The 144,179-nt window shown below is 44.4% G+C and overlaps 6 protein-coding genes and 1 pseudogene across 11 annotated transcripts; 3 read left to right on the top strand and 4 right to left on the bottom strand.

The window, feature by feature from the left end:
- Nucleotides 1–14,191: 14,191 nt before the first annotated feature.
- On the bottom strand, nt 14,192–20,743 carry LOC139382635 (proline-rich protein 36-like). Its single transcript, XM_071126729.1, has 6 exons — nt 20,721–20,743; nt 20,443–20,552; nt 20,172–20,261; nt 18,394–18,940; nt 16,055–18,350; nt 14,192–15,997 (listed from the first exon to the last, which is right to left on the bottom strand). The coding sequence occupies exons 1-6, from the start codon at nt 20,741–20,743 to the stop codon at nt 14,192–14,194; spliced, it is 4,872 nt and encodes a 1,623-aa protein (XP_070982830.1).
- A 27,686-nt stretch (nt 20,744–48,429) lies between these two features.
- LOC139382531 (amyloid beta precursor protein binding family B member 1-like) lies at nt 48,430–64,048 on the bottom strand. Of its 2 annotated transcripts, none has more exons than XM_071126627.1 (14): nt 63,910–64,048; nt 62,616–63,260; nt 62,259–62,467; nt 60,662–60,721; nt 60,207–60,283; nt 60,026–60,086; nt 59,688–59,834; nt 59,164–59,291; nt 54,526–54,640; nt 52,668–52,752; nt 52,483–52,578; nt 51,048–51,163; nt 50,762–50,938; nt 48,430–50,575 (listed from the first exon to the last, which is right to left on the bottom strand). In XM_071126627.1, the coding sequence occupies exons 2-14, from the start codon at nt 63,241–63,243 to the stop codon at nt 50,420–50,422; spliced, it is 2,055 nt and encodes a 684-aa protein (XP_070982728.1). In that variant the 5' UTR covers nt 63,244–63,260; nt 63,910–64,048; the 3' UTR covers nt 48,430–50,419. The 2 variants fall into 2 exon arrangements, with proteins under 2 accessions (XP_070982728.1, XP_070982729.1); XM_071126628.1 differs by having other exon boundaries at nt 52,498–52,578.
- A 567-nt stretch (nt 64,049–64,615) lies between these two features.
- Nucleotides 64,616–82,635, bottom strand: LOC139382447 (scaffold protein ILK-like). The gene is made up of 13 exons (XM_071126503.1): nt 82,331–82,635; nt 80,892–81,184; nt 71,338–71,503; nt 70,553–70,648; nt 70,356–70,452; nt 70,158–70,241; nt 69,799–69,884; nt 69,511–69,620; nt 69,182–69,309; nt 66,938–67,059; nt 66,695–66,794; nt 66,409–66,539; nt 64,616–66,270 (listed from the first exon to the last, which is right to left on the bottom strand). The coding sequence occupies exons 2-13, from the start codon at nt 80,978–80,980 to the stop codon at nt 66,121–66,123; spliced, it is 1,359 nt and encodes a 452-aa protein (XP_070982604.1). The 5' UTR covers nt 80,981–81,184; nt 82,331–82,635; the 3' UTR covers nt 64,616–66,120.
- A 2,147-nt stretch (nt 82,636–84,782) lies between these two features.
- LOC139382258 (RAC-beta serine/threonine-protein kinase) lies at nt 84,783–100,591 on the top strand. The gene is made up of 12 exons (XM_071126122.1): nt 84,783–84,838; nt 89,909–90,074; nt 90,259–90,390; nt 90,683–90,794; nt 91,048–91,198; nt 92,238–92,369; nt 93,291–93,356; nt 93,482–93,673; nt 94,026–94,154; nt 95,477–95,691; nt 97,211–97,401; nt 97,576–100,591. The coding sequence occupies exons 2-12, from the start codon at nt 90,029–90,031 to the stop codon at nt 97,653–97,655; spliced, it is 1,446 nt and encodes a 481-aa protein (XP_070982223.1). The 5' UTR covers nt 84,783–84,838; nt 89,909–90,028; the 3' UTR covers nt 97,656–100,591.
- A 6,560-nt stretch (nt 100,592–107,151) lies between these two features.
- LOC139383013 (CLOCK-interacting pacemaker-like) lies at nt 107,152–115,137 on the top strand. Of its 2 annotated transcripts, none has more exons than XM_071127304.1 (4): nt 107,152–107,691; nt 109,134–109,313; nt 110,313–110,515; nt 112,111–115,137. In XM_071127304.1, exons 2-4 carry the CDS (start codon nt 109,145–109,147, stop codon nt 113,329–113,331), a joined length of 1,593 nt encoding a protein of 530 aa, XP_070983405.1. In that variant the 5' UTR covers nt 107,152–107,691; nt 109,134–109,144; the 3' UTR covers nt 113,332–115,137. The 2 variants fall into 2 exon arrangements, with proteins under 2 accessions (XP_070983405.1, XP_070983406.1); XM_071127305.1 differs by having other exon boundaries at nt 107,371–107,691; nt 109,137–109,313.
- A 12,349-nt stretch (nt 115,138–127,486) lies between these two features.
- On the bottom strand, nt 127,487–134,061 carry LOC139382398 (major histocompatibility complex class I-related gene protein-like). Of its 4 annotated transcripts, XR_011628636.1 has the most exons (10): nt 133,941–134,025; nt 133,473–133,730; nt 132,991–133,263; nt 131,688–131,877; nt 131,490–131,597; nt 131,319–131,369; nt 130,351–130,907; nt 129,406–129,826; nt 128,996–129,107; nt 127,707–128,870 (listed from the first exon to the last, which is right to left on the bottom strand). XR_011628636.1 is itself a non-coding variant. In XM_071126409.1 (6 exons), the coding sequence occupies exons 1-6, from the start codon at nt 133,984–133,986 to the stop codon at nt 131,324–131,326; spliced, it is 921 nt and encodes a 306-aa protein (XP_070982510.1). In that variant the 5' UTR covers nt 133,987–134,061; the 3' UTR covers nt 130,930–131,323. The 4 variants fall into 4 exon arrangements, 2 of the variants coding, with proteins under 2 accessions (XP_070982510.1, XP_070982509.1); XR_011628635.1 differs by having other exon boundaries at nt 127,487–128,870; nt 129,406–130,907; nt 131,688–131,972; nt 133,941–134,044; XM_071126409.1 differs by lacking the exons at nt 127,707–128,870; nt 128,996–129,107; nt 129,406–129,826; nt 130,351–130,907 and having other exon boundaries at nt 130,930–131,369; nt 133,941–134,061.
- LOC139382634 (uncharacterized) lies at nt 128,670–130,765 on the top strand (annotated as a pseudogene).
- Nucleotides 134,062–144,179: the final 10,118 nt, after the last annotated feature.

The raw sequence follows: 144,179 nt of genomic DNA, 5'->3' as shown, positions 1-144,179 counted from the left end.
AGAAAGCAAACCCTGTTTCTTTCCCAGAAAAGATTTTATCAGGAAACGGTCAATGAGATGAAGCCATTTCTGGCTTCACCACTGACACGCAAACAAGATTACCTGGCTACTAATTCTGCAGCTGCTCCTCTCCCTGCTGATGATGATCAACAAGCTGGTTAACAATACTTGTGGACACAAGTGGATGGTGTTTACTAAGTTGTGTCTGACCGCTGTTTGTCTAGCACAAGCTGATCGTCTAGCACCTTGAAGAAAGAGCGATGGAACGAGGAGGTGAGACGCTGCTGAAAAGGAAAGTACACAATTAGCTCTGCGATCAATTTGCCAGGGTGATGGGCTAAACATCAATGGTCTGATTATGCACGTCATCTGCTTGAAATGAGATCAAATAATCGATGAGCTCAGCTAAGCCATGAGAGATCCATGGATGGGTGATCCATACCGCCTGTGGGCCAGGAGTGAGAGGTTCGCGGGGCAAGAAATGTATACAGCATTATACAGCATACATGTTTGACTCCGTACCATTAATTCCATTCCAGCCATTACAATGAGCCCATCCTCCTATATCTCCTCCCACCAGCCTCCTCTGATATACAGATGGACCTGTACAGAGGGGTAACTTAAAGAAGAGCGTGAAAATGAAAAACATAATGTCTGTAAAACCAAAATTATATATTTTATATTACTTGACAAGTCAGTTAAGAACAAAATCTTATTTACAATGACTGCCTACGACGCTGGGCCAATTGTGTACTGCCCTATGGGACTTCCCATCACAGCCAGATGTGATACAGCCTGGATTTGAACTAGGGACTGCAGTGGTGCCTCTTGCACTGAGACGCAGTGCCCTAAACTGCTGCGCCACACGGAAGCCCAAAGAATAGAGAATCCCTGGAATTCAAATCCCAGCTTCCTTGCATTCCACGTCACCCAGATGAGAGGTAGGGTGAGAAAGTATTGAACCAGGACACAGACATTTATACAAAGGGGAGTAATATGCCACCATGTAAATGGAGAGAAATCATCTTTCCCCAGGAGTCCATTAGATTATTTTCACTTTCATGATCTAATTAGTAATCAATACAGTTGAAACCCTCTGTGGATGCACTTACAGGTCTCTGTGGATGCACTTACAGGTCTCTGTGGATGCACTTACAGGTCTCTGTGGATGCACTTACAGGTCTCTGTGGATGCACTTACAGGTCTCTGTGGATACACTTACAGGTCTCTGTGGATGCACTTACAGGTCTCTGTGGATGCACTGACAGGTCTCTGTGGATGCACTTACAGTTCTCTGTGGAGAGTTGGATAAATGTTTAAAAAGAGGATGGAGAATGAAGAGAAAGGTCTGGATATTCAACATCATACTTTACTATTTTCCAAAGACATTAATTAATTAGGACCCTGACATAAACACAACTAAAAGAAAGATTCAAAAGCAGCTCATTTTCTTAAATCAGGAGAAAATGTGACAAACTTGACACAGAAATATAGATGCTTGGTTCATACTGATATACAGTATCAGACAGTGTTTGTCTTTGAGTGACAGAAGGTTGGTTCATACTGATATACAGTATCAGACAGTGTTTGTCTTTGAGTGACAGAAGGTTGGTTCATACTGATATATCAGACAGTGTTTGTCTTTGAGTGACAGAGGGTTGGCTCATACTGATATATCAGACAGTGTTTGTCTTTGAGTGACAGAAGGTTGGTTCATACTGATATACAGTATCAGACTGTGTTTGTCTTTGAGTGACAGAAGGTTGGTTCATACTGATATATCAGACAGTGTTTGTCTTTGAGTGACAGAGGGTTGGTTATACTGATATACAGTATCAGACAGTGTTTGTCTTTGAGTGACAGAAGGTTGGTTCATACTGATATATCAGACAGTGTTTGTCTTTGAGTGACAGAGGGTTGGTTCATACTGATATATCAGACCGTGTTTGTCTTTGAGTGACAGAGGGTTGGTTCATACTGATATACAGTATCAGACAGTGTTTTGTCTTTGAGTGACAGAAGGTTGGTTCATACTGATATATCAGACAGTGTTTGTCTTTGAGTGACAGAGGGTTGACTCATACTGATATATCAGACAGTGTTTGTCTTTGAGTGACAGAGGGTTGGTTCATGCTGATATATCAGACAGTGTTTGTCTTTGAGTGACAGAGGGTTGGTTCATGCTGATATACAGTATCAGACTGTGTTTGTCTTTGAGTGACAGAAGGTTGGTTCATGCTGATATATCAGACAGTGTTTGTCTTTGAGTGACAGAGGGTTGGTTCATACTGATATATCAGACAGTGTTTGTCTTTGAGTGACAGAGGGTTGGTTCATACTGATATATCAGACAGTGTTTGTCTTTGAGTGACAGAAGGTTGGTTCATACTGATATATCAGACAGTGTTTGTCTTTGAGTGACAGAGGGTTGGTTCATAGTGATATATCAGACCGTGTTTGTCTTTGAGTGACAGAGGGTTGGTTCATACTGATATATCAGACCGTGTTTGTCTTTGAGTGACAGACGGTTGGTTCATACTGATATATCAGACAGTGTTTGTCTTTGAGTGACAGAGGGTTGGTTCATACTGATATACAGTATCAGACTGTGTTTGTCTTTGAGTGACAGAAGGTTGGTTCATACTGATATATCAGACAGTGTTTGTCTTTGAGTGACAGAGGGTTGGTTATACTGATATACAGTATCAGACAGTGTTTGTCTTTGAGTGACAGAAGGTTGGTTCATACTGATATATCAGACAGTGTTTGTCTTTGAGTGACAGAGGTTGGTTCATACTGATATATCAGACCGTGTTTGTCTTTGAGTGACAGAGGGTTGGTTCATACTGATATACAGTATCAGACAGTGTTTTGTCTTTGAGTGACAGAGGGTTGACTCATACTGATATATCAGACAGTGTTTGTCTTTGAGTGACAGAGGGTTGGTTCATGCTGATATATCAGACAGTGTTTGTCTTTGAGTGACAGAGGGTTGGTTCATGCTGATATACAGTATCAGACTGTGTTTGTCTTTGAGTGACAGAGGGTTGGTTCATGCTGATATACAGTATCAGACTGTGTTTGTCTTTGAGTGACAGAAGGTTGGTTCATACTGATATACAGTATCAGACTGTGTTTGTCTTTGAGTGACAGAGGGTTGGTTCATACTGATATATCAGACCGTGTTTGTCTTTGAGTGACAGACGGTTGGTTCATACTGATATATCAGACAGTGTTTGTCTTTGAGTGACAGAAGGTTGGTTCATACTGATATATCAGACAGTGTTTGTCTTTGAGTGACAGAGGTTGGTTCATACTGATATATCAGACCGTGTTTGTCTTTGAGTGACAGAGGGTTGGTTCATACTGATATACAGTATCAGACAGTGTTTTGTCTTTGAGTGACAGAAGGTTGGTTCATACTGATATATCAGACAGTGTTTGTCTTTGAGTGACAGAGGGTTGACTCATACTGATATATCAGACAGTGTTTGTCTTTGAGTGACAGAGGGTTGGTTCATACTGATATATCAGACAGTGTTTGTCTTTGAGTGACAGAGGGTTGGTTCATGCTGATATACAGTATCAGACTGTGTTTGTCTTTGAGTGACAGAGGGTTGGTTCATGCTGATATACAGTATCAGACTGTGTTTGTCTTTGAGTGACAGAAGGTTGGTTCATACTGATATATCAGACAGTGTTTGTCTTTGAGTGACAGAGGGTTGACTCATACTGATATATCAGACAGTGTTTGTCTTTGAGTGACAGAGGGTTGGTTCATACTGATATATCAGACCGTGTTTGTCTTTGAGTGACAGACGGTTGGTTCATACTGATATATCAGACAGTGTTTGTCTTTGAGTGACAGAAGGTTGGTTCATACTGATATATCAGACAGTGTTTGTCTTTGAGTGACAGAAGGTTGGTTCATACTGATATATCAGACAGTGTTTGTCTTTGAGTGACAGAGGGTTGGTTCATGCTGATATATCAGACAGTGTTTGTCTTTAAGTGACAGAGGGTTGGTTCATGCTGATATACAGTATCAGACTGTGTTTGTCTTTGAGTGACAGAAGGTTGGTTCATACTGATATATCAGACAGTGTTTGTCTTTGAGTGACAGAGGGTTGGTTCATACTGATATATCAGACCGTGTTTGTCTTTGAGTGACAGACGGTTGGTTCATACTGATATATCAGACCGTGTTTGTCTTTGAGTGACAGAGGGTTGGTTCATACTGATATATCAGACCGTGTTTGTCTTTGAGTGACAGACGGTTGGTTCATACTGATATATCAGACAGTGTTTGTCTTTGAGTGACAGACGGTTGGTTCATACTGATATATCAGACAGTGTTTGTCTTTGAGTGACAGAAGGTTGGTTCATACTGATATATCAGACAGTGTTTGTCTTTGAGTGACAGAGGGTTGGTTCATACTGATATATCAGACAGTGTTTGTCTTTGAGTGACAGAAGGTTGGTTCATACTGATATATCAGACAGTGTTTGTCTTTGAGTGACAGAGGGTTGGTTCATAGTGATATATCAGACCGTGTTTGTCTTTGAGTGACAGAGGGTTGGTTCATACTGATATATCAGACCGTGTTTGTCTTTGAGTGACAGACGGTTGGTTCATACTGATATATCAGACAGTGTTTGTCGTTGAGTGACAGAGGGTTGGTTCATACTGATATACAGTATCAGACTGTGTTTGTCTTTGAGTGACAGAAGGTTGGTTCATACTGATATATCAGACAGTGTTTGTCTTTGAGTGACAGAGGGTTGACTCATACTGATATACAGTATCAGACAGTGTTTGTCTTTGAGTGACAGAAGGTTGGTTCATACTGATATATCAGACAGTGTTTGTCTTTGAGTGACAGAGGTTGGTTCATACTGATATATCAGACCGTGTTTGTCTTTGAGTGACAGAGGGTTGGTTCATACTGATATACAGTATCAGACAGTGTTTTGTCTTTGAGTGACAGAGGGTTGACTCATACTGATATATCAGACAGTGTTTGTCTTTGAGTGACAGAGGGTTGGTTCATGCTGATATATCAGACAGTGTTTGTCTTTGAGTGACAGAGGGTTGGTTCATGCTGATATACAGAATCAGACTGTGTTTGTCTTTGAGTGACAGACGGTTGGTTCATACTGATATATCAGACAGTGTTTGTCTTTGAGTGACAGAGGGTTGGTTCATACTGATATACAGTATCAGACTGTGTTTGTCTTTGAGTGACAGAAGGTTGGTTCATACTGATATATCAGACAGTGTTTGTCTTTGAGTGACAGAGGGTTGGTTATACTGATATACAGTATCAGACAGTTTGTCTTTGAGTGACAGAAGGTTGGTTCATACTGATATATCAGACAGTGTTTGTCTTTGAGTGACAGAGGTTGGTTCATACTGATATATCAGACAGTGTTTGTCTTTGAGTGACAGAGGGTTGGTTCATACTGATATACAGTATCAGAGGGTGACAGAGGGTTGGTTCATACTGATATATCAGACCGTGTTTGTCTTTGAGTGACAGAGGGTTGGTTCATAGTGATATATCAGACCGTGTTTGTCTTTGAGTGACAGACGGTTGGTTCATACTGATATATCAGACAGTGTTTGTCTTTGAGTGACAGACGATTGGTTCATACTGATATATCAGACAGTGTTTGTCTTTGAGTGACAGAAGGTTGGTTCATACTGATATATCAGACAGTGTTTGTCTTTGAGTGACAGAGGGTTGGTTCATACTGATATATCAGACAGTGTTTGTCTTTGAGTGACAGAAGGTTGGTTCATACTGATATATCAGACAGTGTTTGTCTTTGAGTGACAGAGGGTTGGTTCATAGTGATATATCAGACCGTGTTTGTCTTTGAGTGACAGAGGGTTGGTTCATACTGATATATCAGACAGTGTTTGTCTTTGAGTGACAGAAGGTTGGTTCATACTGATATATCAGACAGTGTTTGTCTTTGAGTGACAGAGGGTTGGTTCATACTGATATATCAGACAGTGTTTGTCTTTGAGTGACAGAAGGTTGGTTCATACTGATATATCAGACAGTGTTTGTCTTTGAGTGACAGAGGGTTGGTTCATAGTGATATATCAGACCGTGTTTGTCTTTGAGTGACAGAGGGTTGGTTCATACTGATATATCAGACAGTGTTTGTCTTTGAGTGACAGAGGGTTGGTTCATACTGATATACAGTATCAGACCGTGTTTGTCTTTGAGTGACAGAAGGTTGGTTCATACTGATATATCAGACAGTGTTTGTCTTTGAGTGACAGAAGGTTGGTTCATACTGATATATCAGACAGTGTTTGTCTTTGAGTGACAGAGGGTTGGTTCATAGTGATATATCAGACCGTGTTTGTCTTTGAGTGACAGAGGGTTGGTTCATACTGATATATCAGACAGTGTTTGTCTTTGAGTGACAGAAGGTTGGTTCATACTGATATATCAGACAGTGTTTGTCTTTGAGTGACAGAGGGTTGGTTCATACTGATATATCAGACAGTGTTTGTCTTTGAGTGACAGAAGGTTGGTTCATACTGATATATCAGACAGTGTTTGTCTTTGAGTGACAGAGGGTTGGTTCATAGTGATATATCAGACCGTGTTTGTCTTTGAGTGACAGAGGGTTGGTTCATACTGATATATCAGACAGTGTTTGTCTTTGAGTGACAGAGGGTTGGTTCATACTGATATACAGTATCAGACCGTGTTTGTCTTTGAGTGACAGAAGGTTGGTTCATACTGATATATCAGACAGTGTTTGTCTTTGAGTGACAGAAGGTTGGTTCATACTGATATATCAGACAGTGTTTGTCTTTGAGTGACAGAGGGTTGGTTCATAGTGATATATCAGACCGTGTTTGTCTTTGAGTGACAGAGGGTTGGTTCATACTGATATATCAGACAGTGTTTGTCTTTGAGTGACAGAAGGTTGGTTCATACTGATATATCAGACAGTGTTTGTCTTTGAGTGACAGAGGGTTGGTTCATACTGATATATCAGACAGTGTTTGTCTTTGAGTGACAGAAGGTTGGTTCATACTGATATATCAGACAGTGTTTGTCTTTGAGTGACAGAGGGTTGGTTCATAGTGATATATCAGACCGTGTTTGTCTTTGAGTGACAGAGGGTTGGTTCATACTGATATATCAGACAGTGTTTGTCTTTGAGTGACAGAGGGTTGGTTCATACTGATATACAGTATCAGACCGTGTTTGTCTTTGAGTGACAGAAGGTTGGTTCATACTGATATATCAGACAGTGTTTGTCTTTGAGTGACAGAGGGGACTCTAATTTAATACAGGAAACCCTGGCCCTCACACTTGATGTTAGAAAAGAGTCTAGGATACGAGCAAAGAAAAGGAACCACAGATTTGATATTGATGACATTTCAGGGCCAATGTTCTTTTTTCTCTCCACACAGGTCGAAAGGTTATGACCTTCACTTTGTTCTCTGTGTAGGATTCAACATCAGATGACTCTTTGTATCTACTGACTTGCAGGTTGCCTCTGCCACTCACACGTGGTTAATGATGATTCAGCAACTGACCAATATCCAGTGATCCTAAAACTGATGGTGACATTTCTATTCCCATTATCGTATATACAGTTGAAGTCGGAAGTTTACATACATCTTAGCCAAATACATTTAAACTCAGATTTTCACAATTCCTGACATTTAATCCTAATAAAAATTGCCATCTATTTTGTGAAGTTCACCAGTCCCTCCTGCAGCAAAGCAACCCCACAACATGATGCTGCCACCCCTGTGCTTCACGGTTGGGATGGTGTTCTTCAGCTTGCAAGCCACCCCCTTTTTCCTCCAGACATAACGATGGTCATTATGGCCAAACAGTTCTATTTTTGTTTCTCCAAAAGGTACGATCTTTGTCCCCATGTGCAGTTGCAAACCCTAGTCTGGACTTTTTATGGCGGTTTTGGAGCATCGGCTTCTTCCTTGCTGAGCAGCCTTTCAGGTTATGTCGATATAGGACTCGTTTTACTGTATATATAGATACTTTTGTACTTGTTTCCTCCAGCATCTTCACAAGGTCCTTTTCTGTTGTTCTGGGATTGATTTGCACTTTTTGCACCAAAGCACGTTCATGATACAGTGAATTATAAGTGAAATAATCTGTCTGTAAACAATTGTTGGAAAAAATACTTCTGTCATGCACAAAGTAGATGTCCTAACTGACTGGCCTAAACTATATTTTGTGAACAAGAAATTTGTGGAGTGGTTGAAAAACGAGTTTAATGACTCCAACCTAAGTGTATGTATATGTCTGACTTCAACTGCACATCATCAGCTACATCAAGATGTCTTCCGTCCTGCAGGCTTGATCAACAAGGAGGTCGAGTCTTTTGAGGTTGGGATGGAAAGATGAACTGGGTTTGAAAGGATATAGCAGTATAGCAGTGTTCTGGCCTCCTAAAGAGGGGGGCAACAAGGGACCACTAGTCAGGGTGTGCCAGATTCTTCAGAGATGAAAGCAGAGTGCACCTGGCAGAGTTGCGCTCGGTAACATCTTTGATCCACTGTGACGAACATCAAAGCCTCTGTTGGGGCTTTGTGAGGAGACCAGCCTGTGAAACACTTCTCCGCCAAGTGCCAATCTACAGTATAAAGAGTCCCACTCTACAAGGGGTAAAGTAGACCTTGGATACAGTCCATAAAGGGAAATTATAGCAATTCTGCTGTCTCTAAAGGCAATGGAACTCTGAATTGATCCATCAATAATGATAGCAGGGAAATTCACTGCAATTACCCTGAGAGTTAGCTGTTATTTGTGGACATAGAAAAGACACTACAGGGTGTAGTGTGAGGGGTGTTTACAGGTTGCTAGGGCCATACAAACCAAGAGACTCTTGTATAGATTGTTATTACTGTGTACAACGGTCCTCTAAAAACACTCCACACCGCTGCTTCTAAAACCCTACAATCACAAGCACTATCATTACTTCTTGCATGCATGTTTTTTCCTTGAATTGTACCGTACATTGAGTGCGATTCAAATTCTGCTAGTTTCATAACATGTGCCTGTATAGTGGGAAGCGTACAGACTATACACTCTTGCACTTGTCAATTAATTAGCTTCGTATGTGTCCTGTTCCTCTCATTGATAATGACTGGTATAGAGACTGGTGATGCACAGAACATACTGCATGGAACGTGTAACACTACCAGATCAAATCCTTTGGGAACAGCAGTAAAATTAAGAAAAAAATACCAGATTAGATCATTTCTAGTGTTTTTCTCCCTTTTTTGAAAGACCAGAGTTTTTTCTCCCTGCCTAGTAGGTACTGTTTGTCCCCGTTAGTGAAGATGCTTGTGATTTTCTCATGATAACGGTCCATATTATTTTCTCTTGATGATAAGTAGCCAGCGGAGCCCTTTGTGATCAACACCCTCAGCTAGAGTAGAAGAGATTATACTGTAGAGCAGACCTGCTACAAACCCATTACTCCTCCATTCTACACTAAGCCATGTTTGGTAAAGTTATATTCTACATAACAAGATGAATAATGAGATGTAAAACACAGACCCAAGGCATAGATTGAGCTGTTGGTGAATAAAGAACAGGTAAATAATATATAATTATTGAACATGCCGTAAAAAATAAAGACATTTTAATTATATGAAGAGTAGTTTGGTCCACCCTGTGTTTTTATGGTAAATAATGTACTCTACAATCGTAGACCCTGGCCTAGCAGACTGTGATTTATATCATTTTGATTGTAAAAGTAATTGGTCCCCTGGTAACTTGCAGGCCAGAGTGGATACTACATTAAACAGTTTTATTTACATTATATAACCTTAACCAGGGGGAATCCAGAGGTCTTTCCAGCATGTTCCCTGCCCCTTGGGGAAATAATACATTACAGTGTCTTCGGAGAGTATTCAGAGCCCTTGACTTTTTCCACATTTTGTTACGTTACAGCCTTATACTAAAATGGATGAAATAAAATAAAAACCTCATCAATCTACACACAATATCCCACAATGACAAAGTGCAAACAGGTTTGTTGAAATGTTTGCAAATTTCTTAAATATAAAAAACAGAAATACCTTATTTACATACTGTAAGTATTCAGCCTCTTTGCTATGAGACTCGAAATTGAGCTCAGGTGCATCCTGTTTCCATTGATCATCCTTGAGATGTTCTACAACTTGGAGTCCACCTGTGGTAAATTCAATTGATTAGACATGGTTTGGAAAGGCACACACCTGTCTATATAAGGTCAGTTGACAGTGCATGTCAAAGCAAAAACCAAGCCATGAGGTTGAAGGAATTGTCTGTAGAGCTCCGAGACAGGATTGTGTCGAGGCACAGATCTGAGGAAGGGTACTAAAAAATGTCTGCAGCATTGCAGGTCCCCAAGAACACAGTGGCCTCCATCATTCTTAAATGTAAGAAGTTTGAATGATGGTCAATCTGACAGAGCTCTAGAGTTCCTCTGTGGAGATGGGAGAACCTTCCAGAAGGACAACCACCTCTGCAGCACTCCACCAATCAGGCCTTTATGGTAGAGTGGCCAGGCAGAAGCCGCTCCTCAGTAAAAGCAATTGACAGCCTGCTTGGAGTTTGCCAAAAGGCATCTAAAGACTCTCAGACCATGAGAAACAAGATTCTCTGGTCTGATGAAACAAAGATTGAACTCTTTGGCCTGAATGCCAATCATCACGTCTGGAGGAAACCTGGCACCATCCCTACGGTAAAGCATGGTGGTGGCAGCATCATGTTTTTCAGTCGAAGGGACTGGGAGACTAGTCAGGATCGAGGGAAAGATGAACATAGAAAAGTACAGAGAGATCCTTGATTAAAACCTGCTCCAGCGCGCTCAGGACCTCAGACTGGGTCGAAGGTTCACCTTCCAACAGGACAACGACCATAAGCACACAACCAACACAACGCAGAGTGGCTCAGTCAGAGCCCGGACTTGAACCCGATCGAACATCTCTAGAGAGACCTGAAAATAGTTGTGCAGCGACTCTCCCCCTCCAACCTGACAGAGCTTGAGAGGATCTGCAGAGAACAATGGGAGAAACTCCCCAAATACAGGTGTGCCAAGCTTGTAGTGTCATACTCAAGAAGACTCAATGCTGTAATCACTGCCAACGGTGCTTCAACAAAGTATTGAGTAAATGGTCTTTAAATGTTTTTTATGTAAATGTGATATTTCCATTTTTTTTTATTAGCAAAAACCTGTTATTGCTTTGTCGTTATGGGGTATTGTGTGTAGATTGATGAGGGAAAAAAACAATTTAATACATTTTAGAATAAGGCCGTAGCGTAACAAAATGTGGAATAAGTCAAGGGGTCTGAATACTTTCTGAATGCACTGTATATTAGTTACACACAACTTGTATTTTTAGTTTAGCTTACGGGGGAGTGGGGGTTGAATTATGTTATATCCTCGAGAAGTATCTTCAGTCTCTCCGGTAACCAACTGTATATCAACTGTACATGCATTTCCAATATCTACCATATAACTCAAGGGGGCATTATAATTAATGTTCCCGACCAAGATCAGAGAAATGAATGTGGAAAGTGGATTGTTCCTGAGACTCATCCTGTGGTGTGTCACATGTACAAAGGGGTGTCTACTGTCTAATTGGACTCAGACAAATGAATCAATGACATCAATAGCAAATTACACCGTTTAAAATTGATCCTTGGAATAAGTGTAGCATAGATAATTTCAATCTTTGATGACTTTACCACAATATTTATGTTACACTGAGCATATTTAGGAACTAATTCAATTTCAATGGAGATAATCTATGTTTGAAGCTGCATGAGAACTCTATTGATCTTCAGTTACTAGTGGATGTCTGTCTGGTGAGAGTCAAGGCATGAGAGTCAATAAGGTCAATAAGGCCCACTTCAACATGTATTGTAGAACGCTGCGCTATCTGTTCAGCACCACAACAGCTTTTGACAAATCAGGACCATGGATAGTGCATATCTTCACAAAACCTTTCATGAGTATTTGCGTTGTGAAATTGTTTGTTTTAATAAGTGTCAGGATGATTTTGATTTTTCATAAAAGTGTCAGAAGTTAAATTTGAAATATATCTACATAAAAAAATCCACGAGCATGAAAATTATTTTTATACAAATAGGTATTTTTAAAATACTGCCACTGCCTTCTAAATGTCATGGCCTATAACAACCAACAGAAGAGAATTCCCTTTCCTCTGCAGGCAAACAAAGCAGTAGCGGTCAGCAGTAGATTGTCTATTGCTAGCTGTCAGTTTCTGGCATTCAATCATCATCTAGAACTGGGCCTGTTTAGAGCAATGAGAAAAATAGTATGTTTATGAAAGAACTTTAATAGTATTGATTTATTTATAGATTTTTAGCAAGTGATTGTGCATTAAGCGTTAATATAGAATAATATAGAAGCGTTAATATAAACCACATCACCTGAATTCATTATATTAGCCATCTCTCCCAGTTACATCAACCTATAAGGGGAGAGAGGAGGATATAGAGGAGGGCGATAGACGAGGGAGATAAAGGAGGGGAGAGAGGATGGAAGAAAGGAGGGGAGAGATGAGGGGAGAGAAGAGGGAAATATAAGAGGGAAGAGAGGAGGAGATAGAGGAGAGGAGAGAGGAGGGTGATAAAAGAGAGAGGAGGGGAGAAAGGAGGGGAGAGAGGAAGGAGATGGGAGGGGAGAGAGGAGAGAGGAGGGGAGAGAGGAGGGGAGAGAGGAGGGTGATAGAGGAGGGAAGAGAGGAGGAGGGAGATGGAGGAGTGGACAAAGGAGGGGAGAGATGAAGGAGATTGGAGGGGAGAGAGGAGTAGAGAGAGGAGGGGAGAGAGGAGGGGAAAGGGGAGGGGATAAAGGAAAGGAGAGAGAAGGGGAAAGAGGAGGGGAGAGAGGAGAGATGAGAGAGAAGGGCGTGAGGAGTAGAGAGAGGAGGGGAGAGGAGAGAGAAGGGGCGAGAGGAGTAGAGAGGGGAGGGGAGAGAGGAGAGGAGAGAGGAGATAGGAGGGGAGAGAGGAGGGGAGAGAGGGGAGGAGAGAAGGGGCGAGAGGAGGGTAACAAAGAGGCTGAGGCACCACTGTTCCATCAGGGGACCTGGATCAGTCGGAGGCTCCTGGGACACATACAGTATGTCTGCACTAATTAAAGACCTTTCACTTTCACTATTTTAAACATATACCGTTACATTCACACATTCACATGTCATTATTATATTAATATTTCCTTGGTAAGAGCAAACTATAGTCTACAATTACATTGCTGTTTGGTGTATCTGCTGTGTTTCCGTCTAGTCATATAGAGGCAGTAGAGAGATAATCTGATGAGAATGGGGTAGGAGAGTAGAATAATTGAAATTGGAGGTTTGGGATGGCTTGAGTGTAAAAGCCAAATGCAATTAAAAGTTAAAGGGAACCCGGTGTGTAAACGGTAGCATGCGTTTCATTAGCAGGACAAGCTCTGCTCTCCCTGGATGCCCTGAGACCCTGCCAGCATGCATAATATCAGGCCCTTTGTGCCAAATGCTGGGGGGCACAGCCAAGACCCCCTCCCCTAATATAGACCACCCATTTCCTCCTTTCAACCACAGCAAACGCCAAGCACCAGTCCCAGTAGGAGCCGCCATCTCTCCTCCTCCATCTCCTCCTCGGTCAAACCCCTTCTCCCTTCCCCTCTCCTGTCGTTTCTCCATCATACCCTGGTTTCTCTGAGTCAGGAAGTGTTGTGTGTTATTGTAATCAGGCACACATCTACAAACAGGGAGAAATGAGCTGGGGCTAAGGCGGGGCAGGGAATGGAGCTGGGGTTATCTAGAACCTAAAAGGGTTCCTTCCTTGTCCCCATAGGAAAACTATTTGAAGAACCAGGTTGAACCCTTTTGGGTTCCATGTAGAACTCTTTCCTCAGTGGGTTATACATGGAACCCAAAATAGTTCTACCTGGAACCAAAAAGGGTTCTCCTATGGGGAAGCTGAAGAACCCTTTTGGAACCCTTTTTTCTAAGTGTAGGGTTGGGGCCTGGGAGCTGGGAGTTGGGGGCTGGGGTCTGGGAGCTGGGGTCTGGGAGCTGGGGTCTGGGAGCTGGAGAATGGGAACTGGAGGATGGGGGCTGGGGACTGGAAGCTGGAGGATGGGAGCTGGGGAGTGGGGGCTGGGAGCTGGAGGATGGGGGCTAGGGACTGGGAGCTGGGAGCTGGAGGATGGGAGCTGGGAGCTGGGGTCTGGGAGCTGGGGTCTGGGAGCTGGAGAATGGGAACTGGAGGATGGGGGCTGGGGCCTGGGAGCTGGGAGTTGGGGGCTGGGGTCTGGGAGCTGGGGTCTGGGAGCTGGGGTCTGGGAGCTGGAGAATGGGAACTGGAGGATGGGGGCTGGGGACTGGAAGCTGGAGGATGGGAGCTGGGGAGTGGGGGCTGGGAGCTGGAGGATGGGGGCTAGGGACTGGGATCTGGGAGCTGGAGGATGGGAGCTGGGAGCTAGAGGATGGGAGCTGGAAGATGGGAGCTGGGGGCTGGGAGCTGGGGGCTGGAGCTGGGAGCTGGATGATGAAGGCTGGATGATGGGGGCTAGGAGCTGGGGACTGGAGGATGGGGGCTAGAGGATGGGGGCTGGGAGCTGGGACTGGAGGATGGGGCTGGAAGATGGGAGCTGGGGGCTGGAGGATGGTGGCTGGGAGCTGGAGACTGGAGGATGGGGCTGGAAGATGGGGGCTGGGAGCTGGGGACTGGAGGATGGGGGCTGGATGATGGTGGCTGGGATCTGGAGACTGGAGGATGGGGCTGGAAGATGGGGGCTGGGAGCTGGGGACTGGAGGATGGGGTCTGGAGGATGTGAGCTGGGGACTGGAGGATGGGGCTGGAACATGGTGGCTGGGAGCTGGGATCTGGAGACTGGAGGATGGTGGCTGAGAGCTGGGATCTGGGGACTGGAGGATGGTGGCTGAGAGCTGGGATCTGGGGACTGGAGGATGGGAGCTGGGAGCTAGAGGATGGGAGCTGGAAGATGGGAGCTGGGGGCTGGGAGCTGGGGGATGGAGCTGGGAGCTGGATGATGAAGGCTGGATGATGGGGGCTAGGAGCTGGGGGCTGGAGGATGGGGGCTGGGAGCTTGGGTATGGAGGATGAGGGCTAGAGGATGGGGGCTGGGAGCTGGGGACTGGAGGATGGGGCTGGAAGATGGGAGCTGGGGGCTGGAGGATGGTGGCTGGGAGCTGGAGACTGGAGGATGGGGCTGGAAGATGGGGGCTGGGAGCTGGGGACTGGAGGATGGGGGCTGGATGATGGTGGCTGGGATCTGGAGACTGGAGGATGGGGCTGGAAGATGGGGGCTGGGAGCTGGGGACTGGAGGATGGGAGCTGGGGACTGGAGGATGGGGCTGGAACATGGTGGCTGGGAGCTGGGATCTGGAGACTGGAGGATGGTGGCTGAGAGCTGGGATCTGGGGACTGGAGGATGGTGGCTGAGAGCTGGGATCTGGGGACTGGAACATGGTGGCTGAGAGCTGGGATCTGGGGACTGGAGGATGGTGGCTGAGAGCTGGGATCTGGGGACTGGAGGATGGTGGCTGAGAGCTGGGATCTGGGGACTGGAGGATGGTGGCTGAGAGCTGGGATCTGGGGACTGGAGGATGGTGGCTGAGAGCTGGGATCTGGGGACTGGAGGATGGTGGCTGGAAGATGGGGGCTGGGAGCTGGGGACTGGAGACTGGAGGATGGGGCTGGAAGATGGGGGCTGGGAGCTGGGATCTGGAGACTGGAGGATGGGGCTGGAAGATGGGGGCTGGGAGCTGGGGACTGGAGGATGGGGGCTGGAGGATGGGAGCTGGGGACTGGAGGATGGGGGCTGGGGAGTGGGGGTTGGGAGCTGGAGGATGGGGGCTGGGAGCTGGAGGATGGGGGCTGGGGACTGGAGCTGGGAGCTGGATGATGAGGGCTGGATGATGGGGGCTAGGAGCCGGGGGCTGGAGGATGGGGGCTGGGAGCTGGGGTATGGAGGATGGGGGCTAGAGGATGGGGGCTGGGGAATGGGAGCTGGGAGCTGGGGACTGGAGGATGGGGCTGGAAGATGGGAGCTGGGGGCTGGAGGATGGTGGCTGAGAGCTGGGAGCTGGAGACTGGAGGATGGGGCTGGAAGATGGGGGCTGGAGGATGGGGGCTGGAGGATGGGGGCTGGGGGCTGGGAGCTGGGGACTGGAGGATGGGGCTGGAAGATGGGGGCTGGGGACTGGAGGATGGGGGCTGGAGGATGGGAGCTGGGGGCTGGAGGATGGGGGCTGGGAGCTGGGGTATAGAGGATGAGGGCTGGGAGCTGGGGTATAGAGGATGAGGGCTAGAGGATGGGGGCTGGGAGCTGGGGACTGGAGGATGGGGCTGGAAGATGGGAGCTGGGGGCTGGAGGATGGTGGCTGGGAGCTGGAGACTGGAGGATGGGGCTGGAAGATGGGGGCTGGGAGCTGGGGACTGGAGGATGGGGGCTGGAGGATGGGGGCTGGGAGCTGGGGACTGGGAGCTGGGGACTGGAGGATAGGGCTGGGAGCTGGGGACTGGAGGATGGGGGCTGGAAGATGGTGGCTGGGAGCTGGGGACTGGAGGATGGGGGCTGGAGGATGGGAGCTGGGGACTGGAGGATGGGGCTGGAAGATGGTGGCTGGGAGCTGGGATCTGGAGACTGGAGGATGGTGGCTGAGAGCTGGGATCTGGGGACTGGAGGATGGTGGCTGAGAGCTGGGATCTGGGGACTGGAGGATGGTGGCTGAGAGCTGTGATCTGGGGACTGGAGGATGGTGGCTGAGAGCTGGGGGATGGGGGCTGGGGGCTGGGAGCTGGGGACTGGAGGATGGGGGCTGGGGAGTGGGGGTTGGGATCTGGAGGATGGGGGCTGGGAGCTGGAGGATGGGGGCTGGGGGCTGGAGCTGGAAGCTGGATGATGAGGGCTGGATGATGGGGGCTAGGAGCCGGGGGCTGGAGGCTGGGGGCTGGGAGCTGGGGACTGGAGGATGGGGCTGGAAGATGGGGGCTGGGAGCTGGGATCTGGAGACTGGACGATGGGTGCAGGGAGCTGGGGACTGGAGGATGGGGGCTGGGAGCTGGAGGATGGGGGCTGGGGGCTGGAGCTGGAAGCTGGATGATGAGGGCTGGATGATGGGGGCTAGGAGCCGGGGGCTGGAGGATGGGGGCTGGGAGCTGGGGTATGGAGGATGGGGGCTAGAGGATGGGGGCTGGGGGCTGGGAGCTGGGAGCTGGGGACTGGAGGATGGGGCTGGAAGATGGGAGCTGGGGGCTGGAGGATGGTGGCTGAGAGCTGGGAGCTGGAGACTGGAGGATGGGTCTGGAAGATGGGTGCTGGAGGATGGGGGCTGGAGGATGGGGGCTGGGGGCTGGGAGCTGGGGACTGGAGGATGGGGCTGGAAGATGGGGGCTGGGAGCTGGGGACTGGAGGATGGGGGCTGGAGGATGGGAGCTGGGGGCTGGAGGATGGGAGCTGGGGACTGGAGGATGGGGCTGGAGGATGGGGGCTGGGAGCTGGGGACTGGAGGATGGGGGCTGGAGGATGGGGGCTGGAAGATGGGGGCTAGAGGATGGGGGCAGGGGGCTGGGGGCTGGGAGCTGTAGCCAGGGGGTTTTGAGGATGGGGCTGGAAGATGGGGGCTGGGAGCTGGGGACTGGAGGATGGGGCTGGAAGATGGGAGCTGGGGGCTGGAGGATGGTGGCTGGGAGCTGGAGACTGGAGGATGGGGCTGGAAGATGGGGGCTGGGAGCTGGGGACTGGAGGATGGGGGCTGGATGATGGGGGCTGGGAGCTGGGGACTGGGAGCTGGGGACTGGAGGATAGGGCTGGGAGCTGGGGACTGGAGGATGGGGGCTGGAAGATGGTGGCTGGGAGCTGGGGACTGGAGGATGGGGGCTGGAGGATGGGAGCTGGGGACTGGAGGATGGGGCTGGAAGATGGTGGCTGGGAGCTGGGATCTGGAGACTGGAGGATGGTGGCTGAGAGCTGGGATCTGGGGACTGGAGGATGGTGGCTGAGAGCTGGGATCTGGGGACTGGAGGATGGTGGCTGAGAGCTGTGATCTGGGGACTGGAGGATGGTGGCTGAGAGCTGGGGGATGGGGGCTGGGGGCTGGGAGCTGGGGACTGGAGGATGGGGGCTGGGGAGTGGGGGTTGGGATCTGGAGGATGGGGGCTGGGAGCTGGAGGATGGGGGCTGGGGGCTGGAGCTGGAAGCTGGATGATGAGGGCTGGATGATGGGGGCTAGGAGCCGGGGGCTGGAGGATGGGGGCTGGGGGATGGGAGCTGGGGACTGGAGGATGGGGCTGGAAGATGGGGGCTGGGAGCTGGGATCTGGAGACTGGAAGATGGGGGCTGGGAGCTGGGGACTGGAGGATGGGGGCTGGGAGCTGGAGGATGGGGGCTGGGGGCTGGAGCTGGAAGCTGGATGATGAGGGCTGGATGATGGGGGCTAGGAGCCGGGGGCTGGAGGATGGGGGCTGGGAGCTGGGGTATGGAGGATGGGGGCTAGAGGATGGGGGCTGGGGGCTGGGAGCTGGGAGCTGGGGACTGGCGGATGGGGCTGGAAGATGGGAGCTGGGGGCTGGAGGATGGTGGCTGAGAGCTGGGAGCTGGAGACTGGAGGATGGGTCTGGAAGATGGGTGCTGGAGGATGGGGGCTGGAGGATGGGGGCTGGGGGCTGGGAGCTGGGGACTGGAGGATGGGGCTGGAAGATGGGGGCTGGGAGCTGGGGACTGGAGGATGGGGGCTGGAGGATGGGAGCTGGGGGCTGGAGGATGGGAGCTGGGGACTGGAGGATGGGGCTGGAGGATGGGGGCTGGGAGCTGGGGACTGGAGGATGGGGGCTGGAGGATGGGGGCTGGAAGATGGGGGCTAGAGGATGGGGGCAGGGGGCTGGGGGCTGGGGGCTGGGAGCTGTAGCCAGGGGGTTTTGTTAACCATACAACCTGAAACCAAACAGCCAGGGCTGAGAGCCAGGGAAAGGCGGTGAAATCTCTCTGTCAATCATTTCAATGTATGCATGTTACTTAAATGACTTTAATTGTTTTAATGAAAGATAGGGAACAGGAGGAAGGTGGGGGATGTGTGTGGAATATATTAGAAGAGTATCTGAGCACAGCACAGGCATGAGTGAAGGCCACTATCTCCATATTCATAGCCCCCCCCCCCCCCCCCTCCTACGTGACCTTCCACTGTAAACAAAGAATATTAAACACTAGACCTCAGAACTAGACTAATGAACACATATTACTATGCTGAGTAATGAATTGACAAAACATCTTCCTTCATCAAATATTTATTGAAGAAATATTTGAGCTGACTAAATTAAAAGGGTATGTTGGACTGAGGTTATTGTGTGTGTGTGTGTGTGGCGCGGGGGGGGGGGGCTTGGGTGGTAAAAAGATCAGATGTTGTTCCTGATTGGTTCAATGTGTGTGTGTGTGTGTGTGTGTGTGTGTGTGTGTGTGTGTGTGTGTGTGTGTGTGTGTGTGTGTGTGTGTGTGTGTGTGACGGTGTGTGCGTGTGACGGGGTGTGTGTGACGGCTTGTCTGTGTCTGTGGCGGAATTCCACATAACACATGGCTTAACGCACAAAGCCAAGGACACCAGCGGAGAGTGACGGAGTAGTGAGATAACTGAGGCTGAGGTGGTTATGAGCACAGCCATAATAGAAGACCTCTGTGGTCCTCCGAGAGCTGTCCTGTGGGAGCCTCCACTACCCAGGACCCCTGCAGACAGCTGACAGCCTCAGACTAGGACCCTGCCTGCCTGTCTGTATGCCGAGGATTGGGGCTGTGACCCTCTGGAAGCTGAAAGTCCTTGAAGCAGGCATGTGGGTGAGCGACCACATCCCTGTGCCAAGCCAATGCCTCAGACTATCTCCCCCAGCATCGCTGGGCATCTGCTGGGACAGCTGTCTGCACAAGTCTCTCTTTCTCTCTCTCTTTTTTCTCTCTCTTTCTCTATCTGTCTGTCACGACTTCTGCCGAAGCCGAAGGAGGTGCAGCCATTTCTAGGGTTTGCCAATTACTACTGGAGGTTTATCCTGGGTTTAGGTCAGGTAGCGGTTCCCATTACCTCACTGCTGAAGGGGGGACCGTTACGTTTGCAGTGGTCGGCTAAGGCGGACAGGACCTTTTGTCACCTGAGGGCACCTGAGGGTTTACCTCGGCTACCGTGCTGGCCCATCCGGATTCCTCTTTGGCTTTCATAGTGGAGGTGGACGCGTCCGAGGCTGGGGTTTTCACCCCGAGAGTAACGGGAGAGTAAGAGAGTAAATCAGGATGTGGGTAGGTTTCTGAGGTCTTATTGCCAGGACCGGCCGGGGGAGTGGGCAGCGTTCGTGCCCTGGGCAGAGATGGCCCAGAACTCGCTCCGCCACTCCTCCACTAACCTCTCCCCCTTTCAGTGCGTACTGGGGTACCAGTCGTTCTGGCTCATTGGTATCAGAATCAGACCAGGCTCCTGCGGTGGACGACTGGTTCCGGGGCACGGAGGAAACATGAGACGCCGCCCATGATGCCGTCTGCGCCAGAAAGCCAGTGCAGACTGTCACCGCAGTGAGGCCCCGGTGTTTGCACCGGGCTCTCAACCTGAAACCTGCCCCTCTGCCTGCCCAGCCGGGAGCTGGGTGTGCGGTTTATGGAGCCATTTAAAGTCCTGAGCAGACTGAACGAGGTGAGTTACAGGTTACAGCTTCCCCCCGATTACCGACATGGTGGCTGGCCCGCTCCAGGAGTCTGAGGTGCGGGAGGTTCCTCCGCCCCCTCTGGACATCGAGGGGGCCCCGGCGTACTCCGTTCGTTCCATACTGGATTCGAGGCGTCGGGTTAGGCGCCTTCAGTACCTCGTGGACTGGGAGGGGTATGGTCCGGAAGAGAGATGCTGGGTTCCGGTGGAGGACATATTGAACCCTTCAATGCTGTGGGAGTTCCACCGTCTCCGTCCGGATCGCCCTGCGCCTCGCCCTCCGGGTCGTCCCCGAGGTTGGTGTCGGCGAGCCACGCATCAAGAGGGGGGTACTGTCACGACTTCTGCCGAAGTCAGTTCCTCTCCTTGTTCGGGCAGTGTTCGGCGGTCGATGTCACCGGTCTTCTAGCCATCGCCGATCCATTTTTCATTTTCCATTTGTTTTGTCTTGTTTTCCCACACACCTGGTTTTCATTCCCTCATTACGTGTTGTGTATTTAACCCCATGTTTTTGTGTGATATTGTTTGTTTGTAAGTGCTTGTGCACATGTTGACTGGTGCGCGTCGGGTTTTGTACCCAAGTTGTTATTTTCTTGATACCGTTGGTGTTGTGTTAAACTGCTCCGGCTATTACCCAGTTCTGCTCTCCTGCGTCTGACTTCCCTGCCACCAGTTACGCACCCCTTACACTGTCTCTATCTATCTGTCTCTCTCTTTCTCTCTCTTTCTCTATCTCATTATTTATCTTATTTTGAGTCTTTCCACTAAGAAACCTCACCGCCAACTAAATCCACCACAATGAGTGAATAACCGAAACAATCAAGACCACACATCTTCAGTGACCCTCTCATGGATGCCAGCCAGTAGTTTTCTACAGAAATATCCCCCATAGAAAGGAACACACCGGGTCCTTGAGTCATCTTCTGTAGAAACTAAATGGAAAACTTACTGCACAGAACTAAAATGATCACTGTGAATCATTGTTATGTTTGTTTATTAGTCTGTGTAGAGTCATTAGTCTGTGTAGAGTCATTAGTCTGTGTAGAGTCATTCTGCATATGAAGTGAGTGATGTTCTCTAGTTGCCCTGTCTGTCTCTGGGTGAAGAAAGGTGGCTATTGGGCTCCCTCTGTTGGTTCTCAATCCCCCCATCTGTTTCCCCTTGTCCACTGGCTGGCTAATGTCTCAAGCGAAGGAGGCATGTGGGTAAAGGCTATGTCTCCATTATTTTATTATATACCATGTGGATAAAGGCTATGTCTCCATTATTTTATTATATACCATGTGGATAAAGGCTTATGTCTCCATTATTTTATTATATACCATGTGGGTAAAGGCTATGTCTCCATTATTTTATTATATACCATGTGGATAAAGGCTATGTCTCCATTATTTTATTATATACCATGTGGATAAAGGCTATGTCTCCATTATTTTATTATATACCATGTGGATAAAGGCTATGTCTCCATTATTTTATTATATACCATGTGGATAAAGGCTTATGTCTCCATTATTTTATTATATACCATGTGGATAAAGGCTATGTCTCCATTATTTTATTATATACCATGTGGATAAAGGCTATGTCTCCATTATTTTATTATATACCATGTGGATAAAGGCTATGTCTCCATTATTTTATTATATACCATGTGGATAAAGGCTATGTCTCCATTATTTTATTATATACCATGTGGGTAAAGGCTATGTCTCCATTATTTTATTATATACCATGTGGATAAAGGCTATGTCTCCATTATTTTATTATATACCATGTGGGTAAAGGCTATGTCTCCATTATTTTATTATATACCATGTGGATAAAGGCTTATGTCTCCATTATTGTATTATATACCATGTGGATAAAGGCTTATGTCTCCATTATTGTATTATATACCATGTGGATAAAGGCTATGTCTCCATTATTTTATTATATACCATGTGGATAAAGGCTATGTCTCCATTATTTTATTATATGTTATGTGATTAAAGGCTATGTCTCCATTATTTTATTATATGTTATGTCGATAAAGGCTATGTCTCCATTATTTTATTATATGTTATGTCTTATGTCTCCAGATGGCAAAACTATAAAAACAAATTAGTACAAAAAAGACTTGCTCAAATTTAAGACACTATCATTGTGTTTCTTTCCACGGGTGTCAATTGTCTTATTTTCACATCTCTCTCAGGCAGGTAACACTAACATTGTACTCAATTAATGTACAACATCAGCTCACCTCAAATGATTGTGGTGACCTGCTGTGATTAGATGGGACCAATCCTAACAATTCCCTAATCATGGTGCCAGTCCAACAGTCAACTTCTCAAACACATTTCCCTGTGATGAATAATACATGGCCCAAAGCAGCACAACCCGAGCTCATCCATCAGCATCACAAATGATTAAACATAATAACAACCAGGTTCAGAAATAGCTTAGCCTTGAATTCCAGTTAAATCACTCACTATCCATTGGAGAGTTAAAGAGAGGTCCAGCTTGTATTAAATCACCCATTATATTTCCCTCATTTATAGTATACCGTGGGTCTGCTGAGCTGAATTTGATCAATTTGGCCAAAGTCAACAACATGCGTATTATAACGTACACAAATTGAATGTCAACAGGCTAGATAATATGCTCAAATGTGCTGGATGAAGAATGATATGTTTCGCAACCTCACAACAATAATTAAAAGTGTCTTGCCTTCTTACCCTGTTGGTAAAGTCACTTAATTTTCTCTAAATTAAAGCAGTCCATCCTCAAAGGAGACTTCAAAGCTGTTGCTTTTTGCTTAAGCAGCAGGACCTCATGAAAGTTTCAATGGTGTAAAAAGTCCTAAGCAATAGCTCTACAATCAACACTGCTTGAAATGTATACATTCAGTAGAGACCTATCCCAGAGAGAGGTCCTCACATTGAAACGTATACATTCAGTAGAGACCTATCCCAGAGAGAGAGGTCCTCACATTGAAACGTATACATTCAGTAGAGACCTATCCCAGAGAGAGAGGTCCTCACATTGAAACGTATACATTCAGTAGAGACCTATCCCAGAGAGAGAGGTCCTCACATTGAAACGTATACATTCAGTAGAGACCTATCCCAGAGAGAGAGGTCCTCACATTGAAACGTATACATTCAGTAGAGACCTATCCCAGAGAGAGAGGTCCTCACATTGAAACGTATACATTCAGTAGAGACCTATCCCAGAGAGAGAGGTCCTCACATTGAAACGTATACATTCAGTAGAGACCTATCCCAGAGAGGGAGGTCCTCACATTGAAACGTATACATTCAGTAGAGACCTATCCCAGAGAGAGAGGTCCTCACATTGAAACGTATACATTCAGTAGAGACCTATCCCAGAGAGAGAGGTCCTCACATTGAAACGTATACATTCAGTAGAGACCTATCCCAGAGAGAGAGGTCCTCACATTGAAACGTATACATTCAGTAGAGACCTATCCAAGAGAGAGAGGTCCTCACATTGAAACGTATACATTCAGTAGAGACCTATCCCAGAGAGAGAGGTCCTCACATTGCAGAAGTCATGCATTTGTTAATATAGTGTGTAAATAAACCAACAAAAAACATACTATCCTATCCCATAGTTCTGTTAAGTCACCTATTTTTCACACTGTCACTCTACAAGTATAGGATTACTACGATCCCCTCGGGGCCAACAGGAAACAGGAAACCAACGCTTTCTGAACATGACACAAAATCTATAGCTAGGAGTTTGAAGTTTTATTTGTCATATGCAGAGTGAAAAGTACAGTGAAATGCTTAGTTTGCAAGCCCTACCCAACAGAATATCACATAGCATAACCAATAGAAAGACATGTTTAAACATGAGAAAATAGAAATAAGAGTGGGTGAATGGATGGTATGACAGGGTTGGTAGTGGGGTCCTGTGGCAGCAGAACCTCAGACAACAGGGTTGGTAGTGGGGTACTGTGGCATGTTGCAGCAGAACCTCAGACAACAGGGCTGGTAGTGGGGTACTGTGGCATGTTGCAGCACTACCTCAGACAACAGGGTTGGTAGTGGGGTCCTGTGGCATGTTGCAGCAGTACCTCAGACAACAGGGTTGGTAGTGGGGTCCTGTGGCATGTTGCAGCAGTACCTCAGACAACAGGGTTGGTAGTGGAGTCCTGTGGCATGTTGCAGCACTACCTCAGGCAACAGGGTTGGTAGTGGAGTCCTGTGGCATGTTGCAGCAGTACCTCAGACAACAGGGTTGGTAGTGGGGTCCTGTGGCATGTTGCAGCAGAACCTCAGACAACAGGGTTGGTAGTGGGGTCCTGTGGCATGTTGCAGCACTACCTCAGACAACAGGGTTGGTAGTGGAGTCCTGTGGCATGTTGCAGCAGTATCTCAGACAACAGGGTTGGTAGTGGGGTCCTGTGGCATGTTGCAGCAGTATCTCAGACAACAGGGTTGGTAGTGGAGTCCTGTGGCATGTTGCAGCACTACCTCAGGCAACAGGGTTGGTAGTGGAGTCCTGTGGCATGTTGCAGCAGTACCTCAGACAACAGGGTTGGTAGTGGGGTCCTGTGGCATGTTGCAGCAGAACCTCAGACAACAGGGTTGGTAGTGGGGTCCTGTGGCATGTTGCAGCACTACCTCAGACAACAGGGTTGGTAGTGGAGTCCTGTGGCATGTTGCAGCAGTATCTCAGACAACAGGGTTGGTAGTGGGGTCCTGTGGCATGTTGCAGCAGAATCTCAGACAACAGGGTTGGTAGTGGGGTCCTGTGGCATGTTGCAGCACTAACTCAGACAACAGGGTTGGCAGTGGGGTCCTGTGGCATGTTGCAGCAGTACCTCAGACAACAGGGTTGGTAGTGGGGTCCTGTGGCATGTTGCAGCACTACCTCAGACAACAGGGTTGGTAGTGGGGTCCTGTGGCATGTTGCAACAGTACCTCAGACAACAGGGTTGGTAGTGGGGTCCTGTGGCATGTTGCAGCAGTACCTCAGACAACAGGATTGGAAGTGGGGTCCTGTGGCATGTTGCAGCAGTACCTCAGACAACAGGGTTGGTAGTGGGGTCCTGTGGCATGTTGCAGCAGAACCTCAGATAACAGGGTTGGTAGTGGGGTCCTGTGGCATGTTGCAGCACTACCTCAGACAACAGGGTTGGTAGTGGAGTCCTGTGGCATGTTGCAGCAGTACCTCAGACAACAGGGTTGGTAGTGGAGTCCTGTGGCATGTTGCAGCAGTACCTCAGACAACAGGGTTGGTAGTGGAGTCATGTGGCATGTTGCAGCAGAACCTCAGACAACAGGGTTGGTAGTGGGGTCCTGTGGCATGTTGCAGCAGTACCTCAGACAACAGGGTTGGTAGTGGGGTCCTGTGGCATGTTGCAGCAGTACCTCAGACAACAGGGTTGGTAGTGGGGTACTGTGGCATGTTGAAGGCAGAGTGGGTGAGTGGATGGGAAAACAATGTTGGTCATGGAGTCCTGTGGCACTTTGATAGCAAAGTCAATGAGTGGATGGGACATGGTTGGTGGTGGAGTCCTGTAGCATGTTGAAGGCACGGTGGGTGATTCGATGGGTCGAAAAGGGTTGGAGGTAGAGTTCTGTGCTATTTTGATAACAGAGAGTGTGAGTGGATGGGACAACAGGGTTGGTAGTGGAGTCCTGTGGCATGTTGAAGACAGCACCTCACATCATAAAGCATCACAATCACATTCTTTATATCCAGTAGATACCCAGTACATATTCACTACATATCCAATTCACATCCACTACACATCCACTACATATCCAATTCACATCCACTACACATTCACTACACATCCACTACACATCCACTACACATCCACTGCACATCCACTACATATCCACTACATATCCACTACACATCCACTACATAACTATGGCACCTGTGATCATGTAGGACTGGGAGATTAAGCAGGCAGATTTAATGGAGTCTGGCATCCCAGACATAGAGGTGGTGTTGGGCTCTCTGTTAACCAGGGGTAGACTGGGACCAGAAATCGGCCCTGGCATTTCTAGCACAACGGCCCATTTTTTTCCCCCTCTAAGCCCCTATTATTAGCCAGATAATGATCATTTAGAACAAAAAAGTCAGACAGGCCCACTGGGCTAAAAATGGACCAGCCATCTGGCATTTTCCCAAAATGCTAGATGTCCAGTCTGCCCCTTCAAACTGTGTTAACCCCTTGTCTCTGACACAAAGCCATCCATCTGCTGAAATATTCATGATGTATGTGTGTGTGTGTGCGTGTGTGTGTGTGTCAGTGGAGGCTCCTCAGAGGAGGAAGGGGAGGACCATCCTCCTAAGTGAATTTCAGAAAAAAAATACGAAACATGAACAAAGCAATCTTTTTTAGATAAAACTATACTAAATATGTTCACGTGACCAAATAATTGATTAAAACACACTGTTTTGCAAAGAAGATTTACAGTAGCCTCAACAGCACTCTGTAGGGTAGTACCATGGTGTAGCCGGAGGACAGCTAGTTTCCGTCCTCCTCTGGGTACATTGACTTCATTACAAAATCTAGAAGGCTTGTGGTTCTCACCCCCTTCCGTAGACTTACACAGTAATTATGACAATTATCACAACTTCCGGAGGACGTCTTCCAACCTATCAAAGCTCTTGCAGCATTAACTGACATGTTGTCCACCCAACCAAAAGATAAGAAAATGAATCTAGTACTGAAAGTAAAGCTAAAAATGTGGTGAGTAGTTGAAAGACAGAGAACATCAATAGTTGAACTGTTTTGAGTAAATTAATTTATTCAAAAATTAAGGAGAAGCGAGAGAGAGAAAGCTATATTTAGCATTTGTTTGACATACTTAGATAGCTAGCTCGCCTACTCAAACAGACGGTAAACTGTTCAAATCAAATCAAATGTATTAATATAGCCCTTCTTACATCAGCTGATATCTCAAAGTGCTGTAAAGAAATTCTAGCAGCCGTATTAAGCACTAACTGAAGTTAATTTAGTGCTTTATCCGGGTAGCCGGAAAGTAGAGCATTGCAGTAGTCTAACCTAGAAGTAACAAAAGCATGGATACATTTTTCTGCATAATGTTTGGACAGAAAGTTTCTGATTTTTGCAATGTTACATATATGTTCTTCAAAAGAGAGATCAGGGTCCAGAGTAACGCCAAAGTCCTTCACAGTTCTATTTGAGACGACTGTACAACCATCAAGATTAATTGTCAGATTCAACAGAAGATCTCTTTGTTTCTTGGGACCTAGAACAAGCATCTCTGTGTTGTCCGAGTTTAAAAGTAGAACGTTTGCAGCCATCCACTTCCTTTTGTCTGAAAAACAGGCTTCTAGCGAGGGCAATTTTGGTGCTTCACCATGTTTCATTGAAATGTCCAGCTGTGTGTCATCCGCATAGCAGTAAAAGTTAATATTATGTTTTCAAATGACATCCCCAAGAGGTAAAATATATAGTGAAAAAAATAGTGGTCCTAAAACGGAACCTTGAGGAACACCGAAATTTACAGTTGATTTGATAAGAAGAAAAACCATTCACAGAGACAAACTGATATCTTTCCGACAGATAAGATCTAAACCAGGCCAGAACTTGTCCGTGTAGACCAATTTGGGTTTCCAATCTCTTCAAAAGAATCTGGTGATCGGTGGTATCAAAAGCAGCACTAAGGTCTAGGAGCACGAGGACAGATGCAGAGCCTCGGTCTGACGCCATTAAAAGGTCATTTACCACCTTCACAAGTGCAGTGATGGGGTCTGAAAACAGACTGAAGCATTTCGTTTACATTGTTAGCTTTGCGACAGTATTAAAAATACATTTTGGATTGTTCTTATTTTCCTCAATTAAGTTGGAAAAATAGGATGACCGAGCAGCAGTGAGGGCTCTTCGATACTGCACGGTACTGTCTTTCCAAGCTAGTCGGAAGACTTCCAGATTGGTGTGGCGCCATTTCCGTTCCAATTTTCTGGAAGCTTGCTTCAGAGCTCGGGTATTTTCTGTATACCAGGGAGCTAGTTTCTTATGACAAATGTTTTTAGTTTTTAGGGGTGCAACTGCATCTAGGGTATTGCACAAGGTTAAATTGAGTTCCTCAGTTACGTGGTTAACTGATTTTTGTCCTCTGACGTCCTTGGGTAGGCAGCAGGAGTCTGGAAGGGCATCAAGGAATCTTTGGGTTGTCTGAGAATTTATAGCACGACTTTTGATGCTCCTTGGTTGGGGTCTGAGCAGATTATTTGTTGTGATTGCAAACGTAATAAAATGGTGGTCCGATAGTCCAGGATTATGAGGAAAAACATTAAGATGCCACAGGGACACGCCAGTGTAACTGCTAAACTGCTTGCAAACTGTACACTGTACTGCATGATTGTAGCGGGTTTACTAAAGCATTAGTTTTAGTAGATACAATTGAAGTCGGAAGTTTACATACACCTAGGTTGGAGTCATTTAAACTTGTTTTTCAACCACTTCACAAATTTCTTGTTAACAAAATATAGTTTTGGCAATCTACTTTGTGCAGGACACAAGTAATTTTTCCAACAATTGTTTACTGACAGATTATTTCACTTATAATTCACTGTATCACAATTCCAGTGGGTCAGAAGTTTACATGCACTAAATTGACTGTGCCTTAAACAGCTTGTAAAATTCCAGAAAATTATGATGGCTTTGGAAGCTTCTGATAGGCTAATTGACATCATTTGAGTCATTCAGTGGTGTACCTGTGGATGTATTTCAAGGCTTACCTTCAAACTCAGTGCCTTTTTGCTTGATATCATGGGAAAATCAAAAGAAATCAGCCAAGACCTCCGAAAAAAATTGTAGACCTCCACAAGTCTGGTTCATCCTTGGGAGCAATTTCCAAACGCCTGAAGGTACCACGTTCATCTGTACAAACAATTGTATGCAAGTATAAACACCATGGGACCATGTAGCCGTCATACCGCTCAGGAAGGAGACGCGTTCGGTCTCCTAGAGATGAACGTGCTTTGGTTCGAAAAGTGCAAATCAATCGCAAAACAACAGCAAAGGACCTTGTGAAGATGCTGGAGGAAACAGGTACAAAAGTATCTACATCCACAGTAAAATGAGTCCTATATCGGCATAACCTGAAAGGCTTCTTAGCAAGGAAGAAGCCACTGCTCCAAAACCGCCATAAAAAAATCCAGACTACGGTTTGCAAGTGCACATGGGGACAAAGAAGGTACTTTTTGGAGAAATGTCCTCTGGTCTGATGAAAGAAAAATAGAACTGTTTGGCCATAATGACCATCGTTAGGTTTGGAGGAAAAAGTGGGACGGTTGCAAGACAAAGAACACCATCCCAACCGTGAAGCACGGGGGTGGCAGCATCATGTTGTGGGGATGCTTTGCTGCAGGAGGGACTAGTGCACATCACAAAATAGATGGCATAATGAGGAAAGAAAATGATGTGGATATGTTGAAGCAACATCTCAAGACATCAGTCAGGAAGTTAAAGCTTGGTGCAAATGGGTCTTCCAAATGGACAATGACCCCAAGCATTCTTCCAAAGTTGTGGCAAAATTGCTTAAGGACAACAAAGTCAAGGTATTGGAGTGGCCATCACAAAGCCAATAGAAAAGTTGTGGGCAGAACTGAAAAAGTGTGTGCGAGCAAAGAGGCCTACACACCTGACTTAGTTACACCAACTTTTTACTAGGATTAAATGTCAGAGATTGTGAAAAACTGAATTTAAATCTATTTGGCTAAGGTGTATGTAAACTTCAGACTTCAACTGTATGTTGTTACCATTAGCTAATATGGTGACAACGATGTAGGCTGTGTGTGGCGTTTAGCGTTTATGAAATGCAGCTGATGTGTTGTGCACTGAAGTCTGACAGAAAAAGGTGAGAGAGTGCGTAGATGCGAGAAGGAATAACACAACAGTCTTGCTGTTATGAAAGTGAACTGTGTTTACGTGCATTCAGGGGTGTATTCATTCTAGCAATTCTGTTGAAAAACGTTTCTTAAACGAAAGCAAACGGGGACAAACATACCTGAATTTGTCCAATAGAAATTCTTGTTTGCAACTGTTGGACTAATGATTACACCCTAGATCAGCTAGATGCAAGAGTGTGCAAGGCGGTATTGAATGTGTCACTGTCTTTCACAGTGATTACTCAAATGTCTCCTGACCTGTAAACTTTTATTCATAGGGTAGGTTGTAGCAACCTCATTAATAAAGGGAACATTTTAGTATCTGTGTGGTAAGTAGCCTAAGTAGCCAAACCTATCCATGATACATTGAGCTGGGTGAATCAATTATGAATGACAGTCATCCAATATTCTGTAATAGAAATAAGGCCATAGTCATAAAAAAAATAAAAATCCTTAAACGGCACCAACTGCCGTGTGTGTGTGTGTGTGTGTGTGTGTGTGTGTGTGTGTGTGTGTGTGTGTGTGTGTGTGTGTGTGTGTGTGTGTGTGTGTGTGTATGTGCATGCGTCCGTGTGTGTAGACGGGAGAAGAGAGGCGGTGGGAAGAGGTGTATGTGTTCCCCATAAATAACTTGACTTTGAAAGGTCAAGCAGAATCCATCAGCGGAGGCTATCAGACAGAATTGTGATGTTTAGATGCACTGTGGCTGTAGGTGACGTCCTACAATATCTGCACTGAAGGAATCTTCAGGAGACTAGGCCTTTCAGTTTCTGTTCCTTCTCAAATAAACAGACAACTGAGATACTATACTGCCTATAATCACCATGGCGACATGGAAAGTGACTCCAACACTGGCACGGACATGCTAGTAAGCCACTGGGAGAATCAGCAGCTGCACCTTCAGTCTGTGTTTGACCTTTCCTGCCAGGATGGGGGGAGTCTTTTAGAGGAGGCTGCCCTGTGTGGCAGGAGCTGATGGAGCGCTGTCTTTAATGAAGTACGCTGGGAATGGGGCCGCAGTCTCTCTCTCCACTTAATTAGACAATTATGCACCCTCCTGGGGGAGCGGGCCATCTGGGGTCACCAGGGAGGGAGCAGGCGCTGGCTGCCATGGTGCCACCCCGCCTGTCACATAGGTAACGAGATTAAATCACAGGTGAGTCCCTCTGGAGAGGGGAAAGGAGGCCCATCTACTCCCTGTCCTATTGGGAGATATTATGAGATCATCCCATTGCTATACAGGTTTAACTGCCTTTGTCTGTCTGGTGGCAGTATAAATGTAATGAGATGGGTATAAAACTAATCTGAAGGTACAATAACACCGGTAGAATTATGTTGTTCTATGGATTTTATTTACCCTTCAGCGACTGACAATAAAGGACATTTCTCCATAGAAGATATCTGATTGGTCAACCTTTGGCCAGATAAACAAAGACTTTTGAGAGGGTGCCATTTGACGAGGAGACAAGACTGCATTCCACCAGTCCTCCATTTTCTCACCAGATAATTGTGATTACAGATTCATTGTCATCTGCGCAGCAACTCACTGCCTTCCTGAAGACAAACAATGTATACGAAAAGCTTCAGTCTGGTTTTAGACCCCATCATAGCACTGAGACTGCTCTTGTGAAGATGGTAAATTACCTTTTAATGGCGTCAGACCGAGGCTCTGCATCTGTTCTCGTGCTCCTAGACCTTAGTGCTGCTTTTGATACCATCGATCGGCAGATTCTTTTCGAGAGATTGGAAACCCAACTTGGTCTACACGGACAAGTTCTGGCCTGGTTTAGATCTTATCTGTCGGAAAGATATCAGTTTGTCTCTGTGGATGTTTTGTCCTCTGACAAATCAATTGTATATTTCGGTGTTCCTCAAGGTTCCGTTTTAGGACCACTATTGTTTTCACTATATATTTTACCTCTTGGTGATTTCATTCGGAAACATAATGTTAACTTTCACTGCAATGCGGATGACACACAGTCGTACATTTTGATGAAACATGGTGAAGCCCCAAAATTGCCCTCGCTGGAAGCCTGTGTTTCAGACATAAGGAAGTGGATGGCTGCAAATGTTCTACATTTAAACTCGGATAAAACAGAGACGCTTGTTCTAGGTCCCAAGAAACAAAGAGATCTTCTGTTGAATCTGACAATTAATCTTGATGGTTGTACAGTCGTCTCAAATAAAACTGTGAAGGACCTTGGCGTTACTCTGGACCCTTTTGACGAACATATCAAGACTGTTTCAAGGACAGATTTTTTCCATCTACGTAACATTTCAAAAATCAGAAACTTTCTGTCCAAAAATGATGCAGAAAAATGTATTCATGCTTTTGTCACTTCTAGGTTAGACTACTGCAATTATTCTGCCCTTGAGTTGCGTTCTCATGCAAAACTAGACAGATAGCTAACAACTAAGTCTTCAATAAAACTCCCAAGGTGTGACTTTTCTTGAATGAATATATTGAAAACGTTTATGTTGTGAAACTGCAAAATACAGAAAATAATATACTTTAGTATTCACTTCAAATCGACCTTGTAGATGAACATTAAACCTTTCAAGTTGAAGTTGCATGAAAATACAAAGCACGTGCCAAGGTACCATGCATCTGGCATGATGCCAAACCATGTAGCTAATTGTTACTCATATGGTAATTGGCTAACTCCTTTCATTACTCTAATAATGTACAACCATCTATGTAGAATAACAAAGCATATTACACTAGAAACAGTAACAAAACTACAGTTTTGTATATTTTACAATTTGTTTGCATGACGCACGAGCAAAGTAATACAGCTAATGACATACATGAAAGGCATTGCAATTTGTGTGAGTAAATGCAACCAACCAACGTTGTTATGTAAGCAACTCTATCAATAACAAGATTATCATCATTAGCTAAATGCTTGAATCGAACTTACAAACAAATATTTTCCAAGGCTGAAGCGTGACAAGAAATAACTACACTGAATGACCTGCACCGTAGCGTTGTTTGTAGCTGCTTCTATGCGTGCAGAACAAATTCTCTACTTCCTGTTTGCGTGGTCTTTCAAAGTACCAGAAAGCTCCACTAGGGGGCGAATAACACCATGGAACACAATGAAAATACATTTTAACCATTGTAATAAAATAATCTGTTACCTTCTAACAGGATGGCAGCACAGCAATGCTCTACTTTCCAGATATCCAGATAAGGCACTAAATAAACTTCAGTTAGTGCTCAACACGGCTGCTAGAATCTTGACGAGAACCAAAAAATTTGATCATATTACTCCAGTGCTAGCTTCCCTACACTGGCTTCCTGTTAAGGCAAGGGCTGATTTCAAGGTTTTACTGCTAAACTACAAAGCATTACATAGGCTTGCTCCTATCTATCTCTCTGATTTGGTCCTGCCGTACATACCTACACGTACGCTATGGTCACAAGACGCAGGCCTCCTTACTGTCCCTAGAATTTCTAAGCAAACAGTTGGAGGCAGGGCTTTCTCCTATAGAGCTCCATTTTTATGGAATGGTCTGCCTACCCATGTGAGAGACACAGACTCGGTCTCAACCTTTAAGTCTTTACTGAAGACTCATCTCTTCAGTAGGTCCTATGATTGAGTGTAGTCTGGCCCAGGAGTGTGAAGGTGAACGGAAAGGCACTGGAGCAACAGCCCTTGCTGTCTCTGCCTGGCCGGTTCCCCTCTCTCCACTGGGATTCTCTGCCTCTAACCCTATTACAGGGGCCGAGTCACTGGCTTACTGATGCTCTTCCATGCCGTCACTTCCATGCCGTCTCTTGAGTGGGTTGAGTCACTGATGTGATCTTCCTGTCTGGGTTGGTGCCCCCCTTTTGGCTGTGCCGTGGCTGAGATCTTTGTGGGCTATACTCAGCCTTGTCTCAGGATGGTAATGGAAACATGACCTGTTCACCGGACGTGCTACTTGTCCCAGACCTGCTGTTTTCAACTCTCTAGAGACAACAGGAGCGGTAAAGATACTCTGAATGATCGGCTATGTAAAGCCAGCTGACTTTTACTCCTGAGGTGCTGACCTGTTGCACCATTGACAAACACTGTGATTATTATTATTTGACCCTGCTGGTCATCTATGAACATTTGAGCATCTTGGCCATGTTCTGTAATAATCTCCACCCGGCACAGCCAGAAGAGGACTGGCCACCCCTGATAGCCTGGTTCCTCTCGAGGTTTCTTCCTAGGTTCTGGCCTTCCTAGGGAGTTTTTCCTAGCCACTGTGCTTCTACACCTGCATTGCTTGCTGTTTGGGGTTTTAGGCTGGGTTTCTGTACAGCACTTTGAGATATCAGCTGATGTAAGAAGGGCTTTATCAATAAATTTGATTTGAAATTTGACTTGATAGACTACACATGCTTGTCTCTGCCCATTTCTCGCTGGTCCCAAAGCAGGGGGCAAATTCTTCCACACTGCATTACTTTGACCTCGTGCCTGGTTTCCCTATGGGTGTGTACAGAACATGTTCACTAAGCAAGCCGAGAAGAACAGTACGTAAGAGATGTGCAATTATACTGAGGCTGGAGGCTGAGACAATACAGGTAGATAACACAGCTGGCATGATTCTCTTCTTAAGAGCAACCATAACTCAAATAGATGAATTGACTGAAATCTAAAGCAACTGATGAAACCAAATTCATTTCAGTGATATATAGAACCTCCCTCTAACCAACATTGTGTGTGTGTCAGAACGATTGGATGCCCTCCATTTCCTTAGTCTGTATTTTCTTTAGCCTTCGTGTGATGTGGTAAGGCAGGAGACTAGGTCCGTGTCCAACACAGATGCAGTGTGTGTCACATAGCCTGATCACAAACAGCTAAGAGTAATGGACAGTGTCCAGCTACAAGGCACAATGTAAAATGCCATTTTTGGACCAGTGATGACACAGTAATGACCACTTAACTTTACATTTGTGAAATTACCCACATCTGAGTGGAGATCATGAAAAAACGTGTATGCCTTCAATATTTCATTTTTTTTGTTACAAGACCAGATTCACAGGTAAGGTCGAAATAAGTCCACCATGAAATCCTGTAGGAGTAGGTGACTGTAGCGATGCGATCCGTCATTCTCTCCCTACCTTTTATGTGGAGATCACTATATTGGCTCTTGTTGGTTATCACTATAATGTATAACAGCCGTTATGGGAATGTGAGTGAAATGTCCTCTTCTCCACACATCACCATGCAGCATCCTCCTAGTGAACCATAAATCATCATCAGACTCCAATCTTTCCTGCACATATTCAAATGCAATCCTGAAAATGAGCAACATGTCCCAGGGATGCGGTTGCCCAGCAGAGAGCTGTGTATAATCTCTCACCACTGTCTGCCTGCCAGTGAGTGGTTATAGCTAGGGAGAGACACACAGGGCCAAGAGCACTGAATCACTCAATCATACTCGTCCCCATGACTGAGGGAGGGACACATCCTGGTATATAGAACCCATCTATCCTTACTCCTCTTCCATTCTTAAGACTGACATCAGGGTGAAATGGGGACAGATCCACTCCAAGACTGAACATACATGTGGGAGAAAACAGGGGAATCCTCAGCATTTGATAGAGTCAGCTGCCGGGAAAGATACATATTTAAATAGATCCATCAGTGGAGCATGATGGGGGCTGTGGAGAGAAAGAGGAGTCTTCAGTAGGCTGCCCTTCTTCTCCACAACACCACAGAGATACAACAATTCAAATCCAATCACATTTTATTGGTCACATACACGTGTTTAGCAGATGTTATTGCAGGTGTAGTGAAATTCACTTGCAGTACTGCTCTCTGACTCACACACTAACATGCTGTTCACAGTTTACAGAGGCCAACCTGGTATAGCTCTCTCTGTTAGCATGCAGGAGAGATAGAGAGGAGAGGTAGAGGGATGGTAGAGGTACTGAATTGCAAACTATATATATTGTCTAAAACTACATGTTTGTAAGTTCAATACAGTTGCACTTCCTTCTGTATAAGGGGGAAAGGTAGCCCAGTGGTTAAAAGCATTGGGCCAGTAACCGAAAGGTCTCTGGTTTGAATCCCTGAGCCGACTAGGTGAAAATTCTGTTGATGTGCCCTTGAGCAAGGCACTTAACCCTCATTGCTCCTGTAAGTCGCTCTGGAGAAGAGCTTCTGCTAAATGACTTTAATGTCAAATAATGGTTAAGACACTATTGTGCAGCTACAGTATACTCTCTTACCTCAGTTAGCTCAGGGGGTAATGTAAACATCCCAAACAACCTCAGCTGCTTTGGAGCAGAACATCTGGACAGAAACCCTTTAATAAAACAAAGCTGAAAGCTCCTTTTCGCACAAAAGCCTCATCCATGAACGGTCCGTAAACAAATATACCATGAAACTCATATAATGAATGATGCCTCTCTCTCTCTCTGATCCTGTCGAGTACGGAGTTAAACACAGCCCTGAGAGAAATGTGTCATGTCTGCAGACATAAAGGCAGAGGTTTTTTTGTGGGCAGATGGTTGAAATAAACAAACACAACAGGGAGAGAACCTCGTCCCGCGTCCCTACAGAGAGCTTTCTAATCCCGGTGTCTGGGAGCACCCCTGTGCTATGTGTTTTACATATAAAAGCCCCACAGACAAACCACCACTGGTCCCATTGATAGGGAGGGCTGCAGGGCAAAATAATTCATGTTGATCCTAATTCAGTCAAATGGGCCCAACCAAACATGTATTTAAATACACACACCACAGGAGGCTGGTGAGGGAAAGACGGCTCATAATCATTTCTGGAATGGAACGGCATCAAGCACATGGATGTGTTGGACACCATTCCATTTATTCCCTTCCATCCATTACTATGAGCCGTCCTTCCTAAATAAGGTGCCTGTGGCACACACACGCACACACACACGCACTCACACACAGACACATTCACAGACACACTCACACCCACACACACACACACCCACACACAGACAGACACACTGAGCAGTCGCCCATTGATTAACAATCTAAATCTAAATCTTTTCACTGCACAACACCCTTTGTGGCATATAAGTTACTGCATTCATGAATATCAATTAGGGAAGGATATGAAAAAAATCACTAATTTGTTTATCGCATCTCTCAATGCTGCAGCACAATATCCTGGGCATTCACATTAATTCATGAGGGGCTGAATTTAATCCAGTTTGAGCAAAACACCATATGCCAATCAGTGAACACGTACCCTGGGCAGACGGGCCTGGGAGCCCACCTCCACAGTGGGATATGTATTTGAAATGCATTTCTTCTGCTCACGGCTCAAGGTCGTGGTTCTCTCTGTCCTCTGTATTGGTGCTGCACACTCTGTTCTGCTCTGTCTGTCCTCAGTATTGGTGCTGCACACTGTTCTGTTCCTGTCTGGCCTCGTTATTAGTGCTGCACACTGTTCTGTTCCTGTCTGGCCTCGGTATTGTGCACACTGTTCTGTTCCTCTCTGGCCTCGCTATTAGTGCTGCACACTCTTCTGTTACTGTCTGGCCTCGGTATTGGTGCTGCACACTGTTCTGTTCCTGTCTGGCCTCCCTATTAGTGCTGCACACTCTTCTGTTACTGTCTGGCCTCGGTATTGGTGCTGCGTACTGTTCTGTTACTGTCTTGCCTTGGTATTGGTGCTGCACACTGTTCTGTTCCTGTCTGGCCTCGGTATTGGTGCTGCACACTGTTCTGTTCCTGTCTGGCCTCGGTATTAGTGCTGCACACTGTTCTGTTACTGTCTGGCCTCGGTATTGGTGCTGCACACTGTTCTGTTACTGTCTTGCCTTGGTATTGGTGCTGCACACTGTTCTGTTCCTGCCTGGCCTCGGTATTGGTGCTGCACACTGTTCTGTTCCTGTCTGGCCTCTGTAATATTGCTGCACACTGTTCTGTTCCTGTCTGGGCTTGGTATTGGTGCTGCACACAGTGGTCTCAGACAGGGCCTTGCTGTCTCAGCTTTCTGTCTCCAAGTCTGCATACGCTGCCCTTGCCCTCACGACCTCCCAGAGCTCAGCCTGTCAACACACACACCTCAGTGACCCAACACTCTGCAGCATTGGGGAATGGAGGGAGAGAGAGGAGGAATAAAAAAAGAAAGGATAAGGAGAAAGGAGGCGGTAGAGAGAGAGATTGAAAGGTCTGCTCCTCTCATTTTCTCCATATACATCAGCTCAGAGGGCAGCCGGCCTCCCATCCCTTTCCATTCACTTCTTCACCATTGGCTGCAGGTGAAAGGAAAAAGGCAATTTCCCCTCAGCCACCTGAACACGCTGCTCCATTCCCCATTGATAAAGTGTACTTTTAAAAGGTGTGGAAGCTAGGGCATTCATCACCAAGGACTCTGGGCTCGTCTGCCTCTCCCCTCTCTGCAGACCAGTACAAGCTGGGAGATGCAAGCACCTCTGATGAATGGTTTTCTCCTTGTGCAGCTAAAGTGTGTGTGGCAGGGCTACTGTACGTCAGAAAGAGCCAGTGTTGGGCACAGTGCCCACCTAATTTGCTTACTGAGCACCGGGCAGTGTGCCCACCACCCACGGAAGACACAGAGCAGACTGTCTCAGCCTGTCTGACTTTTATCTCCGAGATCCTCCATGCTGGGAATGTTAATGAAGACACCAGGGGTCTGTTCTAAGTCCAACCCACTCCCACTCCCACTCTCTCTCTCAGAAGTTTAGCCAGAGATGCTGAGGTAAGAGATGGAGTGTGGGAGTCATAGGATGTGAAAGAACGAAAACAAAGTAAGCTGAGGTGTTAGGGTAGTCGTCGATCCAGAAGTGGATGCCTGGATTTAGAATGAAAGGCCAAACTAGCGTAGCTTCATTATTGTATCAATAATACCTAGAAGCTGGAACAGGAATAACTACATGATCCCCGTCAAGGTAGTAATACCAAGCCTGCCAACATGCACAGACAAAATATGCATGCTCACACACACGTACACACATTTATTTCTCTCTCTCTCCCTCTACTTCTCTCACACACATATTTCCTCTTTCAAACAACACTTCCACTTTAGAGAGATGGAGAGTAGAGAAGGGTCTGGAAGTACAGATGGATGATTATTCAGGTCCTCTCTCTTCTTCCCATTGATCCCATCAGAGGAGTTATAAATATTCATACCAGGGCTTTGTTTTAGAACCCTGTGTGAAGATCAGACAGCAGAACGATAGAAATATCTGGACATGTATTTTCTGTTGGAGAACCTGCAGAGGATCACTGGGGGAGGGGAGCATTGAGGGGGCCCATCCCCAGCCCCCCGTCTCAGGCTCAGTGTGTTAGAGTGAAGGACACCTCAAGGAGACCAGATTCAAATGAGTCACTCACTGGGCTAGCAGACAGACGTGTAGTGAATGTACCCCCGCATCACACCATGCACCAAACAACACAAGCTTACGCAAACATTACACATAGGTGAGTGCACACACAGTACACACTGTATGAATACACACTTGTACCAAAACAAACACACAGATAAGCAAACATTTGCTCTCTGAACCTTGCACAATAACAAAAAGGGAGAAAAAGGAGAGACAAATCAGCACTCAAATTAAAATTGCAATTCTTAGAATAATTGCAATGTGGGTAATAAACCTACATGCACCTTGAGACCAAACTCAATAAGAAGCTAAACACAGCGAGCTGGAAGAGGTCAGAGGTGAGTCCCAGTGGACCTAACCTCCCATTCATCCTGGTGTCATTTAGTCCACAAGCGGTAAAGTGTGTGGCCTCCATTTTCTCCTCATGACCCGGCAAATAAAGTCCTGGGTCAAGGTCTGAGGGTGAGGAGCCCTCGGGTCGGCTAAATGATTGAATTCAGCATCTCGCCAGAGATCACACACTAACCACCCTGCCTAGGGTGGAGCCTCTTCACACCACTGAACCAGACCATAATGATAGAGGGTCTGGCCCACTGAGGTTAGGGACAACCAAAGAGAATAGCCTACTAAGACAAAGGCTTTCCAAAGCAGCCATTCTATCAAAACACACATGATTTACTGCAGGTGTTTCCTCAACCCCTTCTACACTCTAAGAAATAAGGGTGCCAAACGGGTTGTTCGGCTGTCCCAATAGGCTAACCCTTTTCGATTCCAGGTAGAACCCTTTTTGGTTCCCTTTTGGATTCCAAGAGTTAAACCTGGAACCAAAAAGTTGTTCTTCAAAGGATTCTCAAATGGAGACAGCCGAAGGATCCATTTAGGTTCTAGATAGCACCTTTTTCCAAGAGTGTAGAAACAATAAGTATGACATGGGGGTGGTTTCTAGAATGGAACAGATCGATGATACAGTAGGGTCTGTGGGATGTTATGCTTGCTCAGCTGTAGAGCATGACTGTTAGGAGTCACATCCACAGGAGCACAGAACCTGTCTGTATGATGTATAGGGGTAGTGAGGGGGGACAGGCGATAGGGAGAGGAGAACAGCTCACAGGAAGGCAATGCTACAGTCAGACAACCCCCCCCACCCTCTGGTAGCCTTCTCTGACTTCGACTCTCTGACTGAATGACACACTGCAGTGCTCCACATCCCTGTGGATATCTGGCCAATGCAAGGTGTGGCTGAGGGTACTAAAATAGACAAATGTACTGTATGTGTTGTCTGTAAGCTTGTTGTAACATTCAGCAGTAATTGTACAGTGACACCATGATTTAGAAATATGCATCAGTCATCATAAATCTGTCATTATAAAGTGCACCTCCTTTGATTTTAAACATGCAATTACTGAATGAAATATGTATAAGAGATTGATGATATTGTAAGAGAAAATCATCACATTTCACATTTAAAGAGCAAGAGAATAGAACTCCTAAACAGGAATGCATATGGCCTCCCCTCTACTCCACTGTACAGACTGGCAGGTCACGACAAACTGTGATGATTGGCAGAAGGAGATTGACTATGTGGCGATGCATATACACTCCACTGCTCTGACTATATGAGAGGGCTTTTTGGCTGGCTCTGGCTTAAAGGATCAACCCCATTGGGAGAGCCAGGCAGGGTGTGCCACTTGAGAACCCCCAGATAGACCTAAAAACAAGGTTCCCCGCTCCACATCCAGCCCAGGAGTGGGCCAGGCCAACCATGGCAGCTTGTGACAGTGCCGCGCGGAGCAGAGTGTCACCCATGTCATGCTCCGATGGCTCAATTTAAATGGAAATTGGATGAACTGTTGGAAGTGATCCAGCCATCCAGAACAATTAACCCATATTACTGGCAGAGCCAGTTCTATTTAACACTGGAGGAAACACAATAGCCTGCAGTGCAGAGATTATCTTATTTTCTACTGTCTGCTACAGGATGCAAAACGCATGCTAACTTTGTTTCTACATACTCTAAACCTCTCTTTTCAAATTATTTCATCATTTAGTCCATGTATTGCTACATACCCAACAATATGTATACATGCAGGTACTATTTGTAATGGACTATGCAATAGATGTACACATTCAATGATCCACTTTGAACCAGACCCAGTACACACATAAACAAACTTGGTATATTAAGTACACATATATATATGTGCTTCTACACCTGCAGGTGCTTCTACACCTGCATTGCTTGCTGTTTGGGGGTTTAGGCTGGGTTTCTGTACAGCACTTTGAGATATCAGCTGATGTACGAAGGGCTATATAAATACATTTGATTTGATTTTGATTTGATTTGCTATATATCAAGCTCCATCTCGATTTCAGAATCGATAGACATGGTGTAATACGCTCGACAGGCAGCAATTCAGAGAGAAGCCTAATATCACAGAGGTTACAGTGGAGGGCACCCAGACAGACACTGGTCATGTTTTAGAGATGGGAGGAATGAAACATGACATGGAGTCTCACATCAACTCTCTCCATAACAAGAAAATAACTGATAGTTGGTGGCTTGGTGCTCAACCTCTGAACAAAGGAGGCATTTCAAGAACCAAAGACATAAGGGGCCAAATAAAAACAGGATGGACATTGTTCCATCAAAATTGAGTTCGGTGACATTTGTAAAGATCTACAGTAAACATTAAAGATACAAGCACCAACCAAAACAGACACTACACTGTAACTTGCATAAACCACAAACTTGCCAGAAATTAAAGATTGGGGAACTTGGTTAGTGCACTAATAGTGTATTCTTTATAGGAAAACTATAAGGGTTTAACATAAGCAACAAAATAATGATTAAATAATCAACAAATGAATAATTCCTGTCAGAGCCAACAGTCCAAAGAGAAAATCCAGGGTAGAAATGAAAGGCTTAGACCTACAAGAACCTCTGGTTTGAGTCCTTACATCCAAATCCAAGGAAGTGTATTGTTTATAATCCAAGGAATTATATACAATCCAATGATGGCTCTGAACTATTCAATGTCACATTTTTACAGAGTTAGTTAGAGTACTCATCATGGATATAACCAATTTTTGCATGGACATTGCCATTGAAGGCTTCCACCATTTTAAAGTAGTCAACTGGGTGGCTTGTTTGCCATCAGCCAATCGCTGTTCTCAATAAGTTCAAAGCAAGCGAATGCACTGATCTCATTGGTCCCCGTTTCTAAAGTATTAGGTTTCACACTTCTGAACGCAGCATACTGTTAAGGCCCACTGCTTATTACTTCACAAACAATGTTCACTGACCAAGTACATACATTAGCATACTATTTTCATAGTCTCATCATTATATTCATTTTGGGGAATATTTTCTGTTTATGCTTTCATGGTAACACTATCACACACACCCCAATACATAATCTATATTATTTCTGAAAGAGAATCAACACTGTGCTCACAGTATGTTTAGTCAAAATTTTCAAATCAGAGCAGGACTGGATCAGCAGGGAGGAGATTGTCATTCTGTGGTGTGGACGAGGGAGAAGAAGGGAGGATAGTGGGAGAGAGTGAGAAAGGGAAACGGGAAGAGAGGGTCAGAGAGTCTGTCTGCAGTGGACTCTGTGTAGACCTGTGGGCCTTGTGAACCCAGTCAGGTAATGGGTAAATTCTGTCCGCTGCACAGCTTATAAATCACAGTGCTGGCAGTATTTATCTCTGTCTCAGACATCCTTACTGGGACATGAGGACAGGTGGTGAAATGAGAATCAACAGCCTGGGCCCCCTCCTCTCCAACTTCCCATCAGGTCATTTCATATCCATCTGCTACGCCTGACTCTGTATTCCAAAGCCCTTCCTCAGGTAAATGTAATGTATTTGGTTTAAACCCAAATAGACCCGGGCTAATGCAGTCTCTGTTGGTGCATTTACATGGAAAGACTTGATTTAAAGGTTTTAGTGGATCTTTAGAAAAGTCCCCGCCATGCTCCGACCGCAGCCACACGTTCTGCCCGCAGCCACACGCTCCGTCCTCAGCCACACTCCATCCGCAGCTACTCGCTCCGTTCGCAGCCACGCGCTCCACCCACTCCGTCCTCAGCCACACTCCATCCAATCCATCCGCAGCCACACGCTCAGTCCGCAGCCACACGCTCCGTCCGCGCTCCGTCCGCAGCCACGCCTTCCATCCGCTCCGTCCGCAGCCACGCGCTCCGTCCGCAGCCACACGCTCCGTCCGCAGCCACACACTCCATCCGCAGCCACACTAAGGGGCACTCGTCATCAGTTCTAATCCATAGCCACTGTTTTGACTCAGACTTTGCATAGGCCTTATCCTCATTCCCAAACATCACAGATGTTCCTTTCTGCCCATGGCAGGTCTTTACTTGAACAGACCGCTGCTATGTTCAGTCCCCCAGATCAAAAAAGATTACATGCAAGACTGCTTTACTAACACAAAGACCCGATCACAGTAGTGCTTGTCAAAATGGTGGTAGTTTGGCTGTGCTAAGACATTGAAATGGAGCAGCATTGGTCTGGTCCTGGGCTGAGGAAGGATGGAGAAAATAGGGAAAGGTGGAAATATAATAAACAATTTCAAGCTTCATTGTCATTCTCCTGTCATTCCTCTCCCCGGAGACAGCCAGTGAGCCACCCAGGATTATAATCATGCCTGTTGTCAGATTGGTACCCCAAGCGAGATTGAGTTGATTGCTTGAACAAATTTGCAAAGTAATGATGCAATTTGCTGCTGTGTGCCACGAGAGGATTGGGGTCTATGAAACTAGGAGTATCTCTGGAGCAAGATACACCAGAGAATGGGATTGAGAAGTCATCTCTTTCTCAAAGAGCCTCATGTTTTACTAGATTAATCTCACTCTTAATGAGTACACCTGTAAACCAATCAACAAGTTAATTTAGGCATGAGCTGAGCTTCACTAGGACTGGAAAGAGATGTGAGGAATCCTGATTTAAATGAAGTATGTGATCTGCAGTTCGTCAGTTCTTTGAGCTCACAGACAAGGGATGTTCCCAGGATCCTGTTGTATTTAGAAACATTTCAGATACCGTTTTGAGAGTGTTTCCTTCAAACTAATTAGATGTGTAATTTCTATGAACTATAATCCCTGACCATAACAGACTGACAGTGCTCTCGGAACAGGTTTGATATGGGAATAGGAATTGGTCTGTCATCTTAGTTTAACGATGGAACATTCCAGGGACACAGTGGAGCACTAAAGAAAAATGAACCACCACTCACTCATGAACATAAATTCCTGTTCTCTAAAGTAATTACTCTGCAATAGACTTGGACCCATTTTAATACAGAAGAGGGGCAGGAGGGGAGAACCAAGGTGAGGAAGAGAAGAATATATTAGTCTGGAAACAAAAGGGCAATGTCTGTTGTGAAAGACTTGCGACAGGTTCAGAGGCTGTGTGCGCATACTGGTAGTGGAAAGTAAATGACTATTCATGCATTCTACAGTCGCTGTCGTTCACAGCTCATATATATAGGCTGTCTGAGGCAATACAAGCTGGGTTTTAAGGTAAGTGGCATAGATATCTACATCAGAGGGCACATGTCAATTTGTGGTGTGTTTTTCAAAATGCATCTTGATTTTCTTCCCTGTCTCCACCCTTTTCCTCTGACAAAGGATTCAAGGATACATTCAATAAGGAGAATTACAGTGCATGCTGGGGAGATATTTTACGTGTCCAGAAAGCATATGCTGTCATTTTGATTAATTCATGTCCATAATGAACACTCTGTGATTGAAGAAAACATTCAGCCTCCCTATTACCGACAACAAATTAAAGTCAGCTTCCTGCAAAGCAGAAGAAAACCAAGGGGGATGTTGATAGTAGGGAAATAATATCTCTACTTAATGGTATGTCACACCCACTAAAGTGAATACCAGAGAGGGTTCAGGAATATGCCCTTTGAACCTTTCACTCAATGCACATGGGACAGGAACAAAAGACTAAAACCACCAGAAGAACCTTCCACTAATAGAACCAGACACATGCATTTGCATATATTCCCCACAAACATCCCCAAAATCAAACTGAATCAATCAACCATTTTCAGTCACATTGCATTTTATGTGCTCTGAATATTTGTGACAAAAAAAAAATTCAACCAATGTTATGGGACACATGAGAAAGGAAACGTTGACATAAACCCATCAGCCCTGAAGAGAACATTTGATAGAAACTCTGCCATTATATGTAGCCTACATTTATCTTGATTATGTATAGCGCTACCTCAAAATACTAAAAAGCTTTTGACACATAGAACGTCATAAGATAGAAATAACATTTTCATTTTGTCATGAAAGGGTAGAAATGTAAACAAAACATCTGAAAGCCAACATCAATACGCCCACATGATGAATTCCTACAACGCAACAGCTTCTTATCCCTTTTTCCCATCTCTCTCACTGCCTGGCGCAGTCCATCCTTTGTTACCTTCCCTCTCTTTCTCTCTCCCTCCTGACTCTGTGAAGTTGATCCACCTCTGTGTTGTGCAAATTCCTCTCCTGTGGTTGTGATTGATTCACTGTGACCTGACTGACACTCAGAGCCCAACAGCGTCTTTCCTGACTACCACAAACTCAAAAAAAGAGGAAAAACAAAAGTAACCTTCTTAATAAACGCACATTTCCACCGGAAAGCTTCTCAGGGATTTGAGAATCCTCATTCAGTGAAGTGGATCTATTCACACCATGAGAACCAAGAGGAGGATGTATCCTACAGGGACTTCAATCATCTCTGTCAGACCTTGATACCAGGTTTAAGATGAAGCTGCTGTTCACTTCCTTTATTCACAATGTTCTACTGTAGATGTGTGATTAAAATGCCCAGCAGTGAAGATATGAGCCCACTCCACAACTCTGAGAGGAGAAGCAATGTTCCACAAGACTACACATTCATTACTCAAAATTAATCTCCATTACACAAATACTGCATGCATAATTATAAAAAATAATTATAATTGTGATTATTTCTCCGTGAGCCGAACTTGTTTAAATTGTGATTGACACAGTGTGAAAGACTACCACAGGCACATGTGTAAGTAAATGTAGTCAGACACTCACACACATTGAAATAGTCATCAGAAATGTGTTTCAGCGTGATGGCAAACAGTATAAAGACACAGAACAATGGGATTTAAGCAAGGAAAAACATACCACCACACATTCATAATCATATGGAACAATATGATTACATTTGGGAATATAGGAAAATCAAAAGAGACAGAAATAATTATATTTTGTTGCTTTCGAAGAGCACATTTTCATGTAAGGACTAAATAAATATTATTTTCTAACACAGTACTTAATAATAACGTAGATCAAATCTATAGCATGTTGTTTGAGCATACAGATGTATCGGCTAAAATAACCTCCGTTCTGAGTGGAGGTAGCAAAGGGTAGAAGGTCTTTGATATGGGTCACCTCCATCAACAAGACACTGAACTCAGACACCCACCCACTGTCAGCCAGCACGCCACAAATTAATTAAACCACACCGGAAACATGAGGGACGAGGGAACACAAGCAAAACCCCAAACACACAACCAATCCTCAGCGTAGATGGGGCGGGGAGCTGGCCAATCCCTTAAAAAGGACCCGATTACCACCAAGCCCTTGATGTGTCCCACAGCAGTGCAGTCCAGCTGGCAGGGAATAGGAGAGATATCCTCGTATCGACAAAGAGTCCATTACCCGTCTGGGCCTGAACCACTTGATGTGCACCTTTCATCCCCCAAATCATCTCCTGCGGAAACAATAACCAGCCTATATCCAGCCTCTGTCCCTGGGCATTTTGAACACACCAGTAGGGGGCAGCATACAGTCATGAATAAACAGATGACATGGGGTGACCTCTGCATGGTTTTCATGCATGGTAATTGCACCCACAGAGAATGATAGAGGCCTTTATCGGCCAAAAAGGCCGTATTAGCATAGGCAGCGCCATTGAGGGCTTTCGTAATTTTAATGTAGTCAACTGGGTGGGACTTCCAACTTCATTAACCAAACCATCCTGGTGACCCGTTGGAGTCATGTCCAACTGAGTCATCAGTAGGGATCAGCCAATCTTGAAGAAAATGGACTACCTCAAAATGGAGATAGCATGGTCAGCGCCCTTGAGGCTGTCACAGAAGCTATAATGGCACAGATACAATGAGTCCTCAATCTATCTCTATTCTTGCAGCTCTCACAATACATATGGTAAAACCAATGTCAGCAGGTTTCATACATATGAAAAGGAATTGACAGCCTGCCTGGCTTCTCTTCCATTTTAATGGGATTGCCAGGAATTGTCAGATAAAATCCATTGATTGAAAAATGAGGATTTCTGTGGTTCTGCCACCAGTTACGAAAGGAGACATAATTTACAGACAGATCTAATCTAATAACTGCTCTTTGGAATACAATCTCTCCAATCCACATGGCTTCACTCAGTCACATCACACCAAAACCATGCAAATTGTGCAAAAAAATATGCAACACCAAAAATAAGATATGTTTGCATTTATTTATTGTGCAGGGACTTTTATATACAGATACATTTTATACACCTAATTTACATAAATTGTGAAATAAATTAATAAGCTAGTGTTCCAACACTCATCTTGTTTTTAATGTTGACCTTGGAAGTACTAACGTAACTGAATTAGAAAAAGGAGCACAATGATAAGTGAGCGGTGACAAAAGATGCACTATAGTATTATACAATACAATCTATAGTATTATACAATACAATCTATAGTATTATACAATACACTATATAGTATTATACAATACACTATATAGTATTATACAATACACTATATAGTATTATACAATACAATCTAGTCTAATTTCAGATAGTGTTTCTATATTTTACAAGTTTTACTTTGTTATAGGTCAAATAACTATTGCACTAAATACTTCTGACAAACACAATTCATTTGTTTTTTTAAACATAAAAACCACAACTATTCTCGGACTTGTGTTCTCTAATACAATCAATAATCAAAAATGCGCAACTGCTCCTCAGTAGTGTCCATGATAGTGTATACAAACAATACTTAAGAGTGTCCAGAGCCAAACAGAGCAAAAAGTGGAAGAACAGAATCTTAAAACACTGGAATCATCCTCTCAATGTTATCCCTGTCCCAGGGCGGTGACTAAGGGAGACAGATACTGACCTGCTCTCAGCTACTCAGTGGAAAGGACCTGACAGTGACAACTAATCTACTACTAGCTAGCATATATATTGATAGACACGGATACAGGCTAGTGACATGCCTTACAAACACTTAACAGGTACAGAATTCAGCCCTCTTTACCATGAAGTAGCACACATCTAGTATGTTACAATAACTAAGAGTTCAGCACTAAACCGCTGCAGGCAGATATGATCCTGGTTATTCCTCTGAGCTATTAAAACATGCAGTGTGTGGTGAGGTCCTACACTACTATTCAGTGGAGGTGGTTAAAAGCTGTGGTTGAATAACAGATGGAAAACCGAGGCCTTAAGATGCTGTATTTTATAGGTCACTTTTTCATGACCAGAAGTCTATTTTCACCATTGGCTCTTTTTGTTGGCCAAGCACTAGTCAGATATAGCCAGGCCCCTACATTAAAGAAACCACAGCACAGTGTGTGCTGCTATATAAGCCTATGAAAGCCATTCTACCAATACCACATACAGGAAAGTTTGATTATTGCACACAAGCACTGAACTTGCAAATGTTCATGAAAATGTATGGGAAACAACTCCAGCATACCCTGAAATCAGTGGTTGTTCACTACGACGTAGCACATGATCCTAACCTTATTTAGCGGAAGACTACAACACACTCTACCTGGGCTCTAAGATGGCTAGTGTCAAGAAGCTCATTTGGGCAGGAGTAGAAAGGCTGAGGAGTGTACAGGGTATTGACATGGTAGAAAACAAACATCAGGAGACTAATATACTAGGTTCCCAACCGTGATTGCAAGACCTTCTTTAGACACCAGTAGAAAGAGGTGTTACTGTTCGGAGAAGCATGGCCCCATGACTGAACCATAATTGCACTGAGGAAGAAATGAGATGTATTTCTGTGTGGAATCGTCCTAAATACGTCCTAACCTCCTACTGTGAAGAAACATGTACTTACATCCCGTCATACGAACACTTCCTGCCAGACATGGTTTCTGCTAAAACACAAAAATAGTGACAAACAGATGACATCCCAGCAACAGAACAAACAACGGGTAGTTGTCAGGGCTCATTCAGTTTGAGTACAAAGCTAAAGGAGAGTTATACAGTAGATGTATAGAAAAACGTACTTTGCAATCACTAGTAAGTAAGCATTTCCTCAGTTACATATAACGCCATACACTAATGACAAGACATTCTCTAAGGAAGGCCAAAAAGAGTGCAAGTCCAATAGGAAAGGGAGAATGAGAGTTAGAGAGAGTAAGCTGGAGTTGCTGTGATGGGTTAGTGTTACTGGGGGGGAGATCTTCTCTCTTCTGCTCAGGGGGACTGGGACCCTGACCTGTACTGCTTGAAGCTTCCCAGCAGACTCTGGACCCCGATCCTAACCCGGCGGGCCACGGAGTCAGCAGGGGGAGTGGGCAGGCAGGAGCCCAGGCTGGGAGGCCTCGCGTCCAGACACTTCTGGTAGCGCAGCTGAGGACAGAACACAGACATACAACAGGACTCCATCAGTAAAGACACTAAAACTCATCAATACTATTCAAGGAAACATTGACAGGCATTCATGAAATGTTCTATATTATAGACAACATATCATCCAGTCCCTCTAGACCACTTAATAATCCATAATGGAGTCCACTGTTCAGTCTGCTGACCCACCATGCAGGCGGCCTGCACCGCCTCACTCAGGCTGGCAGCGTTGGGCTCACACCAGAACATGTGACAGATGAAGTCCCCGGGGCCCTCGGCCATGATGAAGGCAAAGGTGTGGACGTCCTTCCCCACACCCATGAAAGACAGGAACCGCACCCGGCACTCTGACATCACCTCCTCAGTCTGGGGAGGACAGAGGACACATCAGTCAGGAGAGAGCCATTCTGACATGACCCCTACTAATACTCTGTGTAACGGAGATGGCGGTGTGGATGGGTTAATTAGTAACTACCTCTCTGGTGAGGATGGTGAGAGTGGCAGGGGCCACGTTGACAGAGACGGGGGTCCAATCTTGCTTCCTTGTGCTGTTCATTGCAGCCGCCAAAGCATCATTGATTGTGTCCACACCTAGGAGACGAGAACATTCTACTGTTAACAGTATCCTCAAGGTAAACTGCATGGGAGGAGCCATGTATGCAGTGAAGCAAAACACAGTCCCACACAGAGCACTGCCAGATGTTTTACTGCACAGATATAAATGACCAAAAGTTTGTGGACACCTGCTCATCGAACATCTTACTCCAAAATCATGGACATTAATATGGAATTGGTCCTCCCCGTTGCTGCTATAACAGCCTCCACTCTTCTGGGAAGGCTTTCCACTAGATGTTGGAACATTGCTGCAGGGACTTGCTTCTATTCAGCCTCAAGAGCATTAGTGAGGTCGGGCACTGATGTTGGGCGATTAGGCCTGGCTTAGAGAGTCTGCGTTCCAATTCATCCCAAAGGTGTTTGATGGGGTTGAGGTCAGGGCTCTGTGCAGGTCAGCCAAGTTCTTGCACAATGATCTCGACAAACCATTTCTGTATGGTCCTCGCTTTGTGCACAGGGCATTGTCATGTTGAAACAGGTAAGGGCCTTCCCCAAACTGTTGCCACAAAGTTGGAAGCACAGAATCGTCTAGAATGTCATTGTATGCTGTAGCATTAAGATTTCTCTTCACTGGAACTAAGGGAATTGAACCATGAAAAACATTATTCCTCCTCCACCAAACTTTACAGGTGGCACTATGCATTTGGAGCAGGTAGCGTTCCCCTGGCATTCGCCAAACCCAGATTCGCCTGTCAGACCGCCAGATGGTGAAGCGTGATTCATCACTCAAGAAAATGCGATTCCACTGCTCCAGAGTCCAATGGCGGCGAGCTTTACACCACTCCAGCCGACGTTTGGCATTGAGTATGGTGATCATAGGATGGTGTGCGGCTGCTCGGTCATGAAAACCCATTTCATGAAGCTCCCGACTGACAGTTATTGCGCTGACATTGCTTCCAGAGGCAGTTTGGACCTCAGTGGTGAGTGTTGCAACAAAGGACAGATGATTTTTATGCGCTTTCAGCACTTGGCAGCTTGTGTGGCCTACCACGTCGCGACTGAGCCGTTGTTGCTCCTAGACGTTTCCACTTCAAAATAAAAGCACTTACAGTTGACCGGGGCAGCTGTAACAGGGCAGAAATTTGACAAATTCTACGTTGAAAGTCACGGAGCTCTTCAGTAAGGCCATTCTACTGCCAATGTTTGAGTATGGAGATTGCATGGCTGTGTGCTCGATTTTATACACCTATCAGCAACGGGTGTGGCTGGAATCCACTAATTTGAAGCGGTGTCCACATACTTTTGTATATATAGTGTATTTACCTAACAACGAAGTAAATAAAATATTTTCTTACCCATGCGTCCCTTACCTACAGGCTTGGACACAGGTACGTTACCAAGGTAATACACAAGGAAACGTTGGAAATTCTCATTTTTTGGAACGGGAAACTCTGCAGAGGAAGAAAATGTGAAGGGAGTTAGTGTCTAGTGTTGTACGTCTGTTATAAAATTAACTCTATAACCCTATCACAGGGGTTACCTTGAGCAGGAATCTCCATGGGTTTGCACTGGTCATAATTGTACCTGCTCAGAAATGGCTTGGATAGCTTCCTCTCTGTCATTATCTGAATGTACAGAGAAAGAAAGGAAGACATATTTGTACTATTTTCTACATTGTAGAATAGTAATGAAGACATCAAAACTATGAAATAACACATATGGAATCATATAGTAACCAAAAGTGTTAAATCAAAATATATTTTATATTTCAGATTCTTCGAATGGCCACCCTTTGCCTTGATGACAGCTTTGCACACTCTTGGCATTCTCTAAATGAGCTTCATAAGGAGGTCACCTGGAATGCATTTCAATTAAAAGGTGTGCCTTGTTCAAAGTTCATTTGTAGAATTTCTTTCCTTCTTAATGCGTTTGAGACAATCAGTTGTGTTGTGATTAGGTAGAGCTATCTTCCATATACCACCCCTATTTGGTAAAAGACCAAGCCCATATTATGTCAAGAAAACCTCAAATAAGCAAAGAGAAACAACAGTCCATTACTTTAAGACATGAAGGTCAGTCAATCTGGAACATTTCAAGAACTTTGAAAAAGTTTCTTCCAGTGCAGTCGCAAAAACCATCACGCAAGCGCTATGGTGAAACTGGCTCTCATGAGGACCGCCACAGGAAAGGAAGACCCAGAGTTACCTCTGCTGCAGAGGATAAGTTCATTAGAGTTAACTGGCTCTCATGAGGACCGCCACAGGAAAGGAAGACCCAGAGTTACCTCTGCTGCAGAGGATAAGTTCATTAGAGTTAACTGGCTCTCATGAGGACTGCCACAGGAAAGGAAGACACAGAGTTAACTCTGCTGCAGAGGATAAGTTCATTAGAGTTAACTGGCTCTCATGAGGACCGTCACAGGAAAGGAAGACCCAGAGTTACCTCTGCTGCAGACGATGAGTTCATTAGAGTTACCAGCCTCAAAAATTGCAGCCCAAATAAATGCTTCAGAGTTCAAGTAACAGACACATCAACATCAACTGTTCAGAGGAGACTGCGTGAATCAGGCCTTCATGGTCGAATTGCTGCAAAGAAACCACTACTAAAGGACACCAATAAGAGGAAGATACTTGCTTGGTCCAAGAAAGACAAGCAATGGACATTAGACCAGTGGAAATCTGTCCTTTGTTCTGGAATCCAAATTGGAGATTTTTGGTTCCAACCGTTGTGTCTTTGTGAGATGCAGAGTGGGTGAAAAGATAATCTCTGCATGTGTATTTCACACTGTGAAGCATGGAGGAGGTGGTGTTATGGTGTGATTTATTTCGAATTCAAGGCACACTTAACCAGCATGGCTGCCACAGCAGCGATACACCATCTCATCTGGTTTGGCCTTAGTGGGACTATCTTTTGTTTTTCAACAGGACAATGACACAACATACCTCCAGGCTGTGTAAGGGCTATTTTACCAAGGAGAGTGATGGAGTGCTGCATCAGATGATCTGGCCTCTACAATCACCCAACCTCAACCCAATTGAGATAGTTTGGGATGAGTCGGACCGCAGAGTGAAGGGAAAGCAGCCAACAAGTGCTCAGCATATGTGGGAACTCCTTCAAGACTGTTGAAAAAGCATTCCAGGTGAAGCTGGTTGAGAGAAAGCCAAGAGTGTGCAAAGCTGTCATCAAGGCAAAGGGTGGCTATTTGAAGAATCTCAAATATATTTTATATACACTTTTTTAGTTATTACATGATTCCATGTGTTATTTCATAGTTTTGATGTCTTCACTATTATTCTACAATGTAGAAAACAGTAAAAATATAGAAAAACCCTTGAATGAGTAGCTGTTCTAAAACTTTGGACCAGTAGTGTGTGACATAGGAGACATAGAAGAATCACCCTGGAACACATCTCATGCAGACTGGTGGCGATGTTCTTGGCAGGTGAGTCACAGCGGAACACGTGACACTTGAGTACCTGGGTCAGGTTGTCTCGCGCGACATAAGCAAAGTCTCTGTTGTAACAAATACAGAAAAGTACACCATTTACATACTGGTACATGAACCAAATGAATTTCTCTAAATTGAATGATAGCAACAGACAAGAAAAACTGAAAACACAAAAATGATTGCAATGAATCATGTTAGATATGACAATACAATCAATTAAACTATATGTAGGAAAAACACCATGGGACATGAGAGCATAAAGACCAAAGAGAAATGTGTACAATACCTTTCCCTGTATAGGGCAGCAAAATGCAGCATGAAAATAAATAATGGACAGTTAAATCACAGTTATTACAAAAACACTAGTCGAAAATGGAAATCTGATATTAAGTGAATGCCAATGCCTTGAAAGTAAATGTAATTGCAATACGATGGACAACCCACCAGAGGGCAGTGGTGTCTCAGGGTTGCAGTATTTGAGCATGCCATTGGACTCATAGGTTGCATTTACAAAAGCAGCCCAATTCAGACCGGTTTTCAACTAATTGGTCTTTTTACTAATCAGTTCAGCTCTAAAAAGATCTGATGACCAATTAGATGAAAAAAGATCAGAACTGGGCTGTCTGTGTACATGCAGCCTTAAATGACTCACAGTTTTTAAAATGGGCAAATAAGTGGAAAACAGACCCACATCCAGAGGTCTAGGATGGGGAAAAAACTCGACCCTAAGGCATGAAAACGAATATGTTTTAGTAATACCTAAAGTTGCAATATGTAACTTATTTGGTAGATTCGACCAAATTCACATAGAAAAGAGTTATACATCTCATTCGGATTGAAAGCAAGTCTAAGAAGCGACAAGATCTATTGTATTTGCTCCATTTCTATGCTTCCCGTGCTTCGTTTTTGCATCTTTTACTTTCGGTTTTGTACCCCTATTTCAAACAGCTGAAAACACAATACTTTTAGTTATGAAAAATAGATTTCACTGCGGTTTAGATGGTACAATGATTCTCTACACCAGTGGTTCCCAAACTTTTTATAGTCCCGTACCCCTTCAAACATTCAACCTCCAGCTGCGTACCCCCTCTAGCAACAGGGTCAGCGCACTCTCAAAAGTAGTTTTTTTATATCATTGAAAGCCTGCCACACACACACACACTACATTTAGTAAACATAATAATAATAATAATGAGTGTGAGTTTGTCACAACCCGGATCGTGGGAAGTGACAAAGAGCTCTTATAGGACCAGGGCACAAACAAAATAATAATCAATCATTTTGCTCTAGATTTAGCCATCTTACATATAAAACCTTATTTGTTCATCAAAAATTATGAATAACTCACCACAGGTTAATGAGAATGGAGTGCTTGAAAGGATGCTCAGAACTCTGCAATGTTGGGTTGTATTTCAGATAGTCTCAGTCTTAAAAATAATTTCCCCCACACAGTCTGTGCCTGTATTTAGTTGTCATGCTAGTGAGGGCCGTGAATCCACTCTCACATAGGTACGTGGTTACAAAGGGCATCAGTGCCTTAACGGCGCGATTTTCCAAGGCAGGATACTCTGAGTACAGCCCAATCCAGAAATCTGGCAGTGGCTTCTGATTCAATTCAATTGTCACAGAACCGCTTGTTTCAATGAGGCTCTCTTGTTTATATAACGGTAAGTGGACTGGAGGCAGGGCATGAAAGGGATAACGAATCCAGTTGTTTATGTCGTCCGTTTCAGGAAAGTACCTGCGTAATTGCGCACCCAGCTCACTCAGGTGCTTCGCTATATCACATTTGACATTGTCCGTAAGCTTGAGTTCATATGATTTTTTGTGTGCAAATAATGATGGAAAGACCTGTGTGCTGTCCTTGTTAATGCAGACAGAGAAGAGCTTCAACTTCTTAATCAAAGCCTCAATTTTGTCCCTCACATTGAATATAGTTGTGGAGAGTCCCTGTAATCCTAGATTCAGATCATTCAGGTGAGAAAAAACATCACCCAGATAGGCCAGTCATGTGAGAAACTCGTCATCATGCCAGCGGTCAGACAAGTGAAAATTATGGTCAGTAAAGAAAACTTTAAGCTCGTCTCTCGATTAAAAAAAAAACGGTTCTTTGCCCCTTGACAACCAGTACACTTCTGTATGTTGTAAAGGCGTTACATGGTCGCTGCCCATATCATTGCATAATGCAGAAAATACACAAGAGTTCAGGGACTTTGCTTTAACAAAGTTAACCATTTTCACTGTAGTGTCCAAAACGTCTTTCAAGCCGTCAGACATTCCCTTGGCAGCAAGAGCCTCGACGAGACGGCCTACAGGGAGGAGGTGAGGGCCCTCGGAGTGTGGTGTCAGGCATTCCCTTGGCAGCAAGAACCTCGACGAGACGGCCTACAGGGAGGAGGTGAGGGCCCTCGGAGTGTGGTGTCAGGCATTCCCTTAGCAGCAAGAACCTCTCGACGAGACGGCCTACAGGGAGGAGGTGAGGGCCCTCGAAGTGTGGTGTCAGGCATTCCCTTGGCAGCAAGAACCTCGACGAGACGGCCTACAGGGAGGAGGTGAGGGCCCTCGGAGTGTGGTGTCAGGCATTCCCTTGGCAGCAAGAACCTCGACGAGACGGCCTACAGGGAGGAGGTGAGGGCCCTCGGAGTGTGGTGTCAGGCATTCCCTTAGCAGCAAGAACCTCGACGAGACGGCCTACAGGAAGGAGGTGAGGGCCCTCGGAGTGTGGTGTCAGGCATTCCCTTGGCAGCAAGAACCTCTCGACGAGACGGCCTACAGGGAGGAGGTGAGGGCCCTTGGAGTGTGGTGTCAGGCATTCCCTTGGCAGCAAGAACCTCTCGACGAGACGGCCTACAGGGAGGAGGTGAGGGCCCTCGGAGTGTGGTGTCAGGAAAATAACCTCACACTCAACGTCAACAAAACAAAGGAGATGATCGTGGACTTCAGGAAACAGCAGAGGGAGCACCCCCTGTCCATATTGACGGGACAGTAGTGGAGAGAGTAGAACGTTTTAAGTTCCTCGGCGTACACATCATGGACAAACTAAAATGGTCCAACCACACAGACAGCATCGTGAAGAAGGCGCAGCAGCACAAACTTCTACAGATGCACAATCGAGAGCATCCTGTCGGGCTGTATCACCGCCTTGTACGGCAACTGCTCCGCCCACAACCGTAAGGCTCTCCAGAGGGTAGTGAGGTCTGCACAACGCATCACCGGGGGCAATCTACCTGCCCTCCAGGACACCTACACCTCCCGATGTCACAGGAAGGCCATAAAGATCATCAAGGACAACAACCACCCGAGCCACTGCCTGTTCACCCAGCTATCATCCAGAAGGCGAGGTCAGTACAGGTGCATCAAAGCAGGGACCGAGAGACTGAAAAACAGCTTCTATCTCAAGGCCATCAGACTGTTAAACAGCCTCCACTAACATTGAGTGGCTGCTGCGACTTTTAATGACTCAACTCCAGCCACTTTAATAATGGAAAAATGTATGTAATAAATGTATCACTAGCCACTTTAAAAATGCCACTTTTATATGTTTACATACCCTACATTACTCATCTCATATGTATATACTGTACTCTATACCATCCACTCTATACCATCACTCAATCATATATTTTTTTTATGTACATATTCTTATTCATTCCTTTACACTTGTGTGTATAAGGTAGTTGTTGTGAAATTGTTAGGTTAGATTACTTGTTGGTTATTACTGCATTGTCGCAACTAGAAGCACAAGCATTTCGCTACACTCACATTAACATCAGCTAACCATGTGTATGTGACAAATAAAATTTGATTTGATTTGCATGGTACCCAAGTGGTGTCATGAGCAACTGCTTGCACGCGCATTACCACTCCACTATGTCTCCCTGTCATGGATTTTGCACCTTCAGTACAGATCCCAACATGAGCAGCAGCTACGTTTGGCTACATACAGACCATTAGTGGAATTCCTGCGAGAGATTAACAGTTAATGTGAATGGATGTGAATTATTTGACTAGGCTGCTTGTATTTGTCATTGTGTTATTTCGCTCAACACTAGATGGTTAAAAACATTTTTACAGTGAAATGAGGCAACTCAGGCAACAACAAAAAAAAAACATCCAAATGTATAGCCCCGTTGGAAAATATAAATGGACCGTTTGGAAATGTGTCGAAAAAAGTTTTTTAAATGTGAATCACATTTTTATTTGGCGTACCCCTGACGGAACTGTAACACCTGCTCTACACTATACTTGATTGTTTTGTCACAAACTGAAATTAGGTCAACTATTTGAATTTTAGCGACGCGGAACAATTTCTGAACCTTTAAGAAAATGGAACAAATTACCAGCTATTGTGTAATTCCCAGTGCCAAATATATCTTAATTGAGTGTGGATGGTCATGAAGTAATAGTAAGGTGACTGCTGAGACTAGATAGACAATTAACTAACAAAAAGCGCTAAATAAAAACTATATAAAATAGTACAATTTCTAAAGAGTTAAAACAGCATTTTCTGTTCCTGTAAAAGTAGCTACAGCTGCAGTAGTGCAGATGTGGTGCCAAACAGCGTCTGGTTGTTCTGATGGACACTGACCTGCCGTTGTCTCGGCCCACGCCCCACACGCGGATGCTGGCGATGGGCTGCGAGTGCAGCAGAGTCTGTCCCAGTGGGTCGATCAGATTCATAGTGTCATTCTGCAGGACCATCAGCATGTCCTTACCCTGGTAACACAACATATCACGATCCTCCTGAAGCACCACCATGCACAGCAAATTGAATGACATAGCAATCTATCAAATGACATTTCAATGTGCCCATCTGTGCTACAACTAATAATACTCTAGCAAACAACTGTTAGACTTGATCCTGGTTTAGATGAAGAGACATTCCCAAGCAGTGGTCCATATGGACGATTATAATTACTCTGATATTCAACATTATTCAACACAGAGCAGTTGCAGGGAATAGCAGTCAATGCGAGAGGTAATTGCTTCAGTTGCTGGGTAAAAAAAAAAGACAAAGCAAGGTAAACAGAGGGTCTTCGCCCAAACATCAACCCCATCACTAGGCTCTTCCCCCAGACAGTCCCTTCCTGTGGCCTTGCTCCTCAGACTCACCTCTCCCCAGATGCCAGCAGTGTCGTGGAGGTTGTGTTTATGGTAGGACAGCTGTCTAATGCAGTTGTTGACAGCCACGCTGCTCTTTCCCGGTGCCATGTCCTCTTCAGACATCTCCACCCAGCCCAGAGAGCGCACGGCAAAATACTACCATAGCAAATAGAGGCCGGAGAGAACACAGGACGGGCCAGAGAGAGGGAGAGAGAGAGATAAACCGACAAACGCAGTCCAATTAGGAAAGGGAAGAGTAGTTGTACGTTAACAGGGAAGGGACAGACAGATGACTAGTCTTCCTGCCTCAACGTTTTAGTGAGAGTAAATGTGATTTTCAAATTTACCTTAGCCTCCAGGTCAGTGCCATGGGGATCAAGTTTCTCCTCTTCCTCGTATTGGGAACAGCTATAAGACAGTTATCAGTCCATTATCATTTGAGAAATAACAAGAGAGAGAGGAGGGTTTAAGAGTGTTTTGGCTGAGAATGAGATGGCTTATCACATAACGCACTAGCACATGACTTACTTAAGGTTGATGGATGCATAGCGCAGGGTTGCCCCTTCAAACTCCTTCAGGCTCTGGTCAGATGCCACCTCTCCCTCCTGCAATCACCAAGAAGACAATGAATTAGTCAATTCATCAACACCAAGTTGATCAAAATCCTAATGTGCTGCTTTCTAAACTCTGTTTCTAAAACTGAAATATTGACGGTTGAAGCGATGAAATGTCAAGTACTTCTGCTTCCATGTCTACTATTTCCCACATAACAATGATTTATCTGTTGGGAGGGTCTACATTGAGTATGTTTCAAATGATGTTTTCCAATGAATAATCGGAGACATAAAAAACACTTTCCATACACATGAAAATAATGATTCTCTTTTTACTGTGTTGTCAGTGTTAAAGGACATCCTGAATGTGAGGTCTTGGCCATGTCCTGATTCTCATTCGTATTTATTAATATTCATGCTGTCCCTTACCTTCCACAGCTCTCCATCACTAGTCCCTTCATCTGGGTTAGAGAGGTCCCCCCATGTTTCCTAGTAGTCAGACAAAAACATGACATTTTTCTCCAAATAGTCTTAATTGGGAGAGCATAGATCAAGTCTTCTCAGAACATATACAATACATTCGGAAAGGATTTAGACACCTCCACTTTTCCACATTTTGTTACGTTACAGCCTTATTCTAAAATTGATTAAATGTTTCTTTATCGATCTACACACAATACCCCATAAGACATTTTAGCTAATTTATACAAAATAGAAAACAGAAATAACTTATTTACATAAGTATTCAGGCCCTTCGCTATGATACTCGAAATTGAGCTCAGATCTATCCTGTTTTCATCGATCATCCTTGAGATGTTTCTACAACTTGATTGGAGTCCACCTGTGGTAAATTCAATTGATTTGACATGATTTGGAAAGGCACACACCTGACAATATAAGGTCCTACAGTTGACAGTGCATGTCAGAGCAAAAACCAAGCCATGAGGTTGAAGGAATTGTCCATATAGCTCCGAAACAGGATTGTGACGAGGCACAGATCTGGGGAAGGGTACCAAAAAATGTCTGCAGCATTGAAAGTCCCCGCAAAAGCACAGTGGCCTCCATCATTCTTAAAACAGAAAAAGTCTGGAACCACCAAGAATCTTTCTAGAGCTGGCCGCCCAGCAAAACTTAGCAATAGGGGGAGAAGGGCTTTGGTCAGGGAGGTGACCAAGAAACCGATGGTCACTGACAGAGCTCCAGAGTTCCTCTGTGGAGATGGGATACCTTCCAGAAGGACAACCATCTCTGCAGCACTCCACTTCATGGTAGAGTGGCCAGACGGAAGCCACTCCTCAGTAAAAGGCACATCACAGCCCACTTGGAGTTTGCCAAAAGGCACCTAAAGGACCCTCAGACCATGAGAAACAAGATTCTCCTGTCTGACGAAACAAAGATTGAACTCTTTGGCTTGAATACCAAGCATCACATCTGGAGGAAACCTGGCAACATCCCTACGGTGAAGCATGATGGTAGCAGCATCATGCTGTGGGGATGTTATTCAGCACCAGAGACTGGGAGACTAGTCAGGATTGAGGGAAAGATGAACTGAGTAAAGTACTGAGAGATCCTTGATGAAAACCTGCTTCAGAGTGCTCAGGACCTCAGACTGTGGGGGAAGGTTCACCTTCCGACAGGACAACAACCCTAAGCACACAACCAAGACAACGCAGCAGTTGCTTCCTGGACAAGTCTCTGAATGTCCTTGCGTGGCCCAGCCAGAGCCCGGACTTAAACCCAATCGAACATCTCTGGAGAGACCTGAAAATAGCTGTGTAGCGACTCTCCCCATCCAACCTGACAGAGCTTGAGAGGATCTGCAGAGATGAATGGGAGAAACTCCCCAAATACAGGTGTGCCAAGCTTGGAGCGGCATACTCAAGACTCAAGGCTGTAATCGCTGCCAAAGGTGCTTCAACAAAGTACTGACTAAAAGGCCTGAATACTTATGTAATTGTCATATCAGTTTATGTATACATTTGCAAAATAAACACATCATCCCTAAGGCCTATGGGTTAGATCTCACCTCTGGCTCTTCCTCACAGGGTGTTGTCTCCAGGGACATACTGGAGGACATCATGGAGTCTCCCACCTTGTCCAGAGGGGAGGGAGGCTCCCACTGAGTAGTGCCAGTAGGGATGTGCCAATAATAGGTACCTGAGGTGTCTCGAACCCGCATCCACCCAGAGGGCAGGTCTGTGTCCGCCTCAAAGGCCTCCGAGTCCCAGAAGGACTCTGTGTGAGGAGAAGGGGAGGGTTAGAATGAGGTGTCTTAACGTTGCTTGCAACCTGAGAAGCACTTGTTATGTTAGACTAGACAATAATCATTATTGTTGTTCCAACAAAACAGTCACACAGCTGATTTCAACAAACACGCCCATACCTTTGTTTCCATTCGGAGGGCTTTCAACAGTGCTTTCCTGAGACAGTGCTGACCAGTTGGTTTCTTCATCACTTGGTGTTCCATTCACATTAGAGAACAGCAGACAGGGATTTCTAGCCACCCCACTTCCCTCTCTTTCAGCCTCTGCATCCCTCTGCTCGGACTCCCTCTCTTCCTCTATAAGACTGCCGGCCTCTTCATCTGCCTCAGATGAATCTTCCTTCTCTTTGTCGTCTTCTTCGCCTTCATCATCTTTATCCTCTGCAGACACCAGGGTGTTGATGAGTAGTGGCTCTTTCAGGATGGTATTGGGCTCTTCTTCCTTCAGGCCAAGGGTCTTGGCGGTCTTGGGAGATTTGGTCTGCTCCTCCTTCCTCTGCTGCTCCTCCTCGTTGGTGTTATGAGGAGAGAAGTCCTCCTGGTTCCCATTCTGGTCCTGGTCCTGATGTTTCTCAGCTACTTTCCTCAGTTGGTTCTTGCCCTCCTTGACCCACTTAGCATTGTTGCTGTCTGTGGATTCTTGGTCACTCCAAAGGCCGCTGTCATTCAATTTGTTTTTCAGCACTTCATCTTGATGTTGGTTGTTGGCTACATGATAAGATACGTCATCATCATCATGGCCACCCATGGTACTATACAGCAGCTCTGAAGGGAATCGAGGAGGGTATGGTTAGAGAGAAAATAGATAGCTAAGATATGCCTTTGCCCATCTGATCACTCGAATGTTTAGTTACGAGTCAGTTTGAGACAAGTGACCTGGCTGGCTAGCCAACTGTTTGACATTGTAACGTTAACGTTAGTAAGTTAGCAAGGTAAATGTAATGTTAGCAAGCTAGCTCGCTACACGGCCTAACTAGCGTTGACCTAGCTAGTAAGCTAGGTAGCTAACGTTAGCTAATGTTAACTGCGCCATTAGCTAGCTACATTGAGATATGACACATAGCTACGCTAGACAGCTGGCTAACTTACTAGCTAATATTAGTTGGCTAGGCCTCTCTAGCTCTCACTAGTTACTAATTTAGCAAGCAATCAATAACAATGTAAATGACATGACCATGTCAAGAGTTAGATACTGCATTGTTGCTAATTTAACATACCAGCTGTGGTTCAAGCTAACGTTAAATAAACTAAAAGGCAAGCTAGGAGGCTTCGTTAGCCTCCTTGCTAGCTAGGTGACCATCTGAAATAACATGCATCATCCGCCATCAACCCATAATAATATGGCCATAATGGGTACACGAGCACAAAGATCAGCAATTCAACATGTGCACCATTAGCTACCAAATCTACTTACTTCTGCTGTATGTGTCCTTCGATCAAATATATTCTCGTTATTGTTACATATTTACACAATCATTTATGAATGCGGAGATGGGTCGTTTATCTGGATTCCCAGCAGATGCTGATGCTGCGGTGTTGTGCAGAGTTGTGACAGACGGTTTGGTGTTGGGGGGCGTACATCACGAATTTGTCAATGTGTTGCCTCGTACGGATGGATCTCTGACTCAACCATCTTATGATTATTATGATGATTTTAAAAAAAAAGTTGTAACCTTTATTTTACTAGCCAAGTCAGTTAAGAACAAAAATCTTATTTACAATGACTTCCAAGCCCGAACGACGCTGGGCCAATTGTGCGCCGCCCTAATAAGACTCCCAATCACGGTCGGATGTGAAACAGCCTGGATTCGAGCCAGGGACTGTAGTGACGCCTCTTACACTGAGATGCAGTGCCTTAGACCGCTTCGCCACTCGGGAGCTATGATCGCTGATCGGAGTCTACAGAATGCATTATCAAAAGAGATTTAAATAGATATTTTAGTACTAAATCAATGACATAGTAGATCTAATAAAAAGTCGGCCAATTGAGAACATGTTGGACAGAACACTCAAGTAAATGTTGGTAATTATGCAATAAACACTTTGCTCATCTGCACCAAGCTGCTTGAATGAAACTCCACTATCACTCACCAGATTGAGAGAAACACCAATACAAGATCTTTCAGACTATATAAATTATTTTTTATTTGTTTTTAATATACTTATATATAAATTACATAGTTTTGTATAAGACATGCTCGTTCTTGGTTTTTACCCTGGTGATTCAGCACAAATAAGCAAGCTGGTGGACAGACAAAGAATGCATATTAAAAAAAACAAATAAGTATTACATAGGTCAATAAAGGAGGAAATAACTCATATGGGGCTACAACAATACAGAATGTTAATGTTATCCCCTTATTGTCCACTCTCCTGTGAAATGTTGGGAATCGCCTCAGGCATAAACATAGCCACAGAATTCAACAAAGCTGGGAGTTGAAGAAAACACATCCCAATGATCTGAGGGCAGAATATACAGTGGATGAAATGTTAAAAATTATCAATATAATAAGCATGTCAGATTTTTTTTCCATTTTGGTGTTCGGCAATATCCTGTGTTTTTTCCGGCTGTTCGGCACACATTTTTGTCGAGGCAAGTTTGGTCTACGTCCTTTCATTGGTGATTGGTCAACAGTAGGGATTCTTCAATGACTTGTTGTCGTTCAACGAGATGACACGTTTTCAGGCAAAAATATTTTACTTGAGAAATACTGCACCAAACATCTTAGATATAAAATTGAGCGACTAAGACCTCTGCAAAAAGGTCAACATTAATTCAGAATATTTTGAGGAAGTGGACAAATAGTAATATTGCCGCTTTTTTCTTGTTTTTCAAGCAAATATCTTAAGGGTGTATGAGGCACAGATGGTCGCCTAGCCGAGTCCTGCTAGGAGCAACAAGAACCTAGTGTGCGGACACCTAAGCACATGTAAAAAGTGGTTCTGCTCATTCCCCTGCACTTCCTGAAGAATACTGGACATTGAAATGCTTGGTCGGATAAATAGTCTAAGCAGGAGCAGTCCTATAATCCTGTTTGCATACATACAATTTGCCCTTGAAACAAAGTAAACCAGCCATTCAGTACACACTCCATTCCACAAGACAGGCTTCAGGCTAATATAGCAACATAATGTTTTCGTAAGAGCTTTCATTAATCAGTAATAACAGGTTACAGGTCACTTTACAGTGTCTGACCCCTAGATAGTGAGACCCCCTCCAGAGGTAAAGAAAGGAAGCAGTGCAACAGACAGATTGAATAACCTGTGGAGGTCAGGATGACAGTCAAAGACAGAGGCTTGTACTCAGTCCACATGATTAGAGCACAACAGTCAGAACAGTCAACTCTTAGCTCCTGCATGGACACGATGAGACAGTGACGTAGATGAAAGTACTGATAACTCATCTTGATAAGTAAATAAAAGAAAATCATAATCAAGAGTAAAACAAGTGACTGTCGCCATTTTAGTTTTCAGAGGCTTAAGTTACAGTGGCATTGAGGGCAGCAATATGGAGTGAGAGTAGGTCTAAGGCAATACTGGTAAGCACCACATATTTGGATGATATCTGGGGCAAGATATCTAGGGGTTTAGGAGGGTAATTCAAGGCAGAGCAAAAAAGCAGTTTTCACTTGTCCTGCATTTTCTCCAGGATGGGCACGATCATGTCGAATTTAGGCCTCTTGGCTGGATCTTCGTTCATACAGATCTTCATGAGCTTGCAGATGTGGGGTGAGATGCCGGGAGGGATGGTGGGTCGTAGGCCTTCCAGGGCCACCTGAGGGCAGAACAGAGAGAGGGAACTATGTCAGAGACACTCTGGGAAGGACAAGACTAAACTGAGACTTGTGTTTTGAGATTATCATGTTGTAATGAATCCTATAACTTCTAGCACCCTGAACTCAAGCGGTCTCACCTTCATGCCTATCTCCATGTTGGAGAGGTCAGCGAAGGGCACCTCCCTGGTCACCAGCTCCCATAGCAAAACAGCGAAGCTCCACATGTCTGCTGACCGCCGGTTGATCTCCTCAGGCTTCTTCTGCAGGGCTGCATGGGCACAGGACAGAGAGGCAGAGAGGGAGAATCACACACATAGCTGTAGGAGTTCCATACATTATAGTTAGATAAAGCAATTATTTGCATTCTCAAAAAGGTGAAATGCGGTAAGCAACAGAGAGAAAATGGCTGTGTGTGTGATGTACCTTCAGGGGCTACCCATGCTGGGGAGTACATCCTGCCTGGACACTGGAAGGAGAACTTGACGTCTGACATGCTGATCCTGGCGGTCATGTCCTCGTCAATCTGTCAAGGAATATCAGGTCATTATAACAGTGGGTTTCAAACAAAATGAAGTCATCCACCAAGGCATAAGAAGCATGAGTGAAACACATGACAACTACATCACTGTTGTGAATATGTACTGTTAATGTGAGTCCTTCTCTCACCATGACGCTCTTGCTGTTGAGAGAGTGTCGAGAGATCATGGGCTCGAGCGTGTGGAGGAAGGCCATCCCACAGGCAATGTCCAAAGCAAACTTCACCGCCTGTGTCTGGTCAACCACAAAGTCTGACAAGACAACAGATCCGTGTCAGTCATTTTCACACATTAGCAACAGCTGTAACATTGTACTCCTTCTCTAGTAACTAGTACAGTAATATGATTAGCTAGATCTTTTCCAATTCTTAAGCCTGAACTCTAAAACAGACATCCAGGCATATTCGATAAATCAAATCAAAACAAACTTTATTTGTCACATATGCTGAATACAACATGTAGACCTTAACGTGAAATGTTTACTTACGAGCCCTTTAACCAACAGCGCAGTTCAAGAAAGAGTTCAGAAAACATTTAGCAAATAAACTAAAGTAAAAAAATAAAAGTAACACAATAAAGAGGCTATATACAGGGGGTACCGGTACCGAGTCAATGTGTTGGGATACAGCTTAGTTGAGGTAATTTGTACATGTAGGTAGGGGTGAAGTGACTATGCATAGATAATAAACAGCGAGTAGCAACACTGTTCAAAACAAATGGGGGGGGGGGGGGTTGGTCCGCGCCAGTTGGTCCACGTATGCTTTGAGTACACGTCCTGGTAATGAATCTGGTCCCGCGGCTTTGTGAATGTTGACCTGTTTAAAGGTCTTGCTCACATCGGCTACCGAGAACGTTATCACACAGTCGTCCAGAACAGCTGGTGCTCTCATGCATGCTTTTTGCCTCAAATCGAGCATACATTTTTTTTTAGCTCGTCTGGTAGGCTCCTGTTACTGGGCAACTCGTGTCTGGGTTTCCCTTTTAGTCTGTAATAGTTTCCAAGCCCTGCCTCATCCTACGAGCGTCAGAGCCGGTGTAGTAGGATTCAATCTTTATCCTGTATTGACGCTTTGCTTGTTTGATGGTTCGTCAGAGGGCATAGCGGGATTTCTTATACGCATCAGGATTAGTGTCCCGCTCCTTGAAAGCAGCAGCTCTAGCCTTTAGCTCGATGCAGATGTTGCCTGTAATCCATGGCTTCTGATTGAGATATGTACGTACGGTCACTGTGGGGACGATGTTGTCGATGCATTTATTGCTGAAGCTGATGACTGAGGTAGTATACTCCTCAATGGCATTGGATGATTCCCCGAACATATTCCAGTCTGTGCTAGCAAAACAGTCCTGTAGCGTAGCATCCGCGTCATCTGACCATTTGCCAAATGGAGGGCAGGGGAGAGCTTTGTATGCATATCTGTGTGTGGAGTAAAGGTGGTCAAGAGTTCTTTCCATCTGGTTGCATGTGTCATGCTGGTAGAAATGAGGTTAAATGGATTTAAGTTTGCCTGCATTAAAGTCCCCGGCCACTAGGAGCGCAGTTTCTGGGTGAGCATTTTCTTCTTTGCTTCTGGCCTTAGAATTAGTTGAGTGTAGTCTTAGTGCCAGCATCGGTTTGTGGTGGTAAATAGACGGCTATAAATAATATAGATGAGAACTCTTGGTAGATAGAGTACCTTATGATAAGCGGTAGACCACACTACCTCAGGCGAACAAAACCTTGAGACATGTTTAATACTAGACATCACGCACCAGCTGTTATTGACAAATAGACACACACCCCCACCCCTCATCTTACTAGACATAGCTTCTCTGTCCTGCCGGTGCATGGAAAATCCCGCCAGCTATATCCGTGTCATCGTTCCAACATAAGATATTACAGTTTTTAATGTCCCATTGGTAGGATAAGCTTGACCATAGGTCATCATTTTTATTTTCCAATGATTGCACATTGGTCAATAGAACAGAGGGGTTTAACTCACTCGCCTACAAATTCTCAGAAGTCAGTACGACCTCACCCTATTTTTCTCCATATTTTCTTCACGCAAATGACGGGGATTAGGGCTTGTTCCCAAGAAAGCAGTATATCCTTCATGTCGGACTCGTTAAAGGAAAAATCTTCCAGTTTGAGTAGTCGCTGTTCTGATGTCCAGAAGTTATTTTCAGTCATAAAAGACGGTAGCAGCAACATTATGTACAAAATAAGTTTAAAAAAATAAGATACAAACAATGCAAAGAAACAAACAAAATAGCACAATTGGCATATAAAACATCAGCCATCCCCTCCGGCGCCCTTCTCGTCTTTCCATGACCTTAACTCAACGTACTGTCCCACATTGGAAGTCTTTAGTACAATGCAGGTTAGTGTGGTACTCACCAGTACCCTGGTGAAGCACGTTGTAGAGGGAGCCATAGGGCATCCAGTGTGTGATGATGATGGGGTGAGGGGCAGGAGGAGACTGACACGCTCCCAACATTGGCAACACATTGGGGTGGGAGAATATCCTGGGATGGGCCCGAGGAAGAGGGACACAGGGAAAGAGACACATAGGATGGGACATATGCAGGACAATCCAAACCAAAATAACTTCCATACAGATCAACAGGTCAGTAAATAAAAACGTGTAAGAGGCTGACAGACATTATATCCACAGAACAGGAGAAAATACACCTACAATGAACAATAAGAGGGTAAAAAGTTATTACCTGAGTTTGGGATATTCCTCATTGAAGTCTCTGCTCTTTCTGGTGGACCAGTCGCGAACCTTCAACACTTTCACCACAACCTCATTCCCCTGCCAGCGTCCGTGCCACAACTAAAGAAAAAATTATTGAGACAAAGTTCCAGCATAACCTCCACAATATACAGTATAACTTGATGCAAAACATATGCTGATGTGTGTCAGTGTTTCAGAGATGAATCACTTTGTAACATGAGTTGCGGACATCAGTAACAGATAAAACAGCAGTCATGTAGAAACAACAGCTCCATACCTCTCCAGACTGGTTCTCATTGATCTTAGCCAGGAGGGAGAGCTGTTTGAAGTCAATGCCCGCTGCTTTGTTCAACGTGCCGTTACCTGTAGGCATTGACACACAGAGGACAGAGTTGAAGAGCATAGCTAAAGCCCTAGGTCTGGCAAAAAGCCCTACTATTTCTGCACAATTTAGCACACTGAAAGGCAGTGGAAATGTCATCAGGCACCTTGGGGACTACCAGAGACCTCAGTGGGACATTTACTGGATGTTCATTCCTTCCTATAAACTGTGCCTGATATTCACTTCTTGTTTTCTCCAAGCTTAGTAATGAAAAGCAGGCAGCTAGTAAATGGCTTTGTGGCTGTGGGACTTACGGGGTCGAGTTCTGGTGGTGCCTTTCCAGAACGTGTCCTTGAAGGGGACCTTGGTCAAACTCTGGCCCAACTTCTCTGCTTTCTCTGAGAGGTGGGCGAACACAAAGCACGCATTGATTAGGTAACAGTGCTAACACATAATAAATCACAGTTTTCTTGCCAACAATGGATGATGCAGAGTAATGGGATGTTGAAAACCTTGGAGGGCTTCACGTAGGTGAGGTTTGGCTTTGTCCAGAGGAGTTTCTCCATACTTATTACAGATGTTCACCTGAGCTCCATTAGTCACCAGGTCCTGAGGAAGATAGACATCAATGTAACTCCAGTGATACATGAACTGTTGTTCACATAGAACTAGACAGCACCCACAGTAGACCACCAGGGGGCATACTGACCTCAGCCACTGGGTCCTGACCCCAGAAGCAGGCGTAATGCAGCGGTGTGTTGCCGTGCTCGTTGGCAGTGTTGACGTCTGCTTTGCACTGGATCAGCTAGGAGACCAAACCACAAGATTAGATTAGACACAACACAAGGCTGTCCAGATCCTGTTTGGATTATATATAGTGATGCTAGTAATCCACCTATGGCAGGCCTGGAAAATGATTTCTCCCGTCTGCTCATACATTCCAGAGGTATTGTGACATGTCTAATATTAAACCAAATCAGAACTGTGGTCTGCAGCACTACGAAACCAGAAACCTGTCATAGCAGACTAACACTACTGCATTGAATGATATAAGATTTGAGAGTTGCTCGAAGGACCAGAAAGAAAGATAGTTATTTTCGTTAAAATAATTGTGACTTAATTACCTAAGGAAAATCACTGTGTGTGTCAAAGTGTTTCATTTAGACTTGCTTAGGCTTGAGTTGAAGACGCTATGTTGCAACTGGGTACAGTTTAAAAACAATATCCATCCAACACTATTTGGGAAATGGTGCCAGTGTCTCTCCCCGTGAAATGACTGATGTCAGCACTGCAACAAGAGTAGACAAGTCTTAACCATGCAGTGAGTTTGGGTGTTGAACAGCCATCAACTCTGGTTTCATAAGTTCCTTTCTGGGCTTTTATAGGGGAAGCAAAATCAACCTAAAGAGACCTTAATTGAACTCAAGTGTTTGTTTCTGTGTGTAGGTGTGTTTAAGTAGTGTGTGTGTGCAGTATGTGTCCACTCAGCCCCACCTTGCCCACGATGTCTCTGTGGCCGTGGCTGGAGGCCAGGTGCAGGGGCGTGTCATCTCCTCTGTTCATGACGTTGATGCGAGCCCCTCTCATGATGAGCATGTCCACCACGCTGGAGCGGCCTTCCCTGCAGGCCCAGTGGAGAGGACTGAAGCCATGGTCATCCCTGAGGACAGAATACAGCACCACATTAACATCACACCGTACTGCTTTCACACCACAGACTGCTTACTACTAGCAATGAGGAAAGGGAAGTGATATGAAAACATATTTATTTGTAAAATGACCAGAGGCTAAATATGACACCACACAACCCTGTAATATAACAGCAGCATAGAACTGAAACTTCCTAGCAGGACTATTTATTGCTAAGTAATGGTGTAGGACTATCTGGATTCTCAGTGCTAAAGGATGTGAGATACTGCTACTTACAGCATAGGCCTGTTAGTAAATGTGAGGTAGGCAAACACTCCCTGTGCCTGCTAGGCCTAATGGCTATGTGTCGATGCCTAATGGCATATAGAAACAATAAAATGCCTTTAAGTAAGCCTTCAAAGTGTTTATATCTATTGAAAACAGCAGAGTGGAATTAGGAAGTAGACAGGGGAATGCAGTGCAGCAAACTAGTGGGCAAAAACAGCTGATCCTGATTGATACTGAAATTCGGTCAACATCCAGCCAGGAAACAGGAACTAAATGTGAACTCAGCCTGCCCTGCAGTCAGTCACAGCGACAGAGAAGATGTGCTGCTGGCACTCTGCCTTAGTCACAGTGACAGAAACACATGTTAGGACAGTGGCCTGACTGGCCTCAGTGACAGGACAGGAGTGACGCCTCCTTACTCCAGCATCCCAGCAATGACCTTGAGAACCTAACAGTAACAACAACAGTCAACCAGACAGTGGCAAGAGAGAGCTTGGTTAGTGCGTTCAGTTCGATTGAACGTCTGGTACGTCGTGTAACGCTTTGTACTGAACAACACCTTTCTCCAAAACGTTCTTCAACGTTCTTGAACAGACTGACGTACGTTCGCTCCGTTTGGTGGGTGTGGCTTGAAGAATTGAGTGATGTAATTAAAAAAGGGCAGAGGCCGTGCTGACAGCGGTTCCCAACCTCAGCATCTCCAACCCCTCCCAATTTTTCAACTGGTCGTTCAGAACAGCACAATAAATGTTTAATTGAACATTTCATTACATTTGTTCATACTGAATGCAGCCCAGGCAGAGAACGTGTGCATGAAAAGGAAAGCTAAACAGAAAGAGGGACAGTGAGAGGGAGAGCTGGCCAGAGTATAGTAGTGAGGCAGTCAGGAAAGGGGGACTAAAACAACAGGCCAATCTTTCTCTGCATGCCTTATAAGGGTCGGGAAGACTTCCTTCACCAGGGGCACACACGCACACACAACTCCCCAGCTGCTATGTCATCCTACATTTCTCGGGCTACTACTGCGTTCTCCTGTCACTGGCCTTCATCACCTCAGCCCCTCCCCACAGATCCCTCTCTCCCACAGTCAACTCACAGAGCAACAGTTGGAGAGGAATTTGACGATGAAATTTCCATTCCCCACTCATTCCAGAAGAATTTCATAGGGCTCTGATGAGCTTGTGATTTGTGCCAAGGTGTATGAACCTCTGCGTATAAATGAAATCATGCTGCACTTGCTAGAAAGACAGTGAGAGAGAAAAGTGCTGAATGCTTATATCTGGTGGTTGAGAACTGAGGGGGTATTGTGATGAAAGCAGGCCCTTTCCTGGAGTCCTAACCCTCCACTTCCACAACAACATACACACAGGAGACTGTGTTCCAGGGAAAACAGCCTCAATGAGGCCCACAGAGACCCTGCCTCCCCAGACACACACCATACGGAAATATGGGTGGATGACGTTGTATAGATGGGCTAAATCTGTTCTTACAGAGGCCTTCTCCAACAGACAATGGCTCTCAAGCAGAGTTCATTCTACAGCTGCACGATATAGGCCCCAAAAAATCTAATTGCAATTATAATTTTACCCCTTTTTCTCCCCAATTTCATGGTATCCAATTGTTTAGTAGTTACTATCTTGTCTCATCGCTACAACTCCCATACGGACTCGGGAGAGACGAAGGTTGAAAGTAATGTGTCCTCCGATACACAACCCAACCAAGCCGCACTGCTTCTTAACACAGCGCCATCCAACCCGGAAGCCAGCTGCACCAACGTGTCGGAGGAAACACTGTGCACCTGGCAACCTTGGTTAGCGCACACTGCGCCCGGCCCGCCACAGGAGTCGCTGGTGCGCGATAAGACAAGGATTTCCCTACCGGCCAAACCCTCCCTAACCCGGACGACGCTAGGCCAATTGTGCATCGCCCTACGGACCTCCCGGTCGCGGCCGGTTACGACAGAGCCTGGGCGCGAACCCAGAGTCTCTGGTGGCGCAGCAGTACATAATTGCAATTATTTCAACCAAATATTGCAATTTGACACACGATCAAAACACAAGTCAGTATAAATGTATGTACATATGTGTGACTGAGTGTTTTGTGTGTGTTGTAGTATCAGTGTGTCTGTGTGTGTAGAGCCCTGTGAGTGGGCATAGAGACAAAAATAAAATGGTCAATGAGGATACAAGGTCAACTCAGATAGTCTGTGTAGCTATTTTGTTAGCTATTTATCAATTGTATTGCTTGGGGATAGAAGCTGTTTAAAGAGCCTGTTGGTGCCAGACTTGACGCACCGGTACCGCTTGCCGTGCAGAAGCAGAGAGAATAATCTATGGCTTGGGTGGTTGGAGTCTAACGAATTTCTGGGCCTTCCTACCACACCTCCTGATATAGATGTCCTGGATGGCAGGAAGTTTGTTTAATTACCCTTTAAAATCAAATGCACAGGCACCTAGACCATTTGTTTGGTTAACCTGGACATTTTACTTCATATGAGGAATGTCTTACCTTGCTTTAAAGTAGCGTATAACCAAAATCCAACCATAGAAACACGGAGGCAATTATTTGAGGCTTCCTCATATGCGTTCTCCTGTTCAATTGGTTCTTTCCACTTATTTTATTGTCTTGCAGCCAAAGGCAGCATTCCTAGTCATATTAGCAACCCATGATAAATTGTTGCATCTTTAGATCTCTCCTCTCAAAATGTCTAACAGATATTTCCATCTCTGTCCATGAAACTGCGGTGCACATTTTAGAAGTGTTTCTCCACCAAGTGCATTTCGGAACATTCACACAGACCTACCGCCATGTGTACATTGCTGCGCCTAGTGTGAAGAAATACTAGTTCATCAAAGTGGCGTACGTCCACGACTTAGATACCCATCGTGGGGACTAAGTGAGTATACGCAATACACACTAAACAATATGTGGGTGGGGCCTCCTGAGTGGCGCAGCGATCTAAGGCACTGCACCGCAGTCACTACAGCCGGCCACGACCGAGAGACCCAAGAGGTGGCGCACAATAGGTCCAGCGTCGTCCGGGTTAGGGGAGGGTCTGGCCGGCCCAGGATGTCCTTGTCTCATCGCGCAATAGCGACTCCTGTGACAGAGGAATGTATTTCTGATTGCGTGCAGGGCCTTAAATTTGGCAGAAGCAATCAGGCCTGAGTAGTGTAGAGCCTGAATATTGTGGGCATGGGTAGGGCTCAAGCTTAAAATGAATGCCTGTGCAGGGCTCTTACCCAGGCCAATGAGTCAGTCAGTGTCGCCGACCTTTTCCAGCCGGTTGCCCAGGCCAGGGGGCTTCAGAAGGGCTTTCTCCTGCCGTCCTGGCTGCCCCCATGGGTTAACTACACTACCACCCTTCCCCCAGGGAATTAAATATAAACAGCATTCTCTGTGACCGTACACAATCCACCCTCCCTCTTCACCAAACAAGGAACCTCTAACTCATTACCATGGTATATCACAGCACTGATTTAAGGCCTAATGATGTTCACCCACAGCAGAACTGTACAGAAGTGAAACTATAATTCATGTTAAGGATGATTTATTCTTGAATGTGCTTTTATTATAGCTACAGATAGTAGGCCTACAGCCATGGTTGACACTCCTTTACCACCCAGCAGACTGGCAGAACAGTCCACACACACACGACAATATGAAGAGTGGGGGTTGGGCAGAGCCAGGGAGTCATTTTTGTAATGTTCTGGTGTCAGCTATTTTTTTAATGCTAAGTGGACCAAATACACCGACTGTCTAAACCACCTGTGTTTACACAGGCAGCCCAATTCATATCTTTTGACCAATTTATCAGCTTTTTTTTTGCCAATAAATTGGCCTGTGTAGACACAGCCAATGTTATCTTTAAGAGTTTTGATCTTCAGTGCAGGAATAAAAACTCGGAGATAGGTGTAAGACATAAAATAAGAACTACGGTAGAGTAGGCCTAAATGGAAAATCAGACTTCACGACATACCCAACCAGACTGCACTTCAAAAAAATACGTCACTCATTAGCATACGTTTGAAATTAGCTGGTCCATGAGGAAATGTTGAGGGGAAATGAGTGGCACTATCTAATACCACTGGGAGAGGAGTACAGGAAACAGAATAATGCACGAGAGGAAGGTGTTATGGCTCTGCCACTGCCTCTGCATTCTTTCTGCAAAAACTGAAGACACACAAGCATGTTTCCATCTACGGTAAAGTCACTCCGGTGACTAACTCATAAAGCTGGTTGAGAGAATGCCAAGCGTGTGCAAAGCTGTCAGAGGCAAAGGGTGACTACTTAGAATAAACTCAAATATATTTTGATTTGTTTAACACTTTTTTTGGTTACTACATGATTCCATATGTGTTCTTCACTATTATTGTACAATGTGGAAAATTGTAAAGATAAAGAAAAACCCTTGAATGAGTAGGTGTCCAAACTTGACTGGTACAGTATATCTACAGAAATAAGACAGGTCTTGCTTCTGTTGCCTGCTTGAGTGTTTGTTTAATAGCCTACTGATTCCGTGAGCACCAAGCCTCATGCAACAGCAAAATGTTGGATAAAGCAATTTCACACACTCAGGCGTTTTTAGTCTTTACTATGCTGTAAAGACTATACTTTTTCTCTCTCATTAGTACAGACGAATGTATTTAGTGCTGTTTACAGTGTACCAAACAGACAAAGATATTGTAATCTAACAGCTCCTGTTTGTCACACATATGCATGCAGCTCTTGCTCCTATGCCCCCATTTTTCTTGATCTCCTTATTGTTATTACAATTATGATCATTATTATAATAATAATATTATTAAGTAATGTCGTTATCATTAGTAGGCTTGGTATAGCATCCTTGTATAACCACCATCGAGCTGTAGGCCTAAGAGCCCTGTTTAGTCTAAAGCCTATACTTCAATATATAGACTACTGTATCAATAATTCATGCATCACACAGCATACAGAGACATTCATGCATTGAAATGCAATCAAGCATTCTAGTTTTAAAATGTAAAAACAAAGGGAGCTTTGAATAATTAGCCTAAACAATAAACCACAATTCACAAATGCATGCAACTGTTTTTTATGCTGTAATAAAGGCCATATATCTATTTATTGTTAAAACAGACTCCGGTAGACTTATTTACTGTTGCTTACACAGTTGGTCAGTGTGAGGGACAGCCAGAGGGAGATGGTCAGAAAGTTATATTTTAATCTAACAACAACTGTTTGGCACACATAATACTCACAAAAGGCTTGATCCTATACCCTCCCCTTTCTTGATCTCCTGTAATTTCCACGACTAAGTCATATGTTTTCCACAGATCTGACTTCCCCTTTCCGTCCTGCGCAACCAGTAAACATTTGCCCGTTTCCAATGTATTTTTCACGTCACACTGTGTTCACAGTATAAAACCAATTTATTGGTGTGATTATGTTAGGCTATAGGTCAGGCCGTATTGGTCAGATGCATGTGATGCTTACATGTTTCACATAAAGAGAGCAAGGGTTGAGTGAATAGCAAATGTTTTTCATAAACAAATTAAGGATTTCATTAACAGAACTTTTCAGTCAGAAACAAGAAAGAAACTAAATGGCTGAAATTGAGACATCTGTGGCATTGTGTTGTGTGACAAAACTGCACATTTTAGAGTGGCCTTTTATTGTCCCCAGCCCAAGGTGCATCTGTATAATGATCATGTTGTTGCATCAGCTTCTTGATAAAACACACCTGTCAAGTGGATGGATTATCTTATCAACTTTTTTTTTGCATAGGGGACATTTTTTAGATGTCTTTTGCTCATGAAACCAACACTTTACATGTTGAGTTTATATTTTTGTTCAGTATGTATGCATGCATGCAGGTACAAGTCAAAAGTTATAAAATAACACATGAAATGAAGTGTGCCTTGAATTCTAAACAAATCACTGAGTGTCACCAGCAAAGCACCCCCACACCATAACACCACCTCCTCCATGCCTCAAGGTGGGAACTACACATAGAGATCGGTTCACCAAAAATCTCCAATTTGGACTCATCAGATTAAAAGACAGATTACTACTGGTCTAATGTCCATTGCTTGCGTTTCTTGGTCCAAGCAAGTCTCTTCTTATTATTGGTGTCCTTCAGTAGTGGTTTCTTTGCAGCAATTCGACCATGAAGGCCTGATTCACGCAGTCTCCTCTGAACAGTTGATGTTGAGATGTGTCTGTTACTTGAACTCTGAAGCATTTATTTGGGCTGCCATTTTTGAGGCTGGTAACTCTAATGAACTCATCCTCTGCAGCAGAGGTAACTGCGTATTCCATTCCTGTGGCGGTCCTCATGAGAGCCAGTTTCATCATAGCGCTTTATAGTTTTTGCAAATGCACTGGAAGAAACTGTGCAGTAAAACATCTGGCAGTGCTCTGTGTGGGACTGTGTTTTGCTTCACTGCATACATGGCTCCTCCCATGCAGTTTACCTTGAGGATACTGTTAACAGTAGAACGTTCTCGTCTCCTAGGTGTGGACACAATGACGCTTTGGTAGCTGCAATGAACAGCACAAGAAAGCAGGATTGGACCCCCGTCTCTGTCAACGTGGCCCCTGCCACTCTCACCAGAGAGGTAGTTACTAACTAACCCATCCACACCGTCATCTCTGTTACACAGAGTATTAGTAGGGGTCATGTCAGAATGGCTCTCTCCTGACTGATGTGTCTCCTTGTCCTCCCCAGACTGAGGAGGTTTTGTCAGAGTGCCTGCCGGGTGTGGTTCCTGTCTTTCATGGGTGTGGTCAAAAGACCAACTAGTGAAAACCAAAAAAATGGTCATAACTGGGCCGCCTGTCTTAAAGCTGCCCCACACAGACACACAGGAGAATTCTCTCTCTGCTTGTCTTAAAGCTGCCCCACACAGACACACAGGAGAATTCTCTCTCTGCTTGTCTTAAAGCTGCCCCACACAGGAGAATTCTCTCTCTGCCTGTCTTAAAACTGCCCCACACAGACACACAGGAGAATTCTCTCTCTGCCTGTCTTAAAACTGCCCCACACAGACACACAGGAGAATTCTCTCTCTGCCTGTCTTAAAGCTGCCCCACACAGACACACAGGAGAATTCTCTCTCTGCTTGTCTTAAAGCTGCCCCACACAGACACACAGGAGAATTATCTCTCTGCCTGTCTTAAAACTGCCCCACACAGACACACAGGAGAATTCTCTCTCTGCTTGTCTTAAAGCTGCCCCACACAGACACACAGGAGAATTATCTCTCTGCCTGTCTTAAAACTGCCCCACACAGACACACAGGATAATTCTCTCTCTGCTTGTCTTAAAACTGCCCCACAGACACACAGGAGAATTCTCTCTCTGCCTGTCACACACACATTTGTTTCCTATGTCCAGCCCACAACAATTCCCTGGCTTACACTACTCCCCTTTTCACATGCTCATTTTTGGAGGGTTGTAGACCGTTCCCAAGAGGCTTGCGTGTTATTCCTTGTAAGGACATTTAGCATTCCACTACACTGCATCTTGCATTTACATTTTTGCACCCACACGGACACAGAAAGGAGCTCAATCACCTTTACTTTAACTAGCAGTAACTGAGAAAGTGTGGAATAGGGATATATAGGACATGGTGGGATTCAACAGGGAAGATGTGGATGTTTGTACAGTCGGCTATAAAAACCCATGCAATCAGTTATAGCAGGGGCTAAAAGGCCCAGTATGGAAGTGTCTTCCCCACGGGGAAAAATATACATCACCCTGACCAATAAGGAGGACTTAACAGGCAATCAGCTGATGGAGAAGGGCCACGTGTTCGAGTGGCCGTGTACACTCACACAAATACAATCCATGCATCTGTATACCATAGGCTACTTACAACAGTATGGACACAAATAAAAAAAAACAATGAAAGCTGGTCAAAATATCTCAGCATAATGCTCTGTAATGTCTAAGCAAGGTAGTCAACAATCAAGCCTCCGCATGAGAGTGAGATGAACAGCTTCAGACAGCATTCCCTGGGGGCAACAATTATATGTCTCTATAGTTCTATCTGGATGCAGAGATAGGCATGAATATAGAACTCATGTCACCCTCCTCCAGAAATGTCTCAGTTCCATCAGTGGGGACAAGCCCTGCCAAGTTTCCCTTTACTGAGTCACCCGAGGATATTTACAGTAGAAGAGGCCAGGATGCATGATGAAGCCTGCTTTCTAATGGACCTCCAAATGCAACCATTAGAGCTAGGCTATAGGTTAGCAGTCTATAATAGAGTCAAATGAAAACAGCCACACAAAAATAGCTAAGGCAGGAAGCACCAATTATTTTTGTAGTTGTAGCATCTTTGCTCGTTCTTTGCCCAGTAACCTAATACAAATAGATAGTCAACAAACAGATTTCAGGGCAGTGGTAATGAGAAAACATATCCAAGACATCTGCCATCCTTTAGCTTAATTTAAAGTTCCCATACCAGGCCAAGTCACGTGTCCGGAAAGCAGTGGGTTCCAATCTCAGGTCAAGTTCACACAGAGTTGGGGAGTCGGGCTGGCTGGGAGCCCAGCAACAAACAACCCTCACAGTCCTCGACGACAACATCAAAAGAAAGACGATGACTGTGCAATTAATTACCCAGCAATATTTGCCATCAGCTTTTTATGTACTAGTAAACCAAAACAGATCCATGTCCTCTCGTTGTACATGGGATGATGTGGTGGGTCTCTGTACATTTCTGGAAGCTTTCCCGTTTCAGCTGTGTGGAACTAATTATCGGCACACAACTCAAGGCTCATAACATCACAGGGGATTGGCGAAGAACAGACGTAAAAGTATTAATTGCCTAAATCTGAATCCCTTGAATGACTCCTCCAAGCAACTGTGTCATTTGTGTATTTTGCTATGGAATAATGACTGAGCAGTCCAACATTTGGGTGTGACAACCTATTTTGACATCTAAGGGTGAGTCCAATTGATAGCTGGTCACAAGTTGCTGTGATGCCTATATACATGCATGATTCTGAGACTTGATACTGAGACTTGATAGCAGGTGACATAACATCCTTTTACAATGCAATTCAACATCTGAAAGTTGTTTTTGAGACGCTCTGAGCACAATAAAAATGTATTTTAAAAAGTACTGATAAGTTAGACTTACCCCTGATTCAGGTCATTCTCTGTGTTGTCCAACCACAGGCGAACAGCTACTGCGTTGCCTTCCCGGCACTGGGTAAAAATATCATCCATGGTGGCTCACTCGGCTTCTTCTGTTAACTTACACTGAGAGGCGGTGATGGGACTGGAGTGTGAGAACTGGAATACACAAGGGAGGCAGCCAAAGGAATTCAGGGGTGGCCTGGAGTGCATTCGTCCCTCAAAGGAGAGAACAGCTACAGTCAGGGACAAGACGGGAGACGTACAGCTACACTACAGCGAACCAGTGGCACATATCTGAAAAGACAAACATGAGAAGGATGATAATCACTGGATATAACTACATGCTTTTAAATACATTCTAAGCATGATAGGGAACACTGTTTCAACTTCCAACCAATGCATAGACTAATAGATGTTGTGATTGACCCAACACCTGGTCGTGACTCAAACCATCTGTTCTGGGACAGATGACAAGCTGTGCTGTAACCCACTACATTTTGAAACCCTGTTTGAACAATTTCCTTAAGGCTTCTCAGGACTAGAAGAATACAAACTGTAAAAGAAAAGAAAGTCAATGCATATGCCTTGTGGTGTACTGTGGGTTACATAGCTAGGCTACATACAATTTATCATTTTTGTTTTAGTGAAGACTGATTCTAACTTCATAGATGAATGTATTGGTAAAGCCAAGGTCACATATTAATGCTAAACACGTATCCTGGATATTAGCTTACATGCATACAGATAAATAAACCATGAGACCCATGGCATGAGATGTGGCTGTTAGGGAGCATTCCAAATGCCATTTGACTAACGTTAGCTAATACCATAAAGCTAGCTAATTTACCTGACAGAGTATGCAATTACTAGTTGGCAATTACTAGTTGGCTACAGCCATATAACTAGCTTGGGATGAATCCAAATGTTACTCTGTGTAAATTACAGTGTTCAAAGAACGTGTATTCTTGTGTGAACCACAATCAGGAATTACTAGCTAAAGACAGACCAACATGAACTTGTCATAGCTAGCCACTAAGCTAGCTGGCCCGCTGCTCTTACCCGGCTTTCCAGATAGCTTGTTGGCTAGTAACGTTAGCAGTAGTTTAAACGTTTTGGATACCCGTGTAAGAGAATAGGCTGCTGAAAAAGTACAATGCTATACTGTGGCTAGTTACTGTCCTAAGTACCTAACAACTTTGTTTCACAACAAGTTATACACAGTTTCATTATAAAGGCCCCGTAAGGAGGGAGACCGTTGAAGAAGTTTCAATCAGTTTGTTACTAGTTGACGCTTCTTTGGCCAGTCCCTTTTTCCTCGCCTTCTTCTTTGACTTCAGACCAGATGCCTGAATCTAGCAATCTCGACAGCAAACAAACCCGAGAAATATGACGATTTAAGTGTGAATACATCAATGTAAAAATACACTTAGTTTTACTTACCCGATGGATTCAAACAGCATAGATAATTCGACTGAGAAATAGTTAGTTATACTGGGATTGAAGCAGACTGTCTACGTCCCCAGTGTCCACACCCTCGTCGTCGTTTTACGTGGGAGAGAAAAACGATTTGGCCTCGTCCACTACCAAATGCCCCATACTAGCGCCCTCTACCGGAAAACATACCATTCTTGCGTGAAGATACACCTCCGTTCCTCCAGGGCACGTTTTTCCCTCAGGTTTTAATGACACCTTTAATCTAGGGCTAGCTTTTTATATTCATTTCACCGAACCCAACATGACAACAAACATGTCCGTTAAGAAGGCTCTGCTGCAGGGGGGGGGGGGTCCTCCTGTGGGGGAAGACGAGAATTTGAGGAGAGAACAGTGAAAGTGCCTTCCAGACTTATTGATGAAAAGCTTGTTTTGTCTATGGCCATGGATCTTGGATGGTAATTCAAAATATAGGGGAAACTCCAAGATAGTAAGGAGTTTTACGCTTTGAGAATTATTGCTGAGGTATGTCATAAATAACGTCACTGTAAATGCAATGCCTCATCATTTCCACTAGGGAGCTGTATAAACCAGCTCTTCTCTACAGTGATAGGCAGATGAGTTGAAGAGGCATAGCCCCCAAGCTGCCTGCAGATATAGGTTCACTCAAAGAATTTAAAGAGACAAAAATATGAAATTTCATTCTGCTTGTCTCCTTTGTTCCAGCGGTTTAGGGGTGTTCCACTGTGTTACATTAGAATATGTTATGCCTCAAAAATCAAGGCTACACTCAGTCTTAACCCTTGTTGTCTTAAGGGTCATGTTAAACAGCAGAGAAAATCCCCTAAATTATATTTTTTCAACTTGAAATTTTATGACTTTTCCTAGAGCCTAAATGCTGCAATTGTGGTGGTGAGCATGCACCTGAATTTCTGAAGTGCCCTGTTAGGCTGAAGGAGACAGAAGTGGTAAGAGTAAGGGCTGTCTCCTATCTGGAGGCAGTGAGAAGAGTGAAGTTGAATAAGTAATGGTATTAGGAGTAGAGACACAAGATGTTCCTTGTCAACAGAGGGATCCTGATATGTCGCATGTTAAGAAGATGGACTTTGTAGCGTTTATTACTTTGGTTATCAACTGCACAGTGCAAAGATAGAAAAATCAGAGAAAATAGCCATCATTGTAAGCGCGGCTCAGCGTTTTTGGGACTCAGGGGTTTTTACAGAGCCATTAACAAGGAAGCCTGTTGATTAATGCTCCGTCCTCATAGGGATGTGATTTGAATGTGACTGAAAGAGTGGGATAGTTGTTTGATTCATTTTTGTATTATCTCAGGCCCCCCGCAATGGAATATATTATTTTTTATTTGTTTCAATACCCCATACAGTAGGTGGCGTACAACTTTAAAGAAGAAGGGGGGGGGGGGGTGGTCCAAAACAGAACAATGTTTGGAAAGTCTGTTTAATAATACGTTCCTTTTAGATCTTTTGTCTTAAATTTCCCCTTCATAATGACCAACCGTCTTGCCCACCAGCGCAATACGTTTAAATGGAATTGTATTTAACTTTTGGCTTCCCACGGACTGTTTTTGTGGAACTCAATACATTTGAAAGCGACGCTAGGGAATCTAAACGCACCTACCCGTTTTCTCGATTTTCGTCCACAGCCTTACTACTCAAATGCTATGTTTGAGTGTCAGTGATCACTTTCGGGCGCTAATGGTGCAACTGGGAACTCTTTCTTTTGTTTAATCAACTGGGAATTCGGAAAAGGGATGAGGTGAAGTCATGACGGAAAAGTCGGAGCCCGAGTTTCCGACATTGAATATGAAATTGGATGACCATTCAAAAGATTTTTCAGTCAGAGATCGTTTTTTCCCAATTGTTTCATGTAGGGAGGCCTCTTAATACGTCATATCCTGTTTGTGCGCGTGTGGAGGGTTGCTGTTCTGTCTGGTTTGGACAGGGCCTGCTGATATAACCAAATATATTTTATAAATAAACCAAGATAGACCACATCTTGTCGTTTCCAATGTGAACAAATTAGTCTTAGTGGGCAGAACAAGCAAGGAGAGGGCAGAGCCAAGCATGCGCAAGCGATATCTTATTGGCGCGTTCTCGTAAACATCTGCGTATTCCGTTAGGGAACGCCTACTATGTAGTGCGCGTGTGAAATAACTCAATTCTTCTTTGCACTCCTTCTAAACAGCGCGATTTTTAAAAACTTTTGCAAACAAATGTTGAAGTCTACAAAGCTTAGTCCGTTCTGTTCATAACATATTCTAGTTTTGGGAACAGAACTATATTGAGATTAAATGTTTAATTGATGCTTTATGTCGGCCAAAACCCATCTCGTTCCATATTCTCCCATTGCCCGGCAGTGGGCTTCCTTTCACTACCATATTTGGTAGTGAGTGGAAACGTCAACCGGATGCTTCACATATATACATCCAGTGAAATATCTGTCTCCTTGTTCTATCTGTGATATAACTGAAGCACCAGCAATAACAAGGGATTGAAGGTAAAAGCAAATATTTTTTTATAACGTAAACGGGAGATCAATAATACTTAAAATTAATAGATATAAACTGTAACTCAATCATAAAGATTTGTAATGATTTAAAAGTTGACTAGTCGCAACTAACGTACAATTTCGCGAGTTCACCCGACCAATCCGTTTTACTATCTTGTTAGTAGGTAACTAACCTGCGACAACATGCCGCCGTTGTTGGAAGAAAAACAAGCTCAGCGGACATTCGTTGGTTGTTTTTTGGAGGCAGTGTGATCACTGGTAGAGGTCAATTAATTTTGTAAACATCAGTCATTGGTAGCTAGGTACGCTTGCTAACAGTAGTACAGTAGATGGCTAGCTAACCGGCCATTGTTCAACAGCAGGTCTGACCGAGACAAACTCAGTTCGAAGAGTGCGTTAACGAACCATTATCCAGGTGTCATTGCTGTTCATTCACCCACACCTCCATGCAGTTGTCTCGTTTTATCTGTCAACAACATTATGATTGGGGCAGGTGTAGATATCGACCTAGCCGATTAAACTGAACTCCACGATTTATGATGAGTTGAGTCGGCTAATATCGACCCAGGGTCACTGCTCGACATAACGTTACTCTGAAAAGGCCCGGCATTTGAGGCTTGTCCGCTTCAGTGGAAGTAGCCCAATTTCTGTTTCATTCAGTAACGTTATTTAGCTAAGTTGTATCACCCAAAACATAGTTTTGCTTTTAAAAGTAGAAACCCACCTAGTCGATGCTGTTTCAAGTCTAACGGTTTTTGAATTTGTATCAATTCAAGTGGCTTACTAGTACCGAATTCCATTATCAAAATCAAGCCATTAAATAGCCAACAGATTTACACTTGATTAGTTTAATAATAGATTTGGAATTGACTGAGTTGAAGGGAACCATTGGATTTCATCTCTGCTAACGATACAGTTCAAACAGACACATCAGTCACTTCTATGTAATGCCTGGCCCCTCCCACTGTTAGTAGTTTTATTGTGCTAACAGATAAACATTGAACATTTGACGACTCTCCCATCACCCAATAGTATATGGTTAGATTGATGTAGCCTAGCCTGAAGCAGAACATGTTGTCCTTTGTATGTTTCTAGGCACTGATAATGCTGGTTCCCCCAAAAACTATCACTTATTTTAAATTAGTCTCTATTTTGAAAGTTGAGAACTTGATTGCTGACAAGCAAAACATTTTGGGACTATATCAACAATGGACTAATAGGTTTTGGTTGGAGTTTTCCTTTAAGAGATTTGGGACAGTAACCGAAGGTCGCTGGTTTGAATCCCCAAGGTAAAAAAAATCTGCCGATGTACCCTTGAGCAAGGCACTTAACCCTAATTGTTTCTGTAAGTTGCTCTGGATCAGCTTGTCTGCAAAATGACTAAAATGTATAATGTTATGCTATTTCTGCCATCTTGCCATGATCATGGAGCTGGGAAGCAGAATGTTTAGGATCGCCACAGACGACTGGCCTATTAGTAGATGTAGGGAAAAGCTCATCCTCTGAAGCGGAACAACTTTGCTTGTGATTCCTTGAAATTCACACCGTGACATGATGACCTGCAATTTGAATTGTGCTTTGGTAGATGCTTGAGAGCATCAGCTGTTCCGGACGACTGTGATCACTCTCTCCGTAGCCGACGTAAGACCTTTTAAACAGGTCAACATTCACAAGGCCGGTTACCAGGACGTGTATTCCGAGCATGCGCTGCCCAACTGGCAAGTGTGTTCACTGACATTTTCAACCTGTAACTGACTGAGTCTGTAATACCGACATGTTTCAAGCATACCATCCTAGTCCCTATGCCCAAGAACACCAAGGTAACCTGCCTAAATGACTACAGACCCGTAGCACTCACGTCTGTAGCCATGAAGTGTTTTGAAAGGCTGGTCATTGCTCACATCAACACCATTATCCCAGAAACACTAGACTCACTTCAATTTGCATACCGCCCCAACAGATACACAGATGACGTGATCTCTTTTGCACTCCACACTGCCCTTTCCCACTTGGGCAAAAGGAACACCTATGTGAGAATCCCGTGGCCTCCAACTGCTCTTAAACGCTAGTAAAACCAAATGCATGCTCAACCGTTCGCTGCCCGCACCCGCCCGCCCGACTAGTATCACTACTCTGGACGGTTCTGACTGTGGACAACTACAAATACCTAGGTGTCTGGTTAGACTGTAAACTCTCCTTCCAGACTCATATTAAACATCTCCAATCCAAATTTAAATCTGGAATCGGCTTCCTATTTCGCAACAAAGCATCCTTCACTCACGCCGCCAAACATACCCTCGTAAAACTGACTATCCTACCAATCCTCGACTTCGGCGTTGTCATTTACCAAATAGCTTCCAATACTCTACTCAGCAAACTGGATGCAGTCTATCACAGTGCCATCCGTTCTGTCACAAGTCCCTTATACCACCCACCACTGCGACCTGTATGCTCTAGTCGGCTGGCCCTCGCTACATATTGGTCGCCAGACCCACTGGCTCCAGGTCATCTATAAGTCTATGCTAGGTAAAGCTCCGCCTTATCTCAGCTCACTGGTCACGATAACACCCACCCGTAGCACGCGCTCCAGCAGGTCTATCTCACTGGTCATCCCCAAAGCCAACACGTCCTTTGGCCGCCTTTCCTTCCCGTTCTCTGCTGCCAATGACTGGAACAAATTGCAAAAATCGCTGGAGACTTATATTTCCCTCACTAACTTTAAACATCAGCTAACCGATCGCTGCAGCTGTACGTAGCCCATCTGTAAATAGCCCACCCAATCTACCTACCTCATCCCCATATTGTTTTTATTTACTGGTGTGCAAAAGAGCAGAAAAGTATCTCTACTTGCACATCATCATCTGCTCATCTATCACTGCAGTGTTAATCTGCTAAATTGTAATGACTTTGCTACTATGGCCTATTTATTGCCGTTCCTCCTCATGCCATTTGCACACACTGTATATAGACTTTATTATTTTTCTATTGTGTTATTAACTGTATGCTAGTTTATTCCATGTGTAACTGTGCTGTTTGTGTCGCACTGCTTTGCTTTATCTTGGCCAGGCCGCAGTTGTAAATGAGAACTTGTTCTCAACTAGCCTACCTGGTTAAATAAAGGTGAAATAAATAAAAAAAACATCATGGTACTACCATGATGGTAGCAGTAATTCTGTTTGTCTTGCTCCTCTAGTGCAGTGGTTCCCAAACTGTGTGGGGCTAAAGGGGTCGGCAGGGGGGACTCTGTCCGGCTTTTAACTTACTCTTTAAAGTTTTAATAGTAGAATGAACCAGGTGTAATTTCGAAATTAGGTGGTGTATCGTCAGTTCCTCTTGTCATGTCAGTCATTGCATACTTTAGTTATAAATAACTTGTCAGAAATGTCCAGATCAACTTGCCCATGTCAGCTAATGTTTGAGAGGTAGCTGAGAGGTAGCTGAGCGGTAACTGGCAGTTATTTGGTTGTGTAACTAAGTGATGCACTGCCCATCCGGCTGTTACACTACAAGTTGGGGATTAATTGATAGTGGGGTGCCCATAGTGACCGGGAGTGCTGCCAGCCTGTGCCAGGGCAAGCTGCGACAGGTGTCTGCTGGGTTCTAACTGGGCAGAGCTGGCTGCAGAACAGACACAAACCTAACACTGTCTGGTGATGAGGATCCACATACACACGGGCAGGGGGTGGTCAAAAAGAGGAGTCCGTCAACACAGACTTGTCGGTTAATTGAAAAACATGTCAACCTTGATGATCAAATGTTTTGCACTCATCACTTTACACCTGCATGCCTGTGAAGGTGTCCGCGTTCTTCCCATCCAAAACGGTTAGGAACAGACAGTGACGTAGTGATGTAAGGCACTACATCTAAGTGTGTCACTACAGTCCCTGGTTCGAATCCAGACTGTATCACATCCGACCGTGATTGGGAGTCCCATGGAGCGGTGCACAATTGGCCCAGCGCCGTTCGGGTTTGGCCGGGGTAGGCCGTCATTGTAAATAAGAATTTGTTCTTAATTAACTGACTTGCCTAGTTAAATAAAAATATATTATGACAAAATTTGGTTTTGGCCTTTGGCAAAGGTTTTTTTTCTGGAGGCAAGCTGAAGTTCGGAAGCCGAAGTCTAAACGCAGTAGGGATGCTTCAATGTAGTGTTTGTCATTCAACGATACACAAATAATTTTCATGCACATTTTTTTAACTTTAAATACTCTACCAAACATCCTATTTAGGTGTAAAATTGTGAGCCTAACATCTACTCAGCAAAAACTTCTAAATTAATTACAGATTTCTTGAGTTATCTTACATTCATTCTGATGAGTTTGAGGAAGCCTTAAGAGGCTGCATTTCTGTTTACAACCCTCAGCAGTTCTTCAGTGGAAGTAGGGCAATTCCATGGTAACAGAAATACGTGGACTTCATTTTTCACTTTAAAATGTATACATAAATTAATGTTTTTTGTTAGAAGTTTAACAAACAATAGAACAATGCACTGCTTTTAACAATTTCCATAAAACACGTTATAAAAACATATTTACAGGTAGAACTGTGCAGATACAAAGTTGGGTAACCATATAAAACTGAGGGAGATTTTACTGTAATTCTGTTACCAAACAGTTTTTCCAGTAAGTTTGTTTTAGAGCGTATGTACCAAGCCATACTTTACCATTGTACAGGTGAGGGGATCAGCACAAAGTAGCCTACAGGGAGTTTTATGCCATTGAAGCCTTTGGGTGGGCTGCCTAAGTGTTTCTTTTTCGGGTCGCCTAAATGGAAAAGGGAACACTAGGTGTGAACTTAAACGACTATAACCAGATATAAAGTATGTTGAATAGATTGTGTGTGTGTGTGTGTGTGTGTGTGTGTGTGTGTACACACACACTCACAGCAAAAAAATAACCGTCCTCTCACTGTCAACTGCGTTTATTTTCAGCAAGCTTAACATGTGTATTTGTATGAACATAACAAGATTCGGGTATTTTCAAAAATGTTTATTATGAAAATGTATCCTCTTTCAATTGTGGTTAATATCTTGGTATCTTTGATCTTTCTGTCCCCTAGGCACTGTGAGACATTTTCGTCAGAGACACATCTGACTCCCTTCCCCAGCAGTCACAGCTCCCCTTCCCTGTATTTCCCCTGTGACCCCCACCCTGAGCCCCAGCAGTCCTCCGCCCCAGCATGAATGACATCAGTGTGGTCAGAGAGGGCTGGCTCCATAAGAGGGGTGAGCTGAGATGAGCTTCACTCATCGCTGTCTCACAGTGTCTCTGTTTCTAGGACACTGTGAGTCCACTCAGTATTAGTTAAACCCTAATATGTATGGCTTTATGTGCCTCTCTCTCTCACTCTGCCCCTCTCTCTCTCTCCCCCCCCCTCTCACTCATGCCCTTCTCCCTCCCTCCCTGCAGGAGAGTACATTAAGACGTGGAGGCCGCGGTACTTCATCCTGAAGAGTGATGGCTCCTTCATCGGCTACAAGGAGAAGCCAGAGATGTCGTCCGACCACAGCCTCCCACCCCTCAACAACTTCTCTGTGGCAGGTTGGTGTCTGTCATTTCTTTGCCAACTTCTAGAGCCTGGTGGTACTTGGATGATGATGATGATGATGAGAGTTTCCTAGTCATGTTCACACAGATTGGCTCTCCTTTGATTCCTTGTGTCCGTCAGCAGGAAGAACAGTTTCCTCTCCTTGAATCGTCTCCTCACTTCATGAGCTACTGTTTTGAGGAGGTGTAGAGAGAATGGGAGGAGAGGAATCGAGGGAAGACTGTTGAGATTCACCCAGTGTCTACAGTAGCACACTCAAACCTCTCTATTACTCCCTGTCTGCAGAGTGCCAGCTGATGAAGACAGAACGGCCCAGGCCCAACACGTTTGTCATCCGCTGCCTACAGTGGACCACAGTCATAGAGCGCACCTTCCACGTGGAGAGTAACGAGGAAAGGTGAGACCGGAAAGTTCCAGAGGCAGGGACAATGTGGAAGAGTTGAATGGGTATTTGTTTATCTGTAAACTGGGCAATGCCCTCCTTCTACAAGTTATTTTTACCTCACCAACTTTCAGGATTAGAGGTCTGCTATTGACCTCACTAGTTAATCACCCTCATACCCACCGTATCCACACACACACTCAGTCAGTGTAGATTCATGTCTTTTGGGCTTGAAGTGGTCTACATTGAACTCCCTCTCCCCTTCCAGGGAGGAATGGATGCGGGCGATCCAAGCGGTGGCCAACGGCCTGAAGACACGAGTGGAAGAGGCTCCCATGGACATAACGTTTGGCTCCCCCAGCGACTGCAGCGGCATGGAGGAGATGGAGGTGGCCATGTCCAAGTCCCGCAACAAAGTGGTCAGTGTTCTCCTGTCCCCATACCAACCTAGCAGACCTGTCAGTGTCCCCCTACCAACCTGGCAGACCTGTCAGTGTTCTCCTGTCCCCCTACCAACCTAGCAGAACTGTCAGTGTTCTCCTGTCCCCCTACCAACCTAGCAGACCTGTCAGTGTTCTCCTGGCAGACCTGTCAGTGTCCTCCTAGCAGACTTGTCAGTGTTCTCCTGTCCCCCTACCAACCTAGCAGACCTGTCAGTGTTCTCCTGTCCCCCTACCAACCTAGCAGACCTGTCAGTGTTCTCCTGTCCCCCTACCAACCTAGCAGACCTGTCAGTGTTCTCCTGTCCCCCTACCAACCTAACAGACCTGTCAGTGTTCTCCTGTCCCCCTACCAACCTAGCAGACCTGTCAGTGTTCTCCTGTCCCCCTACCAACCTAGCAGACCTGTCAGTGTCCCCCTAGCAGACCTGTCAGTGTTCTCCTGTCCCCCTACCAACCTGGCAGACGGGTCAGTGTCCCCCTAGCAGACCTGTCAGTGTCCCCCTAGCAGACCTGTCAGTGTCCCCCCAGCAGACCTGTCAGTGTCCCCCCAGCAGACCTGTCAGTGTCCCCCCAGCAGACCTGTCAGTGTCCCCCTAGCAGACGGGTCAGTGTCCTCCCAGCAGACCTGTCAGTGTCCTACTGTCCCTCTACCAACCTTGCAGATCTCTCAGTGCTTTTTGTGTTTGTCCAACAGCCCTCCTCTAGATGTGGCTGCTTTTGTCCATTGGAACCTCTGCATCCTAGTTCAGAGTATCTACTACTCCTTAGTAACAATACCTCATCACAGCTGGTTTACCATCTCCCTATGTGACCTGGGCCATAGTGTGTGTTGGTGCGTTTTCTGCTCCATTCTCTGCTCGTTCTTCATCTAAAACCGTTGTGCAGGTCTATGTAAACTCTTTATTACTCATAAGCTGTAATTGTCATGGTCAAATAAATCCTGTTATCCAAACTGTCTTGAAGAAGACTGAGATTTGAACCCTCAAGGTGTTTGTGTCCCCCACACCCCCCACAGACCATGAGTGACTTTGACTACCTGAAGCTGCTGGGGAAGGGGACGTTTGGTAAGGTGATCCTGGTGAAGGAGAAGGCCACAGGGATGTACTACGCCATGAAGATCCTGAGGAAAGAAGTCATAATCGCTAAGGTAACCATTTGGCATCAAAGAGACTGGCAGTTACTCAGACAGATGCGTCCAAAGTGGTTCCTTATATAGGGCATTACCAGGACCCATAGGGCGCTGGTCAAAAGTAATATTGCACTACGTAGGGAAAAGACTACTGGGCCCAGATTCACAAAACCTTAAATTACTTTTTCCCCCTTAACTATAGACGTAAGAAGAAAGTTAAGCAAAGTTTCTATTCCTCAAAAAGATTCTTGGAAATTTGCTTTAGCTGTTTCTAATGTTTCTCCTCAAGCAAAAAGTTAAGAAGAAATAATGTCCTTGGAAATTAATTCCAAGATGGTTAACCGTTGTGGCCATGTCCAAGGCAGTGAGAGAATAAGTTCATGAAAGCAATTGAACATGTTTATTTACTCACAAAGTTAATCTGAAAGTTTCAGTATTGATTATTTTAAACCCAAGAACGTGTTTTAGAACAGTGATCTCAGTATGAAATATGCTAACATGATTGCCATTGCTAGCTAGACAGCTAGTTAAACTGGTTGCCTAGCAACAAACATTGTCATTAATATAACTTTTTTTCTTAAGAAGCTTCTTAAGATTTTGCGTTAGAGGTGTTTTGTGAATCTGAGCCGTGCACCATATCCCTGGAAGTCTTGATTTTGATGACATTTTCCTTTTTCATTTGAGTCATTTAGCAGACGCTCTTATCCAGAGTGATTTACAGTAGTGAGTGCATACATTTTCATATTTGTTCGTACTGGTCCCCTGTGGGAATCGAACCCACATCCCTTGCATTACCAAGTGAGCCACAGCACTAATTATGCACAGTTACTTCAAGGTTCTATTTTGGGTTCTTGAGTAGCCCAGAAGTCACACTCAGCAGTGGACAACTGGATTTGATCTGTCCATCATGGTGTGTTTTTGTGTGATGTGTTCCATAAGGATGAGGTAGCACACACGGTAACAGAAAGCAGAGTCCTTCAGAATACGAGGCATCCCTTCTTAACGGTGAGTTCCTAACTGACGACATCTGATCCTACTGAACACTGATTGCATTTAACCAAGTAGCCATCTGATTCAAAAGTGGTCTCTAATTCTGACTGTCTTGTCTCCCCCCCCACACACACACACAGACACTGAAATACGCGTTCCAAACACATGACCGGCTATGCTTTGTGATGGAATATGCAAATGGAGGAGAGCTGTTCTTTCACTTGTCACGGGACCGCGTGTTCACAGAAGACCGGGCACGGTTCTACGGTGCGGAGATTGTGTCTGCGCTGGAATACCTCCACTCACGGGACGTTGTCTACAGAGACCTGAAGGTAATGGCCGCTTCCCTGACTGGATGTCTGGCTGATGTTTCCCTGACTCGCCCATACCTTTACACGTACCGCCTCATATTGAAAGTATATTCTCAAGACTAACATTTCGCACAATAGGAAATACGGGCTGATTTTAAGATTAAGCCCAGTCTTGGATTTAAAGTACTTCTGAATTGGTCTAGGCTCAATCCTACCATAGACTGCACTAGAAGAGCACCAGTCTCTTGGTGAAAAGCCTGTAAGTCTGTGGCACTTATTACAGTCAGCTGTCATGTTAGCAGTGGTATTTTCTGCTGCTGACTCTCTCCTGTGGTCACTCACTCACTCTTGTTCTCATCTCTTTCTCTTCTAGCTGGAGAACTTAATGCTGGATAAAGATGGACACATAAAGATCACAGATTTTGGACTGTGTAAAGAGGGAATCACAGACGGGGCTACCATGAAGACCTTTTGTGGGACTCCAGAATACCTTGCACCTGAGGTAACTACAGCACAGTGAACAAAATCATACATTCTAGTTGTGCTTTGAACAGTACATTGCAGTGTGTCCAGTTAACAATTCCAGATGCATTCCTTGCTGGTTTCTTGTCTTGGACTGGTTTACAGTCAATAATTGTCTATCCAGCAAAGAATGCTTAACATACAAGTTAATAACTCGACTTTGCCATTGGAAAGTAAATTATTATCAACAGGAATAGACAGCGGGACTGCAAATACACTATATATACATACAATACCAGTCAAAAGTTTGGACACCCACTCATTCAAGGGTTTTTCTTTATTTTAGCTATTTTCTACATTGTAGAATAATAGTGAAAACATCAACACAATTAAATAAAACACATGGAATCATGTAGTAACCAAAAAAGTGTTAAACAGATCAAAATATTTGTAATTCTTCAAAGCACACTCACACGGAAGTATGTGGAAACCCCTTCAAAATTAGTGGATTTTGCTATTCCAGCCACACCCGTTGCTAACCGGTGTATAAAATCGAGCACACAGCTATGAAATCTCCATAGACAAACATTGGAAGTAGAATGGCCTTACTGAAGAGCTCAATGACTTTCAACGTAGCATCGTCAGAGGATGCTACCTTTCCAACAAGTCAGTTTGTCAAATTTCTGCCCTGCTAGAGCTGCTCCGGCCAACTGTAAGGGCTGTTATTGTGAAGTGGAAATATCTCGGAGCAATAACGGCTCAGCCGTGAAGTGGTAGGCCACACAAGCTCACAGAACGGGACCACCATGTACTGAAGCGTGTAGCACCTAAAAAATTGTTTGTCCTCGGTTGCAACACACCCCACTGAGTTTCAAACTGCCTCTGGAAGAAATGCCAGCACAAGAACTGTTCAATGGGTTTCCATGACCGAGTAGCCGCACACAAGCCTAAGATCACCATGCGTAATACCAAGTGTCAGCTGGAGTGGTGTAAAGCTTGCCGCCATTGGACTCCTGGAGCAGTGGAAACATGTTCTCTGGAGTGATGAATCACTCTTCACCATATGGCATTCAGTCGGATGAATCTGGGTTTGGCGGATGCCAGGAGAACGCTACCTGTCTGAATGTATAGTGTCAACTGTAAAGTTTGGTGGAGGAGGAATAAAGGTATGGGGCTGTTTTTCATGGTTCGGATGTCCACATACTTTTGGTCATGTCGTGTAGGTAATCGTTTACATTGCAACTGAGGTAGAAAGAGACACCGTGCCTTGGCTTCCACATAATTGTATTTGCTATTTCTCTTTTTGTTCTCTTTCTCGCTCTCCCCCCCCTCTTTCTCTCGCTCTTTCTCCCTCTCCTGCAGGTATTAGAGGACAATGACTACGGCCGAGCGGTGGACTGGTGGGGTCTAGGTGTGGTCATGTACGAGATGATGTGCGGTCGACTGCCCTTCTACAACCAGGACCATGAGCGGTTGTTTGAGCTCATTCTCATGGAGGAGATCCGCTTCCCCAAGAACCTGGCCCCCGACGCCAAGGCCCTGCTTGCTGGCCTGCTCAAAAAGGACCCCAAGCAGAGGTAGGTGTTGGTGTCTAAAAAAAAATATATATATATATATATAAGCCGAACAAAAATGTGAATGCAACATGCTACAATTTCAAAGATTTTACTGAGTTACAGTTCATATAAAGAAATCAGTCAATTTAAATAAATTCAATAAGCTTTATCTATGACTTTCACATGACTGGAATACAGATGTAGATCTGTCGGTCACAAATACCTTAAAAAAAATTAAGTAGGGTTGTGGATCAGAAAACCAGTCAGTATCTGGTGTGACCACCATTTGCCTCATGCAGCGCGACACATCTCCTTCACATAGAGTTGATTAGACTGTTGATTGTGGCCTGTGGAATGTCATCCCACTCCTCTTCAATGGCTGTGTGAAGTTGCTGGATATTGGCGGGAACTGGAACACGCTGTCGTACATGTCGACCCAGATCATCCCAAACATTCTCAATGGGTGACAAGTCTGGTGAGTATGCAGGCCATGGAAGAACTGGGACATTTTACACAATTCCTGGAAGCTGACAGGTCCTTGTTACATGGGGTCGTGCATTATCATGCTGAAACATGAGGTGATGGCTGCAGATGAATGACACAACAATGGGCCTCAAGATCTCGTCACGGCATATCTGCATTCAAATTGCAATCGATAAAATGCAATTGTGTTCGTTGTCCGTAGCTTATACCTGCCCTTACATAACCCCACTGCCACCATAGGGCACACTGTTCACAACATTGACATCAGCAAACCACTCGCCCTCACAAAACCGAGATTCAACAATGAAGAGTACACTTCTCCAGTGTGCCAGTGGCCATCGAAGGTGAGCATTTGCCAACTGAAGTTGGTTACGACGCCAAACTGAAGTCAAAACCCTGGTGAGGACTACAACCGTGCAGATGAGCTTCCCTGAGACGATTTCTGACAGTTTGTGCAGAAATCCATCGGTTGTGCAAACCCACGGTTTCATCAGCTGTCTGGGTGGCTGGTCTCAGATGATGCAGCAGGTGGAGATTCTGGACTGGCGTGGTTAGACGTGGTCTGCGGTTGTGAGGCTGGTTGGACGTACTGCCAAATTCTGTGAAATGACGTTGGAGGTGGCTTATGATAGAGAAATGAATCTTCAATTCTCTGACAGCGGTCATGCAGTCAGCATGCCAGTTGCACGCTCCTTCAAAACTTGATACATCTGTGCATTGTGCTGGGTAACAAAACTGTACTTTTTAGAGTGGCCTTTTATTGTTCCCAGCACAAGGTGCACCTGTGCAATGATCATGCTGTTTAATCCGCTTATTGACATGCCACAACTGTCAGGTGGATGAATTATCTTGGCAAAGGAGGAAATCTCACTAACAGGGATGTAAACAAATTTGTGCACAAAGTTTGAGAGAAATACATTTTTGTGCGTATGGAACATTTCTGAGATCTTTTATTTCAGCGCATGAAACATGGGACTAACACTGCAAGTTGCGTTTTGTATTTTTTTCCAGTATACATTGAGTGAAGAATATAATGGTGATGCTGATCATTCTGTAGGCTTGGAGGTGGACAAGAAGATGCCAAAGACGTGATGACACAGAAGTTCTTCACCAGCATCAACTGGCAGGATGTGGTAGAAAGGAAGCTCTTGCCTCCCTTCAAGCCCCAGGTGACGTCAGAGACGGACACCCGCTACTTTGACGACGAGTTCACAGCACAAACCATCACCGTAACTCCCCCGGACAAGTGTAAGTTGAGGAGTGTTTGTGTGTCTCACTGTTAAAAATCTCTTCAAATCTGGATGGTGATTTATTTTTGATTTATTGTAAAACAGGTTTTGGAAAAAAAAGTAGTTTGTAGTAAATCTCCTGTTTTTTGTTGTTTTTTTTTTGTTGTTTTTTTCTCTCTCGCGTTATCTCCAGATGACAGCTTAGACTCAGAAGACCAGAACCAGCGCACACACTTCCCTCAGTTCTCTTACTCTGCCAGCATACGGGAGTGACCTCTCTCACATGCGTGCACACACTCACATGAGCAAGCAGGCTAACACACGTTCACACACACTCGCACTGCTGGGGAGTTGGGATGACACAAACTGACACTCTCTCAAACAAACAAACACACTTGCACAACACACACACTCTGACACCGAGAAGCGGTGGAAACATGGATCCAAGAGCATGACGTGATGACTGACCTCAGCAGGCCTGTGTGGATAGACTGGCGGCCTTGTCTCTCATTCTGACGGGACCAGGTGGAACCGGACAGGGCTGCCCTTGGCCATGCCTGCAGGACCCTGCCTGTCTACCCACCACACTACCACTACACTGGGCACATCAAAGCATCAACAGCACTTCACCATCCCTGGGTTATGCCAGCAGATACCACATCACCAGCCGAACGCATGCTTCACCGATCCAACACACACACACACACTTTGACAAGCAACACCTAAAACCTCCCATACACTGCAGATTTTGTTTTTACTACTGGATAAAAAATAAGTCCAAACACATTGTAGAAACACATGAAAGGAGAAAAATATTTGTAAACTAATTTTTCTTTTGATTGTTACGGTTTTAAAAGCCATATTTCTGCAGTTTTTTTTTTTACAGGTGCTCTTGCTGAAAACTTGCTGTTACAAATCATGTGGACTGTTCCTACAGAGAGAAAGCGGGTCAGGGAGAGAATGAGGGGTGTGTGTACCTCGGAGGGTAGCCATTTCCCTGCTTGCACTGTGCATGTGTGAATGAATGTGTTTGTATGTTTGAGTGTGTGGAAGGAGAATGTATGAACAACCATTTGAATCTCAACATCTGTTTTACGTTTATGCATTTGCATGTATCTCTTTTGGATTCTGTATGACGGCTAAACGAGGAGAGTTTTAAAGGGAAAGAAGAGAGGTTGTGGAGCTTCCCTGTGGATTGACTTGTTCCTCTGGTGGTTAGAATGCTCAGGATGAAATAAGAGAAGGGGGAAGAGTAGAAGTGACCACAGCAATTAACATTGTTCTAGTAGCTGTCACGTTCTGAGTAGAAATATAATTTGTTCCAAACTTTTCACTTTTTATTTTGAATTATCGATGTAAAGATCTTTTTTCTTTGTTTTGAAGATCATTTGGATGTTCCCATATTTAAGAATTCAAACTATTAAATCATGGATCACTGATTATTTGTGATGAGGCTAGACTGACTGATAGAAAATTGACACTTCAGTAATTTAACGGTCGATATTGAAGGTTGTGGTTCGTATTTTCAAGGTAATGTAAGTGACAGATTAAGTCCTTTGTCGGGACGTCAGAGTAGGACCATTGAACTAGGGTTGGGGTTAGTTCAATTCAGTTAATGTAGGAAGTCAACTGAGTTAACGTCATGGATTGAAACCCTAACCCTGGTGTGAAACAGATGCTGTATATAATGACAAGATGGTCTTGTCTCTGCCCTAACAATGGGAGTTGTTGTCTCGAAGGCAGCCGTTCTGCTTATCGCTGTATTCCCTTGTGGACAGATTTTTATATTTTTCTCTCTTACCTCACTCTTCCTCTCTGTGAACTTCCCACAATTCACCTGTCCTGAATGCATGTGTACACCCCCTGTCTGACCTATAGCTGACCTATAGAGGAGTGGTTTGGGTGAAACAACCATTGTGTTTCACAGTCAAGTGGTGTGATGCATTTCATTTTTGTTGCCCTTTTCAAAGATTCCTTCACTCAAGGATCATTAAGACCATGTTTCTTTTCTTTGATTTGTGGTCCAACTATTCCTTACTTTGGGAGACATTGTCTCATTTAAATTTATATTATATCAAAAAATATATAAAATAAGTTTAAACATGTTTTTCCTTTTGGTTGTTTGTCATTTTGATCATTCATGTGTTACTTTTTTAAAGTGTGTGCGTGCTCATGCACAGCAGCAGGTTGATGGGGCGTTGTAGAACAGCTCTCTAGTCTGTGCTCAATGCCGGTTTCCTTTAGCCTCTGTACCTCCTGTAGGGTTGTCCAGTCTGACTGCTGTTTGCAAGGGCTGAGGCCATGGGAGACATCCCGGTCTTCACCAGCCCATAATCAGGCCTTGTAAAGGCAGGACTGGATATCAGGAACAACCTCCCTCTGATGAATCTCTTTCACGCTGCCTTCAATGTTAGGATGGCCACTAGGAGGTGGTGTAGACTTTTTCTAAAATTGACAGTGGCAGTAAAGCCACACAGGCGGCAACAACGTGCAGAGTGTGTACATCTAACATGCAAGCCAACACCACTGACCTCTCCTGTAGGCATTGCACACAGACAATCGATATGGAACTCTTCACTGGCTATGTAAATACCAAAAAGGCTGGATGTGTAGGATGATCTGTAGGCTAGAAGGAGAATTGGCAGCTTTGTAGATGGAATTTGAGTTGGAGCTTAACAGTGATTACCTTGCTTCCCTGTATTTTGAATGTGATCAGTAGCCACGAATGTCATATCTCAATGCTGATTTACCAAGAATTCTTTGCTCCTCCCCACCTATTCTTTACCTCCTCCCCAGCTAAACCTCAACTTAAAAACAAGCAATCTTTTAGGGAGAAGACTATGTCCTGGTAGACAGTTTCAGCCCCCATGTTGCAAGATTTTACATTGTAACAGGTGTGACCTGCTACAGTATATGGTAACGTATAATATTTGCAATTATGTGCCAGTAAAGACTTTTACTGAATGAAGTGTCTCATTCTTCATTAGGGTTACTGGGTTCAATATCCCATATGCTATCTTCTGCCGTTGTGCCCCATCTGCAAGGCACTTTACCCCTAATTCTCTAGGGGTGCTGCTCTCCCATGCTCCCAGCCTGTGATGTGTATGTTGTGTGTCTATTTGGGTACCATGACAGCAAAAAAAAGTAAGAATTTCCATGCAAATAAACCAATAAAGCAAGCATAGTATTGTAAATGTTTTGAATTTCAAGTTGATTGATGTAGGCTAATTGACTCTGCCCAGTTTACCATACACCTAATTGACCAACCTTATTCGTCAACTGATCAGGCATCAGTCACGCACATGCAAGTCGTGATATCTACGTGCCCACCCCCAATTAGTCAATCACGTGTGTTTTAGGACCCTAAAATAATGTTGACTGTTTTTATCGCTTGTTTCTCATCCGCCGTCCCTCGTCGTTTCAAGTAGCTGCAGGGCCTCTTAAGTGAATGTACAGTCTCCGGTTCGAAGCATCATGGCCAAAACCGTATTCTGCGATTCCATGCCACTGCTGTACTTGCACACAAAGGTTAGTTAAAAGTTTAAATAGGATGCGTAAAGTTTAGTATGTTTAACGTCCCATAAAGTGTCCAAACATTTAAATACGCGCAGGTGACCCACAGCTGCGTGTTTGTTGATCCCTTTCCAAGTAAAAAAAAAAAAAATGGAATATGCATTTTCTGGGGTTGGGACTGGTTTCCTAGAAAATGTGTAGCCCTTGATCATGACGCTCAGTTCCATTACACGAAGGCATCTTCTTTATAGGGGGAGTTTTGTTAAGGGTGTTTTCACATATAGTCCTCTTTAATATAACCGATTTTAGTCCTCCATTCCACCGATCTCTATTCCACCAGAACATGTTATAAACACTAACCACTTACATTTTGGAAGAATTTACTACATATAATGCTGTAATGAAAGGTGTTCACCCAATGTAGACTAATGCCCCTTTTGTCTTCTCACTCTATTCAAACCACACAATCGAATAATCAGTTTAAGAAGCTGTGTTGGCCTCTGTCACATATTGCAAACAAATAATCTGAACTAAACACATTTGACAATCACTAATCAACATCCAAAAACGGCACACTTTTTTTAAGCCTTCGAACCTGCACATCGTCATCCAACACAATCTCACACTCAATTCGTGCGAATATTTACAAAAAGTATTTCAGCAGATTGTGTTTTTGTGCGGCTTGTTTCGTGTGAAAATTCATAGGAAAAGGCTATTTTTTTGTGCGACTGGATTCATAGGAAAATACATTTTGGGGGGCCAAACTTTGGAACAATTTTCGGGAAGTTACTTTTTTGTGTCCTACATTCATTTTATTTTTGATTAATGCCAATGCTGTTTTCTATGCTTGTTTTCACAGTATCACAATAGTTTGGGATACTGGTGCTATATTGGATTTTATGACGGTTGTCATGTTGGAGTAAAAAGCTGTATTTGTGTTATTACATTTTGGGGGGGTATTGATGAATGTATATGAATGGGGATACATGTTCATGATGGGAAATTAATTCAACAAGAAATGTAGGGAAACAGAAGACCTGCAAAAAAAAAAAATGCAACTATAACAAGGCTGGACTATCTATGATCAATTAAGCCATATCAATGCGATTAAACAGGTTCATGTAAAATAATGAATTATGTTGGCTTACACTTATGGCTCTTCCAAAGTCGTTTCATGATGATTATTATGGTCATGTGAATCATGTTATATACTTAGGCTATTGTTAAAAGGTATATTCCAGCATTGTAAGTCTACTGCCTCTGCCCAGAGGAGTACTAGGCTTTCGTGACAACGGCCATTAGAGTTCACTTTACCACGTATGAGCCCTGGTTATAGTCCCTGTTGCAGCTCACTTTGCCAAGTATGAGCTCTGGTTAGAGTTCCTGTTGCAGCTGTCAATTTCCTCTGCTACATTTGTGCCAGCTTTGAGATCACATCCAGCTCACGTCTAGTTATGTGATCTAGTGGTTGGATGCATTCTGTTTTTCACATTGTGTTGGGTGTAATTACATTCATCTATCTAGTGAACAATGGGCGTGACAGAAGTACCGTAGTCACTACAGGTGTACATCCAAGTTGCCTGAAACTGAATGGAAAGTGCTATGCCCTGACCAGTTATTCAGAAGAAAGTATTCTGTGACTATCTAATTTACATAAGTAAAATGACCAGTGTGGACTCAAAACAAACACACAGTACACATTTTAAAAACAACCTGTTTAAAGTGTTATTACAACCACGGCGTTCTGTTAGTGAAGCTTGTATATCAGATAATCTAACAATGATCCACATTATATGGGTAGACAAAGTGTGTCATGCAGCAGAACACAACTATCCTTGTTTTAGGATGAAAACCAGTAATGTGAATCACTGTTGATCCATCCTGTTCTGATCTAATGAGATGGATGTGGGATTTCCTATGTCCTAGAATCAAGGCCTTTCCCAGTCATGAAGGACGAAGTTAGGCCCCTCTTGGTTCTCATTGGCAGACTGAACTCATGTTAGGGGTTATATCACTTGTATTTCTGCTGACTTTGAACATAGCTTAGGGTTAGGGTATTGAATCAATTTCAAACTCCTACACCACTATTCCCAACATATTATAACCTTGTAGATTGTAAATAAAAATACAAAATTAAGCTGATATAACTTGTATTTTTTATTATAGCCGAATGGCTTCAGGCTGAGCATTTCTGACCATTTATTTACGGAGAGCAATTTTCATTTTTATGACATGTAGTGTCCATTTACATTTGATTAATTATTATGATTAATTATTGCTTTCTTCAGTGGAAATACAGAATGTGTGTAAAAATGCCAAATATACCAAAAGTTAAATCATGCAGGGATTTATGACTATTTAAGCGTGTTAATCATTATTGAAACATGCAAACTACAAACGTTTAACCAGTTAAAGATAATGAATACGTACAAATAGATACAAATATTTGATAAAAAGTCATTCATACAAAAGTCGAGAGTTGGCTATAACATGAGTACAAACAAAGTGAGTGTGTGTGTGTGAGTGTGTGTGTGTAATAATATATATATATATATATATATATATAAGTGTTTGGAAATTATAATACACAGTCATAAAATGTATCCCCATTCCCCAAATACCTTCATTGATACCACAAAAAAATACAAATAAAATGTCTCCCAATCTGTCAACCCTCATAAAATTCGACATAGCCTTGTATAAAATGCACTATGAAAAATGGTGTAATGTTTAAGAAAAAGTGGAGCCTTGTGTAATGTAGGCTCCACAAATAATAAATGCGTAATGAATAAAATCATGTAGGCCTACTGTTGCCTTCACAAGATAAGGGCCTTTCTGACTACTAGTGCACCTGTATCCCAAAGAATTAAGCAAGAACAAGCATAGAAAACAGTATTGGCATTAATAAAATGTAAGGCTACTATTATAATTATTTCGGTGATAACCTGGTTGTTTAACAATATTGTCTTGTTAACACTGTACATAGCCCATCTATAAATAGCCCAAACCACTACCTCTTCCCCTACTGTATTTATTTATTTATTTTGCTCCTTTGCACCCCAGTATTTCTACTTTGCACACTCATCTACTGTCAAATCTACCATTCTAGTGTTTTAATTGGTATATTGTATTTACTACGCCACCACTACGCAACCTATTTATTGCCTTTACCTCCCGTATCTCACCTCATTTGCTCACATCATATATAGACTTATTTTTCTATTTTGTTTTTCTCCATGTGGAACTCTGTTATGTGTCGAACTGCTTAGCTTTATCTTGGCCAGGTCACAGTTGTAAATGAGAACTTGTTCTCAACTTGCCTACCTGGTTAAATAAAGGTAAAATAAAAAAAACACGTTTATATAAATGATGTGGGACACAAAGGCAGTGTAGAACACCATTACCAACCATGTATCGCTCTAATAACTTTCAAAAAATTGTTCTGAAGAATTTATTTTCACATGAATTAATCCACACAAAAATGCACAAAAGCTGCTGATATGCAGCACAACCAACATCTTTTCTCTTTTGTGGTGTTATGCCAGGGAAAACTGTTTTACAGTAGTCTCGCATGTGGTGTGGGAATAATGACAAGCGAACCTGGGGAGCTTTGTGTTCTCATTGACCTAAAAAAGGGAATTGGACCAAGGATTTCAAGCGAGGTGGTCTCAGTTTGTTTGGCTTCGGTGTCTCTTGACCGGTCTGAGTTCCTTTGGCGTGTTCACACTTGGAAAAAAATTAAGCGAACCGCACTCCGAGTTCACAAAAATTGGATTAAAGGGACCAAGTGTGAACACTAACACACATGGCGGTATGGTTTATGAAGCATAAAGACCGTACCTTTTCATATCAGCAATAAATAATTTTCAAAAAACAAAGTAAAATTGATACGCACCTATATAGGGTTCCCATATGGCCATGTCACATTGCTTGTTAACAGAAGACTGAGTGTGCTACCTTGTGCTAATTATACTGAACAAAAATATTAACGCAACAATTTCAATTTTACTGATTTACAGTTCATGAATGTGAATCCATTAGGCCTAATCTATGGATTTCACATGATTGGGCACAGGCGCAGCCATGGGTGGGTCTAGAAGTCACTTGGGAGCCAGGCCCAGCCAATCAGAATTGTTTTTTCCCCCACAAAAGTGCTAAATTACAAAAATAAATACTCCTTAGCACCCACACTCCCTCAAAACATCTGTGACACATTGTGTTGTGTGACAAAACTACACATTTTAGAGAGGCCTTTTATTGTCCCCAGCACAAGGGGCACCTGTGTAATGATCATGCTGTTTATTCAGCATCTTGATATGCCACACCTGTCAGGTGGATGGATTATCATGGCAAAAGAGAAATGCTCAGTAACAGGGATGTAAACAAATGTGTGTCTAAAATTGGAGAGAAATATGCTTTTTGTGGATATGGAACATTTCTGGGATCTTTGTTACATGAAAGAAATAAAAGCTGAAATAAATCATTCTCTCTACTATTATTCTGACATTTCACATTCTTAAAATAAAGTGGTGATCCTAACTGACCTCAAACAGAGAATGTTTACAAGGATTAAATGTCAAGGATTGTGAAAAACTGAGCTTAAATGTATTTGGCTAAGGTGTATGTAAACTTCTGACTTCAACTGTAGGTAGAGTTATTAAAGTGACTATGCATAGATGATAACAACAGAGAGTAGCAGCAGTGTAAAAGAGGGGGTTGGGGCATTGCAAATAGTCTGGGTAGCCATTTGATTAGAAACCGCTTCTTCACCAAGGAGTCTTATGGCTTGGGGGGTAGAAGCTGTTTAGAAGCCTCTTGGACCTAGACTTGGCCCCACCGGTACCGCTTGCCATGCAGTAGCAGAGAGAACAGTCTATGACTAGGGTGGCTGGAGTCTTTGACAATTTTGATGGCCTTCCTCTGACACCGCCTGGTATAGAGATCCTGGGTGGCAGGAAGCTTGACCCCAGTGATATACTGGGCCTTTCACACTACACTTTGTAGTGCCTTGCGGTCGGAGGCCGAGCAGTTGCCATACCAGGCAGTGATGCAACCAGTCCTAAATCTAGGAAAAACATGCCAAAATTCTAACGAAATTAGCCCTGAGGCATTTAATAGTGCTATGAAACCAAAACGTTTGGAGATTTCTATTACATATTTGAATAATCTAACTTTAGAATTAAATAAGGGCCTTAACACTTGTTGGACAATAATTGTAATGGAGTTGACATAAATCCAATCGCATTTTATGAAAAAAACGTGGTGTGATAGCTCAGCTGTTCCCAAATGTAGCTATTTGTAACTTGTCAGAAATGTCCAGATCAACTAGCTCATGCCAGTTGTTTTTTAAGCTAGGTTTATTAGCTCATGGGTTATTTTGTCATATTTGAGTCACTCATATCACATGAATACACATAATGGAAGCATGTAAAGAATTGCAAGAAAATGAGCTTTAACAGCGCTAAAGTTCCGCTTGTCTTCTGCGGTGACTTTACCCACACACGGCTACCGCTTGTGGAACTGTGCTACACCACTTGTTCGGGTTTCTATTGTCTCTCTGGCTGAACCATCAGTGCTCTGTCTGCTAGCAGCATGTGCTCGTTTGCCTAACCCCGCCTTCTTAGGCTCTGCTCACGTGCTCGAGCAGATCCGTGGCAGTCATTGGCTGAGAAGCGTTAAATACGTCATTCTGCCGTACGAGAGCCATGTGGATGTGTTCTGGACCAGCTGACTGATGAACTATGGCACATTTCACATCTGAGAGACACGTGAAATGTAGCAACAATGTAGCATTTCTATTTCACCCTGTAGGGAAGGCAAAACATGTATGCATGCATGTATCTATTTTTACATATATCTATTTTTAAATCACACCATGCTTCCCTGTCGTTCTTTTCTCAATAGTCCAGTTGACAAAGGCTGTTAATTTAGTGTAGCCTATGGTATAACAATACAAGTCCAGTAACCCAAAGAAACATGGTATAGACATAACAGAATAGGTAGAGCTTTGTCCCCATATAATTAGGTAATTTAATAGGATCTCTGTCCCTATGATATTCTGCCCAAACCTCACCACTGTAGTCACACCTCTCTTAATAATCAAACGACATTCTCATCCAGTCACTTCAGCTCAAAACTCATGCGGTCCCCACCCCTACACGTGCCCAGAAAACGAAGTAGTCTTTATTATGCTACATCCTCCCAGATTGCTTGTGCTTCCGCCCCAATCTCTTGATATCGACGGAAACCGTTTGTCATTCTAGCAAGGGAAGGGTCGTCACTAGTCAGCCACAAAGTCATAAACCCTGAATATTTATTCAATGTATCTTATTAAAATTCGATTATAAACCTAACTTTAACCTAAACCATATACGTATACTTACATTTAAATTACGATCAAAAAGCACATTCTTTTTTTTTCATGAATGTTTACAATAGGCCTGTAGCCAATTCTGACTTTGTGGCTGTGGCAACTAGTGGAAACCCGCAGGGAGGTCTAGGAGGCGGGGACATTTTCAGGTTGGGTACCGATTATCAATTTTGGAACTGGGACTCGTTTCGTAGGATCTAACCGTTAGGCAACTGGCAGTCTTCACATCCCGTTAGCTAGTTTATACATTGAATGAGATAGATGTAATAGAAACGCAGCGATAGACACGCATAGATGACATGACATAAGGGAAACGTTGAAAGATAGAGCTAGAAGTTAGGTGCTCTAGCCAACAATACGGCGAGACGGAGCGCTATACAAGTGAAGTGAACCAACAGTGGCAAAGAGTCCAACTTGATATTGGAGGTAAGATGTTAGTGATTTTTTTTTAAATATATATATATACTTTGAGACGGAGACTTTTGAAACAATAATTTAATGTAAAAGGTGCACTGACCACAGTTGCTTTATATGTGGACTTTTTGACCTGATTTAAACTTGCTGACCATACTTAAGCAAGTATTTAAACATTTGACAAATATAGTTGTCATGTTATTTATTTGATTTATTTATTAGGCCTAATTATTTCTGACTTATTTCGTGCGTTTGGTATATCGCGTTTGTTAATGTGTAAAGCAATAGAGCAAGTTTGTCTGCTCTGCCGAAGTTGTGACGTTACATAAAGGAAAGGGGAGGAGCCCCAAGTTGTGACAGCGCACGTTTGATACCCATCATACACGTTTGTCTTAGTGGCCTATTGTTTACAAAATAACACCACAGAAAGTTACCTATAAACAATTGCTTAGTCGGAACGTCATAAAACCTGCCATTGGGTATCATCATGTACAATAAAGTGTCAGTTCTCAGGGGGCTATATAGTCGCACAACGTTACTTTGTGCCCCTCTAAAAAGCTTGAGGTGCAAATGTATTTCATTTTGTCAGCTATTGTTTATTACATCGATTTTTAACCAATATTTCTGCTTACAAGTCCCATGACTGACTTAAAGCTCTTCTCCACGAGATAAATGGGTTTTCCTCGACAGTTGAAATTCAGCTGACAGTGTGGATAGTCTAATGGTTAGAACCATCAGGCTTTTTTCTCTCTCTCTCTTATGCTGGACATAAGATACTCTCACTCAAACAGAGAAAATTCAAAGATTTGGGGAAAGAGAAATGGAGGGAGGAAATACCAAATTGTGTAAACATGTCTGTCAGAACAGGGTTGACCTATAGGGTGACACAGTGTTACATAAAGAACCACATTTGCATCCACATACAGTATACCGCTCTAAAGACTAATCCCACTCATGTGCTAAATCACTTCTGAAGCTCTCATGATCATGTCCATGGTAACCGCCATGATTTAACGTCTCCCATCATGCCTGGTCAATACTTGCAAAAACGGTGTATTTTGTCATGGTGATGTTTAATTAGTGGGTGGATGTGATATTACCAAACACACATAGCACCCCCCCCCCCTCCCACTATTCTCGCGCATGCACATACAGTCCACACACACGGGACCCTGATGTATCTAGGAGTGAAGAGGAGGAGCCAGGCAAAGGGAACAGGCTGTGGAGGGAGAAGTGACTAAGGAGGAGGAGCTAAATCAGAGATTATGTATCCAGCAGCATAATGTCATTTCAACACGTAAAAATATTCAGTGAGGAGTTTTTATTTTTTTCTGCTACTTGGAACCAAGGTCTTTCTATTTTTATGAGAGTAGCTTTTTTGAAGTACCATAGGCCGATGCATTTTAAAACATATTCCAGGGAAATGTTACTCAGTGGTGTATTTGGTTCTCCAGCAGGACGCAGTATGCCTCTGGAACAGGCTTGTCTAAGTGGGCGAGAGCCACGTGCATCCAGTAAGAATGCAGAGGACAGGAGCAACACTGCCACCCTGCTGGCCTCAAGGAGTACTGCAGACACAGAGTCCAACAGAAGAGGCTCTCGCTGCGGATCTGAAAAAGATTCTGGATATTCGGGTGAGGGAGAACGTTCCGGACACTCACCCACCCCGTCGCTCTTTCTCACTCCAATGTGTTTCCTGTAAACTCTCACACTGCCAGACAGTGTGACCATCATTTTTTTTAATTGTATTTATTTCACCTTTATTTAACCAGGTAGGCTAGTTGAGAACACCTTTATTTAACCAGGTAGGCTAGTTGAGAACACCTTTATTTAACCAGGTAGGCTAGTTGAGAACACCTTTATTTAACCAGGTAGGCAAGTTGAGAACAAGTTCTCATTTACAACTGTGACCTGGCCAAGATAAAGCAAAGCAGTTCGACACATACAACGACACAGTGTTACACATAGAGTAAAACAAACATACAGTCAATAATACAGTATAAACAAGTCTATATACGATGTGAGCAAATGAGGTGAGATAAGGGAGGTAAAGGCAAAAAAAAGGCCATGGTGGCGAAGTAAATACAATATAGCAAGTAAAACACTGGAATGGTAGATTTGCAGTGGAAGAATGTGCAAAATAGAAATAAAAAATAATGGGTCATGAGTCACACATAGGGTGACACAGTGTTACACAGGCCACTCAGTGCAAGTCACAGCTTCCAATAGGATGAATTACTGACTACAGTATGACAAGTATGTGACGTGCAACCAACCAGTCTGAGGTGTTGTATTCCTAGATAGAGAAGGACACACGTATAGTCTACATGCTCACTGGCCCTCTACTCAGTAGTATTGCTGATAGAATTCCGTGAATTCTTTCATGAGGACTACTAGATTACTGTCCTTGATGACTTGTGAGTATGACCCCACAGGTACACATGACTCACTCAGTAACCAGTGGGAAACGGTATAAAAATAATTGTCAAATTTCTTGTGAGGACAGCTCCCATCCCCCCTGTATTCCCCTTCAATCCTTCTGTATTTCTTCAATTGTTTACACTCATCTCTTCCCTTAACTTGCCTCTCTCTCTCTCTCTCTCTCTCTCTCTCCCCTTCTTCCTCTCCTCCAGACAACAACAGCTGCACAGACTGGCTCCATGCGGATAGAGAGGACCAGGGCAGCAGCGTGAGTGAGCCCAGGGGAAGGGAGGGTCTACAGAGCCAAGTCAAGCCCGAACAGGCCCCTCTCCAGGGGAATCACATCCTGGTCCCCAGCCCCGGAAGCCCCGACCTCACCCCCATCTTCATCATCAGGAACGTGGTGCTCAAACAGGTGAGAGAGGTGGGAGGCAGGCTTGAGGTCAGTTCCATTTCAGTAGTCAATTGATAAAGTAAACCAAATTTCCAATTAAAAAATGTTCCTAATTGAAAAGCATTGAAGAGGTGGCTTGACTAGAGCATGAAACTGTGAAGAAAGACATGGCAGGAGGTGGCCAATCATAGGACAGCAAAACTAAACAGAGTAACAAATAAAAAGGAGAAATGGATACAGAAATAGAGGAGGGGACAGGCGGAGGAGGAAGAGGAGGGGACAGGCGGAGGAGGAAGAGGAGGGGACAGGCGGAGGAGGAAGAGGAGGGGAGAGGAAGAGGAGGAAGAGGAGGGGACAGGAAGAGGAGGAAGAGGAGGGGACAGGCGGAGGAGGAAGAGGAGGGGAGAGGAAGAGGAGGAAGAGGAGGGGACAGGCGGAGGAGGAAGAGGAGGGGACAGGCGGAGGAGGAAGAGGAGGGGACAGGCGGAGGAGGAAGAGGAGGGGAGAGGAAGAGGAGGAAGAGGAGGGGACAGGCGGAGGAGGAAGAGGAGAGGCGGAGGAGGAAGAGGAGGGGACAGGCGGAGGAGGAAGAGGAGAAGACAGGCGGAGGAGGGCGAGGAGGGGACAAGGATAGGTGGAGGAGGAAGACAAGGTGATAGGGACAGGTGTATGAGGAAGAGGAGGGGACAGGTAGAGGAGGAGTAGACAGATGGAGGAGGTGACAGGTACAGGTGGAGGAGGAAGAGGAAGTGACAGGTACAGGAGGGGGAGGAAGAGGAAGAGGAGTTGACAGGAGGAGGAGGAAGAGAAGTTGACAGAATAAGAAGGAAGAGGAGTGGACAGGTACAGGTGGAAGAGGAAGAGAAGGTGACAGGGACAGGTGAAAGAGAAAGAGGAGGTGACGGGAACAGATGGAGTAGGAAGAGAAGGTGACAGGGACAGGTAGAAGAGGTGACAGGGACAGGTAGAAGAGGAGGTGATGGGGACAGGTGCAGGAGGCAGAGGGGGTTACAGGTGGAGGAGGAAGAGGAGGTGATGGGGACAGGTGGAGGAGAAAGAGGAGGTGATGGGACAGGTGGAGGAGGAAGAGGGGGTTACAGGTGGAGGAGGAAGAGGATGGAATGGGGACAGGTAAAGGGGGAAGAGTAGGTTACAGGTGGAGGAGGAGGAGGGGGTTACAGGTGCAGGAGGAAGAGGAGGAGGAGGGGGTTAGAGGTGGAGGAGGAAGAGGGGGTTACAGGTGGAGGAGGAAGAGGGGGTTACAGGTGGAGGAGGAAGAGGAGGTGATGGGGAAGAAGGGGTTACAGGTGGAGGAGGTGATGGGGACAGGTGGAGGAGGTAGAGGGGGTTACAGGTGGAGGAGGAAGAGGAGGTGACGGGGACAGTGTGAGGAAGAAAGCACCTGGAAATGAGTTGTCTAATAAATGTCACTGTGAACCAGAATGACCAAATGGTTTTAGGGATGTATTTGATGGCACCAAACTTATCCTTGTTCACAATCCTCTTACAGCAAGTCCGCTCAAATAAGTTGCCCTTTTTTTTTACAGTATGTGTTAGCATGAGGAGTTGCCTCTCTTTCTCTCATCTTCCCTTCATATCCCCCCCCCCCCCCTTAGAATGGCTCAGACCATCACCTCCAGAACCAGCTAAACTGGGAGAACAGAGGAGGAAGCTCCAATGACTCTGGCCCCTGTCATGTGATCCTGGTCCAGCAGCCCAGTGAAGCCTCGGCCGCATCCCCAAAGCCCAACAGAACACAGTCCTGGAGATCTGACAGCACAGCTATGAAAACAAAAAGCAGAACCTACCTGCCCATTCTTAAGTCCTACCCTCGTATCGCTCCCCATCCCAGTAAGAAGCCATCAGACATAACCCCAGTGGACCCCCATGGTAAGGGGACTGGCAGGGAGGACCAGAGCCAGGACAAGAGGATGTGTACAGAGGACAAGAGGGATGAGGTGTCCACTACTACTCACTTACTGACTCCATCCAGAAAACATGTCCGCAAGCAGCCAGACCCCAAGAGAAGCCTGTCCCACTGGAGGAGCCCTGCCTCCTCCCGCTCCCCCAGCCCCCGCTCTCCCTCCACACTTTCCAGCTTTGTCTCCCGCTCTATGTCCAGCTCCGACACCACCACTGCCTCCTCCTACTCCTCTTCCGGTGGCTCCTCTCCCCTCTCGGCCAGGAGGTGGCCTAGCAGGCACGGTCTAGGCCTGTCCCTGTTCAGTGCGGCGCGCGACAGGCGCTTCCTGAACACGGTGGGCATCCTAAGCCAGTCAGGCCTGCTTGACATCACGCTGCGCACCCAGGACCTCCTCCGCCAGAGCATCGCCACAGACCGAGACATCGCTCAGCTCCGCCAGCACACACAGCTGCTGTACCAGGCCGCCAACCACCAAAACAACAACCCCTATAACAATGACCCTGATATTAACAACCCCAATGCCAACACAGCCAACGCGGGCTGGGAGAGGATGCACCAGACTATGGCTCAGTCAGGCTGCTACCCCAGCCTCAAGAACCTGGGGAGGGAAGAGGATCACAACACTTATAGTCCAGAGCCAGGAGTGGGAGGGGACGCCAGTTTCAAGAGAGACTCAGTTGACCCTAATATTGTCACTCATACCCACAATGGGGTGGAGGCCCCGGTCCCACCCTCGTCCCTCCTGGCCCCCATGTCAGATATTCTCCCACAGTACAGCCCTGTTTCCCTGTCACAGCATTCTCCAGTCAGCGTCACCACGTCCCGCTCTCACTCTGGGCAGGCCAGTGCCAAACCCCCTGAGACAGTCACCATCATGCCCCCTGACAGTTCCACCCATGGTGGTCATCTCTAGCACCTGTCCAAGGAAAGGCAGGGCACCCGTCCAGTTTGTAACCCTCTAACAGTCACTTCACTTCAGCTCCAACGAAATTCCTATAGTGGCTGAGGGGAAGAGGTTGAAGGTTTAATGACGTGTGAGACAATGTCGACAGAACGGCACTATGCTACACTGTATAGTTCTGCACAGCGTCTGAATACTATACATTGCCTGCCATAAGAACTCAGCTTCAGCTTACCTTTTAGTGAGCTGAATATCAAGACGTGCATTTTGATGAACTTCACTACGTATAGAGAAATTATACTGACAATGTACATTCTTTTTAAATTTGCCATATATAAAACAGCCTGACCAGGTAAATTCAGGTGAAAGTTATGATCCCTTATTTATGTCATCTGTTAAATACACCTCAATCAGTTAGTGTAGATGAAGGGGAGAACACCGGTTAAAGAAGGATGTTTAAGTGCCTTTGAACAACAGGCTGTGGTAATAGGTGCCAGGCGCACTGGTTTGAGTGTGTCAAGAACTGCAACGCTGCTGGGTTTTTCACGCTCAACAGTTTCCCATGTGTATGGTTGGTTTACCACCCAAAGGACATCCAGCCAACTTGACACAACTGTGTGATACATTGGAGTCAACATGGGCCAGCATCCCTGTGGAACGCTTTCCACTCCTTGTAGAGTCCATGCCCTGATGAATTGAGGCTGTTCTGAAGGCACAAGGGGGTGGAACTCAATATTCCTAATGTGTTGTACACTCTGTGTATAACCATATCGTATGGTTAAAGATGTCATTGATACATAAAAGGCTATCTCATTCAGGATCTTGGAGATCCTACCAGGGAATTATGTATTAACATTGGTCTTTGATTGTTTTAGTATTGACAACAGCAGGTGTGTATGTGTTTGCTTCTTGAGTCTCATCCAAGGGAATGCCAGTACACACATATCTGTGACATAAAGACTGTTTCTTTTTTAATCTACTTTAATTTGTGTTTTTAGATAAGCATCATTTTGTGGGGAATTCACCAATGTTTCTGATGTCTAATAAGTATTATTAAACTGTAATTGAGGTAAAGCACTAATTTACGTAAACAAAAATGCTATTAGTTAAAGAGTTGCTTTATATTGGCCAAAAATGGTCTTTCATATTAAGAAACTGACAGAATGAGATGACCTTTTAATAGTGACTACAACTGCTACCATGTAAACTGGAGTGACTTCAGGAAGTACGTCATGAGCTGCCAGTAACGCATGTTAAGCCTTGAGCCGGGACAGTTGAAAGAACATTGTGTTTTGTTTAGTACAATGACAATCGGCATTGTCTCTAGGTTGCTCTCTCTGTGCTTGGGCTATGTTCTTTCAAATGTATTGTGGTAACACACTGTTCAAATATGGAACTTGATGACACTGTATTGAAAAATGTGCCATTGTTCATTGTCAATGGTATTCTCTCAACATGTTGGTAAGGATACAAGAGTTCAGCTAGGTGTTGTGTTAAATGATCCGTATACAAAGAACTTTGACACAGAAGCTTTTCTAGGTGTGTGTCAGTTCATTTGTCTGAGGTCTCCCCTGCTGCGGTCATGAGTACCTCCATCTCTGCTCCAGAGGTCATGTGCTCCGGCTTAGTCTTTCTATTCCCGGGTCAACCGGAGGTCATGGTCCAGCCGACACAGGTGGAGGAAATGCTGGTGAGTTGAGGGGAAAGTCAGCACTTCAATATGTCAAAACTTTAATGGTTAATGATTTAAGTGAGTTAGTTGGTTTCTTCAATACTTTGTGCTCATTTTGCAGTGAATAAATTATACCTACCCACTCAGTTTACAAAAATAATTTCAGATCTATAAGTCCTCCAATTTGATCCTTTAAACATAATTATCCTATGACCAATCCATGAAGAAAAGCGTTTTTAAACACCAGTCACAGGTCAGTCACACTCACCTCTAAGACGGCCTGTCCCGGTGCAGATCTGTAGCAGGGCCCCCACGGGGACCAGGACGATGGAGGAGAGGGCCAAGAACCACCCCAGAACATACACCCCTCCTGGGTACACATACCAGCGGTTGAAGGTCAGGTGCTGGTACTCCATCAGAGAGCAGATAAATGACACCTGGGAGAGACGAGAGGAAATGAGGATTTCTTCAACATCAAGATATACTTTTAACATTTAAAGTAACTCCAAATCAGTTGTTTTTTGTTGCTGTTGAGAACACTACCATCATTTGATACCTCGAAAACGTGAGCATGTGAATAGTTGCTTGTGTAAAGCAAGTGTATGTTTGTAAATGTAAGTTTTATATATATTTTATATATTTTATTGGACATGAAAGTGGGCATACAATCATTGACAGAAATATATTCCAAGTTAGTTCACAAGCGTTTCGCTACACTCGCAATAACATCTGCTAAACACGTGTATGTGACCAATATACACTGCTCAAAAAAATAAAGGGAACACTAAAATAACACATCCTAGATCTGAATGAATGAAATATTCTTATTAAATACTTTTTTCTTTACATAGTTGAATGTGCTGACAACAAAATCACACAAAAATTATCAATGGAAATCAAATTTATCAACCCATGGAGGTCTGGATTTGGAGTCACACTCAAAATTAAAGTGGAAAACCACACTACAGGCTGATCCAACTTTGATGTAATGTCCTTAAAACAAGTCAAAATGAGTCTCAGTAGTGTGTGTGGCCTCCACGTGCCTGTATGACCCCCCTACAACACCTGGGCATGCTCCTGATGAGGTGGCGTATGGTCTCCTGAGGGATCTCCTCCCAGAACTAGACTAAAGCATCCGCCAACTCCTGGACAGTCTGTGGTGCAACGTGGCGTTGGTGGAGCGGGCCAGTCCATAGCATCAATGCCTTCCTCTTGCAGGAACTGCTGACACACTCCAGCCACATGAGGTCTAGCATTGTCTTGCATTAGGAGGAACCCAGGGCCAACCGCACCAGCATATGGTCTCACAAGGGGTCTGAGGATCTCATCTCGGTACCTAATGGCAGTCAGGCTACCTCTGGCGAGCACATGGAGGGCTGTGCGGCCCCCCAAAGAAATGCCACCCCACACCATGACTGACCCACCGCCAAACCAGTCATGCTGGAGGATGTTGCAGGCGGCAGAACGTTCTCCACGGCGTCTCCAGACTGTCACGTCTGTCACATGTGCTCAGTGTGAACCTGCTTTCATCTGTGAAGAGCACAGAGCACCAGTGGCGAATTTGCCGATCTTGGTGTTCTCTGGCAAATGCCAAACGTCCTGCACGGTGTTGGGCTGTAAGCACAACCCCCACCTGTGGACGTTGGGCCCTCATACCACCCTCATGGAGTCTGTTTCTGACCGTTTGAGCAGACACATGCACATTTGCGGCCTGCTGGAGGTCATTTTGCAGGGCTCTGGCAGTGCTCCTCCTGCTCCTCCTTGCACAAAGGCGGAGGTAGCGGTCCTGCTGCTGGGTTGTTGCCCTCCTACGGCCTCCTCCACGTCTCCTGATGTACTGGCCTGTCTCCTGGTAGCGCCTCCATGCTCTGGACACTATGCTGACAGACACAGCAAACCTTCTTGCCACAGCTTGCATTGATGTGCCATCCTGGATGAGCTGCACTACCTGAGCCACTTGTGTTGGTTGTAGACTCCGTCTCATGCTACCACCAGAGTGAAAGCACCGCCAGCATTCAAAAGTGACCAAAACATCAGCCAGGAAGCATAGGAACTGAGAAGTGGTCTGTGGTTATCACCTGCAGAACCACTCCTTTATTGGGGGTGTCTTGCTAATTGCCTATAATTTCCACTTGTTGTCTATTCCATTTGCACAACAGCATGTGCAATTTATTGTCAATCAGCGTTGCTTCCTATGTGGACAGTTTGATTTCACAGAAGTGTGGTTGACTTGGAGTTACATTGTGTTGTTTAAGTGTTCCCTTTATTTTTTTGAGCCGTGTATTTTGATCAGCCTCACCAAATATCCATTCCATGACCTCAAACACAGAGAGGAAGAGAAGACGGGGTTCCGTTACAGGCATAGTAGTCAAACAACTGGAACACAAACATCCCACTCTGGGGACAGGAGAAGAGCGGTTTGAGTAGATAACAGCAACACAGACACACACAGTGAGAGAGAGACACTGGCTGAGGGAAGGAGGTTCTCACCCAAGATTTGACGTTACATGGCCCCGTCCATCGTCCCTTTGATGCGGTGAGGTTGTCCTGTCCCCTTAGCAGAAAAACACCCCCAAAGCATAATGTTTCCACCTCCATGTTTGACAGTGGGGATGGTGTTCTTGGGGTCATAGGCAGCATTCCTCCTCCCAAACACGGCGAGTTGAGTTGATGCCAAAGAGCTCCATTTTGGTCTCATCTGACCACAACACTTTCACCCAATTGTCCTCTGAATCATTCAGATGTTCATTGGCATTCAGATGTTCAGGGGGACCTTGCGGGCGCTGCAGGATTTCAGTCCTTCATGGCATAGTGTGTTACCAATTGTTTTCTTGGTGACAGCTGCCTTGAGATCATTGACAAGAACCTCCCATGGGCTGATTCCTCTCCGTTCTCATGATCATTGCAACTCCACGAGGTGAGATCTTGTATGGAGCCCCAGGCCGAGGGAGATTGACAGTTCTTCTTTTCCATTTGCGAATAATCGCACCAACTGTTGTCACCTTCTCACCAAGCTGCTTGGCGATGGTCTTGTAGCCCATTCCAGCCTTGTGTTGGTCTACAATCTTGTCCCTGACATCCTTGGAGAGCTCTTTGGTCTTGGCCATGGTGGAGAGTTTGAAATCTGATTGATTGATTGCTTCTGTGGACAGGTGTCTTTTATACAGGTAACAAACTGAGATTAGGAGCAATCCCTTTAAGAGTGTGCTCCTAATCTCAGCTCGTTACCTGTATAAAAGACACATGGGAGCCAGAAATCTCTCTGATTGAGAGGGGGTCAAATACTTATTTCCCTCATTAAAATAACCAAAAAACTTTTGACATGCGTTTTACTGGATTTTTTTTGTTGTTATTCTGTCTCTCACTGTTCAAATAAACCTACCATTAAAATTATAGACAAATAATTTATTTGTCAGTGAGCAAACGTACAAACTCAGCAGGGGATCAAATACTTTTTTTCCTCACTGTATGTTGCATCCGTAAACTTACTCCCAGAATTCAGTGGCTGCAAAGGTTGAGTTAATCTGTCTGGTTTGAGAGTGGAAGTCAACACAGGCCTCTAATCAGGTAGAGAGAACATAATGTATGATACTGTATGATACATGCATTTAAATGGTCTAAGTTCCTCATTTGTTCAGCTGATCATCATTTGAATAACCAGTGCACCTTCTCCTTCATGGACTCACCTCCACCATTTTTGTAGCAGAGGTAGGGGAACTTCCACGCGTTACCTAGGCCCATCACGTTCCCTGCTATGGCCAATAGAAAGTCTTTCTCGCTGCCCCAGTGACCTCTCTCCTCCATCCTCACCTTCGCTAATCCCTCCTCCCCTGCGCATCCCTGCTTCACCATCACCAACATTTCCTTCTGACCCAGGTCGTCATCCTTTCTTTTTCTTTCGTCCCGTCTCTCCCATATGTCTGTCCGTCCATTGTGTTCTGAAGGCTGGTATCTATTCCAAGTTCAGCCAGCGTGACTGAAGCAGCAGGAGTCTGAAATGTACTCATTGACTCAGACAGACACATTCCAACTGCTACCGTTGAGTTTGGACGACTACAATCCTTCAATAAGTTACTGAGGCCTGAAAGGACCCTACTCAAAGACATGGGTTCTAGAGTACATCAATAAGTTACTGAGGCCTGAAAGGACCCTACTCAAAGACATGGGTTCTAGAGTACATCAATAAGTTACCGAGGCCTGAAAGGACCCTACTCAAAGACATGGGCTCTAGAGTTCATCAATAAGTTACTGAGGCCTGAAAGGACCCTACTCAAAGACATGGGTTCTAGAGTACATCAATAAGTTACTGAGGCCTGAAAGGACCCTACTCAAAGACATGGGCTCTAGAGTTCATCAATAAGTTACCGAGGCCTGAAAGGACCCTACTCAAAGACATGGGCTCTGGAGTACATCAATAAATTAGCATAATGACAATTTACAAACAGGGAGGAATTGTATTCCATCTCCTTGCACTCATAAAGTTGTTTATTTCATTGAAATCAAAGGGGCTTTTGCTTTGTCTCAACCATTAACACTATGCCGTTCGTTATGTTTAACAGTGCGAGCATGATTCCTGACAGAAATTAAGGGTAAATTCCTAACTTGCCAAACCTGTCTGCTGTACGTGTAGAGTAAAACTGTGATGCCATCTTTGCAAGGGACCAACCAGGTAATGAGGCTGTGTCAACAAACTCACAGAAACAGAAGTGTGAATGGAATCTCGTCTCTTCACACACAAGGTGCATACATCCATCTTTAGATGAAGCGTATCTTGATTTGGGCTCTGCTTTGCAGACATACTATACTATATCAGGTGAGTATACTTAAGGACATTTACATGACATATATTCTTTACCTATTTACTGTATATTAACCATATCTTTGTACAACATATTTCAAATGAAATATTCTCTCTGTATGTTCTCGTTACAAATCAGCCGGGCTAGACAATCTGGAACCTCTCTTTCTAAAATTATCTGCCGAAATTGTTGAAACCCCTATTACTAGCCTGTTCAACCTCTCTTTCGTATCGTCTGAGATTCCCAAAGATTGGAAAGCTGCCGCGATCATCCCCCTCTTCAACGGGGGTGACACTCTAGACCCAAACTTCTACAGACCTGTATCTATCCTACCCTGTCTTTCTAAGGTCTTCGAAAGCCAAGTCAACAAACAGATTACTGACCATTTCGAATCCCACCATACCTTCTCTGCTATGCAATCTGCTTTCAGAGCTGGTCATGGGTGCACCTCAGCCACGCTCAAGGTTCTAAACGACATCATAACCGCCATCGATAAGAGACATTACTGTGCAGCCGTATTCATCGACCTGGCCAAGGCTTTCGACTCTGTCAATCACAACATTCTTATTGGCAAGAAGGCGCAGCAGCGCCTCTTCAACCTCAGGAGGCTGAAGAAATTTGGCTTGTCACCAAAAGCACTCACAAACTTTTACAGATGCACAATCGAGAGCATCCTGTCGGGCTGTATCACCACCTGGTACGGCAACTGCTACGCCCACAACCTTAAGGCTCTCCAGAGGGTAGTGAGGTCTGCACAACGCATCACCGGGGGCAAACTACCTGCCCTCCAGGACACCTACACCACCCGATGTCACAGGAAGGCCATAAAGATCATCAAGGACAACAACCACCCGAGCCACTGCCTGTTCACCCCGCTATCATTCAGAAGGCGAGGTCAGTACAGGTGCATCAAAGCAGGGACAGAGAGACTGAAAAACAGCTTCTATCTCAAGGCCATCAGACTGTTAAACAGCCACCACTAACATTGAGTGGCTGCTGCCAACATACTGACTCAACTCCAGCCACTTTAATAATGGAAAAATTGATGTAAAAAATATATCACTAGCCACTTTAAACAATGCCACTTCATATAATGTTTACATACCCTACATTACTCATCTCATATGTATATACTGTACTCTATACCATCTACTGCATCTTGCCTATGCCGTTCTGTACCATCACTCATTCATATATCTTTATGTACATATTCTTCATCCCTTTACACTTGTGTGTATAAGGTAGTTGTTGTGAAATTGTTAGGTTAGATTACTCGTTGGATATTACTGCATTGTCGGAACTAGAAGCAAAAGCATTTTGCTACACTCGCATTAACATCTGCTAACCATGTGTATGTGACAAATAAAATTGGATTTATAATGATTATCTCATAATCTTGTCTATTTATTTACAAAATCACCATTTATATAATGGGATGTTTTTTTCTTTTCTCTATTCTTTCAATTTCTTAGAAACTGTCTGTATTTACACCTTAATATATACTCCTGTATATATATATATATATACTTCCCCTCCTCAGGCTCGGCTCTTCCAAACTCACGACTACTGCCAACTGAACCCTGATGGTACAGTGCTCACCTCTGTTAGCCATGGCTACAACGGAAAGGATTTTGTGACCTTTGACATCCCAGCCAGGATGTGGGGGGCTGCAGTCCCTCAAGCTGTCCACTTGGTAAAGTGTAGAGCCAATAAAGCATTTGATCGGGAGAGCTTTTACTACTACTACTATAACTATGAGTGAATGGAACGGCTAAAGACCATTTTGAAGTAGGCACCTCGGATCCACAACATAAAAATGTAGACAGACATTCAGTCAGAGAGTATAGAATTCTTGAAATGCAAATTATGTCAGTGGTCAATATGTCAGTGGTAGAAACAATGTTGACAACACTATGAACGTTGAGGTGGCTTGATCACAGCTGGCCTTCTCGCAGTCCCTGAGGTGCGTGTTATTGAGAGAAGAGGCCTACGGATACCGGTTGGGGACAGAGGGGCTTCCCATGGTAGACGGGGTGAACAGTGGGGAGGTGCTGCCCAACGGAGACGGTTCATACCAGCTGAGGAAGAGCCTGACTGTCCCACAGGAAGCCCAGGACACCCAGAGCTACAGCTGCGTAGCTGAGTGTAGCTGAGAACATCACACTAACCTGGGGTAAGGGAACATGCCTTTGTGATAACATTCCATTTGTTTGTTAAGTAAGGAACGGACTGCTACCTATGAGGAAAATATGATATAAAAGTGTAACCTATGCTTACCTCGGGGTAAAACGCTAATTTAACACTTTGAAATGACCAATACTTTGAAATGACCTGTCTTCTCTTTATATCTATGTCCACAGTTCCCAAGACCCGATCCAGCTTCTGGAAGGCCAGAATCTTAACAGTGATTGGCTGTCTATTGTTTCTGACTGTTGTTCTGTTGTGGAAGAGAGGAGGAGCAGTCAGAGAGACCTCCACTGTGACTCCCAAGTCTGACCCAAGTCTGGCATGATCCAGTCCTCATAGCAGGTACTGTCTCAACGTCAACAGTGAAGAGGCAACTCCGGGATGTTGCAAAGAAAAAGCCATATCTCAGACTGGGCAATAAAAATAAAAGATTAAGATGGGCAAAAGAAAACAGACACTGGACAAAGGAACTCGCTGTTGATGTTGAGACGTGTTTTGCGGGTACGATTAAATGAAGCTGCCAGTTGAGGACTTGTGAGGCATCTGTTTCTCAAACTAGACACTAATGTACTTGTCCTCTTGCTCAGTTGTGCACCGGGGCCTCCCACTCTTTCTATTCTGGTTAGAGCCAGATTGCACTGTTCTGTGAAGAGAGTAGTACACAATGTTGTTCAAAGTAGGCCAGTTTTATTGCTTCTTTAATCAGTTCAACAGTTTTCAGCTGTGCTAACATATTTGCAAAAGGGTTTTCTAATGATCAATTAGCCTTTTTAAGTGATAAACTTGGATTAGCTAACACAACGTGCCATTGGAACACAGGAGTGATGTTTGCTGATAACGGGTCTCTGTACGCCTATGTAGATATTCCATAATATATCTCCCATTTCCAGCTGCAATATTCATTTACAACATTAACAATGTCTACACTGTATTTCTGATGAATTTGGTGTTATTTTAATGGACACAAAATGTGTTTTTCGTTCAAAAACAAGGACATTTCTAAGTGATAACGATCGCATTCTATAGCATGATTAGTGTCTGTGTGTCTGACTGGAAGGTACCAGGGAGAGAATGGCTCGGGGCCAGACCCTGGTCTCTACACAATGAGGACAGTATTTACAGCAGATACTGTTTGCTGTGAATTATTCGTAACCTTGTGACCCATTCCATACATCTATTGTTTGTCATGAACATCCAGGAGGATGGACTTTGCTATAAAGTTCTGTGGCTCAAATCCACTCGTTGAGTTCTCAGTGATCACCTCCAGGTGTGATTACCGACCAGCTCCATTTCTGCAGTAATTAAATAATAAAGTTGACTTGTTTTGAAGAAATTTAAAAGTCTCTCCTTTTGATTACACTAATTCCACGACACCGGTCAACATTCACAAAGCCGCAGGGCCAGACGGATTACCAGGACGTGTACTCCGAGCATGCGTTGACCAACTGGCAAGTGTCTTCACTGACATTTTCAACCTCTCCATGTCCGAGTCTGTAATCCCAACATGTTTCAAGCCGACCACCATAGTCTCTGTGCCCAAGAACACTAAGGAAACCTGGCTAAATGACTACTGACCCGTAGCACTCACGTCTGTAGCCATAAAGTGCCTTGAAGGGCTGGTCATGGCTCACATCAACACCATTATCACAGAAACCCTAGACCCACTCCAATTTGCGTACCGCCACAACAGATCCACAAATGATATCTATTTCACTCCACACTGCCCTTTCACACCTATAGAAAAATAACACCTATGTGAGAATGCTATTCATTGATTACAGCCCAGCGTTCAAAACCATAGTGCCGTCAAAGCTCAACAATAAGCTAAGGACCCTGGGACTAAACACCCAATTCATCACTGGGGACAAGCTTCCTACCGTCCAGGACCTCTACACCATGCGGTGTCAGTGGAAGGCCCAAAGAATTGTCAAAGACTCCAGCTATCCTAGTCATAGACTGTTCTCTCTGCTACCGCATGGCAAGTGGTACTGGAACGCCAAGTCTATGTCCAAAAGGCTTCATAACAGCTTCTACCCCCAAGCCATGAAACTCCTGAACATCTAATCAAATGGCTACCCAGACTATTTGCATTTCATTGCAGTGCTGCTGCTACTCTCTGTTATTATCTATGTATAGTTCCTGCCATTATTGAAAGAGATCGTGATACCTCACATCTCAAAATAGGGCTACTTAATGTTAGATCCCTCACTTCCAAGGCAGTTATAGTCAATGAACTAATCACTGATCATAATCTTGATGTGATTGGCCTGACTGAAACATGGCTATAGCCTGATGAATTTACTGTGTTAAATGAGGCCTCACCTCCTGGTTACACTAGTGACCATGCGTCCCGCAAAGGCGGAGGTTTTGCTAACATTTACGATAGAAAATGTCAATTTACCAAAAAAAACGATGTTTTCGTCTTTTGAGCTTCTAGTCATGAAATCTATGCAGCCTACTCAATCACTTTTTAAAGCTACTGTTTACAGGCCTCCTGGGCCGTATACAACGTTCCTCACTGAGTTCCATGCTGCTCAATCATCCTATTTTTCCAACTTAATTGAGGAAAACAAGAACAATCCTAAATGTATTTTTGATACTGTCGCAAAGCTAACTAAAAAGCAGCATTCCCCAAGAGAGGATGGCTTTCACTTCAGCAGTAATAAATTCATGAACTTCTTTGAGGAAAAGATCAAGATCATTAGAAAGCAAATTACGGACTCCTCTTTAAATCTGCTTATTCCTCCAAAGCTCAGTTATCCTAAGTCTGCACAACTCTGCCAGGACCTAGGATCAAGAGAGACACTCAAGTGTTTTAATCCTATATCTCTTGACACAATGATGAAAATAATCATGGCCTCTAAACCTTCAAGCTGCATACTGGACCCTATTCCAACTAAACTACTGAAAGAGCTGCTTCCTGTGATTGGCCCTCCTATGTTGAACATAGTAAACAGCTCTCTATCCACTGGATGTGAACCAAACTCACTAAAAGTGGCACTAATAAAGCCTCTCTTGAAAAAGCCAAACCTTGACCCAGAAAATATATAAAACTATCGGCCTATATCGAATCTTCCATTCCTCTCAAATTTTTTAGAAAAAGCTGTTGTGGAGCAACTCACTGCCTTCCTGAAGACAAACAATGTATACAAAATGCTTCAGTCTGGTTTCAGACCCAATCATAGCACTGAGACTGCACTTGTGAAGGTGGTAAATTACCTTTTAATGGTGTCAGACCGAGGCTCTGCATCTGTCCTCGTGCTACTAGACCTTAGTGCTGCTTTTGATGCCATCGTTCACCACATTCTTTTGGAGAGATTGGAAACCCAAATTGGTCTACACGGACAAGTTCTGGCCTGGTTTAGATCTTATCTGTCGGAAAGATATCAGTTTGTCTCTGTGAATGGTTTGTCCTCTGACAAATCAACTGTACATTTCGGTGTTCCTCAAGGTTCCGTTTTAGGACCACTATTGTTTTCACTATATATTTTACCTCTTGGGGATGTCATTCGAAAACATGTTAACTTTCACTGCTATGCGGATGACACACAGAGTACATTTCAATGAAACATGGTGAAGCCCTAAAATTTCCCTCGCTAGAAGCCTGTGTTTCAGACATAAGGAAGTGGATGGCTACAAACTTTCTACTTTTAAACTCGGACAGAACAGAGATGCTTGTTCTAGGTTCCAAGAAACAAAGAGATCTTCTGTTGAATCTGACAATTAATCTTGATGTACAGTCGTCTCAAATAGAACTGTGAAGGACTTTGGCATTACTCTGGACCCTGATCTCTCTTTTGACGAACATATCAAGACTGTTTCAAGGCCAGCTTTTTTCCATCTACGTAACATCACAAAAAAAAGAAACCTTCTGTCCAAAAATGATGCAGAAAAATTCATCCATGCATTTGTTACTTCTAGGTTAGACTACTGCAATGATCTACTTTCCGGCTACCCGGATAAAGCACTATATTAACTTCAGTTAGTGCTTAATACGGCTGCTAGAATCCTGACTAGAACAAAAAAAAAATGATCATATTACTCCAGTGCTCGCCTCCCTACACTGGCTTCCTGTTAAGGCAAGGGCTGATTTCAAGGTTTTACTGCTGACCTAGCATTACATGGGCTTGCTCCTACCTATCTTTCCGATTTGGTCCTGACGTGCATACCTACACGTACGCTACGGTCACAAGACGCAGGCCTCCTAATTGTCCCTAGAATTTCTAAGCAAACAGCTGGAGGCAGGGCTTTCTCCTATAGAGCTCCATTTTTATGGAATGGTCTGCCTACCCATGTGAGAGACGCAGACTAGGTCTCAACCTTTAAGTCTTTACTGAAGACTCATCTCTTCAGTGGGTCATATGATTGAGTGTAGTCTGGCCCAGGAGTGTGAAGGTGAACGGAAAGGCACTGGAGCAACCCTTGCTGTTTCTGCCTGGCCGGTTCCCCTCTCTCCACTGGGATTCCCTGCCTCTAACCCTATTAAAGGGGCTGAGTCACTGGCTTACTGATTCTCTTCCATGCTGTCCCTAGGAGGGGTGCGTCACTTGAGTGGATTGAGTCATTGACGTGATCTTCCTCTCTGGGTTGGCGCCCCCCCTTGGGTTGTGCCGTGGCGGAGATCTTTGTGGGCTATACTCGGCCTTGTCTCAGGATGGTAAGTTGGTGGTTGAAGATATCCCTCTTGTGATGTGGGGGCTGTGCTTTGGCAAAGTGGGCGGGGTTATATCCGGCCTATTTGGCCCTGTCCGGGGGCATCATCAGTTGGGGCCACAGTGTCTCCTGACCCCTCCTGTCTCAACCTCCACTATTTATGCTGCAGTAGTTTATGTGTCGGGGGGCTAGGGTCAGTCTGTTATATCTGGAGTACTTCTCCTGTCTTATCCGGTGTCCTATGTGAATTTAAGTATGCTCTCTCTAATGATCTATTTCCCTCTTTCTTTCTCTCTCTCGGAGGACCTGAACCCTAGGACCATGCCTCAGGACTACCTGGCATGATGACTCCTTGCTGTCCCCAGTCCACCTGGCCGTGCTGCTGCTCCAGTTTCAACTGTACTGCCTGCGGCTATGGAACCCTGACCTGTTCACCGGACTTGCTACCTGTCCCAGACCTGCTGTTTTCAACTGTCTAGAGACAGCAGGAGTGGTAGAGTTAATGATCGGCTATGAAAAGCCAACTGGCATTTACTCCTGAGGTGCTTACTTGCTGCACCCTCGACAACTACTGTGATTACTATTATTTGACCATGCTGGTCATTTATGAACATTTGAACATCTTGGCCATGTTCTGTTATAATCTCCACCCGGCACAGCCAGAAGAGGACTGGCCACCCCTCAGAGCCTGGTTCCTCTCTAGGTTTCTTCCTAGGTTTTGGCCTTTCTAGGGAGTTTTTCCTAGCCACCGTGCTTCTACACCTGCATTGGTTGCTGTTTGGGGTTTTAGGCTGGGTTTCTGTACAGTACTTTGAGATTTCAGCTGATGTAAGAAGGGCTATATGAATACATTTGATTTGATTTGATATAGTCACTTTAATAACTGTACCTACATGTACATATTACCTTGATTAACTGGTGCCCACACACCCTGTATATAGCCTTGCTATTGTTATTTTACTGCTGCTCTTTAATTATTTGTTACCTTTATTTTGTAATTTTTTTAAAGGTATTTTCTTAAATGCATTGTTGGTTAAGGGCTTGTAAGTAAGCATTTCACTGTAAGGTCTACATCTGTTGTATTCGGCACATGTGACAAATAAAATATGTACATCAACATTCATAGCTTTATACACAGAACATGAAAAAACAAGCAATGATATTTCACGCAAATATGATGTGGATATGGCATTGTCAATAAAATAAAGAAATCACATGTAGGCCTACAACTTCCAGTTACAGTGTTTTCCATATGAGAAATTGAACAAAATGTAATTTGTGGCCCAGGAAGAGCACAGAGGTATTTTGGTAAGTTATTCAACAAAGTGTTTAAATTATCTCTGGCTCTGACCAATGAATGAAGAGATATGAGAGCAGTTAGCTGTTAGCTAGCGTATTTTTTTGTCACTCAAAACTCTGTCAAGGTACCTAATAGGTTTTTTGAAATGACCTCTCCTCTTATATTTGACGAGGTGTAAACACTTCTGACACCATGTTATGTGTTCAAGACAACTGAGAACTCGGGTAAAAAGGAGGTCAAATCATGACATCAGTGATCTTAAGGTCAGAAAGTCGGAGCTTGGAGCTCTGGAAAGAGGCCCGAGTTCCCGACTTGGTATTCGGAGCTCGTTTTGTTTCGAGTTCCCAGTTTGAACACTCGGAAGTCAGAGATTTCCGAGTTCCCAGTTTGAACACTCGGAAGTCAGAGATTTCCGAGTTCCCAGCTCCCAGTTGTTTTGAATACGGCATTAGTCAGAAATCACAGGAGGCTGGTGGCACCATAATTGGGGACGAAGCCTTGTGGTAATAGCTGGAACAGAATTAGTGGAATCCATAATGATGCTGTGAATCCATAATGATGCTGTGAATCCATAATGATGCTGTGAATCTATAATGATTCTGTGAATCCATAATGATAATGACGATGATGATGAATAAAAAAAGTTGCTGGATGATGATGATTATGATGATGTCTCAAAGGCAGGTCTGGGTCAGGGTTCTGGCATGCAGTGGAGGAGATGGTGCTTTCCAATGCAGCCATGGACTTTCTGAGCTCCACACAGTCTGCCCCGGTCTCCCACTTTGACTCGGAGCACGTGGAGGAAGCCCTGGCGATGCTACGGCAGTTCTGGGCCCAAACCGTGCTCTCTGCACGGGTCAAAGAGTACCAGGGGGCAAGATACCAGTCTGGGACAGCTGCTACACCCACTGCATATACTATAGGCCAACCACATGGTACTCTGTAAGATAAAACATCATGTGAAATGTGAACATCACTCATCCAATAGTTTTTGGCATTGCGGAAATTTGAATGTGCAATGAGCCTTTCACATGAGAATGACAGGAGAGATCCCCAGTGTCTGACCTGCAGGACGCTGACTGTCTGCTACAGGATACCTACAGCCATAGCAACCGGGTGGAGATGCGTCAGCGTTCCATATACCTCCACCTGCTGCAGCCTGGGCAGCCAGCCTTCCCTGTAGCCACAGGTACAGATAAAACACATTGTGGGTGATATTAATGTGATCTGTGTTCATGGTTTATCTTTTAATAATCCAAATAAATCTTTATAAATGCTGTTTCTCAGGGAATTGTAGTAACAGGGGGTGTACTAGACAGCAGTCGCCACCAGGGATTCAAGGGGGATATCAATAAGGACAGCACCTCCCCACTATTCTCCCCCCATCACTACCTCCATGTGGAGGCTGTCTGCCTCAATACCACGGCAACCCTTAATGTGCTCGGAGACCTCCGAGACAGTGTGCACTACACTACCTTCCTCGGGCAGACTGTTTCCTTCTGTTGGCTGTGCTCTCCTGAGGGCAGACTGTTTCCTTCTGTTGGCTGTACTATCCCGAGGGCAGACTGTTTCCTTCTGTTGGCTGTACTCTCCTGAGGGCAGACTGTTTCCTTTTGTTGGCTGTACTATCCTGAGGGCAGACTGTTTCCTTCTGTTGGCTGTGCTCTCCTGAGGGCAGACTGTTTCCTTCTGTTGGCTGTACTCTCCTGAGGGCAGACTGTTTCCTTCTGTTGGCTGTACTCTCCTGAGGGCAGACTGTTTCCTTCTGTTGGCTGTACTCTCCTGAGGGCAGACTGTTTCCTTCTGTTGGCTGTACTCTCCTGAGGGCAGACTGTTTCCTTCTGTTGGCTGTACTCTCCTGAGGGCAGACTGTATCCTTCTGTTGGCTGTACTCTCCTGAGGGCAGACTGTTTCCTTCTGTTGGCTGTACTATTCTGAGGGCAGACTGTTCAGTGTGAAGCAGCCTCCAGCGCTGGTGTTTGTTATGGACTCCACAGGCAGCATGTTTGAGGAGATCACTACTGCTCGCCTCCGTGCCCACTTCAGTATCCAGACCCGCGCCAACACCCCCGAGCAGTCTGGCACCTTCCTGTGGGGCCCTTCTATGACCCAGGTGAGGGGAGAGGGAGAGGGCATGACCGGGCCAGGGGGTTAGGGGTCAGGGTTAGGGTCAGGGCCAAACCCCTGTGCCGAAAGTGTGTTACAGGCAAAACTCCTTTCTTCAGTTTATTTAATGTACACATACTAATCACCTTGCCCATCCCTCTATATGTCATCATTTCCTGTGTAGTATCCCTGGTATCACATCCTATCCCCTTCTCCCCCAGGATCCTGACATGTCTCCCCCATCTTGCTCCACCATGCGAGTAGAGCACACCTGCCCAGGCCAGATGGACTGTCTCTCTGGCTGTCTCTCGGGCCTGGCTTCCCTCCAGCTCTCCCTGGGTCAGGGCGTTCTTACCCTGCTCCACGGCCCCACAGACCCCCCCAGGGGACAGCCTAGAGGAGAACCAGCCCACCCCCAACCACAACCAGAGAGACAGGGAGCAGACAAGCCTAGCACAGGGGGAGAATGGCCATGCTGAACTGAGTGAGACCCAGGTAACCATCCTCTGAACGTGGCCCAGTGGACTGGTGGATTGCCTTGTGGGTGAGGTACGCCTCCTCCTGCTGCGAGACGGGACTGGCAATGTGCGGCGCTGCCATCTGACCTCCAGCCAGCAGAGGGGTATGTGGGAGAGGAGTGGAGTGTTAAACAGGGCTGTAGAGAACCCACTGCAAAGTTACTTCCTGTTTCCATTGTTGTTGAGTTTGATTTGGACTGTTCCACTGTAGGTTGATGTGGGAACATTTCTCTATGTCAAATAAGCTTTAAGATGTTCTGTAACCAAAAAGCTTCTGTTTTTATGGGCCACTTGAAGAATACTTTAGACTTCAATTCCTCACTTGAAAACACACTGTAACTGGAAACCCTACACTGGAAAACAGACAATGATTAATTAAGTTGTGTTTTTTTAATTGTATTTAAATAAATGATGTGTTTTTTTTTACTAGAATTTTCCATGAATGTAGTTCCTTCAGTCCGAACCATGTTAAAATCAAATCACAGCGTATTTAAAGTACATTTAACAGTCAAAACACACTTCACAGAAGGAAAAACAAGACAGTTGAAATATATCTCCTTCTCGATGGAGTTACTTCCTGATGTTAGCCACTCCTTCAATGACAATGACATACTCAAATGTTTATTTGTTGTTTAGATTACATCTTGCAGCTCGTAAAATAAGAACAGGATTTTTTTTTTTTTAACATCAACCACAACAAAAGCAGCAATTTTAACATTTATAAATATCTTTAGGGTTGTATAGAGCATCAAATGCATACAGACTTTTCTCATTCATCGTTGGTCATCCTCTTACTCATCCTCTTGGGTTTTGTGCTGAATAAACAGGAAAGGGAAAAATCTTTAAAATGTGTGTGAGGGGTCATTAAGCTCTTGTTTACTTTACTCTGATCAGAAATAACACCTAGTGCAGCAATAATTAAGATTGACTCTTACCTACTGCTCTCCTCCATACTAAATACTTGAATAGGACAGTGAGTATCAAGACTACAGATGCAATGATGACTATAGCCATGAGCACATTGGCCAGGTTCTTCTTTGGAGCTAGAAAAAGACATACATATGAACATATTACATGCTGTAGTATATCTTCAGCTGATTCAATTGTAAATTATATTGGGAAATGTACCCTACCCCAGGTTACTGTGATGTTCCCAGCTATACTGCTGTGGAGCACCAGGCAGCTGTAGCTCTGGGTGTCCTGGGCTTCCTGTGGGACAGTCAGGCTCTTCCTTAGCTGGTATGAACCGTCTCCGTTGGGCAGCACCTCCCCACTGTTCACCCCGTCTACCATGGGAAGCCCCTCTGCCCCCAACCACTCCACCTGCACCGCCCGAGGGTAGAACCCTGTCACATGACATGTGACCTCCACCTCGGAGTTGCCATGAGGCGGTCTCTCAAACAGACTCACCGCAGGGACTTAAGAGGAACATTTTTGATGAACACATTTGGTCTGCCTTTCCAATGCAAGTGACATCTTGACATTACAGACGTGTTGTTTGTTAACTACAAAATGTCACATCTCGAAGAACATATACAGTGCCTTCGGAAAGTATTCAGACCCCTTGACTTTTTGCACATTTTGTTATGTTACAACCTTATTCTAAAATGTATTAAATAGTTTTTTCCCCTCACCAAACCTATGCACAATACCCCACAATGACAAAGCAAAAACAGTTTTTTAGAAGTTTTTGCTAATAAAAAAAAACAACTGATATCACATTTACATAAGTATTCAGACCCTTTACTCAGCAATTTGTTGAAGCACCTTTGGCAGCGATTACAGCCTTGAGTCTTCTTGGCTATGACGCTACAAGCTTGGCACACCTGTATATGGGGAGTTTCTCTTATTATTCTCTGCAGATCCGCTCAAGCTCTGTCAGGTTGGATGGGGACTGTTGCTGCACAGCTATTTTCAGGTCTCTCCAGAGATGTTCGATCTGGGCTCTGGCTGGGCCACTCAAGAACATTGAAAGACTTGTCCTGAAGCCACTCCTGCATTGTCTTGGCTGTGTGCTTAGGGTCGTTGTCCTGTTGAAAGATGAACCGTTGCCCCAGTCTGAGAACCTGCTACAGAGCGCTCAATTTTGAGTCTCATAGCAAAGGGTCTGAATACTTATGTAAATAAGTTATTTCTGTTTTAGTTTTTTTAATACATTTGCAGCAATTTCTAAAAACCTGTTTTCGCATTGTCATTGAGGGGTATTGTGTGTAGATTGCTGAGGATTTCTTTTTTATTCATCCATTTTAGTATAAGGCTGTAACGTAAACAAAGTGTGGAAAAAGTCAAGGGGTATGAATACTTTCCGAAGGCACTGTATAGCTTGTGCTCTGGGGCAATGATGATGTTTAATGGAAAGGAGAACATAGGTATGGTAAGTGCAATACCTCGTTGAGGTTTTACAAAATGTATCTGTTAATAAAGGTGTGTTGTTACCTTTGGGTTCTCGAACTGTAACGCTAAACTCTAACAGTTTCTCCAGCCAACGGATGCATCCAGATTCGTAATGAATGACCAGCCTAACAAGATCTTCTAAATCTGTTTCCCTTTTTCTTTTGTAAAAAACAGCATGGGAAACTGCAGCTGTCCATGTTCTGGTCGATACATCGAAGCTGACAAAGTCTTTGCCGTCATATGCATGGCTCATAAAGGCCTCTGTGGTTCCGTCTGACTTCCATCCACAGCGTCCATGAGCTTGGTAAAAGTGATCTGTATGACACATAAAATGACCATAATAAATCAGCACCATTTACTTCAAATATAGACTGCTGGTTAAAAGTATCAGCTCACAAAGGTAGGCTAATGGCTGCAACTAAGAAAATATGTTTTTTTGGTTATTCAACCTCTGTATAGCCATGCAATTCTCCTTAAGGCCTTCAGCTCTGTTGCACTGTCTCGGCACACATATTTTGTCTTACCATGTGAATGATTGTAATGTTCACTTGTTACTCTCACAGCAGTATCCATTACATATCGATTAAATTTCAGATTTCGATGAACCTCCTGCCAAAATTCAATTCCCTCAGGGTGGTTCAACCATTCTGGCACTACGGCCTCTTGTTCAGCACTGCTGTTGTAGTAATAGACAATGACATCATCTATCATTACCAACTGGATATTTTTCGGATACAAGGTCCCTTGGGTTGCGATGCAATGACGATGAAGAGAATGAGGGGCTGGAAGACAACACTTCAAGTTACCGTTTCTGTAGCCTATTTCAATAGACAACGTGAAGACAATATTGTGTAGGGGTTGTGTTTGCTGGGTTTAGCCTATTGAAGCCTTTAAAAAATGTATACACAGTAAAACTGCATTCAGTTTGTTATACTATGACACAACTTGGTGAGACAAGAATGCCAAAAACACAATTCAAATAATGAACTCACCTACGATGGAAAACTGCATGAATGAAATTAAAATTGTGGTTATCATATTTGCAATAACATGTCCTCGTTGGTGTGTTCATGAACACAGAAGTGAAAGTGAAAGTGAAATAACATGTGTTCTTCTTCTTCTGTGGATTTTAGGTGTATTACCGCCACCAACTGCACTGGAGTGTGGACCAGAGGGGAAGGTCTAAATCCTACCCAATAATCTTGTCTCCCTAAGGAAACGATATACATAATTAAATACTACATCTCCTGAAGATTTCCCCGAAAGTTCACTTAATCCTGGCTCTTCAACCCCATTACTCCTCAAATCTAATAACAAATCGCTCCATTTCTCTCACATATTTCTGGCACTGAAAAAGAACATGTTCCACGGTCTCCATCTCCTCCTGACAATGATCACACGTCCCAGTCGGATGTTTCCCCGCCACTTTCAATGTACTATTGAGCCTTATGTGTCCCAGTCTCAGCCTTGTGACTACACTTGTGACCTCCCTTCTCTCTCAGCCTGAGGACCTCCCCGACCCCACCTTTTCCTGGATATTATACGTCTTCCCTTACTCTCCCTGTTCCACAACTCTTATACGTCTTCCCTTACTCTCCCTGTTCCACAACTCTTATACGTCTTCCCTTACTCTCCCTGTTCCACAACTCTTATACGTCTTCCCTTACTCTCCCTGTTCCACAACTCTTATACGTCTTCCCTTACTCTCCCTGTTCCACAACTCTTACACGTCTTCCCTTACTCTCCCTGTTCCACAACTCTTATACGTCTTCCCTTACTCTCCCTGTTCCACAACTCTTATACGTCTTCCCTTACTCTCCCTGTTCCACAACTCTTATACGTCTTCCCTTACTCTCCCTGTTCCACAACTCTTATACGTCTTCCCTTACTCTCCCTGTTCCACAACTCTTATACGTCTTCCCTTACTCTCCCTGTTCCACAACTCTTATACGTCTTCCCTTACTCTCCCTGTTCCACAACTCTTATACGTCTTCCCTTACTCTCCCTGTTCCACAACTCTTATACGTCTTCCCTTACTCTCCCTGTTCCACAACTCTTATACGTCTTCCCTTACTCTCCCTGTTCCACAACTCTTACACGTCTTCCCTTACTCTCCCTGTTCCACAACTCTTATACGTCTTCCCTTACTCTCCCTGTTCCACAACTCTTATACGTCTTCCCTTACTCTCCCTGTTCCACAACTCTTATACGTCTTCCCTTACTCTCCCTGTTCCACAACTCTTATACGTCTTCCCTTACTCTCCCTGTTCCACAACTCTTATACGTCTTCCCTTACTCTCCCTGTTCCACAACTCTTATACGTCTTCCCTTACTCTCCCTGTTCCACAACTCTTATACGTCTTCCCTTACTCTCCCTGTAACCCACAACTCTTATACGTCTTCCCTTACTCTCCCTGTTCCACAACTCTTATACGTCTTCCCTTACTCTCCCTGTTCCACAACTCTTATACATCTTCCCTTACTCTCCCTGTTCCACAACTCTTATACGTCTTCCCTTACTCTCCCTGTTCCATAACTCTTGCCACTTATTTTTACCCACTGTTCTTATTAACCCCTTGGCTTCTGCTCCTGCTTGGAAATAATATCCACTTCCTCGTTCCCCTCTACTCCCACATGAGCTGGTACCCAGAGGAACATCACAAATACCCCCATCTCTTTCACCCTAAACAAACACTGCTACACCTCATACAATACATCCTGTCTGCTCTGAGATACACATTAATTTAAGCTCATCATTGCTGTACAGGATTCAGAGCAGATGAGTACCCTGTCTGGACTCACCACCTCCACCTACTCTGCAGCCAATAGTATGGCCAACAACTCCATTGTGTAAACAGATAAATGTTCTATTGCTCTTTTTGTCACTGCCACCTTAAACTCAGGAACACTAAAAGCTGCTCCTCTCCTCCCTGGTTTAGGGTCCTTAGATCCATCTGTTAATATAGTCAGAAAGCATAGTATTGTGTTTATAAATGTTCACTTACAACTGAATCTACTCCTTCCTCAACAGCTCTTACCCTCTCAAGCAACCATAGTTCTATCCCTGGCTGAGGGAGAAACCAAGATGGGATGGCAGGAAGAACCACAGAGGGGCTAAACTCCCTCCCAAACAACCCCATCTCTCTCGCCATGCAATTGCAAATCCACCCAAAGCTTGTATTCAGATTTTGTTCATGTTCCTAGCACTGAAGGAGTACCTTTTTGTAGGATGTTTAATCTTATGTCCTTGTAGATTTACCCAATATGTCATGGCTAGCTGTTGTCTTCTTAACTTCTTAACGGCATCCCTCCCAACTCTACCTGCATTGCTGCCACCGGAGAGGTCCTAAGTGTTCCACAACATATTCTTAGGGCTTGGGCCTGGATAACATCATGCTTTTTTAAAGATGTCTGAGCGGCTGATCCATATGCTATACTTCCATAATCCATTACTGACCTTAACAGCGCTATATATAGCATTTTCACCTCCATTCTATATGCCCCCCCCCACTCCATTCCTGACAGGCAACGCATCACATTCAATATGTTCTTTCTGTTGACAACTACTCTCAATATGCTTCACCCATGTCATTTGAGTGTCAAACCAGAACCTCAGGAATCTAAACACTCCCACACTCTCCAGATTCCTTCCATACAACTTCAAGTGTATTTCCTTCCCAACCTTCCTTCTAGAAAAAAACACAGTCTGTGTTTTCTCAACTGAAAACTTGAAGCTCCACCTGAGGGACCACCGCTCTACTTCACAAATCACTTCTTGAACTCTTCTGGCTGTCTGGGTAATATTTCTCCCTCTCTTCCACAGAGCCCCATCATCCGCAAAACAATGACCTCCCAATATCAGCTGTCACCTGAGAGAATACATTGTCAATCATTATGGAGAACAACAAAGGACCAATGACACTTCCCTGGGGGGTATCATTATCCACCTCATAGCTTTCTGATATAGAGCTCCCCACCCTCACTTGTATTGATCGCCCAAAAAGCAAAATCCTTTATCCAGTTAAACACCCTTCCCCCAACTCCCATTTTAGCCAGCTTGATAAGTAGGCCTTCCTTCCACATAATATCATAAGCCTTCTCTACATGACAGCTACTACCACCTCCTTATTTGCTTGTGTCTTCCGTATGACTGACTCAAGGCACAGTACAGGATCCATCGTTCCCCTGCCTTTCCTGAACCCACTTTTATCTGGTGACATTAGTCCTCTACTCTCCAGTCAGCCTTTCCGTTATCATCCTTTCCATAAGTTTACGTACATGAGATGTCAACGCTATCGGCCTATACCTGGTCTCCTTATTGGCACCACTACCGCCTGCTTCCAACTTCCGGGCAGTTTCTCTTCCTGCCACACCTTATTATAAAGGCCCAATACTTTCCAAATTGCAGTGTCACTGAGAGGAGCCATCATGATGTATGTGTTGACAAGTTTGAGTCAGTGGCTGTGGGACGGGAGCGGAGTGTCAAAAGGGGCTGGAGCATAGAATTAGTTAGAGGACTCATCTTGGTATCATCTTTGTGTTTGATAAAAAGATGAAGCTAATATTGATGATTTACTGCCACTTGCAGGGATGGAGTCCTGAACCAAATCTTGTGTAATTTGTTTATTGTGGCCACTAGATGGCGGTGATATACAAAAGCATCCATGCAAATCAAATCAAATGTTATTGGTCACATACACATGGTTAGCAGATGTTAATGTGAGTGTAGCGAAATGCTTGTGCTTCTAGTTCCGACCATGCCGTAAAATCTAACAAGTAATCTAACAAATTCACAACAACTACCTTATATACACAAAGATAAAGGGAAATAATACATAACAAAAACAAATAACTGCATAGTTTTCTAAGGACCTGAAACGAGGCGACCATCTCTATTGGCGCCATCTTGGAGGACCCAGCATCTGCCCCGAGAGGTATGGGGAGATGAACACACACAGCTAAATTAATATAGCTGCAAGCAGCAATGCCGGGGTTCAGCCGTTGACCCACTGTGCCACTATCATGACAAATTAGACACATCGCCCCATGCAATGAGAAACTACCCAATTAAAACATGTCATTTAATTGTCACATGCTTTGTAAACAACAGGTGTAGACTTACAGTGAAAAGCTTACTTACTGTACTGTTTACCATGCTGCCAAATATCACTGGTTATATCCATAATGAGCCCTCTAACTAACTCTATGGGCTGGAGAGACTAGGCTGCCAAGCTACATCCGGTTTTTGTTGTTGCAGAGTTTGATTTGGACTGTTCTACTGTAGGTCAGTGTGAGGGGTGTATGGACACAGCTTAAGTTCGGGGGTCTGAACCTCGCTCTGTGCAACAGGGTTCTGGACTTCCTGACGGCCGCACCCAGGTGGTGAAGGTAGGAAACAACACCTCCACTTCACTGATTCTCAACACAGGGGCCCCACAAAAATGCGTGCTCAGCCCCCTCCTGTACTCCCTGTTGACCCATGACTGCGTGGTCCCACATGCCTCTAACTCAATCATCAAGTTTGCAAACTACACAACAGTAGTAGGCCTGATTACCAACAATGACGAGATAGCCTACAGGGAAGAGGTGAGGGCCCTGGCAGAGTGGTGCCAGGAAAATAACATCTTCAACGTCAACAAAACGAAGGAGCTGGTCATGGACGCCCCTATCCACATCGACAGGACCAGTGGAGAGGGTGAAAAGCTTTACGTTCCTCTGCGTACACATCACTGGCAATCTGAAATGGTCAACCCACACAGACAGTGTGGTGAAGAAGGCGCAACAGCGCCTCTTCAACCCCAGGAGGCAGAAGAAATTTGGCTAAGACCCTCACAAACTTTTACAGATGCACAATTGAGAGCATCCTGTCGGGCTGTATCACTGCCTGGTATGGCAACTGCACCGCCTGCGACCACAAGGCTCTCCAGAGGGTGGTGAGGTCTGCCCAATGCATCAAAGACATCAACCAGCCAAGCCACAGCCTGTTCACCCAGCTACCATCCAGAAGGCGAGGTCAGTACAGGTACAAGCTGGGACAGAGAAACTGAAAACCAGCTTCTATCTCAAGGCCATCAGACTGTTAAAAAGCCATCACTACCCGGCTACCACCTGGTTACTTAACCCTGCACCTTAGAGGCTGCAGCCCTATATACATAGACATGGAATCACTGGTCACTTTAATAATGTAACACTATTCACTACACATTTCATGTGTATATACTGTATTTTAGTCAAAAGTTATTTCTGATTTCGGGTAGGCCCTGAATGTGCCTGCATGGGTAGGGCTCGGGCTTAAAATTCATGCCCATGCATGGCATTAGGCCTGGCTCGCAGTTGGCATTCCAATTCCTCCCAAAGGTGTTTGATGGGGTTGAGGTCAGGGCTCTGCAGTTCTTCCACACCGATCTCAACAAACCATTTCTGTATGCACCTCGCTTTGTGCATGGGGGCATTGTATGCTGAAGCAGGAAAGGGCCTTGCCCAAACACAGAATTGTATAGAATGTCAGTGTATTCTGTAGCAATCCAGTGAAGATAAATCTTAAACTTATCCTCTGCTGGAGAGGACAAGTTAAGACTCATCTTCACTGGAACTAAGGGGCCAGCCCCACACCATTATTCCTTCTCCACCAAACAGTTGGAACTATGCATTGGGGCAGGTAAAGTTCTACTGCCATCCGCCAAACCCAGATTCATCCTTCAGACTGCCAGATGGTAAAGAGTGATTCATCACTCCAGAGAACACGTTTCCACTGCTCCAGAGTCCAATGGCCTGCAAAACACCAGTCTCAACGTCAACAGTGAAGAGGCAATTCTGGGATGCTGGCCTTCTAGGCAGAGTTGCAAAGAAAAAGCCGTATCTCAGACTGGCCAATAAAAAAAAGATTAAGATGGGCAAAAGAACACAGAGGAACTCTGCCTAAAAGGTCTGCATCCCAGAGTCTCCTCTCCACTGTTGAGGCTGGTGTTTGCGGGTATTATTTAATGAAACTGCCAGTTCAGGACTTGTGAGGCATCTGTTTCTCAAACTAGACACTCTAATGTACTTGTCATCTTGCTCAGATGTGCACCAGGGCCTCCCACTCTTTCTATTCTGGTTAGAGACAGTTTGTGCTGTTCTGTGAAGGGAGTAGTACACAGCTATATGGAATAGCCTTCATTTCTCAGAACAAGAATAGACTGATGAGTTTCAGAAGGAAGTTTTTTTGTTTCTGGCCATTTTGAGCCTGTAATCAAACCCACAAATGCTGATGCTCGAGATACTCAACTAGTTGAAAGAAGGCCAGTTGTTTTGCTTCTTAAAATCAGCACAACAGTTTTCAGCTGCGCTAACATAATTGCCAAAGAGTTTTCTAGTGATCAATTAGCCTTTTAAAATGATACATTTGGATTATCTAACTGTGGCAGACCAGGGGGTTTGGTCAAGACGTTTACCCAGATCAGACACGGACAGAGAAGGTTCAGTTTCAAGGGTGTTTATTTAAAATAGTTGAAAAAAGAAAAGGAGGTCTCCCCCATGAGACCCTCTCCGGGATACCTGCTTCTGGGCTCCTCGTTTTCACTCATGCACCGTCTCCAACTACATGGAAGTCACCTTACTTCCCCCCAGTTCCCCCTGTGTGCTGCCCTTCTGGCAGCTTCATGGGCCTTGCACAGCTGGTGAGCAATCCGCCCTTAATTACTCACCAGCTCCCAATCAGCCCCAATTAGTCATGGCTGGGGAGCCCGTCGAGACCTGGCACGTCCAGCAGATGGAGCCATCGCCTCGTGATGAACACTCCATCTGCTACCAGGCCTCGACGAGTCTCCCCCTGGTGACCTGCTGTAAGCCACATAACACAACGTGCCATTGGAACACAGGAGTGATGGTTGCTGATAATGGGCCTCTGTGTGCCTTTGTTCTGTAGATATTCCATTAAACATTTTCAGCAACAATATTCATTTACAACATTAACAATGTCTATACTGTATTTCTGATCAATTTGATGTTATGGACAAAAAATGTGCCATGACCCCAAACTTTTGAACGGTAGTGTAAACTCAACAAAAAATAAACTTCCCTTTTTCAGGACCATGTCTTTCAAAGGTAATTCATAAAAATCCAAATAACTTCACAGATCTTCATTGTAAAGGTTTTAAACACTGCTTCCCATGCTTGTTCAATTCATGAACATGCACCTGTGGAACGGTCGTTAAGACACTAACAGTTTACAGACGGTAGGCAATTAAGGTCACAGTTATGAAAACTTAGGAAACTAAAGAGGCTTTTCTACCGACTCTGAAAAACACTAAAAGAAAGATGCCCAGGGTCCCTGCTCATCTGCGTGAATGTGCCTTAGGCATGCTGCGAAGAGGGATGAGGACTGCAGGCTTGTAGGCAGGTCCTCACCAGACATCACCGGCACCTACGTCGTCTATGGGCACAAACCCACTGTCACTGGACCAGACAGGACTGGCAAAAAGTGCTCTTCACTGACAAGTCGCGGTTTTGTCTCACCAGGGGTGATGGTCGGATTCGCGTTTATCGTCGAAGGAATCAGTGTTACACTGAGGCCTGTACTCTGGAGCGGGATCGATTTGGAGGTGGAGGATCCGTCATTGTCTGGGGTGGTGTGTCACAGCGTCATTGGACTGAGTTTACTGTCATTGCAGGCAATTTCAACGCTGTGCATTACAGGGAAGACATCCTCCTCCCTCATGTGGTACCCTTCCTGCAGGTTCATCCTGACATGACCCTCCAGCATGACAATGCCAACAGCCATACTGCTCGTTCTGTGCATGATTTCCTGCAAGACAGGAATGACAGTGTTCTGCCATGGTGAGCGAGGAGCCCGGATCTCAATCCCATTGAGCATGTCTGGAATCTGTTGGATCGGAGGGTGAGGGCTAGGGCCATTCCCCCCCAGAAATGTCTGGGAAATTGCAGGTGACTTGGTGGAAGAGTGGGGTAACATCTCACATCAAGAACTGGCAAATCTGGTGCAGTCCATGAGGAGGAGATGCACTGCAGTACTTAATGCAGCTGGTGGCCACACCAGATACTGACTTTTGATTTTTACCCCCCCCCTTTGTTCAGGGACACGTTTTTCCATTTCTGTTAGTCACATGTCTGGGGAACTTGTTCAGTTTATGTCTCAGTTGTTGAATCTTGTTATGTTCACACAAATATTTACACGTTAAGTTTGCTGAAAATAAACGCAGTTGACAGTGAGAGGACGTTTATTTTTTGCTGAGTTTATACACATAAATATACATTTATTTATATATATACAGTGGCAAGAAAAATTGTGAACCCTTTGTAATTACATGCTTTTCTGCATAAATTGGTCATAAAATTTGATCTGAACTTCATCTAAGTCACAACAATAGACAAACACAGTCTGCTTAAACTAATAACACACAAACAATTATATATTTTCATGTCTTTATTTAACACACCTTGTAAACATTCACAGTGTAGGGCAGTAAAAATATGTGAACCCTTGGATTTAATAACTGGTTGACCCTCCCTTGGCATCAATAAACTCAACCAAATGTTTTCTGTAGTTGTGGATCAGACCTTCATAACGGCCAGGAGGCATTTTGGACCATTCATCTTTACAAAACTGTTTCAGTTCAACAATATTCTTAGGATATCTGGTGTGAACCTCTCTCTAGGTCATTTATGTTCAATAGGGAAACGATATTAGCAGGTGTGTCCTCCTCGTTGCGCTCTCATACACAATATTCCAAGTCTGTGTCCCTGTGGTAAAACTTATTATTCTTCCTCGTTTTGGAAGAAACAGGCCTGAAAACTTGAACAAAGAGTACTGACACCCAGTGGAAGCCAGAGGAATTGCATACTGGGATCTAGATTACATTTTTTTCACTATACGTTCCATTGGAAGAGCATGGCTCTCAAAATAAATTAATTCTGGTTGTTTTTTCTTTGGATTTTCTCCTACCATATCTGTTGTTATAGTCTCATACATTATTCTAACATTTCTACAAACTTCAGAGTGTTTTCTATCAAATTTTCTTTCCAATGCTACCAATTATATGCATATCCTGGCTTCAAGGCCTGAGTAACAGGCAGTTTACTTTGGGCACGTCAGTCAGGCGGAAATTGAGAAAAAAGGACCCTGGATCAAACAAGTTAACCTCATTGAGCATTCTGCACTGTACTCTTGCAGTCATCTTTGCAGGACGCCCACTCCTAGGGAGAGTAGCAACAGTGCTGAACATTCTCCATTTATAGGCAATTTGTCTTATTGTGGACTGATGAACATCAAGGCTTTTAGAGGTACTTTTTTTTAACCCTTTCCAGATTTATGCAAGTCAACAATTCTTAATCTTGGGTCTTCTGAGATCTCTTTTGATCAAGGCATGGTTCACATCAGGGAATGCTTCTTGTGATTAGAAAACTCAAATTTTGTGAGTGTTTTTTATAGGGCAAGGCAGCTCGAACCAACATCTCCCATCTTGTCTCATTGATTGGACTCCAGGTTAGCTGACTCCTGACTACAATTAGCTTTTGGAAAAGTCCTTAGCCTAGGGGTTCAAATACTTTTTCCAACCTACACTGTGAATGTTTAAAATATGTATTCAATATAGACAAGAAAAATACAATAATTTGTGTGTTATTCAAATGAAATGAAATCAAATATTATTAGTCACATGGGCTGAATACAGTGAAATGCTTAATTATGAGCCCCTAACCAACAATGCAGTTTCAAAAAAATACAAATAAGTATAAGAGATAAAAGTAACAAGTAATTAAAGAGCAGCAGTGAAATAACAACAGCGAGACTATGTACAGCGGGGTACCGATACAGAGTCAATGTGCAGGGGCACCGGTTATTTGAGGTAGTAGGTACATTTTGGTAGAGTTATTAGATTAACTATGCATAGATGACAACCAAGAGTAGCAGTGGTGCAAAGAAGGGGTGAGAGGGGGCACTGAAAATTGCCTGGGTAGCCATTAGACTAGATGTTCAGGAGTCTTATGGCTTGTGGGTAGAAGCTGTTTAGAAGCCTCTTGGACCTAGACTTGGCGCTACGGTACCGCTTGCCATGCGGTAGCAGAGAGAACAGTCTATGACTAGGGTGGCTGGAGTCTTTAACAATTTTCAGGGCCTTCCTCTGACACCGCCTGATATAGAGATCCTGGGTGGCAGGAAGCTTGGCCCCAGTGATGTACTGGGCTGTTCGCATGACCCTCTGTAGTGCCTTACAGTCGGAGGCCGAGCAGTT

The sequence above is a fragment of the Oncorhynchus clarkii genome, chromosome 24 (genome assembly GCF_045791955.1).
Source record: "Oncorhynchus clarkii lewisi isolate Uvic-CL-2024 chromosome 24, UVic_Ocla_1.0, whole genome shotgun sequence".
Taxonomy (NCBI): domain Eukaryota; kingdom Metazoa; phylum Chordata; class Actinopteri; order Salmoniformes; family Salmonidae; genus Oncorhynchus; species Oncorhynchus clarkii.
The sequence above is the reverse complement of the archived record's forward strand: the minus strand, read 5'-3'. Positions and strand labels throughout refer to the sequence as shown.

Coding starts and splice junctions, on each gene's coding strand:
- LOC139382258 (XM_071126122.1), top strand. CDS start 90,029: ATGAATGACATCAGTGTGGTCAGAGAGGGCTGGCTCCATAAGAGGG. Junction 90,075..90,258: donor GGGCTGGCTCCATAAGAGGG/GTGAGCTGAGAT, acceptor CCCTCCCTGCAG/GAGAGTACATTAAGACGTGG. Junction 94,155..95,476: donor CAGAATACCTTGCACCTGAG/GTAACTACAGCA, acceptor CCTCTCCTGCAG/GTATTAGAGGACAATGACTA.
- LOC139382635 (XM_071126729.1), bottom strand. CDS start 20,743: ATGTCGGTAATCGGGGGGAAGCT. Junction 20,262..20,442: donor CCAGAACGACTGGTACCCCA/GTACGCACTGAA, acceptor TGAAAACCCCAG/CCTCGGACGCGTCCACCTCC. Junction 18,941..20,171: donor AAACCCTCAGGTGCCCTCAG/GTGACAAAAGGT, acceptor CCCTGGCTACAG/CTCCCAGCCCCCAGCCCCCA.
- LOC139383013 (XM_071127304.1), top strand. CDS start 109,145: ATGCCTCTGGAACAGGCTTGTCTAAGTGGGCGAGAGCCACGTGCATCC. Junction 109,314..110,312: donor AAAAGATTCTGGATATTCGG/GTGAGGGAGAAC, acceptor CCTCTCCTCCAG/ACAACAACAGCTGCACAGAC. Junction 110,516..112,110: donor GGAACGTGGTGCTCAAACAG/GTGAGAGAGGTG, acceptor CCCCCCCCTTAG/AATGGCTCAGACCATCACCT.
- LOC139382447 (XM_071126503.1), bottom strand. CDS start 80,980: ATGGATGATATTTTTACCCAGTGCCGGGAAGGCAACGCAGTAGCTGTT. Junction 69,310..69,510: donor GAGGAATATCCCAAACTCAG/GTAATAACTTTT, acceptor GGCCCATCCCAG/GATATTCTCCCACCCCAATG. Junction 66,271..66,408: donor ACATGGAGATAGGCATGAAG/GTGAGACCGCTT, acceptor TTCTGCCCTCAG/GTGGCCCTGGAAGGCCTACG.
- LOC139382531 (XM_071126627.1), bottom strand. CDS start 63,243: ATGGGTGGCCATGATGATGATGACGTATCTTATCATGTAGCCAACAAC. Junction 60,087..60,206: donor TATGCATCCATCAACCTTAA/GTAAGTCATGTG, acceptor ACTGTCTTATAG/CTGTTCCCAATACGAGGAAG. Junction 59,292..59,687: donor CTGCTGGCATCTGGGGAGAG/GTGAGTCTGAGG, acceptor TTGTGTTACCAG/GGTAAGGACATGCTGATGGT.
- LOC139382398 (XM_071126408.1), bottom strand. CDS start 133,986: ATGATAACCACAATTTTAATTTCATTCATGCAGTTTTCCATCGTAG. Junction 133,264..133,472: donor ACATTACAATCATTCACATG/GTAAGACAAAAT, acceptor TGTGTCATACAG/ATCACTTTTACCAAGCTCAT. Junction 131,973..132,990: donor TACAGTTCGAGAACCCAAAG/GTAACAACACAC, acceptor GTTCCTCTTAAG/TCCCTGCGGTGAGTCTGTTT.